This window comes from Melospiza melodia, chromosome 7 (genome assembly GCF_035770615.1).
Source record: "Melospiza melodia melodia isolate bMelMel2 chromosome 7, bMelMel2.pri, whole genome shotgun sequence".
Lineage (NCBI taxonomy): Eukaryota > Metazoa > Chordata > Aves > Passeriformes > Passerellidae > Melospiza > Melospiza melodia.
The window spans coordinates 27,923,126-28,033,114 of NC_086200.1; the positions used below are offsets into that span (position 1 = coordinate 27,923,126).

General features: G+C 48.7%; 3 protein-coding genes and 1 long non-coding RNA gene across 8 annotated transcripts; 2 read left to right on the forward strand and 2 right to left on the reverse strand.

Annotated features, from left to right (window-relative positions):
* The first annotated feature begins 1,798 nt into the window (after window positions 1-1,798).
* On the forward strand, window positions 1,799-20,111 carry ACER1 (alkaline ceramidase 1). Of its 3 annotated transcripts, none has more exons than XM_063160928.1 (7): window positions 1,799-2,132; window positions 4,569-4,671; window positions 13,728-13,842; window positions 15,342-15,480; window positions 17,056-17,193; window positions 18,426-18,563; window positions 19,518-20,111. In XM_063160928.1, exons 2-7 carry the CDS (start codon window positions 4,579-4,581, stop codon window positions 19,684-19,686), a joined length of 792 nt encoding a protein of 263 aa, XP_063016998.1. In that variant the 5' UTR covers window positions 1,799-2,132; window positions 4,569-4,578; the 3' UTR covers window positions 19,687-20,111. The 3 variants fall into 3 exon arrangements, with proteins under 3 accessions (XP_063016998.1, XP_063016999.1, XP_063017001.1); XM_063160929.1 differs by lacking the exon at window positions 1,799-2,132 and adding an exon at window positions 4,035-4,164; XM_063160931.1 differs by lacking the exon at window positions 1,799-2,132 and adding an exon at window positions 4,219-4,455.
* Window positions 20,112-23,640: 3,529 nt separating this feature from the next.
* LOC134420681 (uncharacterized) lies at window positions 23,641-36,131 on the reverse strand. The gene is made up of 4 exons (XR_010028405.1): window positions 36,082-36,131; window positions 33,937-34,003; window positions 25,407-25,495; window positions 23,641-23,836 (listed from the first exon to the last, which is right to left on the reverse strand). It is a non-coding gene; the product is annotated as an uncharacterized LOC134420681 (long non-coding RNA).
* Window positions 36,132-39,517: 3,386 nt separating this feature from the next.
* MLLT1 (MLLT1 super elongation complex subunit) lies at window positions 39,518-74,888 on the forward strand. 2 transcript variants are annotated; one of them, XM_063160920.1, is made up of 12 exons: window positions 39,518-39,622; window positions 44,223-44,403; window positions 47,843-47,925; window positions 58,171-58,314; window positions 59,811-59,936; window positions 61,270-61,814; window positions 66,326-66,423; window positions 67,212-67,323; window positions 68,743-68,842; window positions 69,070-69,141; window positions 70,407-70,478; window positions 71,199-74,888. In XM_063160920.1, the coding sequence occupies exons 1-12, from the start codon at window positions 39,611-39,613 to the stop codon at window positions 71,325-71,327; spliced, it is 1,674 nt and encodes a 557-aa protein (XP_063016990.1). In that variant the 5' UTR covers window positions 39,518-39,610; the 3' UTR covers window positions 71,328-74,888. The 2 variants fall into 2 exon arrangements, with proteins under 2 accessions (XP_063016990.1, XP_063016991.1); XM_063160921.1 differs by having other exon boundaries at window positions 39,519-39,622; window positions 61,270-61,815; window positions 66,336-66,423.
* A 374-nt stretch (window positions 74,889-75,262) lies between these two features.
* On the reverse strand, window positions 75,263-97,651 carry ACSBG2 (acyl-CoA synthetase bubblegum family member 2). Of its 2 annotated transcripts, none has more exons than XM_063160911.1 (15): window positions 97,583-97,651; window positions 91,604-91,736; window positions 89,575-89,654; window positions 88,791-89,035; window positions 86,817-86,905; window positions 86,166-86,286; window positions 85,646-85,726; window positions 84,083-84,232; window positions 82,806-82,982; window positions 81,479-81,660; window positions 80,528-80,761; window positions 79,830-80,047; window positions 78,596-78,735; window positions 77,493-77,739; window positions 75,263-76,547 (listed from the first exon to the last, which is right to left on the reverse strand). In XM_063160911.1, the coding sequence occupies exons 2-15, from the start codon at window positions 91,705-91,707 to the stop codon at window positions 76,435-76,437; spliced, it is 2,181 nt and encodes a 726-aa protein (XP_063016981.1). In that variant the 5' UTR covers window positions 91,708-91,736; window positions 97,583-97,651; the 3' UTR covers window positions 75,263-76,434. The 2 variants fall into 2 exon arrangements, with proteins under 2 accessions (XP_063016981.1, XP_063016980.1); XM_063160910.1 differs by lacking the exon at window positions 97,583-97,651 and adding an exon at window positions 91,998-92,106.
* Between the last annotated feature and the right edge of the window lie 12,338 nt (window positions 97,652-109,989).

Consider the following 109,989-nt stretch of genomic DNA (forward strand, 5'->3'; position numbering starts at 1 on the left):
TGTGCTCCCTGGGCACCCTCCTGTCCCCAGCCCACCCTCAGCATCCTCATCACCCTCATCACCCTCAGCATCCTCAGCATCCTCAGCACCCCAGGCCCTGCTGACCACAGGCAGAGGATGTAAACATCAGCAGGAGTGTGGAGGGAGGACTCAGCAGGAAGCCAAGCTCCCTTTATGACCCAGTTATTGATGAATCAGGGGAGGTGCAGGCCCATTACACCCTCCCCAGTTATTCACCCACCGCTGGCACAGGATGTAGCAGGGATGCTTGGACACTTCGCTCACCCCAAGAGGCTTTGGGGTGGGAAATCTCATTCTTTTCAAAGATGTTCACACAGACCTGTGTGGGATCTTCATCCCAAAGCCATCTCTGCCTCTCTTCCCAGTGGGATGAGCAAGTCACTTCTTGTTTCTCACTGAGATTCTGTGACCATGTTCACAGGGGTCTCAGGTTGAGGGAAGAGATGAGGATCTCACTCCATGTTTCAGAAGGCTTGATTGATTATTTTATGATATATATTACTTTAAAACTATACTAAAATAATAGAAAAAAGGATTTTATCAGAAGGCTAGCTAAGAATAGAAGAAGAAAGAATGATAACAAAGGTTGTGTCTCGGACAGAGAGTCCAAGCCAGCTGACTGTGATTGGCCATTTATTAGAAACAACCACATGAGACCAATCCCAGATGCACCTGTTGCATTCCACAGCAGCAGATAATCAATGTTTACATTTTATTCCTGAAACCTCTCAGCTTCTCAGGAGGAAAAATCCCAAAGAAAGGATTTTCCATAAAAGATGTCTGCAACAAGATTCCCTGAGGAACTGGGGAGCTCCTGTCAGCCTGGGAGCTCAGTGTCCAGCCTGCAGAGTCCAAGTGAATAAAAAGCAAATCCATCCCAAATCCTTCATCATCCAGGGGTGGGAGCAGCTCTGTGGGATCCCCTCGGATCCTCTGCTCCAAGTTTGTCCTAGAAGGACACTAATCCTGGACTTGGTGACAGCTAACGGAGGCTCCACCATGGTGCAACACCGTGCTAATTACCCTCATTTCCAAAGCCAGGTGGATTTGTGAGGCTTTTGTAAGCCCTGGCACAGCCCAGGGATGCTCTTTTTCACAGGAGAAGCAAAATAAATGGCTGAAATTCCCAAAGAGCTTCTCCCCGTGGCAAAGGCTTGATCCCTACTCTTCAGAAAGCACAGGGACAAGGACAGGAACAGGAACCTTAGAACTTGGTCTCACCCTGCCTGTGTTGTCTCCACCAGGAAACAGTAACCATATAATAAGTTTCATGTTTAAGAAAACAACATATTTCTCTCAACTCTACACGGAGGGAGAAAAAATGTTGTTTTGGGGGGGGGAAATTTAATTGCTGCCAAATTTCTTGAACGCCTGAATGAGGTTCCAGGAGGAAAATATTTGCAAAGCAGTCACCCAAAGGTGTCCTGTTCGGATAGTTCTTTAACTAAACAACAAAATAAACCTGCTAGAAGGAGTGAGATCTGATAACAACATTCTTTTTGATAAAAATAATAATAATAAAACAGCATTTGGGGAGAAAAGAGGAGAAGGGGCTTGAATTTAAAGAGGCAGCATCGCCTTGCTCAACGCTTTCTGGTGAAAACCTTTGGACTGGGTTTTCTGCTGGTGCAGGGGAGTTTGTGTGGATGCTGTTGGATGCTGTTGGATGCTTGCTGTGTGGATGTTCCCTCCCCTGGGAGAAGCAGGGCCAGGTTTGGGTGCGGCGCCTGCGCAGGGAGCCTGCCCGGGGGCACTGCGATGATTTCAGGCTGCATTTCCACCCCTGCTCCTGCAACCCTTCCAGCTCACGCTTGCCTGCCCTGCCTCCCTGCCCCTGCCCATCTGGGGGCACGGATATAAACCCCTCCAGCCAAAATGTTTCCTGTGGGGACCCAGGTTTGCCTGGAGGGTGCACATGACTCCCGTCCCATCCCAGCTCTTTCCCTAGGGACGGACAGAGGGGATTTTCTGGCGGCTGCTGGTGGTGAGCTCACACCGTGGGCATTCCTCCGGAGCTAGAGAGGCAGGGCAGGTTGCTGCTCCAGCTTTGCTGGAAACCTTGGAGCTCCCGGAGCGTGTGGAAGCAGTGCTGGTCCATCCAGGGATCACAGGTAAGGCAGGCTGGGAGGAGACACCAGCAGCCAGAGCTGGGCACTCCATCACTGCTTCCATCTTTCTGCTGCTTGTTCTTGTTCTTGTTCTTGTTCTTGTTGTTCTTGTTCTTGTTCTTGTTCTTGTTCTTGTTCTTGTTCTTGTTCTTGTTCTTGTTCTTGTTCTTGTTCTTGTTGTTCTTCTTCTTTCTCTTTCTCCTTCTCCTTCTCCTTCTCCTTCTCCTTCTCCTTCTCCTTCTCCTTCTCCTTCTCCTTCTCCTTCTCCTTCTCCTTCTCCTTCTCCTTCTCCTTCTTCTTTTCTCCTTCTCCTTCTTCTTTTCTCCTTCTCCTTCTCCTTCTCCTTCTTCTTTTCTCCTTCTCCTTCTTCTTTTCTCCTTCTCCTTCTCCTTCTCCTTCTCCTTCTCCTTCTCCTTCTCCTTCTCCTTCTCCTTCTCCTTCTCCTTCTCCTTCTCCATCCCTCCACCGTCTCTCCACTGACATCTCTTCATCCATGAGCTGGGATTTCCCATCCTGGCTCTGATTGTTTTTCACTTTGCATCGCTGTAGAAGCAATGAGGGATGAGGAGAGAGTCCCTGGGGTGTGAAGGAGCACATGGAAACCCAGGAGGGTGAAGATTCAGCCCTCAAACCCTCCCGCCTGGCACCTCTTTGCCTGGAGTGAGGAGAGGCCGTGGTTGGAGTGCAGCTCACCCCCGGGTCGGTCGGGCTGGTCGGAGCAGGAGCTGCAGCAGAGCTCGTTTGTGCTGCACTCCTGTGTTCCCTCCCTTTGAACTGCTTGGGAAGGGAGGCAGAGGCAGCTGAGGGAGCCTCACCCTGCTGCACACCCAGGGCACTGCTGGACACGGCGGTGGCTCAGCTCATTCCACGGCAAACGGGGATTTTCTCCTCAAGAACATCATCAACTGATGAGAGGGTTTGAGACAAACCTCCCTTCCCTGCATTAGAGATTTAAAAGTTTTCAAAGAAAAGCTGTTTGCCAGCAGTGTCTCTCAGGAGCTCAGAGATGGCACTGAGGCAGTGTCACCTGCCTGGTGTCACCCCAAAGCTGCTCACTCTGCAGGGCTGGAGCAGCACAGCTGGCTGGGTTAGTCCCACACAGCATCCAGGGACTGAACTGCTCAGCCCCAGGGGATCCCTGTCTCTGTTTTGTACCAAAAATCCAGATACCATGGGTTTGGTGGTGCTTCCAGATGCCTCTAAGGTTGCCACCTGTCTTCAATAACAGCTCTAAAGTCACAAGGATCTGAAAAAAAAATATATAGCAAATAGGAAACTTCTGATCAAAAGAAGATCAGAACTGCTTTTTTAAATTAATGAATTTAATTTAACAATGAGGATAGGAAAGTTTTTAACATGGGGGTGTCACTATAGGACACGAAAAACCACAAGCGCGCACTGCTGTTCTTAAGGTGAAGGAAAATGGAAGTTTATTTTTTTACTTTAACATTTATAGTTTTTTTATAAGTGACAGTGGATTGGAGGGTGACAGTGCCACCTCTCCAATGGCACTGGTCAAACTAACAGTCCATCAACTTTCTCTTCTTCTATAAAGGAGTGCAAAACAATGAGCTATTTACAGAAAGTGTGTGAGAAAGTTCGCTACAAGAATGTTAACATCAGAAGGCTTAGAAAATCTTAAAAAAACGGGGTGACATGGGGGAATAAAACAGGCAGAAGGTTAGATTTTGTTTGTTTGGAATCCCATTTTGAAGCTGCAGTGCCGCCAGAGGCTGGGTCTGGCGGTTGAGAACCTGCTGGAGGTGTCAAACTCCAACCCCTCTCACGTTAAACCAGTGGTGGACTTTGCCTGGGAGTGCACCCCAATTGAGAGCAAAGAGGCACCTCCCAGTGCTCCCAGTGCTCCCAGTGCTCCCAGTGCCCCAGCACTGCAGCGATGCCCGGGCTCTGCGCTGCTGCTCCAGGCCTGAGCTCCCTCGAGCAGAGTTCCAGCCCTTGGGAAGATGCTGAGGAATGAGAGTGGAGAGCAGAGCCAATGAGCACCAGCCTCTGCAGGGCTGTCCACTCCCCAGAGGTAACTCTCAGAGCACAGGGGAAGCCTTCCTGGCACGAAGGTCTGAGTCACAAAGAAAGTGAGGAGAAGGGAGAAGATGAGGTGACCAGCGCTGGGCTGAAATGGGGACGAGTCCTGTGGCAGCAGCAGCACCCGATGAGAGATGTTAATGCCATCCTCAGGATTGGTGACCATCCTCAGAGCCCAAGAGCATTTTCTGGGGCAGTTTGCAGCTCCCGCAAATCGAGGGGAGAGAGGAGCAGTTGAGCAGTAGGATGTGTGTTGGGAAGATGATGAGCCCTTGGTAGCTGGGTAGGGCGCTGTGCTGGTGCCACACGTGTGAGGAGCAGGATCGGATCCCTTTGTGTGCGCAGCCCTGCGCTCCCCCGTGCCCAGCACTGACCTGCTGCTCTCCTTCCCCCCAGGGCGCAGAGGATGCCGAGCATTTTCTCCTACCAGAGTGCCGAGGTGGATTGGTGTGAGAGCAACTTCGTGCGCTCGGCGGTGATCGCTGAGTACTACAACACCGTGAGTGCCCCGGGGACATTGGGGCTCCAGGCGCCCAGGAGCTGCTTTTGGGACCCCCACAGCATGGCACATCCCTGCTTTCTGTCCTCCTCCTCGCTCCTTTGAGCTTCCTGGTGCTGGAGGGTGCTGGTGTGGGGAGCATTTTCTGAGCTTTAGGTAAATCGGGTGATTTTTGCTGTTTGCAATGGTTGTTCCCCAAAACGTGCTGGGTTCAGGGGTATTTCTGTGTTTTGTGTGTGTGTGTGGGGGGGGGGGGGGGTTGATTCCCAGTGAGAAAGCCCTGGCAGGGCTCCCTGACAGCCCAGATCTGTGAGATCCTGTTATACCAGTCCTGCAGCTCTGCTGCCAGCCGGGCTAAGCCCCACACAGGGCTCACACATCCCAGCTGAACGCTCAGGAGCGGCCAAACGAGAGGCAGCACTGCCATGAACCGTGTCAGGCGCGCTGGGAACACGGAACTGGGCTCGGAGCATGAGCCAGTTTCACCTCCTGTGATCCTTTATCACCCAGGCTGCCTCCAGTGCCAGAGCTTTGGCTGCAGCATCCGTATCAGCCTGAGATAAGCAGCCTCTCCAAGCATGTCCTGCTCCCTCACAGCAATTAAAGGCTGCCAGGGGTGTGAGGCATGTGGATTTACAGCCTTCCACAGGCCTTGTTTACAGCTTTTGGCAATTGCTGCCTAATACTAGAAGATCTTGTTCTCATGGAAATGGCTCTTCCTCTTTTTTTTTTTAAAGCATTTCCTGTTTTTAATAAATTACCTGTAATGACAATAATTGCCCGGACCGAGTCCTGCAGGCTCCAGGGTCTCAGAGGAGGGGGCTGTGTGTGCTCACTGCTCTTTGGGGCACTCAGCAAAGAAAGATTTGCCTGTCCAGAGCAAACCCTGCTTCCCTGTGGCACCCAGACGGGTGTTTTGTGCTGTTTGCTGCTGCATGGGCTCAGAGCTGCAGAGCAGGGAAATGAGCAAGGAGATGCAGAAATCACTCAACACTCCCATCAGCATCTCAGATGTCAGGGCTTGGAGTGACCTGTGTGAGTGGAACATATCCCTGCCCATGGCAACGGGTGGAAGGGGATGATCTTGAACATCCTTTCCAATTCAAACCATTGTAAATTCAGCTGGAAGTGCCCAAAGCCTCTGGGTTTGAGTGGCTGCTAACACTGCAGAGGGGCTGATTGCCAGCAAGAGCACAAAGCCTGAAGTGAAGGGTTTGCTTTTGGTGTGAATTCCTTCCTTCCGGGAGGTAAATTTGCCTCATGTCCTAGTTTGAGACATAAAGCAGCATTTTTTAAACAGGAGCTGAGATACCACTGACACCAGGCTTGTAAAGTAGCTCAGAGCTCTTATCACACCAACAGCTATCTCAGTGCAGAGCAGGGAAATGAGCAAGGGGATGCAGAAATCACTCAACACTCCCATCAGCATCTCAGATGTCAGGGCTTGGAGTGACCTGTGTGAGTGGAACCCTGCCCATGGCAAGGGGTGGAAGGAGATGATCTTTAAGGTCCCTCCCAAACCAAACCATTCTAAATGCAGCTGGAAGTGCCCAAAGCCTCTGGGTTTGAGTGGCTGCTGACACTGCAGAGGGGCTGATTGCCTGAAAGTGAAGGGTTTGCTTTTGGTGTGAATTCCTTCCTTCCAGGAGGTAAATTTGCCTCATGTCCTAGTTTGAGACACAAGGCAGCATTTTTTAAGCAGGAGCTGAGATACCACTGACACCAGGCTTATAAAGTAGCTCAGAGCTCTTATCACACCAGCAGCTATCTCAGGAGCTCTTCAAAAGCCCTTCAGTGCCTGACTCCTGTGCTGGACACCAGCTGGTGTAGCCAGATGCATGACTAATCCTTGTAGGCCCTGTAATTCCCATAAAAACATTAACTCTCAGCAGCCTGGCACAGGTTTCTAAATTCTGAACATCTCACCCAGGTTCCCAGTCCTGGAGGAGCCACAGCCACCTCCCAGGTTTCCATTCCACACCACTGGGATGAATTCTCACTGTGTGGGGCTCAGGCACAGTGAGGAAAAGCTCTCCAATGCATAAAAAGGAAAGTGATAACTGAGGGAGAGAGAGAACTTGAAATTTTGCAACTCAGAGATGCAAGAGCATCGGTGAAGGAGCAGGTAAAAAAAAAAAAAAAAAAAAAAAGTGAAGATCTAATGAATTTAACTTCCAACCTGATAAAAAAAAAAGTTTAGTGATGTTTGTGTGATGAAGTAGCCCAAGAGAGCCAACAGAAATAGGTCTGATTTCAATACCAAGGCAAATATTGACATATAATTAAGAAAAAAATTTGGATCTCTCAATGCTGAATTCCCGGGCAGGATCCATATAATTGTACGTTGCAAGAGGGCAATGTCTGTATTTGTATAACACAGGGAGGGATATGGACAAGCAAACCCTGCAGGATTTTTCCCCAGCAGTTGGATTTGCCCTTTTCTCCTCTGTGTGACGCTGGACACCTCTTCCACAGCACAGAAAGAGCTTTCTATGGTCCCTGCACTGCTGAACTTTGTGCCAGGCTCAGGAGATCAGCAGAGTGCCAGTGCAGGAAGGGAGGGAGACAATTTTGTGTTAGGATGTGATTCCTGAGGAATCCAACTCTGCCATGGCAGCCTCGGGCTGGCTGGTGACCCCTGCCCACACAAGGGGTGGCAGAGCAGCAAACCCTCCTGAAATCTGCCCTTATCTGAGCATTGACAACAGCCCTAAGGCTGTGCTGTGCTCAGGGCCAGGCCTTGTCACCAAAATTGGGCAGGAACATCACTGAGATGGGCATCAGCCCTTCCTGAGCAGCACAGCCTGGCTGGCACTGAATGGGTCTCTCCGCCACCCAGCACAACCTGTTTGGCACTGCCCGGGTCCCATCCTTGCCTGGCACTGCCTGGCTCCCTTCTTCAGCCTGTTTGGCACTGAATGGGTCCCTCTTTCACCCAGCACAACCTGTTTGGCACTGCCCGGGTCCCATCCTTGCCTGGCACTGCCTGGCTCCCTTCTTCAGCCTGTTTGGCACTAAATGGGTCCCTCCTTCACCCAGCACAACCTGTTTGGCACTGCTTGAGTCCCATCCTTGGCTGGCACTGCCTGGGTCCCTCCTTCACCCAGCACAGCCTGTTTGGCACTGCTTGAGTCCCATCCTTGGCTGGCACTGCTTGGGTCCCTTCCTCAGCCTGTTTGGCACTGCCTGGGACCCTCCTTCAGCCAGAACAGTCTGGCTGGCACTGCCTGGGACCATTCCTGAGCAGCATGGTCTGTTTGCCACTGCCTGGCTCCCTCCTTCAGCCTGTTTGGCACTGCCTGGGACACTTCTTCACCCAGCACAGCCTGTTTGGCACTGCCTACATCCCATCCTTGGTTGGCACTGCCTGGGACCCTCCTTCAGCCTGTTTGGCATTGCCCGGGTCCCATCCTTGCCTGGCACTGCCTGGGTTTCAACCCTGCAGCAGCAGCACAGGGATCCCCATTCCCGCTCTGGGATCTCCCCCAGGATCAGGCTCCTTGTGATGTGCCCTAAAGAATCATAGAAATCTAGATTATAGAAAGGATTATAGAAATCTGGGGCTCAGGGCACTGTGACAGTGTTCACAGGGGTCTGGGGATGAGGGAAGAGATGAGGACCTGACTCCATGTTTCAGAAGGCTTGATTTATTATTTTATGGTATATATTTCATTAAAACTATACTAAAAGAATAGAAGAAAGGATTTCATCAGAAGGCTGGCTAAGAATAGAAAAAAATGAATGATAACAAAGGTTTGTGGCTCAGACTCTCTGTCTGAGCCAGCTGACTGTGATTGGCCATTAATTAGAAACAACCCCATGAGACCAATCCCAGATGCACCTGTTGCATTCCACAGCAGCAGATAATCAATGTTTACATTTTGTTCCTGAGGCCTCTCAGCTTCTCAGGAGGAAAAATCCTAAGGAAAGGATTTTCCATAAAAGATGTCTGTGACAGGACACCATCCTGTGATCCTCCCAGCCTGCATCTTCCCTTCTTCTCCCCCTTCATTTGTTCCCCACATTCAGGTTGCTGCAATTGTTACTGCCCTGAATTAATTACACCAATATTTACCTCATTTTTTCTGGAGTTTTAGGCCAGCTGGGAACCCAGCCAAGCCTCACTAAATCAGCAGAATTTGCTCACAGAGCTTCCTCTTCAATGTCTTCCTCCCAGCCCTGCCTGGGGCTGGAGCAGAGCTGCTCTGTGCCAAATGTGCTGCTGGGGATTGCTCCGTGCCAGCCACACTCTCTCAGGCCTGCTTGCCTCGGATGCTTTTTATTGGAAACAAGCACCAGGGGTATGAGAAAAGAATGTAAACAGCACCTTGAGGTAGCCAATAACACATGGTGGCTCATGGCTGGATGCAGTTCAGCAGCAGAGCTCCATTTACAGTGACTCAGTGACCCAGACATTTATTGTCTTCTGGCTCAAAGCAGCAGCTCCTGCCTCAATCCCCACCAGAGGCTGATCTCAGCTGTCACAGGTGCAGGTTCTGTCCCTCTGTCTCAGGCTGGAGTCCTTCCCTGAATGAACCCTTGAATCCTTCCCTGCCAGGAAATCTCCTTCCACTGCAGAAAGTGCCTGGCTGGAGCATCCATTCTGTGAATTCTGTAATTTCTGTGAGTTCTTTAAATTCTGTGCATTCTGTGAATTCTGTAAATTCTGTGAATTCTGCGAATTCTATGGATTCTGTCCATTCTGTGCATTCTGTGAATTCTGTAAAGTCTGTAAATTCTGTGAATTCTATGGATTCTGTGCATCCTGTGCATTCTGTGAATTCTGTGAATTCTTTAAATTCTGTGCATTCTGTGAATTCTGTGAATTCTGTGAATTCTATGGATTCTGTCCATTCTGTGCATTCTGTGAATTCTGTAAATTCTGTGAACTCTGTGATTCTATGGATTCTGTGCATTCTGTGAGTGAGGAGCAGCCCCTGCTGCTGTGCCTAAACCAGCCCCTCCTGCCTCAATCCCCATCAGAGGCTGATCTCACCTGTCACAGGTGAAGGTTCTGTCCCTCTGTCTCAGGCTGGAGCTGCAGAATTTGGGCTCTTCCCAATGATCCTGTTCACGCTCCAGGATTTCAGCTGTGTTGCTAATCCCAGCTTCTCTCCTCTCCTCTCCTGAGCTTAGTTGTTAACTGCTGCCCTGAGATGTGCAGGATGTCTCTGTTTCAGCCCACGTGGCTGAAGAACGAGTCAGAACTCTTCAGTTTTTGGTCTTGAGGTTGTTTATTAATTCTTATCTATAAATTTTTCTTTCTGCTGAGCAGGGCAGCCACAGGCACTCTCTGTGTTGTCCTTTTATACTACAAACTACCTATAACATATTTACACTTAATTCCCAATACCTATCACCTGTGTTAGACAGTGCACTTCTACTGTAAACCAATCCCAAAGTGCCAACATCACTGCAGAAAATGGAGAACAAGAAGAAGAAGAAGAAAAGCTGGACATGCCCAAGTTCCTCCACCTTGTCCCCATAACCCCCATCCCAAAAATCCTAAAATCTACATTTTCACCCTGTGATAGTTTTATTATTATACTATTTAAACTTCTGTGACTTTCAGGTCCTCATACAAAGCTGGTAACTTGCTCCAGGGGTCAAAATCAAATCCCCAGGTGCTCGGGGCTGTGTGCCAGGGTCTCTGAGCCCCCTGATGGGGTCCCAGCAACTCTGGACACCCGGAGGGATGCACTGAGCTCTGACACTCTCCTAGGAGAAGAAGCAAATAGTTGGGCTCAGCTGAGGCAGGTGGAGCAATAATTCACATTTATTGGGGAGTGGGAGCTCAGCCAGGGGGGCTCTCACATGTCCTATCACACCAAACCATTCCCTTATCTCCCTTATCTCCTCGGGCGGAGGGAGCAGAGGCTGAAATAGAAGCTGTGTTAGGGGGTCCCAGCCTGAGCAGAAACTCCACAAAAACTTCCAGTGTCTGTCCTGGGAGCAAAACCCTCCCAACCACATCTGAGACAGAGCTTGCCACATCCCAGAGGGAAGACAGAAAGTCAGCATTTACAAACCAGAGTGATGAAAACCTCCTCGTGTTCCCCACGGGGGTGGGAGCTGTTCGCCAAACTCGGAATCCCGTTTATCTCCCTGACCCTATTGGCACGGTTCCCCCGGTCCTCCCTCCCTCCCTTCTGCTATCTGATCTTGCACATCTCGTCCCGAGTTAATGAAGTGATAACGCAGCTATCATGTAATTAATGGCGCTGTTGCAATGCCCGGTGCTCGGGGATGCGGGGCTCTCCTCTCTCTTCAGTTTCCTCACTGAAATTCGTGCTGGCACTTGCACTCTCCTGCCTTTCCCCCAAAGCGTTTTCCCTCTCCTTGCCTTCCCAAAAGCCTCCTTAATCAATTCAAGGGGAAAGAAATGTTTGAAGCGCGGCTGTTGTTTGATTTCTCGGTCGTTTCTGAACAATTTGACCTCGGGGGTGCAAGTGGGAGCAGCGCTTCTCATTTCATGGCTGGAATGGGAATTGGCCGGGATTTGGCTCTAAGCACCTGTGGAAAACAAATCCAAAAACAAATCCATTCAGCCCCGAGAGCTGCCGCTAATGGGAGCATCAACTTGTCTCGTGGAAGCCTTAGTGAAAATCAAGATGAATCTGCGGTGTTTAAGGGAATAGAGACCTCGCATTAGGCATGAATTGTGTTTCCCCCTGGAATAGGAGAGGGCGTGTTCCAGAGAAATGACAACATCCCGGTGATTTGCAGCCCTGTTAGCATAAACTGGGGTCCCAGGGGATCCCTGGGATGATTTTGCAGTTTACCTGGTGCTGCTGAGGGGGGAGAATCCAGCTGTGGATGCCAAATTCCAGGGGTGGGGTCTGGGTCAGCGCGGAGCTGGAAGATGAAAGGAGAAGGATTGTGAGGCTGAGATACAAGACACGCTGGTGCTTTGCCAAATGGCATTTCAGCAGATGGCTCCAGAGCCCCTGAGAGCTGTCTGGCAGGTAAATGCAGCACCACAATCCCAACCTTTCATAAGCAACAACCATTTTCACTGGGGAGGCCGTGCTTCCCGCTGATATCCCTTCCCCGAGCTTGCAAAGTCGGGTGGAAAAGGCGAGGTAGGAACCCACAGAGATAAATTAAATTAGCTCAGATTGCCCTGCCCTGTGCTGCAGGGTGGAGCAGGCCTGGCCCAGCAGACAGGTCCGGGCTTTGGGCACTCACTGCTCCTCCCCAGCTCCCACATTTTGGCCATTAAATGTGGCATGTCCTCTCCACAAAGCACTGGCACCTTCAGTGCGTCCAGCAAGAGAATGAGCCCCAGAACCACCCTATCCTCCCCAGCACCATCCTCTTTTCCTCAGGACCATTCCCTCTATCCCAGCACCATCTCCTGTTCCTCAGCTCCATCTCCTCCTCTCCAGCACCATTCCCTCCTGCCCAGCACCATCTCCTCTCCAGCACCATCTCATCTTCCCCGGCACCATCCCCTCTTCCCCAGCTCCATCTCCTCCTCTACAACACCATCTCCTCCCCAGCACCATCTCCTCCTCAGCACCATTCCCTCCTCTCCAGCACCATCTCTTCCTCCTCAGCACCATCCTCTCCTCCCCAGCACCATTTCCTCTTCCTCAGCACCATCCTCTCCTCCCCAGCACATCCCCTATTCCCCAGCACCATCCCTCCTCCTCGTCACCATCTCCTCCTCCCCAGCACCATCCTCTCCTCCCCAGCACCATTTCCTCTTCCTCAGCACCATCCTCTTCCTCAGCACCATCCCCTCTTCCCCAGCACCCTCTCCTCTTCCTCAGCACCATCCCTTCCTCCTCAGCACCATCCTCTCCTCTCCAGCACCATTCTTTCCTCCTCAGCACCATCTCCTTTTCCTCAGCACCATTCCCTCTTTCTCAGCACCCACCCCTGCTCCCCAGCACCATCCCATCTTGCTCAGCACTCTCTTCTTCAGCACCATCTCCTCCTCCCCAGCACCATCCCCTCCTCCTCAGCACCATCCCCTCCTCCCCAGACTAATCAAAGTCAGTCAAAGCAGGAATTTTGCAGAGTTGGAAGCCAGAGCAGAACAATTCCTCTGTGTTCATTTGCTAGGTGTGTTTAGAGGAGGTTGATGACCTCATGTAATTAGCAGTGTCCAGAACACCTCTCCTCCCCAGGCCAGGTGGCTTCACACCTGACACCACAGGATGTCACCTCAGTGCTGCCTGTCCCCACCTCCTGCTGTCCTGCTCATCCTGCTGCTCCCCACCACACCCACTCCCAGGTCAGGATGTTTTGCTGACCGTGCCTTGCTGTGCTGGCCGAGCTCCTCACACCCTCCCAACCCCTCACAGGGTGGCTGGAATGGTCAGGAGCCATCCAGGCAGCTCCTGGAGGGTCTGGGTTGGCATGAGAGGGAGATGGATGCAAACTGAGGAGTTGTTGGAGGTACCAGGCAGCTGAAGATAAACCAGCATCACCCAAAAGGGACACAGCAGCTCAGAGGGAGGGCAGAGGTGTCTGCAGCCACTGCTGGCTGCCACAGCAAGAGCTGCCCTTCCAGTTCCAGCCTGGCTTCTGGAGAAACACCTCTGCCCTCTCCCTGTGCCAAGAACAACCCCTGCTTCCTGCTGGAGATCAGGAGATGCTGAGCCACGGGGTGGGACAGGGCTTGCCCACGAGTGTCACAGACATCTTCTATAAAAAATCCTTTCCTTAGGATTTTTCCTCCTGAGAAGCTGAGAGGCCTCAGGAACAAAAGATAAACATTGATTATCTGCTGCTGTGGAATGCAACAGGTGTATCTGGGATTGGGCCATGCTTGGATGCTTATAATTAATGGCCAATCACAATGAGCTGGCTCAGACAGAGAATCTGAGACACAAACCTTTGTTATCATTCTTTTCCATTCTATTCTTAGCTAGCTTTCTGGTGAAACCTTTTCTTCTATTCTTTTAGTATACTTTCAATGTGACATATATCATAAAATAATAAATCAGCCCTTCTGAGATTTGGAGTCAGATCCTCATCTCTTCCTTCAACATAAACCCCCTGTGAACACGGTCACAGAGGAGCTGAGGGTGTCTCTTGTTTTTCAGATCAGCAATGTGAGCTTCTTTCTGCTGTCCCCTGCGCTGCTGTACCTGAACAGGCAGTACTGCCAGAAGAAGGCTGTGCCCCTCTACTTTGTCTCAGGGCTGCTCATCCTCGTAGGTGGGTGCCAGCACTGTGGGAAAAACAGACAAGTCACAAAACTACCTAACATGAGGTCTGTGCAAGGTCTCAGTGGCCAAAGCACAGGGAAAACTCAGACAGGTTGCCAGAAAACCCAACATGAGACTTTTGGAGGGTCCCAATGGCCAAAGCACAGGGAAAACTCAGACAGGTTGCCAGACTACCCAACATGAGATCTTTGGAGGCTCTCAGTGGCCAAAGCACAGATAAAACTCAGACAGGTTGCCAGAATACCCAACATGAGACATTTGGAAGGCCTCAGTGGCCAAATCACAGGAGATCTTTGGAAGGTCTCAGTGGCCAAAGCACAAAGAAAACTCAGGGTGCCAAACTACCCAACATGAGACCTTTGGAGGGTCTCAGTGGCCAAAGCACAGATAAAACTCAGACAGGGTGCCAGAAAACCCAACATGAGATCTTTGGAAGGCCTCAGTGGCCAAAGCACAGATAAAACTCAGACAGGTTGCCAGAATACCCAACATGAGACATTTGGAGGGTCTCAGTGGCCAAAGCACAGGGAAAGCTCAGGTGGGCAACCAAGCAGGCAGGTGTGTGTGAAGCCTGCAGCCCATGGTTGCTGCCAGCTGGAGACGTGCAGCTTCCAGCCCTGTGATCCACATGGTGTGACTGGGCTGACTCAGTCTGGCCCCCCTTGAACAGCAAAATCCACACCCTCTTCAGGAATGGTGGGTCTTGAGGAATGGTGGGTCTTTGGGAATGGTGGGTCTTTGGCAATGGTGGGTCTTCAGGAATGGATCTTTAGGAATGGTGGGTCTTAAAGATTTTGAGGAATCTTGAGGAATGATGGGTCTTGAGGAATGGTGGGTCTTCAGGAATGGGGGGTCTTGAGGAATGGACCCTGAGGAATGGTGGGCCCTCAGGAATGGTGGATATTCAGGAATGGTGGATCTTGAGGAATGGTGGGTCTTGAGGAATGGTGGACCCTGAGGAATGGTGGGTCCTCAGGAATGGTGGGTCTTGAGGATCTTGAGGAATCTTGAGGAATGGTGGGTCTTGAGGAATGGTGGATCTTTGGGAATGGTGGATCTTTGGCAATGGTGGGTCTTCAGGAATGGATTTTGAGGAATAGTGGGTCTTGAGGAATGGTGGATCTTTGGGAATGGTGGGTCTTGAGGAATGGTGGGTCTTCAGGAATGGATTTTGAGGAATGGTGGGTCTTGAGGAATGGTGGATCTTTGGGAATGGTGGATCTTCGGGAATGGTGGGTCTTCAGGAATGGTGGGTCTTCAGGAATGGTGGGTCTTCAGGAATGAATTTTGAGGAATGGTGGGTCTTGAGGAATGGTGGATCTTTGGGAATGGTGGGTCTTGAGGAATGGTGGATCTTTGGGAATGGTGGATCTTTGGGAATGGTGGGTCTTCAGGAATGGTGGGTCTTCAGGAACAGCCTCCAAGAACCTCCTAGTGCTGGTGGGAGGATGGAGCTTTGTCATCTCAAGGTGCCCTTGCTCCTTGCAGGTCTCTTCTCCATGTACTTCCACATGACCCTGAGCTACGTGGGACAGCTGCTGGATGAGCTCTCCATCCTCTGGACGCTGGCTGTGGCTTATTCCTTCTGGTACCCTCAGGCTTACTTCCCCAAGTGCATCAAGACCAGGTGTGACCAGAGGGACACGGTCAGGCTCTGAGGGAGGGATGGGACACTGACACTGGGGTGTAGTGACCCACAGATCCCCCAGTTCCCCTGCAAGGGGTCAGCCCTGAGGTCACTGAAGGGCTTTAGGATCAGATCCTGACAGAGGAAAAGTCAAAATTCTCCTCTCAGCTGGAGCTGTTTGTGTTTGTGTCGCTGCAGAGAAAAACTTTGCATGGAGAATTTCAAAATTAATTAGGAAACGAAACGTTCCTGAACATTAACATTCAATTACTCCTGCTGTCAATCTGTTCCAGCATCCTCTGTCATCCACAAAGAGATTTCCCTCAAGGCTGAGGAGGTTTCCCATAGGACAAGGTGGTCACAGCCCTCATTTCAAGGAGGAGCCCAGCAGAAAGGATGGGGCCACTGGGAGGGCATGGACCAGCATGTGACAGTGTTCACAAGGGTCTGAGGATGAGGGAAGAGATGAGGACCTGACTCCATGTTTCAGAAGGCAGATTTATTATTTTATGATTATATATTACATTTATATATATATATATATATATATATATATATATATATATATATATATATATATATATACATATGTAATAAAATAATAAATTCATTATTTTATTATATATATTCCATTTATTATTCCATTACATATTACATTTTATGATATATATTACATTATCATATATTATTATATATATTACATGTATGTAATATATAAGTATTATATATGTGTGTATATACATAAAATACATACATATATAATACATACATATTACATACATTATATAAACTATACTAAAAGAATAGAAGAAAGGATTTCATCAGAAGGCTGGCTAAGAATACAATAGGAAAGAATGATAACGAAGGTTTGTAGCTTGGACAGAGAGTCTGAGCCAGCTGGCTGTGATTGGCCATTAATTAGAAACAACCACATGAGGCCAATCACAGATCCACCTGTTGCATTCCACAGCAGCAGATAATCAATGTTTACATTTTATTCTTGACACCTCTCAGCTTCTCAGGAGGAAAAATCCTAAGGAAAGGATTTTCCATACAGGATGTGTGTGACACCCGCAGGAACGGGAACCCAGCAGGGCTTTGCTCAGGGGATGCTCCCTCCTGGCTGGAGCCCCCTGAGCCAGCCCAGCTCCTTGCACAGACCTGCTCCAATCTTCCCATGGTGAACAGGAGGTCACCAGGAGTTCACCGAGGAGACACAGCTGGGGGAGAGAGAGGGACTTGGGAAGGGATTTGCATGTGAAAGGCCCCTCTGAGCCCTATTGTTGCTCAGGGAGCCCAGATCGGTGTTTGCACAGCCCTTCCCTGTGCAGAGCTCCCTGCCTGTGCCTCATCCCCGTGCCTCACCCCTGGCACCCCAGGAAAGTGCAGGAGCAGCCCCTGGGTCTGTCAAACACTCACCGGGGGCTGCTACCTCACCCTCCCTGCAGGACCCCAAAAACACTGAGATCAGCCACATGCAGGCAGAAGGGAGGTGCTGGGGAAGCTTTGCCCCTCTCAGGACCTTTCCCATCCTTACTCTCCTCTACACTGACACTCTGTCCCCATTCCCCTCAGGAGACATTTCTTCTGGCTGACTGGTATCACCACCGTGATCAGCACCCTGATGTCCTTTGTCAAGCCCACCCTCAACGCCTATGCCCTCAACTGCATCGCCTTCCACCTGCTCTACCTGACCTGGAAGGAGCTCAAGAAGTAAGGAGTGGGCTCGGGGGGTACCTGCAGCTCCAGCTGTGCTCCTGCTGGGCAGTGACTCTGTCCTCAACAGGGAATTGAGACCAAGTCTTCACCAGCCACGTGTGCTTGGGAGGGAGCAGGCAGGCAGTGGGGTACAGGAAGGGCGCCTGGCACAGGTGGCAGAATGGGGACAACCCATGGGACAGTGGTGCAATCATCATCTCTGGAAGGTTCCAAAAACCCATGGGACAGTGGTGGAATCATCATCTCTGGAAGGTTCCAAAAACCCATGGGACAGTGGTGGAATCATCATCCCTGGAAAGCTTCAAAAACCCATGGGACAGTGGTGGAATCATCATCTCTGGAAGGTTCCAAAAACCCGTGGGACAGTGGTGGAATCATCACCCCTGGAAGGTTTCAAACACATGGCATTTTTGAAAACATCCCTGGAAGTTTCCAAAAGTGCCCTGTGGATGTGGCATTTGAGAACAGGGTTTGTGCTGAATGTGGTGGTGGTGCTGGTTTAAGAGCTGGCCATGATGATCTTAGAGGTATTTTTTAATATTTATAGTTCTATGAGTCCATGATTTCTCCCCCTTGGGAGTTTTCAAAAACCCATGGGACAGTGGTGGAATCATCACCCCTGGAAAGCTTCAAAAACCCATGGGACAGTGGTGGAATCATCACCCCTGGAAAGCTTCAAAAACCCATGGGACAGTGGTGGAGTCATCAACCCTGGAAATTTTCGAACACAGGGCATTTTGGAAAACATCCCTGGAAGTTTTCAAAAATGCCCTGTGAAGTTTTCAGAAATGCCCCGTGGAAGTGGCATTTGAGAACAGGGTTTTGTGCTGAACATGCTGGTGGTGCTGGGTTAAGAGCTGGACATGATGATCTTAGAGGTATTTTCTAATATTTACAGCTCTATGAGTCCATGATTCTCCCTGTTGGCTGCCATCTCTGCAGCTCCTTCCCTTTTGTGGGGCATTTAGTGTGAGGCTGGGAGAACCCACCAGGGTCTGGAGAGAAAGACAGGAGTGCTTTGACATCTCCCAGCCTCATCCTCACCCGCAGAAAGTCAGAAATCCTCTCCCCAGAGCCACACTTCCCCAGCTCCCGTGGGTTACTCTCCAGAAGGAGCTTGCTGGGGTTTGCCCTGCTGCATGTGCAGGCAGGAACCAGCCCTGTTTACAGCTCCCTTTCCTCCCAACGTGATTTCAGTGCTCCCTGTCCCTCTCTGTGTCCTGCAGGTGCAATGACAAGCGTGTTCACCGCATGGCCGCGGTCATGGTGATGTGGTGGGCCCTGGCCATCACCAGCTGGATCAGTGACCGCTGGCTCTGCTGGCTCTGGCAGGCCATCAACTTCCCCTACTTCCACAGCTTCTGGTAAGGAATCCAGGAATCCCAGCCCTGAAAGGCCCACAGCAGAGGAAGAGAAAAATTATTTCCCCACCCTGTCCCCCTTTCCTGTCATTATTGCTGTTTCTCCTCAGTCAGCCCAAGGATTCGCTGTTTAGTGTCCCTCTCCTCCTTCATACCACCCAAGCACAGTTCTGCAAGTGAAATGGTTCCAGAAGTCCCTCCAGGTGGGCTCTCAAAGGGCTGTGGCTGCTCCCAGGCTGCTGTGTGAAATACAACATTCTAGAGGTTCTTTCAGCAGCCAAACTGAAAGGCAGAGCTTTGTTTGGACCTGACATTTCAGTGCCTGCCCAGGTGGGGCTGCAAGTGCTGCACACTCAGATCCATCCCCACAAAGCAGCACTGGGATGGCTGGGACAGACAAGGCAGGAAATGGGGAATGGTTGCAATGAGTCCCTTATGCCACAACAGCCCCACTGCACCAAGAAATGAGGAATGGTTGGGATGAGTCCCCGCTGCACCAGGAATTGATCCCAGCTCACAGAGCTCTGCCAGGATCTCCCTTTAGGCACAAACCCTGCAGGACACACACTCCCTGCAGACAATGCAGCCAGGAAATGGGGAATGGTTGGGATGAGTCCCCTCTGCCACCCCAGCCCCGCTGCACCAGGAATTGTCCCCATCCCAGCTCTCACAGAGCTCTGCCAGGATCTCCCTCTAGGCAAGTGCTGCACATTCAGAACCATCCCCACAAAGCACAGGGATGGTTGGGACAGACAAGTCAGGAAATAGGGAATTTTTGGAATGAGTCCCCTCTGCCACCCCAGCCCAGCTCTCAGAGTCTGCCAGGATCTCCCTTTAGGCACAAACCCTGCAGGACCCACACTCCCTGCAGCCCTCCTGGGACCTTTGGGGGCTGCAGCCTCAGGGTGACCATGCCACGACCCTCTGTCCAACCCACAGTTTTGGTTTCCTTGGCAGGCACGTGCTGATAGCCCTGTCCCTGCTGTACTGCTGCCCTCTGGTCATCTACTTCGACGTCAGCTACGAGATGCCCTCGTTCAAGCCCAAGCTGGAATACTGGCCCAGCGACTCGTGGCCTGTTGTGGTGCCCTATGTCACCCTGGAGGAGCCCCACAAGCAGTGCTAGAGCTCTGGGGTGCCCTCAGGCCTCCCTGGGCATGGGCTGTGTGTGATGCTCACACTCGGTTGTGCTCCTCCTGCCCCTCAGGCAGTGCAAGGGGCAGGGAGCAGCTGAGGCCTCGTGATGCTGGGCGTGAAGCAAGGTGGGAGCCCACGGGTGCCTCAGGAGGTTCTGCCCAGACTGGTGTTCAGGGAGCTGGAGGTTTCCTCCAGCAGATCCCCATGAGTGGGGAGGGACACGGTGCTGATTCTGTGTCCTCTGTGTTAGTGCAGCACCAGCACCCCTCGCTGACAAGGGCACAGCACACATGACTGAAGCCAAACTGGTGACAGCTGGGTTTGTTGGGGCTGCTCTAATTATTATTATTACCTCTATTTATTGATGTTTTACTCAGGACAGCTGTGCATTAAAGCTGTGGACATTGACTTATACTGATGCCTTTTTTTTCCCCTCTGACTGCACCACATCCTCTTGTCTGCCAGTCACAACCACAGACAGGATGGCCAAAGCTCTCTCTGACCCAGGGACAGCTGTTCATAAAGAGAAATCCTGGGTGAGAGCCCAAAGGAGGCTCTGCTGGCCCAGGCCCTGGGGTGCCCTGCCCCAGGTTCTTCCCTTTCCTCAAACCCCCATGTTTCCCCAGCTCTGAGTCTCCAAAGGCCTCAAAGGTAACTTGGAGACTCCTCTGCTTTCTGGAAGAGCTCTCTGGGGGCAAGATGAGGCAAGGAGCCAGGATGGTCAAAGCTGGCTGAAGGAAGGGATTGGGATTGTCCCACTCTGCTCTGCCCTGGGGCAGCCTCAGCTCCAGTGCTGGGGGCACTTTGGGCACCACGAGATCAGAAGGACCCAAAGCTGTTGGAGAGTGCCCAGAGGAGGGACACGGAGCTGGGGAAGGGCTGAGGAGCAGCTGAGGGCACTTGGCTCGTTCAGCTGCAGCCCAGGAGACTGAGGGGAGGCTCCTCGGGGGCTGCAGCTCCTCCCCAGGGCAGGCACAGGGGCAGGGGCTGAGCTCTGCTCTGGCACAGGGACAGGAGCCCAGCAAGGGCTGCAGCTGTGCCAGGCCTTGGTGCTGCCCAGGGACAGTCCCTGCAGGCTGGGCCAGCACCCAGAGCCAGCACAAGGCTCAGCTTGGCACTGTGAGCAGCAAGGTTTGGGGAACAGGAGAGTGCCCCATGGCTGAGGGTGGCTCCCTGAAACGCAGCCGCCCCAAGGGAATGTCACCTCAGGGACAATTTCTGGGCCCCGGCCAGTAAAGCAGCAGCAGAATCACTCTGGATTTTATCTGTGGGGAGAAAGTGACGGGCAGTGCCTTCTGCAATGTCCCTCTGCAATGGTCCCCAGGGCCACTAGATGGCAAATTTGGCTCATGAACCCCGAGCGATATTTCTTCCTGCGAGAGAAATGCCTTGCCATGGACTGGACTCCCAGGCCTGGTCCCTCTGTTCTCTGGGGTTAGATGTGGGAATCCACAAAATCAGAGGGTTTTGGGAAAGCTGCTAAAGGCATCTGCTGCCTGAGATGTGAGCTGGTGGTATCTTCTCCTTGTTATAACCACGTAATGAGGCGGATGCTGAAAAATAAAACAGCTCAAGGCACATTCCACAGCAGCCCCGTCCTGTGGTCACAGGGGTCTGAGGATGAGGGAAGAGATGAGGATCTGACTCCATGTTACAGAAGGCTTGATTTATTGTTTTATGATATATATTACATTAAAACTATACTAAAAGAATAGAAGAAAAGGTTTCATCTCAGAAGGCTAGCTAAGCTAAGAATAGAAAAGAAAGAATGATAACAAAGGTTTGTGGCTCTCTCTCTGTCAGAGTCAGCTGTGCTGTGATTGACCATTAATTACAAACAAGCAGATGAGACCAATCACAGATGCACCTGTTGCATTCCACAGCAGCAGATAACCATTGTTTACATTTTGTTCCTGAAGCCTCTCAGCTTCTCAGGAGGAAAAATCCTAAGGAAAGATTTTTAACGCAAAGATGTCTGGGACACCGTCCTGCTTGTGATTTGTACACAGCCCCTGGCCAGCGATAGCCAGACACCTCTCCTGCAGCACGGCCACCCCTCAGACACCTGCACAAGGAGCAGGGCACTGGGACCTGCCATCGCCAGCCTGTGCATGCCCCTGTGTGCCCATCCTGTGCCCATCCCATCCCTTTGCCTCTTTGTCTCCCCTGCATGCCATCACTCCCTTCTCTCCCCTCATCACCCCGTCTCCCTTTCGCTGACCCTCCCTGCCTCTCTCTCCCCCCCGCTCCTCACCCTCACCCTTTCCCCGGCCCATCCTCACATTCTTCCCCAGCCTATTAATAACTTCTGGGCAATTGCACCGGGTCCCCGCTGGGCCCGGCCCCGCCGCCGCTGGCCCCGAACGCGCCGGCAGCAAGTTCAAAAGTGCAGCGGGGCTTTCAGAGCCCCCGGCCCCGCCAGGGGGTGGAGGAGCCGCTGCCAAAGAAAAGGCGGCGTTGCCAGGGAGCCCCTGGCACAGGAAAAGGGGGTCACCCTCACCTCCGGCAGGAGCCGCGGGGATGGACGGGAAGCAGCAGCCCCGCGGATGGGGGATGAAGGGAATGGAGGGCTGGGGGATGAAGGGGATGGAGGGCTGGGGGATGAAGGGGATGGAGGGCTGGGGGATGAAGGGGGTGAAGGGCTGGGGGATGAAGGGTTGGGGGAATGAAGGGCTGGGGGATGAAGGGGATGGAGGGCTGGGGGGATGAAGGAGATGGAGGGCTGGGGGATGAAGGGATGGGGGATGAAGAGGATGAAGGGCTGGGGGGATGAAGGGCTGGGGGATGAAGGGGATGGAGGGCTGGGGGGATGAAGGAGATGGAGGGCTGGGGGATGAAGGGGATGGAGGGCTGGGGGATGAAGGGATGGGGGATGAAGAGGATGAAGGGCTGGGGGGATGAAGGGTTGGGGGAATGAAGGGCTGGGGGATGAAGGGCTGGGGGAATGAAGGGCTGGGGGATGAGGGGGATGAAGGGCTGGAGGATGAAGGGGATGAAGGGCTGGAGGATGAAGGGCTAGGGGATGAAGGGCTGGGCTATGAAGGGCTGGGGGGATGAAGGGGATGAAGAGCTGGGGGATGAATGGTTGGGGAATGAAGGGGATGAAGGGCCAGGGGGATGAAGGGTTGGGGGAATGAAGGGCTGGGGGATGAAGGGATGGGGGATGAAGAGGATGAAGGGCTGGGGGATGAAGGACTGGGGGATGAAGGAGATGAAGGGATGGGGGATAAAGGGGATGAAGGGCTGGGGGGATGAAGGGTTGGGGGAATGAAGGACTGGGGGATGAAGGGGGTGAAGGGCTGGGGGATGAAGGGCTGGAGGATGAAGGGGATGAAGGGCTGGAGGATGAAGGGCTGGGGGATGAAGGGCTGGGCTATGAAGAGCTGGGGGGATGAAGGACTGGAGGATGAAGGGGATGCTGGGCTGGGGGGGATAAAGGGCTGGGGGGATGAAGGGGATGAAGAGCTGGGGGATGAAGGGTTGGGGAATGAAGGGGATGAAGGGCCAGGGGGATGAAGGGTTGGGGGGATGAAGGGCTGCAGGATGAAGGGGATGAAGGGCTGGAGGATGAAGAGAATGAAGGGCTAGGGGATGAAGGGCTGGGGGATGAAGAGGATGAAGGGGTTGGGGGGATGAAGGGGTTGGGGGGATGAAGGGCTGGACTGTGAAGGGCTGTGGGATGAAGGGCTGTGGCTGGGGGATGAAGGGCTGGGGGGATGAAGAGCAGGGGGATGCAGAGCTGGGCTGTGAAGGGCTGGGGGATGAAGGGCTGGACAGGGGAGATGCAGGGCTGGGGTGATGAAGAGCGGGGGGATGAAGGGCTGGGGGGATGAAGAGCAGGGGGATGCAGGGCTGGGCTGGGGGCAAGCAGGGCTAATTGGCCACCTCCAGCCAGCCAGCCCCGGTGGGATGCTCGGCCCCAGCGGCCAAATCCCCCGTGCAGTATGGAAATAAGGGAGGTGTCTGCCGGGAGAACAATGTCGCTGCAGTTGAGTGACTGTAACAGGCCCCGATGACAGCCGGGGCCGCGTTAAAAATGCCTATTCAAGCAGATCAAGACATTGAGAGGCCTCGTGGGGATCTGAAACCCTCGGGGATTTCTGGATGAGGCCAGAAGCTGAATCCCCAGCCCTGGGAACCTGCGGGAAGGGAAGAAAAAAAAAAAAAAAGAGAGAGAGAAAAGAAAAGAAACCCACAAAGCAGCTTTAAAAGGGCGGCAGTGCCCGAGGCTGGGCCTCCTGCTCCGAGCAGGGCTGCAGCCTGAGAAAGCAAAGCAGCCCCAAGAGCAGCCTGTGACGGTGGTCTGGGCATCTGCACAGGGTTATCTGAGGCTGGGTTTGCCCCTCCAAAATGCCCCAAAGCTGCTGGGGATGCTCTGTCCTTCCTGCCAGGGAGCCACGGCTGCATCTGTGGGGCAGAGCTGACAAACAGCCCTAAAGCTGGCAGGGGATGAAGGGATGGCCAAACAGGGAGTGGGGAACTCCTCGAGGCTGCAGTGGGCCCTTCTTGGCACCCTGGGGAGCTGTGAGGGCTCCCTGGGCCGTGTGGGTGTGACAGGGGTGACACCAGCTGAGCTCAGGACAGGAGGACCTGCAAAGCCCCATGTGTTGTAGTGTGTTTTTATACTTTGTAATACTTGGAAGTAGTTTTGTTTTGTATCCCCGTATTTTTCCCAAACGGTTTATCCCAGATTGTACCCCCCTCTCTTTACCTGTGTAATCCCTTTCCTTTGCTGAGATCACCCCCACATCCCCACCCTGGCTCTCTGTCCATCACTCAGCATCCCATCCCCTCCATCCAGAACTTTTGGTCAGGACATCGAGTGATTACCCAGAGGCCAGGGGTCAGCCCCTCAAGTGTTTCTCCATAGGCTGTCCTAAATGTCCATTTCCCAGTATCCATACCTTAATTTATCTCATTGGTCAGTAAATGTTATCTAATTTATGTTTCCACCTCCCTTTAAGTGTAACCTTGGCACCTCTTCGGGGCTCTCTCTCAGCAGGAGCCCCCTGAGGTGTAGGGGCTCCTTTGGGACTCCTAGAATAAAACCTTGGATTAACTCCTGCTGAGAGTCTGCCCTTCATCTCCTACCCATGTCTCTGGTGTCTGTTCTGCTTAAAACCTCATTTTTGGGTCAGCTGGTTTATTTTCCCAGGTAATGGCTGTGCTTCTCCTTGCCCACATCTCTGTGATCCCTGGTCAGACCCAGCCCTGGCTGGGGGTGCAGATCAGACAGAAGAAGAAAAAAGAAAAAGAAGAAAATGCAAAAAGAAAAAAATGACAGAGCACCTGCTCGGAGCAGGAGGCACCAGCCCAGGTGCCCTCAGCACCCTCGGGGCACGGGACAGTGTCTCCCCATTTTCTGCAGAGCTGGGGCTGGCTGGGGTTCCTGAGAGGCTCCCAGAGGGACAGAGACACCCATGCACAGGGACACAGGCTGGGACTGGCCTGAAAGAAACCTCTCCTTAATTCTGCCACGTCCCTGCTTTGGTTCTCCACTGCAGCACAAAAAAAAAAAAAAAAAAAAGAGAGGCAAGAGAAGGAGTGGGAGTGAGGAAGAGGATGGAGGCTGCTCCTGTCAGCTGATGCCAGATTAAAGAGGTTGGGAAACAACAGCATCAGTTGAGTCTGTTTGGTGCAATCACAAAACAATTGAAAGAAAAACGTTGATAAGGCACCAGTCCTGCAGCATCAAGGATTAACATTTACCTGTTCTGCTGCACCAGTTGCCTGCTGCTGTTTCAGATTCCCAGGATTTGGCTGGCAGACTGGAAACTTTTCAAGGCAGGGTGATTTATCTGTAAAAGATATTGCACATTCAAGGACCTGCATAAATAATGCAAAAGTAATTAATAATAACTCAGTCCCTGCTCTTAGCAGTGCCAGGAAAAGAAATTGCTTCACTAGAGTGTCGCTTATGCCTTTTGGAAAAGATCTTTATTTGTAAAGTGTCTCAGAGAGAAAGGACAGGGTAGTTTTGAAACAGGGAGTGGATGTCACAAAGTCCTGGGATTTTAGTGCCAGCCTGGCAATCTTCAGGACCGACTTAGAGTCAGGTGAAACCAACACTGGGTTTATGCTCAGTTTTAATCTCCCACGGCTGCAGCCAAAAGTTTGAAACCGTGAACACAAAGGGCTGAGAAACCCAGGAAGGAAAGAGATAAGCTCCAAGAATTATTACTTTTAAAAGTCTTGTCCTTTCAACTCAGTGTAACTTTGGAGGCTTGACACAGGATTTCCAGCTTGGGGTCTGGCAGTCCTGTCCCTCCCACTTCACACACTCCTTTTTTTTTGTTCCTCATTGTTTTCCCTACATCCTTGCTGTCCACTTTTCTTAAGAGACAAAATGAACCATAAATGCCAGGATTTCATAGATATTGGTGGCTGTTCTGGGCAGGTGGAAGCTATCAGGGAATATGTCACTATATCAGGGAATATTGTCACTATATTCCAGGGAATGCTCTGTCATTTTTTTCTTTTTGCATTTTCTTCTTTTTCTTTTTTTCTTCTTCTGTCTGATCTGCACCCCCAGCCAGGGCTGGGTCTGACCAGGGATCACAGAGATGTGGGCAAGGAGAAGCACAGCCATTACCTGGGAAAATAAACCAGCTGACCCAAAAATGAGGTTTTAATCAAAAGATCAAATAATCTCTTCAGCTGTTTCTATAAACCCCTGTGGTTTGGTTCCACTTGGGAAGACATTCTCACTGCTGCTGGCAGAAGAAAAACAAGCAGCTCCTTTCTGTCTGGCAAAGTGGTTTGAATAACTCCAACTCTCCACTAATGGCTGCTATCAAAATACCTAAAATGGCAGGATTAATTTTTCTGTGCCTTCCCATTACAGCTCAAAACGTGGTTTCAATTAGGGTCAGCCTCCACTTTTTTTATTTTTTTGGTTCACTTTCTATGAACATTCAGCTGTTTCTCTCCCTATTCCTGCAGAGGTTCTTCACAGATGTGTTCAAACATAAAACTGGACTGTCCTGAAATGTCCCACTTTGCTTCTTTGGCACAAATATTTAACAAAAGGTAAAGATTTACCTGAAATGCTGAGAAATTCAACATTAAGTTGTGCATGGGGTTATAAATTTCACAATCTGCTGTAGATGCTGCATTTATTTAGATAGGCCTTCAACAAGAGACCAGCTGTCTCAGCTTCCTGAAATGTTTAAGCATATGTTTAATTTTAAGAATATGAATAATTCCATTGATATCAATGGCACTTACACTTAAGAATATATTTTGCTGAGCCGGAGCAAGGAATAGTGCCATGTAATGCCAATAAAGTGCAAATTTCAATATCTCACTAAGTGCTTTCTGGGACCAATTTAAAAATTAATCAATGAAGATCTGTCGTGTGAAAACGCAGGAATTAATATATGTGAGATTTTGCTGTTTGCTATCCTAATATTGCCAAGTATTACCATCCACCAGAGCACTGACAAGTGAAATCAACCCCAAATCTGTGAAACAGAGCAAAAATGGCAACAAGTTGCATGTGTTGTTCATCATGAATCATCCTATCAGGCTTCACGATTTGCCCATTAACATTAAATAACATTTACCATCCTCACAAGTAGACAAAGATATAAATTAATTCCAATTAAGATTTGGAATCAGATGATCATTAAGGTCCCTTCCAAGCCAAACCCTCTCAGGGATGCACAGGGTGGGATGTGCAGAATCAGGAGTTGGACTCATGATCATTGTGGGTCTTTTCCAATTTGGGACATTCTGTGATTCTATGAATCTTAATGTTTAAAATATCACAGAGCAAAGGGTGAAAAATACCATTATTTTCCTCTTTCTGCCTTTTACCCACCACAAAACATTTTTACGAGGATCAAACAAAAATTTCCAGGCACAAACCCTTCAGCCATTTGGATTTGCCCTCATAATTTTGCTCCTCACAAGTTCAACGCCCCTGACATTGCCTGTGACCTGCAGAGGGCTGGGCCGTGCCCCTCTTCCCCTGGGGTGGTGTCACCAAATAAATAACTTTATATCCATATGCAAATGATTGCTGTTTTCAAGCTGTTCCCCAGCGACCTCACACCCTGCTCAGACTGTGCAGGAATATGTTTCCCACATATGTCAGATGTTTTGTGACACATTTCACAGGGATTTAAAATAGATCTCCTGGCCTATAAAAATGCCCAGGCACCCAAACCAAGCAGCCTGCACCTGCACTGGTTGCCCTTCCAAAACTGTGTGAAATGGGCCCAAATGGATTGTATCCTTTATCCAGCTTAAATATTGATGGTTTATAACTTTATAAGTGAAGAGGATTCACTCATGGGAGGGAATTACCTGGTTTATTTGATGGCTGAGTAACAAAGGGAAAGAATTTGTTACAGCTTTGCTTCCACAGTGACAGCTCTGAATCCTCCCTGTGTTGGTCAAAACAGTGTTTGTCACATGTGTTTGTCACTTTATATTCCAGCCTGACTCCCTTGAAACTGCCCTGGCTGTGCTTTTGTGCAACAAAATCCAGCTCCAGGGTGTTTGAGATGTGCCACGCTGCTAAAAAATGGCTTTGCTGCAATCAGGGGCACTCCTGTCTCTCACAGGTAGCGATGGCACTGATAAAGCTGCAGTTTCAGTGGGCTGAATTTCAGCATGGCAGTGCCAGCCAAATGCCCTGAGTCACAGCACGTTGGCATAGCCCCCACTGCAGCGTGGGGCACTATCTGAGCTGGCACAGCACCTGAGCCAGGCAGAGCAGGGGGCATTTGCATGCATTTGCATATGTGGCAACCCCTCCTGCAGTTGCTGTGCAGACAGGTGAAAGCTCTTTTTGCACCATTCCAGAAAAAAAAACAGTTTAGTGGAATCTACTATGGGAGCAGCTGACCCAGAGTCCACCAAAAAAAAAAAAAAAAAATTCTTAATAATTTTGTTAAATCCCAGAATCAATCCAAATGGTTCAGATCATTGAGTCCAGCCACTAAGTGCCACCACCACTTAAACCATGTCCTGCAGTTGCTGTGCAGACAGGTGAAAGCTGTTTTTGCACCATTCCAGAAAAAAAACAGTTTAGTGGAATCTACTATGGGAGCAGCTGACCCAGAGTCCACCAAAAAAAAAACAAAAACAGAAATTCTTAATAATTTCATTCAATCCCAGTGGTTCAGATCATTGAGTCCAGCCACTAAGTGTCACCACCACCTCCTAAACCATGTCCTGCAGTTGCTGTGCAGACAGGTGAAAGCTCTTTTTGCACCATTCCAGAAAAAAAAAAAAACAACAGTTTAGTGGAATCTATTATGGGAGCAGCTGACCCAGAATCCACAAAAAAAATTAAAAAAAAGCAGAAATTCTTAATAATTTCATTCAATCCCAGTGGTTCAGATCATTGAGTCCAGCCACTAAGTGCCACCACCACTCAAACCATGTCCCCAGGGGCCACATCCAAAGTTTTTTGAGCACTTCCAGCAATGGTGATTCCACCACTGCCCTGGGCAGCCCATTCCAATCCTTTACAACCCTTTCTGTGAGGAAATTTTCACAATATCCAACCTAAATCTCCCCTGGACCAACTTGAGGCTGGATTTTGTCCTGTTCCTTGCTCCCTACATGGCTGCACTCTGCTGTCAGGGAGCTGTGGAGAACCAAAAGGTCCCTCCTGAGCCTCATTTTCTCCAGGCTGAGAATTTTGGAATTTTAAAGGTTCTGGAAAAGCAGCTCCAGGAGCTCTGGTTTTGTCTCACAATGTGCTCTGAGTGCAGAGAGCATCACACAGCACCAGGCTGGGGATCCACTGCCCTTGGAAAACAGCAGTGGCTCTCAAAGCCCCCCAGGCTGAATTCCTGGGGTTGGAAATGGCAGAAACAGCAGTGCCAAGAGGAGAAGGCTCCACACAAGGTGAGAAGAGCTCAGGATGCTCAGAAGCAGGGCAAGCATGAGGATGCAGCCACTGGGCTGCCACCTTAGAGCCCTAGGAAGCTCCCAGCACTGGGAGGGCCTTGGAGAGCTCCTGTCTCAGTGTATTTGTAGAATCATGGAATGGTTTGGGTTGGAAGGGACTTTAAAGCCCATCCAGGCCACCCCTCCATGGGCAGGGACACTTTCCACTATCCCAGGTATCTCCAAACCCCACCCAACCTGGATTTGGACACTTCCAGGGATGGGGCAGCCACAGCCAATCCCTACTCACTACTGGGCTCCTCAACCCAGAGCACAGCTCAGAACAGGGCTAGACTTTGGTCTGGTTAGACTTTGGTGCTGGTCAGACTTCTCCACTGATCTCCTTCTGTCATGTACTACTTTCCAAGCTATTTTTCCCCCTCATCTGGTATTTTTCAGTAGCCTGAAGTTTACCCTGCTGAAGGTGACAGTCCCCAGTCCCAAGGTGGCCTCTCTCTCTCAGCACATGGGCACCTCTCAAAGCCTTTGGCAGCCCTGTGCAGAGCAGACATGGATTTCAGCAGTGAATCTCCCTCTCTGCCTTTGTCCCAAATTGTGTTTGCTCCAGTGGCCACATGAGGTGCCTGGGCCCATCCTCGTGCCAGCAGTTTGTGTTCAGCCTGGGGCAAATCCAGCTGGTGAAATTCTCCCCGTGGCAGGTCTGGCCAGCTCTGGCAGCACCAGGCTCTTACATCACTTGGCCAAAGCTGACCCCTGTGTGCAGAGCACCAGAGGAAATCCCTGTCAGGATCTCTGGCTGCTCATAGTGACCCCAAGAAAAGTTAGAAAGTCTCTTTTCCCAGCCCAGCGCCTGAAGAAGGAGTCAGAGCTCTTCATTTCTTGGTCTCAAGGTTGTTTATTGTATCTTATCTATAAAATTCTTTTTCCTGTCCTGCTCAGCAAGACAGTCCAGGCACTCTGCCTGCCCCCAGGGCAGTGTTATGTCTTCATACTAAAAACTACGTGTACAATGTTTACAATTACTTCCCAATACCTCACACCTGTGTTAGGCAGTGAGCTTCTACTCTAAACCAATCTAAAAGTGCCAACATCACAGCAAAAGATGGAGGCCAAGAAGAAGAAGGAGAAAGGCTGGACATGCCCAGTTCCCTCCATCTTGCCCCCTGAATCCCCATCCTTAAAACCCCAAAAATCTCTTTTTTTCAACCCTTTTTCATTCTACTTAAACTGTTGTGGCTTGCTGATCTTCATATAAGGTTGGTCATTTTTTCCACAGGTTATAATCAAACCCACAGGTGTCTTGGGCTCTGTGCCAGGGTCTCTGAGCCCCCTGGCAGGGATCTTGTCAGTCCAGGACAGCCAGAGAGATGTCCTGAATTCTGACACCACTGGGGCTTGTTGCTCAGGCCATTATTGATATTTGCCATTCCCAACTTGTGCCAACATCGCAGCAGAAGACAGAGGCCAAGAAGAAGAAGAAGGAGAAAGGCTGGACATGCCCAGTTCCCTCCATCTTGCCCCCTGAATCCCCATTCTAAAAACCCCAAAAATCTATATTTTTACCCCGTGATAACTTCACTATTATTCTACCTAAACTGTCGTGGCTTGCTGATCTTCATCTAAGGTTGGTAATTTGCTCCATGGGTCATAATCAAACCCACAGGTGTCTTGGGCTCTGTGCCAGGGTCTCTGAGCCCCCTGGCAGGGATCTTGACCATCCAGGACAGCCAGAGAGATGTCCTGAATTCTGACACCACTGGGGCTCGTTGCTCTGGCCATTATTGATATTTGCCATTCCCAACTTGTGCCACCATCACAGCAGAAGATGGAGGCCAAGAAGAAGAAGAAGAGAGGCTGGACACGCCCAGATTCCTCCATCTTGCCTCCTGAACCCCCATAGCAAAAACCCTAAAATCTACTTTTCCACCCCATGATAATTTCACTGTTATTATACCTAAACTGTTGTGGCTTGCTGATCTTCACACAAGGTTGGTAACAATCAAACCCACAGGTGTTTTGGGCTCTGTGCCAGGGTCTCTGAGCCCCCTGGCAAGGTCTTTGTCCTCCTGGATGTTCTGGGTTCCCACAGAAGGCGGCCTCACCTCAATAGCCAGCGGGACAGGATTGATGGGTGTCACTTCAGCAGCCCATTATAATGTCAAGCTCACCTTTGGTGTTAATGAGGCCCCTTCATTAGGAGCCTGGAGCAGAGGGGTCAGGGGCTGAATGGTGACAGGCGCCTTTCTCCCCCAGCAATCTGGTGCTGCTCATTCAGAACTGGGTCACGTTGGTGGAGCAGTTCCAGTTTGTGCTGCCCATGTTGCATCTGCAAGGGACGTGATGTGTTTGGGACTATTCATCTGGCTCTTTTCACCAGCACTAAATACCCAGAAAGAATAAAATAAATTCTCATTGTGTTCCCACTTACTAAGAAAATTTTCCCTCTTCCTTCTGGTTCAGGGAGTTATTGTACATTTAAATCCTTCTGCGTTTTTCAGTAGCTATAGCATGCTATAATTTAGATTTTCCTCAGGCACAAAAGAACTTAGTTAAGCTAAACTGTATTACAGTGTGGGTTGGGTTTTTTTACAAAGTCCTTCATTAATAAGGAGCTAAAGAATTTCCAAGCTGTCTGTAATTTTTCCCAGATGCAGCTAGTAGTTGCTAGGAGTATCTTTTTGGCAATCAGAGTTTTTGGTTATTAACAATCTGGGCTTTTGCTACACTCCACCAGTGTTAAATATGTTCTGTGAACGCTGCAGTGTGGAGTGTGAACTGCAGAAGGGGAAAGCAGACACCAGGCACAAGAAAATCATTTCTCAGAAGAATAAACACTGCTGGGGTTCACAGCTGATTGAAACAGGATTCCCTGCAGGGATCCCAGTGTTGATTAACAAACCAGGAGCCAGCGTGGCTGCAGCCCTCACTCACAGCTTCTCCTGTCACCCTGAGGTGAGCCTGTGCCAGACAGACCAGAGCAGCACCCAGGTCCCCCCAGAGGAACCAAATCCTCCCTCAGCTTCAGGGTCAGGACATTTTCACAGGCAGCACACAAGGAGGTGATGCTGGGGTTGGCAAAGCTTTGGTCCACACCAGGAGAAAGATCTCTGCCCATTCTAACTTAAATATCACCAATTCTGGGTTTCAGCTGCAGCTTTGTTCATCCTGGGAGCACCACAGAGCACTTGGCTTTGCAGAAGTGGGTGAAGGCCACCAGAATCATTTTGCAGCTGTCAGAGAAGTCACTGACACCCAGAACCTGAGGATCTTTCCACTCAAGCACGTTGCACAAAGTGGGAGAGTGAATTTTCTCACAGAAACCCTCCTCAAACGCGAGGTTTGTGTCCTAATCTTTAAATCCTTTCGAGCTATTACAAGATGATCATTTTCCTGCACTGCCTGGTTCTTTCCGTGCTGGAATCAGCCTTGCTTGTTCCCTGGCTGGTGTCCAAGCCACTCAGAGCCCAGTCTGACCACAGAAGTCGTGGTTTTAGTGCAAGAGTGGAAGCAGGGAAGGCTGCAACTAAATTAGTAATGAGAAAATAATAATGAATGATGAAAAACACTGAAACAAACTTGTTCCTCCAGAGACAGGAAGGGCAAGCCACAAGCACAGACATATGAAACCATGACAGGGACTTGCAGTCGATGTATGGCTGATGTACAGCCCACCTCACAGTGATGCTAAACTCACAGGAATGAATTTTTGCTGGAAAATCAGCAATTCAGGCATTTTGGGCTGCATGAGGATGGTGTGGAGGGGCTGCTGGGGAGGGTGGGGGCTGTGTGTGAGGGGTCAGTGTGTTCCTGCAGAGAAAGGGAGCCCGGGGAGGAAGGGAGGAGCTGCCTTGAGGGACAGTTTTGTTTCATCCCAAGAGCAGGGTGGGCTCTGCCGGTCTGGTGGCTGTGGGGACACCTGAATGTGGGCTGCTCTGTCAGGACTTTACCCACCAGGACCCACCTGATCTCAGTGCCCCAGTTGATGCCTCCTTTGCTCACATTCCCCAGGAAAAACCACGTTCAAGCATCCCAGTGTGCACAGGCAGGAGGGAGAAAGATCATCTGCTGCTCAGATCATCCCAAGAACTGGGGTGGGATCTGTCAGTCTGGTGGCTGTGGGGACACTGGGGCTGCTCTGTCAGGACTTTGCCCACCTGGACCCACCTGATCTCAGTGCCTCAGTTGCTGCCTCCTTTGCTCACACTTCTCAGGAACAGCCATGTTCAAGCATCCCAGTGTGCACAGGCAGGAGGGAGAAAGATCATCTGCTGCTCAGATCATCCCATGAACAGGGTGAGCTCTGCCAGTCTGGTGGCTGTGGGGACACCTGAGTGTGGGCTGCTCTGTCAGGACTTTGCCCACCAGGACTCACCTGATCTCAGCACTTCAGTTGCTGCCTCCTTTGCTCACATTCCCCAGGAACAGCCACGTTCAAATATCTGAGAGTGCACAAGCAGGAGAGAGAAAGAACGTGTTGTCCTTTCCCAGGGCTGGAACCTGGGAAAACACCCCTGAAATCTTTCCCATCCCTGGCCGAGGCAGGGATAAGTGCAGTGCAAAGTCTTTTTTCCACTTTATTTTCCATCATCCCCAACTCTCACGGGACAGAACCAGCCCTTGGCATGGTCCCCCTACCATGGGCCAAGCCAGATTAAACACACACCTTTCAGTCTGAGACAAGGATCTTTGAGGCAAGACTCTGGAAAGAAAAATAAAATAGAAAAAAAAAACCACCCCCAAAGAAAAATGAAGGAGAGCTGTCGTGTCTCATTTGCATATTTGAATATGCAAATGAGGAGTGTTTCTTATCCATTGGCACTGGCCCTACTGTAGATGGCAGCAGCACAGCGGATCTCTGCCAGCATCCAGTGCCACAAAGAAAAACGCTAATTGGATTTGCAGACGCTGATTGCAAAGCCCAGAAGTTGCTGGAATAGGTATAAAGAAGCAGGAGCTCAGCCCACGGCTGCCTCGGGTGCGAAGGCACTCGGCTGACAGCTCGTTAGCTCGAGATCTCCCTGCAAAATGAGGAGTTTGGAGAAGCCTGGATGGCTGCTGGCTCTGGCATCCCCAAAACTCCCAAAGAGCCTGGCAAATTTTCTACCCTTGGCTGTGATTTTTTTGGTTTTTTTTTTCTTTTTGAGGGGAGCTTGAAAAGAAAATCGGGGTGGGTTTGATCAGCGGTTGTGCTGGAAACAGTTCAGGCTGGGAACTGCTAGCAGAGCAAAGGCTGGTTCTAGGAATTTCTCTCCTTGAGTGTTTTTGCAGTTGAATGTAAAGAGCCACCCCAGCACATTTTAAATTAATCCATTCACGCCACTTCATCAAATATCCTGAGCTGGAAGGGATCCACAGGATCAGCAAAGTCCTGCTCCAACTGCTTGTCCCAGCAGAGAGTGCTTGGAGCACCAGGTAGTGCTTACCCCAAGTGGGACACCCCAAATTGTAAACTAAAAATGTGGTTTAATGCCCAATTATTGAGTGGCCAGAGAAGCTGAGACACCTGGCTGTGGGTTTCCCACCTTGGAAGTGTCCAAGTTCTTGCTCAGATCCTGAAAGCTGAAACAGTGACCTGTGTCCAAACCAGAAGTGGGATCTGCTTGTCCCAACTGCAGAGAATGCTTGGAGCACCAGGTGGTGCTTACCCCAAACAGGACACCCCAAATTATTCACTAAAAATGTGGTTTAATGCCCAATTATTGGGCTGCCAGAGAAGGTGAGACACCTGGCTGTGGGTTTCCCATCTTGGAAGTGCTCAAGTTCTTGCTCAGATCCTGGCCCTGAAAGCTGGAGGAGTGACCCATGTCCAAACCAGAAGTGGGATGAGCTGGAAGGGATCCACAGGGATCAGCAAAGTCCTGCTCCAACTGCTTGTCCCAGCAGAGAGTGCTTGGAGCACCAGGTAGTGCTTACCCCAAGTGGGACACCCCAAATTGTAAACTAAAAATGTGGTTTAATGCCCAATTATTGAGTGGCCAGAGAAGCTGAGACACCTGGGTGTGGGTTTCTCACCTTGGAAGTGTCCAAGTTCTTGCTCAGATCCTGAAAGCTGGAGGAGTGACCTGTGTCCAAACCAGAAGTGGGATGAGCTGGAAGTGATCAGCAAAGCCCAGCTCCAACTGCTTGTCCCAGCAGAGAGTGCTTGGAGCAAAAGAGAGTGCTTACCCCAAATGGGACACCCCAAATTTTTCAGGAAAAATGTGGTTTAATGCCCAATTATTGGCTGCCAGAGAAGTTGAGGCACCTGGCTGTGGGTTTCCCATCTTGGAAGTGTCCAAGTTCTTGCTCAGATCCTGAAAGCTGAAACAGTGACCCATTCCAAACCAGAAGTGGGATGAGCTGGAAGTGATCAGCAAAGCCCAGCTCCAACTGCTTGTCCCAACTGCAGAGAGTGCTTGGAGCACCAGGTGGTGCTTACCCCAAATGGAACACCCCAAATTATTCACTAAAAATGTGGTTTAATGCCCAATTATTGGGCTGCCAGAGAAGCTGAGGCACCTGGCTGTGGGTTTCTCACCTTGGAAGTGTCCAAGTTCTTGCTCAGATCCTGGCCCTGAAAGCTGGAGGAGTGACCCAATGACCCATGTCCAAACCAGAAGCTGTGTCCTGCACTGGGAAAGCACAAAAACAACCATTAACATCAGGCTGGGCAAAAATGAAAGCATGGGAAAATTGCCATTGAAGGAAATGAAAACAAAAAGCAAATTCTAACAACATTTCAGAGGAAGAAATGGGGAATTTTTTTAAAAAAAGCTCAGGGTCTGGTATGTCTGAACATCTTCTCTTGCACAAGGTGGAAATTCATTACACAAGGTGGAAATTCAGCAGAACAAGAGCAAACTTGGGAAAGATGAAGACATTCCCAGGAAATATTCAGCCCTGGGAGCACGTAACCACCAAGGACTGTGATGAGGCTGGGAGTGAATAGCCAAGACGGGGAGGTAGAAAATAAAAAGATTTAGACCCGAGAGTCACGTGCATGGGAATAATGTCCACAATTAAAGATATCAATGAGAACTCCCAGAGAATGAGGCCCTTTCTCAGTGGAGAAGAAAAGGGACTGTCCAAGGAGATGTCTCTTGGGACTGCATCAGACAGAAACATGGAAAATTAAAACCAGAGCACTTAAAGGAACCCAAATCAGGCTCTTTTTTGTTGTTGTTGTTGTTAACTGAAGCGGTGAAGCGTTTTGCTTGGCTAATATCCCTCTATCAGGTTGATGAGGTAAAGTGGCTCTTTAGAACGATTTGGGAACCGATTAATCCTTGCCTGTGGCGATGAGGCAGCGGCACACAGAGTTATTGGCTTAACACGGGGGGGTTTGCTGCTGCTGCCTCGCAGAGATCAACAAACTATTTCAAACAGGAAAGCTGCACGGGGAAAAATTCTGAGGGAGTTCGCTCGGAAACAGTCGCCAATTGCGTTTGTAAAGATTTCGCGGAGTTGTTTTAGGGCTGGTAAAATTGAGAGGTGTAAGTTGTCGCTTAAAATTCTTTAAAAAGAAAAAAAAGAAAAAGGATGAAACTCGCCCCGGGAGGGAGAAAGAGGGGGGAGAGGGGGAAGGAAGGCGGGAAGGGGAAGGGAACGGCAGGGGAATGAGGGACAAAGGGGAGAAGTGAGGGAAGTGAAGGGGAAATGGGAGCTGAGAGGAAATGTGGGAGAATGAGGGGAATAATGAGGGGAAAATGGTGGGGGGGGAAGGAGAGAAAGTGAGGGGAAAATGAGGGAGAGTGAGGGGAAAAAAGAGAGAAAGGGAGGGGAAAATGAGGGAGAGTGAGGGGAAAAAAGAAAGAAACTGCGGGGAAACCGAGGGGGGAAAAGAGAGAAAGTGAGGGGAAAATGAGAGGAAAAAGGAGAGAAACTGAGGGGAAAATGAGGGGGGAAAAGAGAGAAATTGAGGGGAAAATGAGGGAGAGTGAGGGGGAAAAAGAAAGAAACTGAGGGGAAAATGAGGGGGGGAAAAGAGAGAAACTGAGGGGAAAATGAGCAAGAGTGTGGGGGAAAAGGAGAGAAACTGAGGGGAACGTGAGGGAGAGTGAGGGGAAAAAGGAGAGAAACAGAGGGGGGAAAAAAGAGAAAAATTGAGGGAGAGTCAGGGGAGAAAATGAGAGAAATTGAGGGGAAAATGAGGGGAAAAAAGAGAGAAACTGAGGGGAAATGAGCAAGAGTGAGGGGAAAAAGGAGAGAAACTGAGGGGAAAATGAGGGGGGGAAAGAGAGAAACTGAGGGGGAAAAGGAGAGAAACTGAGGGGAAAATGAGAAAATAAACTCAGGGGAAAATGAGGGGGAGTGAGGGGAAAATGGAGAGAAATTGAGGGGAAAATCAGGGAGAGTGAGGGGAGAAAAAAGAGAGAAACTGAGGGGGAAAAAGAGAGAAACTGAGGGGGAAAGGAGTGAGAGTGAGGGGAAAAGAGGAAACTGAGGGGCAAAATGAAGGAGACTGAGAGGAAAGGATGAGGGCAATGAAGGTGAGAGGAAAATGGAAACTGAGAGGAAATGTGTGAGACAGAGGGGAGAAATGAGGAAGATTAAGGAGGAAAATCTGGGAGACTGAGGGGAAAAAAATGAGGAAGACCAAAGGGAAAAGGAGATAAATGGAGGAAAACTTGAGGGGAAGATGTGTGAGACAAGGGGAAAATGGAAACTTTAGAGGAAATGTGGGAGATTGAAAGAAAATGAGGGGGAAAATGAGAAAAAGTGAGGGAAAAATGAGAGAGGGTGGGGGGAAAGGAGAGAAGCTGAAAGAAAATGAGATTGAGGGAGGAAATGAGAGAAAACATGGGATACTGCAGGGAAAATAGAAACTGAGGGGGACATGAGGGAGACTGAGGAGAAAAGGGGAGATAAAGAGGGGGGAATGAGAGAAACTGAAAGAAAATGAGGGAGACCAAGGAAAAAAGAGGGAAAGGTGCAAAACAGAAAGAAAAAGGAGGAACACCGAGGGTAAAATGGAAACTGAAAGAAAATGTGGGAGATTGATGGGAGAAATGAGGGAGACTGAGAGGAAAAGGAAATAAATGTAAAAATGAGAATGTGGGCAATTGAAGCAAGAGAGAGCAAAGGAAAAATGAAGGAGAACAAGGGAGAATAAAGGAGTGAGGGAAAAGGGGGGAGAACAAGAGCAAATGAGAGAAACTGAGGGGAAACGAGAGACAGGCAGGAGGAAAAGGGGAGCACTGAGGGAAAATGAAAGACAACGAGAGGAAAAATGAGACGGGGGAACGTGAGGGAGACAAGGAGAGAAAAAAGGCGCAGGAAGGAGCGAGGCTGCGGAGAACAAGGCGAGCCCTGCCCGGCCATCCTGGGCTATCGGGACCTGCGGCTTCCCTCGTTCCCCCTTGTTCCCACCTCATTCGTGTCGGGAATTCACACACCGCCGGGGGAAACGTGGACCGAGGGCGGGATGGGAGGAGAAGGGGCGGGATGGCGCGGCCGGGAGCGCACGGCGGGGCCCACACGCTTGCTCCCTGTGTTGGCTGTGCACTAAGGGGAACACCGAGGGGAACAGAAGCGGGGACAGCACCAGCACCGGGACGGCGGCCAGAGCGGAGCCGCCGCCACATCGCCCCACACGGGGCTGGGGGGGCCAGACCCCGCTCCCGCCCCCCGCCTGACCCACAGCGCTGACCCCGCCCACGGGCCCGCCCACTCCGCAGCCCGCCCGCCGCTCATTGGTGGCTACACCCGTCCATCATGGGAAGGAGGGCGGGGCCGCGCCCCGCGGCGTGCGGCGCGCGGGCATTGGCGGCGCGCGGGGGCCGCTGTGGCGCTGAGGCGGTTTCCGGTTCCGCGGGGCGGGCGCGGGGCTGGCGCTGCCTGTGAGTGACACACAATGAGGCGGGCGGCGGGGCCGTGAGGGGCCGCGACCGAGCAGGCGGCGGCCGAGGAGGTGGGGAGGGGGGTGGGGGGGACGGACAGAGCGGCTTCGCTCGTGGACTGAGCGGGGGAAGAGATTCTCTCTCCCCCCCGCCCCGCCGACCGGGCAGCGAAACCGCCGCGGCGGCGGGAGCGAGCGAGCGGGGCCCGCGGCGCTGCTGTGCCCAGCCATGGACAATCAGGTGAGGGGAGCGGCCGCGGCGCGCTGCCGGAGGGGTGGGGCGGTGCCGCCCCCCCCTCAGAGAGGGGGGCACGTAGGGGAGGGACCCCCGGGAATGGGCCCTGAATGGGGGGGGCGCCCCTGTCCTCGGGAAGGTGGGGCTGGGTGGCATCGCCCCCCTTTGGGGGGGGTGTATCTGCTCCTCACACCATCTTTGGGGGGCCCATCTCCTCCCAGCCCCTCAAATTTGGGGGGGTACGTGTCCTCCCCACACCCTTTAAAGGGGACACCTTCTCCCCATTCTCTTTGGGGGGGCACACCTCCTCCCTAGTCGCTTTTGGGGGGTACATCTCCTCGTCAGTCACATTTGGGGGGCTCACCTCCTCCTACCCACACCCTGTTGCGGGGGCACATCTCCTCTCCAATCCCCTTTGGGCAGCACACGTCCTCCTCGCACCCCTTTGTGGGGGCACACCTCCTCCTTACAACCCCCATTTAGGGGGCACGTCTCCTTTCCACAGCCTTTTGGGGGATGCAGATCCCCTCAATCCATTTTGGGGGGGGGGGTCACATCTCCTTCCCACCCCCTATTTGGGAAGCGTGCACGCCTTCTCCCTTTTTGGGGGGGCACGTCTCCTTAATCCCATTTGGGGGGCACAGCTCTTCCTTCCCGCACCTTTTGCATAGGCACGCCTCCTTCCCAATCCCATTTTGGGGGGGGGCACACCTCCTCTCCACGCCCCATTTGGGGGGGGGGGGTACATTATCTCCCCAATCCCATTTTGGTGGGCACATCATTTGATGGGGACTCCTCCTTCCCACCCCGCATTTGGGGGTCACACCCCCTCCCCAGTCCCATTTTGGGGGGACACACCTCCTCCCCACGCCCCATTTGGGGGACACACCTCCTCCACACCCCCTATTTCGGGGGGTACATCATTTCCCCAATCCCATTTGGGGGGGGGGTACATCCTCTCCCCAATCCCATTTGAGGGGGCACACATCACACCCTTCATTTGATGGGTGCTCCTCCTTCCCACCCAGCATTTGGAGGACACACCTCCTCCACACTCCCCATTTTGGGGGGGTACATCATCTCCCCAATCCCATTTGGGGGGGGGGGGGCACACCTCCTCTCCACGCCCCATTTGGGGGACACACCTCCTCCTCACTCCCCATTTGGGGTGGGGTACATCATCTCCTCAATCCCATTTGGGGGGACGCACCTCTTCCCCATGCCCCATTTGGGGGACACACCTTCTCCCCAATCCCATTTAGGGGGGCACATCACACCCTTCATTTGATGGGGACTCCTCCTTCCCACCCCGTATTTTGGGGGTTCTAATCCCATTGATGGGGGGACACTCCCCGCACCATTCTGGGGGGGTTTCAGCCTCTCCCCTCCGTGTGCGGCTGCTGCAGCCTCGCCCTCGGCGCGGGGAGGGGGGTGCGAGCAGCATTTCCCGCAAATTCCTGCCTGGGATTATTGCCGGGAAGGGTTAATGCCACCGGGAAGGGTTAATGCCACCCGGAGAGTCCCTGCGGGCCTGGGGGGTTCCAGGATGCGTGCGGGAAGTTTACCTGAGGTGATGGGGATGGGGGGACGGGGAACCTTTTGTGTGCGGGGTGAGGGTAACAGGTACCGGGCTGAGGTTCGGAACCGGCCCCGCTATCCCGGATTACACCCGCAGGAGTGGAATGGGAGCTGCTGATGGCTTTCAGGCAATTAGCACATCAAACAAAAACCAGAGCAGCCTTCAGAATGTTTATTGAGAAGTTGAAAGCCGGCTCCTTTGTATTATTACAAATTGTTTGAATAGGATCCTGATTTCCCTTTGTTGAGAGACACGCTTGGAAAAAAAAAAAAGGAAAAAAACCCCTCCATTTTCAGCGGAGCAACTTTGGATGCTGGTTATGTTGGGAGATCTTATTTTCAAATGTGTTTCAACTTCTGGCTTAATTCACAGCGATTGTTAATTGGAGCAGGGTGTGAGGAGTGCAGCAAGTACAACTTTCACTCTCAGTTAAACAGTTCCCTTTTATGTTTAATTTCGGTCTCTTCCACACAGCCCCATCTGGTTCTCAGCTCCAATTTCTCAGCCGTTTCAACTCGGAAAGGCAGATTTTGTAGCCTGACAGTCATTTGCACTTCTCAGGAGAGGGGTAGTAACTGGCAACAGTAGCAGGATTTAAAGGGTAATTACGGAATCGATAACGTGAGGCTGCGGCACGGGCTGGCTCAGGGGATGTGAGCGCTGTGGGAAGCATCCCAGATAAAGCCGGCCTGCAGGCACGCTCCGATGTGAGCTGAGGATTTCGGCAGGCTGGCTCCACAATGCTTTTGCAGCGTTGGAGGGAAGCACACCTTGCCTTTCTTCTCAGCCCTTAATGCGACATGAAAGAGCAGCCGGCCCTAGGCTCGGTTCTTAGCGCAGGAACGAGGTGGAGCTGCTGTAGATAAGCCTTAAGAACAGGAAAAAATGGCCTGCCAAGAGAACTTGCAGAGGAAGGTATCCCAAAGAAATGCTGCAGCAATAATGGTGAAGGAATTAACGAGATGAGTTTGTCCCCGAGCCTTAGGATTGATGTGTTGGGTGGCTGGAGGTATTTTGCTGTGAAGATTTAAGCTGCCTGAAAGAGTGTGTTAAGGCTTATGGTTGAAATTGGAACTGGACTGCAATTTGGGAGGTCAGGCTTTGATGCCTGGTGCTCTGCAGACCTCCTGTGAGAGCTTTTTACAAAGACAAGAAGGCTGAGATGGAGTCACTTGTGCTTTTCCAGCAAGTATTCACCATGCTCTGGGAAAAAATCTCGGCTTGGAGATACAAAGTGAGCATTAATTGTGCTCACACTCCTTGCTGCAGTTTGTCAGGGGGAAAATAAGGATGGTACTTTCCCTAAACATTGTCTGGAGCTCAGGAAGCTTTCTCTTTCCCTGCTCATTGTCTAACATGCCCTTGGTTTGGCTCCAGGTCAACATGTAATATAGGTAATGACAAATAATGCTGCCTCTCCCAATGGTAATTGGGACTTGCTAGCAAGAGCAAGACACTTATTTTCAAGCCTGAAGTGAAGAATGGGATAGGGACTAAAACAGCCTCTTTTTCTATGAGCCTCCCTGTGCTGTAGCTGGATTTTGGTAGATTTAGTTGGAATCACTGCTGCTGCTCTGGTTTGTGTAACAAATCTGCACAAAAGTTGGGTACCTTGAGTGTTTTTCTCTGTCTACAAACGTGGCTCTAAGATTGCCTTGATTTATTTTGTGTCTGAATCCCATTTGCCTTTTCTCTGTTACATCTGTTTAATTCATTTCCTTTCTGCTGGCTGTGAAATCTGCAATACTATGTGGATTTTCACCATTAATTTCATTTGGTTTTTAAGGCACTTAATGGGATTTTTGTGCTTTGAGCCTGATGTGGAATACACCTTCTCTGTTACTCAGTGGTCAGAGTAGGATTCAGGAGTGCAAATCAGAATTAGGTCAGTTTAGTGTTGGACATTGTACAGGCAGATATGTTAACTTGGTCTTTGAAAGTGAGATAATAAAATATATTTAGAACCATACAGGAAACATAATTTTCTTCTGGTGAGTGATATATTCTAGAGAATATCATAAACCACCAATTCACGATCTGATTTTTCCTGTTTCAAGATGAGTTTTCTGTCAGTGCTGTGAATTCTGTAAGCTGTGAACATCAAGTTCTGTCTCTGACACTTTCTAGAAATAAAGATTCCTCAATTAGGACTTCGCTGACAATTTCACTGATAAGCGAGGCAGAGAAACCAATCCTTCTTTTAGAGCTGCTTTCTCTGCAATGTTAATATTAGGAAGAAAATAGGTATGAAATGGTGCTGGGAGTTATTTTTGTGGCAGCTTTGCCTTCCATAGCAGCCTGAGGTTGATCCCACATGGGGGGTGTTGTGTTCCTTGGGGGGTGTGGTGCCTTTAGGATGGTTTTGTGTTGTCTCTGCTGATGGTTTTGGGTTGTTGTCTGCTGATGGTTTTGGGTTGTTGTCTGCTGATGGTTTTGGGTTGTTGTCTGCTGATGGTTTTGGGTTGTTGTCTGCTGATGGTTTTGGGTTGTTGTCTGCTGATGGTTTTGGGTTGTTGTCTGCTGATGGTTTTGGGTTGTTGTCTGCTGATGGTTTTGGGTTGTTGTCTGCTGATGGTTTTGGGTTGTTGTCTGCTGATGGTTTTGGGTTGTTGTCTGCTGATGGTTTTGGGTTGTTGTGTCTGCTGATGGTTTTGGGTTGTTGTGTCTGCTGATGGTTTTGGGTTGTTGTGTCTGCTGATGGTTTTGGGTTGTTGTGTCTGCTGATGGTTTTGGGTTGTTGTGTCTGCTGATGGTTTTGGGTTGTTGTGTCTGCTGATGGTTTTGGGTTGTTGTGTCTGCTGATGGTTTTGGGTTGTTGTGTCTGCTGATGGTTTTGGGTTGTTGTGTCTGCTGATGGTTTTGGGTTGTTGTGTCTGCTGATGGTTTTGGGTTGTTGTGTCTGCTGATGGTTTTGGGTTGTCGTGTCTGCTGATGGTTTTGGGTTGTTGTCTGCTGATGGTTTTGGGTTGTGTCTGCTGATGGTTTTGGGTTCTCTGCTGATGGTTTTGTTTCTCTGTCCCCCCACAGTGCACGGTGCAGGTGAAGCTGGAGCTGGGGCACCGGGCCCAGCTGCGCAAGAAGCCGACCACAGAAGGTTTCACCCATGACTGGATGGTGTTCGTGCGGGGCCCGGAGCAGTGCGACATCCAGCACTTCGTGGAGCGCGTCGTCTTCCGGCTGCACGAGAGCTTCCCAAAACCCAAGCGAGGTCAGAGGGGCTGTAAATGAGCCTTAATTGGTCTTATCTTAGGGCAAGCTATTGCAGCTCCAGAGCTCAGCCCCCAAGGGGACTGAGTGCCAGAGGCCAGCTCGCTCAGACCAAGGCTGTGGGTCGGCCCCTAGCAAGCAGGGAATATTCAGCTCTTAGTGATTGGGCAGCTCTTATGATTTCAGCTTTGCTTGCTGGGTAGCTTCCCTTGGCTTGAGGCTCCAGCAGACGGTAGAGAGGAGAAGGAGAGGACGCTGGCTGTTCCACGAGTATGGCTTTATTGGAGGGGTCCATGAAGGGTCTCAGCTCTTCTTCTGCGTTAGTAGGGGTACAGTATGCTACTTTTATACCCTTGGCCCGGATCCAATCCTGACCAATGGCAAAAGGTTAGAAGGACCATAAGTGACCAATAGTAGGGTTAACAAGATATTGCTTTACATGGCTATAGGGATAGGTTATAGGGTGGATGTCCCTGGAGTCAGGAAGCTTCTCTGCTGCTGTGTCAGCATTCAGATTCTCCATGGGGCTGTGGCTAAACCTGAGGGTTTCACTACAGGGCTGGGCTTGCTTTATTTCTGTGAAAGAGCATTCTGCCAAGTCGAGGTTGTGTTCAACTGGCACTTTTCTGTGAAATATCTCCTTAAAAAGGAGAGAAATATCCATTGCGTGCAGTCCAGCTTGAACCTTTCCCCACTGTGCTTGAGAAAGGTCCCATTCTCCCTGACCTTTCTTCTGCTGAAAGGGCAGGAGGTGAGCTGCTTTCTCCTCTTATTTAAGCATTAGTATGTGCAGGTTCTCAAGACACAAGTGACAGCAGAAGATAATTCACGTTACACAATGGGAAAGATGGGTTTGATTTATTAAAATTCACCAGCAAAAGCTGGAAGCACATGAGAGATGCTCTGGGCTCAGATGTGTACTGGGTATGGAGAGTTTTGCAGATTCTTGCAATTTCTAGTCTCAGATGCCAGCTCAGGTGGCCTTAACCCAGCAGAAATCAATGCTGCCGTGGAGTGATGGTGTCTTTGCTGTATGTTCCCCCTGCAAGCCCAGTGCAGTCATTGTGGTTGGGTTGGAGTGTTATTTTCTGACTTTGTTTTCTGTCTCTGTAGCAAAATGAACCTTATTCTTGGCATGGGGCAGCAAGAGCTCATGAGGTTGAGGTGGAGGAGCAGGAATTGCCCTTCTCAGGGGCAGTGCAGTTCCTCCTGTGTAGGGTTGTGTAACTGGAGCTGCAGCATTAGTGCTTTAAGAAAGACAAGCTACCCCTGAGAATTGTTGTAATGTGCATTTCTGACAGTAGTGCTTCAGGAGCAGGACACTCGGGGTGCCTTGGGACAGGCTGTGACATTGGGGATTTGTGGGACTCCACAAAGAAAGGAGCTGAGAGGTGCTCAGCATTCACAGAGTGTGGATAAAATCTCCTTCAAACTGCTCTGTTCAAACTGATGTGTGACAAGCAGGTGCAGGACTGAGCTGAAAGCTGATTTATAGAATGAAAAATACAACCTGTGGGTTACACTTCTTGTCCTGTAGTGTAATTCATTTATTACAAATAACTGTGTTGGGATAGCACATAGAATAAATAAATATTTATATAAAAGAAATATAATAAATAAATATAAATAAAGCACATAGAATAATGGATTGGATTGGATTGGATTGGATTGGATTGGATTGGATTGGATTGGATTGGATTGGAAGGGACTTACGAAGATCATCCAGTGCCAGCCCTGCCATGGCAGGGACACCTTCCACTGTCCCAGCCTGGCCTTGGGCACTGCCAGGGATCCAGGGGCAGCCCCAGCTGCTCTGGGCACCCTGTGCCAGGGCCTGCCCACCCTGCCAGGGAACAATTCCTGCCCAATATCCCATCCATCCCTGCCCTCTGGCAGTATAACCCATGGCCTTTGCTCAGTCATTTGCTGTATCATCTCCCTTTCCAGGGGTATTTTCTCCCAGTCCCTGAATTTCCTACACTTCCTTTAGCTTGCTCCTAATTCCAGTGTGCATTTGAGCAAGGCATGTCTGGGTTGTACCTCAAGTTCCTCTCCTAGTCCTGAGTGTTTCTGAAGGGTTTTTTCAGATGGTGCCCTCTTGGAGCAGCTCCTGGTGCTGAAGGTGGGCTCGTGCTGCTGGCAGATTGCTCTTGGAGCCCTTGGAATTTGTCAGAACAGAGTGGCAGAGGAACAAAGGCTGCTTGGCACACAGGCTTAGGATTCCTGCTGCCATATTGGCACTGCTCTTTGCTTTGGGATTTTTCCCTCTAAATGACAGGGTTCTTGTATGAAATTCAAGTTAAAGCAAGTCTAGAGGTTTTTGTTATTTTTAGGGATGCCCTTTTTTCTCAGTTGTGTTTGGAGTGCTGCTTTCCAGCACCTTAATGATGGTAGAAGTGCTTAGAGCTGGGAGGGGATAATACAGCTACATTAAAGGCAAATAATTTGTGTGCTTTTAGGTTTGATGTACTGTTTCCTAATCATATTAATTACTTGGAATTCTTAAGAGAAACTCAAAAGATTTGCACTGAATTCCTCTAATTACCTAATTGACTTTATTTACATATATTGTAGTGCATAAATTATATGCAAGTGCATCCAGTTCCTGAGAAGGGAGAATATCTGTGTGGGTCTCATGTTTCTCCTGGCAGCTGCTGTGTGCTGCTACTTCATGGCCAAAAAATGATCCTGAAATCCTCCAAATTGGATATCCTGGAATGGATAACAGGAAAATTCAGGAGCATGAACCCACAGCAGATAGCGGGACAGGGGGAACTGAGGCAGGGACATGCAGATTAATTTCTGAAAAGCAATTAACTCAATTAACTTTTCTAATTGCTGTTTCTGCACTAAGCAGCTCTGACCTTAACAGCAAACTAGTTCACCTTCCTCCTCGTGTTTCCTTGTGTGTGAAATAAATAGCAGTGCTCACCTGCCCTTCAGGTTTGTTCACCTGGAGCATGGCTCTTACCCAACTGTGAGCACTGGGGAGTGTTTCAAGGAAAAAATAATCCCCTGCTTGTGTGTGGCAGTGTTTTGATTCTGAAATATGGGCATCAAAGTAAAGTTTACCTTTCTGTGCTGTTCCACTTTTTGGGTCTTGGCCTTTCCTTGCCAGGCACTTGGAGCTGGCAGTTTGCATTGTTGTGGGCCTGCCCAGAGCTGTAATTGTATCTGGGTGCACGGGAGGGGAAGGAGCTCCCTGGGACTCAGGCCTGCAGTGTTTTATGTTTCCGTTCCATGGGAGGAGCCAAGAACAGATTTCATGTTCTTAACTAAGCCTGTGGCCACCATTTTATTCTGTGTGGGTTTTTCCACAAAGGTCAAGGTTTTAACTGTGCCCTGAGCTGTCAGAGGCCCAGCTCTCCTCTTGCAGCTCCTTTTTGCCTCAAATAAAGTTGTGCTGAATTCCAAGCTCACATTTATTTGTTCTCTTTCAGTGTGCAAGGAGCCCCCCTACAAGGTGGAGGAGTCTGGCTACGCTGGCTTCATTATGCCCATTGAAGTGCACTTCAAAAACAAGGTAGAATCTGATTTCTGGTCTTCTAATTGTTTTGAGCTGTGCCAGAGCCTGAAACTGCCTGACAGAAAGACTCTAAATTATGTGACTGTTTTATGTGTGTGTTTTTTATTAGTCTAATAAATAGAATTTAACTGGGAGTTGGAAGCTCCTGCCAGACTTCAAAAGAAAGCTTTTGGCAGAAATGGAAGTGGATAAAAAGGTGATACCAGGACAGAGGATGGTCCTGGAGATTCTGAGCAGAGATTGTGCCATTTGTAGCTTCTTTAGCATGGAGGATATTAAAGCAATTTAAAATATTTTATGTACATATGGAAGTAAATAAACATAAGACACTGATGCTATAAATATTTGTAAACACTGTGTTGATTCTCAATATATTAAAAAATCTGCTTTTGAATTTGCAAGCTTGTTAAATTTAACTGTATAGGTATGAAATCTGCAGAGGCCCAAGACAAACATTTGCATGTGTAGCACAAGTATTTAGAGCTGTCTTAAAGATATCCTTGTTCTTACTCAGTGCTCTTCCAGAAAGAAAACACTAAATATTTTAAGTCTTAAGATGCATTGCCAGCAAGTATATGAAAGTTAAAATTTGGATTTATTGCTTGCTTTAAGTCTACCACAGAGGTCACATGCTGTAGGTTATGAAAACAGGGAATTGGGCACTTGTGTTCATATTACCTCAGTTGCAGTTAAATTGTTTTGTTAAACATGAATAATGGATGTTTCTGGGTTTGATTACTGCTTAAATCATAAAATAAAAACTAATGTTTTGCTTATGGTCCCTAAGAGGGAACTGAGGTAAACTAAACCAAGAATGTTGAGCCACATCCCTGGAATCTGTGCTCTCCCACCCCCTCAGAGCCCTTAGCCCAGGTGTGTTGACAGCAGACCACATGGAACAGCCTCAATCTATTTATTTCCCATCCTCCTTTCCCTGTCCCTCCCACAAACATCTGTCTGCTCTTCCCTCCTGTCCCCACTCCAGCCCAGGGTGCTCTCCTGGCAGTGTCACTGTGAATAATCAGCATTTTGGGTTCTTGGCCTGCCACATTGCTCTGACCCCACTTTATGGCTTGGAGGAATAATCCACAAAATTGGAATGGGCCACAGAAGACACAGTGTCCTCCTAAACCTGGGAGTGTTTTGCCCACAAGTTGTTTTTTGGGTGGGCAGGGTAAACCAAAAGAAGAAGAAGAAGAATGGCAGGCAGGGGCTGAGGGGTGAATGTTGTTGATAAAAGCAGCTTTTTTGGCAAACACTGGAGTGCAACAAAAACACCTCAAAAGCTTGAAGTAATTCTACTTCTGGTGGCTTTTCTGAGGTTTTAGATGGGAAGCAGAAAATTCTTCATCTGCACTAAATGTTGGCTTAAGTCAGGTTCAAGATCTTTTACACTCCTGACCAAAAATGTGAACTTCCCCAGGCTGATTCCTTGGAAGTGGAACCTCTAATGCCCGAGAGGGTGGACTGTGTTTTAGTTCTACACTTCCCTTTTATTTTCACCCAGCCATTCCCCACTCTTCCCTTTTCCCTGCAGCTCTCCAATGGTTTCTTTCCCAAATCTCAGCTCTCCCTCATTTCTGTGGCTTTTCAGAGGTGTGACTGTCATCTGCATTCCTGTGTTTTCTTTTTCCCTCTGTCCCTCAGATTCCTGTGTTCCTCATGGAGTGTGGAGCTGGCAGCTTTTCTGCCTAGAACTTGCTTTCACACCCACTGGGGTCATCACTCCTCATTGTTTCTCCACACACGTGACTGCAGACTTGTTCCCCAGCACTGAGCAGAGAGGTGGCTTTTATAAATAAGGGAAATAGGTGGGCTCTGTTCTCCCTGGAAACAATGGAAGGAGCTGTTAATTTAGGAGAAGGCTCTTTGTTTCTGACATTTTGGTCTTCAGAAACATGACAAATAAATAGGAGAACAGGTTGAGTTGCAGACTTGTTTTTCAAATCTACAGATCTTCAAAACACTCATTTTTTGCCCTGTTTTTTTAGCTGCATGTTGTTCTGGAGAAGTTCTTTTCCATTTTTAAGCTGATTAACAAATTGCTAATTAAGGAGTTTCAGGCAGCACCTCTCATTATTTAATTGGGCCAAGGGGTGATTGAGGGAAAAGGTGGAAAAATGTTCCAGTGATGTTCTGGAAGATGGAACAAAGATGTGTTTTCAGATTCAGCCATGAACTAAGGATTGCAGGGAGTTCAGCTGAGGGGGTGAGCAGGGACAGGAGCTCAGGAGCAGCTGCAGCTGTGCCAGGCCTTGGCATGGAGCTCAGGGCAAGGTTCTGCCCCCTGAGGCTGCTGGGCACTGCCCAGGCTGCCCAGGGAATGGTGCCAAGGAGCTCCCAGGGGTGCTCAGGGTGGCTCTGCAGGGATGGGGCTGCACTGATCATCCCTGAGGGTCCTTTCCAGCTCAGGATATTCAGTTGGGCTCCTCTGCCCAGTGATGATGCCATCTGGGAATTTTAAGAGCTCTGATCATTTTCTGTCAGTGGAGTTGAAGGAAATGTAAGAGGTAAATATTTCTGCAAAGACTGGGATATAGTAAAAATTAAAAAGATAGGGAAAGGAGAGGAGGAGGAATGGCAAAGGTTTAGGATACAGCCTGTGTTCTCCTGAATTAAAGAAGGTGTTAAAACACCAAATAAAGTCTTCATTACTTCAAGACCTTGTTCTCACTTTGATCTCTGTAACCTGTTGCCACTGGTGGGGATCAGCTGGTGTGAGTGCAGCAGATATTGTGAATTGATTACAGCATTTGGGACTCATCCTTGAGTAATTCTCTGCAAGTAGCTGGTATGGATTGTTCTGGGATTGGGGTGCAAAGGCTCTTTGGAGGTGACTGGGTGGGGCTTGAGGCCATATGTTCCTCACAATCGGACACATTTTTGTTGATGTGTGTCCTCAGCTGAAACCAGACTTGCAGAGGCTTTGGGATTTGTTTATTGATGCATGTTTAGCTTTGTGAAGGTGAGAAGAGAAAGGATTTAAAGAGGGAGTGAGCCAGGCTGTGGAGATTGATCTTTGCCATGGTTGGCTGAAATGGGTTTTTTTCCACAATTTAAGCTCCTTTCTTATCCCTTTCCTTTCCTTGTTCTGATTTGTTGCTGGGATGACAAATGCTGGCTGTCAGAGCCCCTGTGCTCTTTGCTTTGGCTAAAGAAATACCAACCTGTGCTCTGGGAAGGAGCAGCTTTCCTAAGAACTGTTTTAATTAACTTCATCAGGGATTTTTTAACCAGCTTGGCATAAAATCGCCCATTGACTCTTTGTGTTGGAGGACTCTCTTTTTGTTATCATTGTGTGTGTTTGGAGCAGCAGACTCGGTGCCTTTTTGTGGGGTGGGGAAGTGTCAGGAGAGTGTGAAAAAGGTGTAAGAGGCTGTTGTTATCCTCTGTGAACATTGCTGGCCTGTGTTCGTCCTTGTGCTGCAATCCAGCTCCTCCATGAGCAGTCCTTTCTCAGCTCTGCTATTTGAATTGCAGAATATAAATTGTGAATATTGCAGCGAGCCTGGGCAGCCGGGGGCTCTGAGCAGCCCCAGCACTCGTGCTCTCCTTTAACACTGGCAGAGCCTTTGCTGCTGTAACTGATCCTGAAAAACAAATGGCAGGGGCTCAGCAGGTTGATTGATAAAGCTTTTGGAAGTCGACTTGGCTAATGACAGCAGATGATTTGGACTGGAAATGTTGGTGTGCTATTTTTGTTTTGAAATCCTTTGTGTTCCTGGAACGAGGGCTGCTGTGAGTGGCTTCTGCTGCTCGAATCGATACAAACCCGCTACAACAAATGCCTTGCTGTTTTTCTCCTGCTCTTCCCCTTCCCTCTCCCCCTCAATTTCAACAGTCTGGAGGCTTTTTTTTTTTCATTGTTGTCTCCAAATAAATCTCTTCTAGTGGTACACGTTGTAATACAGGTCTGGCTTTGGTATTCATTCCCTGTGACATTTTTTGCATCCTAATCAAATTAGATCAATCCTCCTCACAAAGCTAAAGGTCTAGTAGATTTTCATGTTATTCTGATATAAGGCAGATGATATTAATGCAACATGGATAAGATGGTGTATTAAAGTCTCTTTAAAGATGCTACCTCCTAATTTTAGTGCTAGAGATAAAAGCCTTGCAGGATTTACATAATGGATACATGGAACTTGGGCTTTTCCTATTAGTGAGAAGGAGATAAGCAAAGAAAGCAGAAAAATTCGTTTGATTTTTTCCACTGAGGTTCAAAAGAAAAATAAGCATATTTTATCCCTTCTGCAACCTTTGTAGAGGTGATGTAGAAAACAAACAGAGAGAAATATTGGAAAAGGGGAGAATTATTTGTGTATCAGAGTAGGAACTCAGTGGAGACGTTGTAGGTGGGCTGCACATATGGTAGGGGAGGTGAAACAGGAGCAGCTACAACTGGTGTCAGGATTGTGCCATCAGGAGGGGATTGGCCTGGGAACTACTCCTGAGGAAGGTGAAGAGCCTGTGTTTGCAGGACACATTTGATTTTACTGAAATTGCCATTTTGGGCAGGATGTGCCCAGGTTTGAGGAGAGGATGAGTAGCTGTAGCCTGTTGGAGTTTACTCAGTGTTGCTGAAAGTTGGGGGAGGAGTGAAACTTATCCTTTTGTCTTCCCTTTGAGGGAAACATTTTAGGTCTGTCCTGTACCATCTTCCTTCCCAAACCTGCAGCAATTCCTTTTGTCCTGCTGCTGTTGTCCAGGGAATCTTTCTTTTATCTTTTTCTATCAGAAATTAGGATGGATTATCAATTTACCCATTCTTTTATCTGAGCAGGGTCAAACCCTGGGCTGTGTGTGTTTGAGTAGCCATTCAGGGTGGCACATCCATAGGTACCTCCAGATGCTGAAAAAAATTAATTTTCATATATATATATATGTGTGTGTGTGTATATGTATATATATGTATATATATATATGTGTATATGTGTATATATACATATATATGTGTATATATACATATATATGTGTATATATACACATATATATGTATGTATATATATTTTATGTGTATGTATATTTATATATTTTATATTTATATATTTATATATTTATATATTTATATGTATATTTCTATATCATACATATATATATATATATATATATGAGCAGGGTCAAACCCTGGGCTGTGTGTGTTTGAGTAGCCATTCAGGGTGGCACATCCATAGGTACCTCCAGATGCTGAAAAAAATTAATTTTCATATATATATATATGTGTGTGTGTGTGTGTATATGTATATATATGTATATATATATATGTGTATATATGTATATATACATATATATGTGTATATATACATATATATGTGTATATATACACATATATATGTATGTATATATATTTTATGTGTATGTATATTTATATATTTTATATTTATATATTTATATATTTTATATTTATATGTATATTTCTATATCATACATATATTTTATATATATATATATATATGAGCAGAGTCAAACCCTGGGCTGTGTGTGTTTGAGTAGCCATTCAGGGTGGCACATCCACAGGTACCTCCAGATGCTGAAAAAAATTAATTTTCATATATATATATGTGTGTGTGTATATACATATATATGTGTGTATATATACATATATATGTATATATGTATGTATATTTGTATATATTTTTATGTGTATGTATATTTATATTTTTTATATTTATATATTTTATATTTATATGTATATTTCTATATCATACACATATTTTATATATATTATATATTTATATATTTTATATTTATATGTATATTTCTATATCATACATATATTTATATTTATATATATATATATATATATATATATATATGAGCAGGGTCAAACCCTGGGCTGTGTGTGTTTGAGTAGCCATTCAGGGTGGCACATCCATAGGTACCTCCAGATGCTGAAAAAAATTAATTTTCATATATATATATATATGTCTGTATATATGTCTGTATATATATGTATATATACATATATATGTGTGTATATATACATATATATGTACATATGTATATATTTTTATGTGTATGTATATTTATATATTTTATATTTATATATTTTATATTTATATGTATATTTCTATATCGTACACATATTTTATATATATTATATATTTATATATTTTATATTGATATGTATATTTCTATATCATATATATATATATATATATATTTGCAGTGTGTGGCAAGGCTGTGTTTGCAAAGACAGCAGCTTTATCAGCCATGCCAGCTTCATATCATGTATTTGTAAGAGTTAGCAGATTATTAAGTGCTTGTCTTGGAGTAGTGAACAGATAAAGAGATGTATTTACACTAATCTATATTATTTATACTAAAATAGTTATTGTACTTATTACATACATATATATAATAAAATATAGATTAGGAAAATCTGATTTTCAAGCAAAGTAATGAAAGGCTAGTGGAGGAAAGTCCTAAATGCTTAACCCTGGAGAATTTTCCAAAAGATAACATTGATTCATGGGTTCCTGAGTGGAACATAAGGCTGATTATTTCAAAATCTGAATATTGGGCTGTTCCCTTTCCAATGCCCTGTGTGGAAGCTGCTCCAGGACCAGTCAGACAGGTTGGACCAGCCTGTGAGGGTTTTCATTTCTGCAGCTCTGGATAAATGCCTCTGTCAGGCTGAATCCATGGCAAAAGGGAAGTGGTGTTAGATGTTATAGTTATTGAATAACCATGAGCCTGCTTCCTTGGTGTGCTAGATTTTTGTAGATAATTTTGTTTTATGGCTTTCTAAAAGTGATTTATGAGCTTTATGCGCACGCTACCAGTGAAATTCTTTTGATTTGTGTGAAGTGGCAAAAGGGCACACCCTGCCTTAAAAACAAGACAAGGAAATTTTAACAAAAGACTTTCAAAAATTCCTTCTCTTAAGAAAAAGTGCCAAAAGAACTTTAACCCATTACTTCAGAACTCAAAGGAAAAATAAAGCAGCTTCAGAGCTCATAACAGCTCAGTGGCAGGCGGTGCAGACAGGAAGCAGTAAAAATAAAACCTAATGTACCCAGCTCAGGAGATTGGAGGTGGAATTGGGGGATTCACTGGATGAAGGGAAGTTTACAGCAGCTGCAAATAAAAGCTCTGGCTTTGTGCTGCTCACTTGGAGTTTACTTCTCTGGCATCCTGGGATTTAAGGGGCAGATGCAAAGTGAGGTTCTGAGGTGCCTTGCTGAGACATCCCTGCACCAGCTTAACTATTTCATGGCCAAATGAGCCACTGGATTTAAATCTAGAAATGTGAATTGTTAAAAATAGCTGTGAACCACCCTTTTAAAAGCTTTTCTTGGATGTCAGGCCCTTTAGAAAAGCTTATGGTCTTGGGAGCAGCAAAGTCTCTTCCCTTGTCAGTTTTTCTGTTTGTTTGTCATCTGAAAATCAGAAGATTAAATTCTCTAAGAGCAAAGCTTGGCTTGTTTGTGTAGTTGCTGCTGAAGCAGGAGCACATGAAGGGTGTGTAGGATTGTTTGTGGGGTGAGAAAGAACCTCCTGTGAGTTGCAGCAGGATGTGTGGATCCCAACATGTTATTGAGAAAGGCTTTGAAGTGTGGCACTGTGGACTCAGCCTTTTTATTTCAAGTTAGAGGATGGCTAGGTCTGGGTCAATTGAGAGAGATTTTCCTTGGGTTTCTCCCCCCCTTCTTCCCCTTGATGGTTGTTGGGGGGAAGAACCTTTTAGGGAGGACCGGATGGATTAAGCTTTGGAGTGGCCTGAGCTGTAATCATTAGCTGGGCAGTGAGGGCAGTAAAGGAAAGAATGTTTATTTGCAGCTTTTTGCTTTGAGAGTTTTGTGGTGGTTCTTTTAGGAGTGCTGTAATCTCAGCTATTCACTGAGGGAGGGGTGGGGGGCTCCTTATGGCCTGGGGGATACAAAGGAGATTTTAATGATCAGGGCACTCTGCTGGGGCTCATTCCCAGGGCAGTTGTGATCTCTGAGCTGGAGGATATCACATTAAAAAAATGTCTCAATTCTACAAAAAATTCAATTCATTTTTTAGTGAAAAAAAACCACCAAAAAATGAGATACCAAGGTGAGAGGAAAAGGGATCTGCTGCCTCCCTCCTGCTTGGAAAGCAAATGGGCAAATGACAAAGCAGAGCTGGTAATGGCATGGCAAAACATCTCCTGACCAAAGCCTGCGATTGCTGATGGAGCCAAGATTATTTACTCTGTTGTAAAGCAGGGAAAGCATTTTAGAAGCCATTATTAGGCCACATTTGGATTTCTATTCATCCTTCATTTCAGTTTATTAGGCTTTGAGGGACCCTGTGCAGCTGCTGTTTGAACTGCAGCAAGCTTACACGCAGAGCTCGCTAATGATTCAGTTAATGAGAACAGGCATGGAAAACAGGCAAATGACAGGGCAGGGTGTTTTGCAAGGATTTTTATTCTTCCTCACATGTCTCTGCTTTAGTAAACTCCTTTCAGGAGTGTGTGGATTCCTCAGGACTTTCCCAAAAGAAGGTCTGAATACCTGGTGTTGGCAGCATGTTAATATGAGACTGTCCTCTGTGACCAAACCCTGCTGCTGTTTGAGGGTGAGGATCCCAAACCTCACCTCCTAGATAAGCTCATGGTACTGATTTTGATGTAAACCAAGTGTAGCTACCACCCTTTGCATTGTTAGAGGTGTAGTTTGTCCAAGCAATGGCTTCTGCACCAACAAGAGGAACTGGGGTGGTCTGAAGCTGTTTCAACCTATTTTCAGCAAACCTAAGGGCTGAGGCTGGGAGCCTGCAGTGCCTGTTCCCATCCAACAATGCCACTGCACCAGGAAATGGAGCTGCTGGAAGGGAATTCTGGAAAACACTGCTGTGCAGCTGCTCAGTGCTGCACAGGGCATGAGGCACATGGGGTGCATGCATGGAAATGTGCAGGGCACTGCTGGCCTCACTGGGCTTCCCAGCACAGCCTCTCCTGCACATTGAATTTCTGCTCTTGTTTGAGGGTGAGGATCCAAGACCTCACCTCCTAGATAAGCTCAGGGTACTGATTTTGATGTAAACCAGGTGTAGCTACCACACTTTGCATTGTTAGAGGTGCAAAGGGTGGTAGTTACACCCTTGAATTTCCTCTGTGACCAAACCCTGCTGCTGTTTGAGGGTGAGGATCCCAAACCTCACCTCCTAGATAAGCTCAGGGTACTGATTTTGATGTAAACCAAGTGTAGCTACCACCCTTTGCATTGTTAGAGGTGTAGTTTGTCCAAGCAATGGCTTCTGCACCAACAAGAGGAACTGGGGTGGTCTGAAGCTGTTTCAACCTATTTTCAGCAAACCTAATGCAGTGCCTGTTCCCATCCAACAATGCCACTGCACCAGGAAATGGAGCTGCTGGAAGGGAATTCTGGAAAACACTGCTGTGCAGCTGCTCAGTGCTGCACAGGGCATGAGGCACGTGGGGTGCATGCATGGAAATGTGCAGGGCACTGCTGGCCTCACTGGGCTTCCTCTCCTGCACATTGAATTTCCAGCTTGGAAATCAAACTGCAAGAAACACCCAGGCAGTGTCCTGTCCATGTTTTTGTAATACACAAGAAGAGTATTTGCAATTTTAGGGCAAAAAGAGAGGGATTTCTTCCATTCTGTGCTGCAAAGGCAGCGGGTGGAACAGAGGCAGTGAGGCGCAGATGATCCCCCCAGCACTCACACAAACTCTGGATTGCTTGGGTGAAAGTGCCCTTGGAAAGTTCAAAAGCCTGCCCTATCTTCCCATTCAGCCCCTGCAATATGCATATTGAAAAGGATTTTCCAAACCAAGCCATCCTTTTCCCATTGCCTTTAATCTTTTCTCGGTGCCTGCAGAGATGCTGGGAGTTCAGAAGTTGTTCCTTCTCTCAAAAAGGATTATGCTTTTCTTAATATTGATACTTAAAGTTGCTTCCCAAAGGAGATAGGATCTGAATTTTGGTGAAAACAGTAGTGCATAAAGCTTGTGAATCTGCTTTTCTGGGCAGACTTGAACAGCTTTAAGCAGACAATTTTCAGTCAAAAATCTGTGCCCATGCATTGCTTTTGCAGTGAGAAGCCTCATGCCTGACTTCCTGATGAACAATGTTAACCTCAAGCACAAATAGTTTAATTTCCAGCTCTCTGATCTCATGGTGAAAAACTCCATGAATGCAACACTCGGTGGTTTATTTGGGATTTTCAGGAGTGACTGTTTGCATCCCCAGGCTTAGTGTGCTTGCCAAGCTTCTTCCAGTTTCCCAAAGCCTTTCTCGTTTTTAGGAGGAGCCCAAAAAGGTTTGTTTCACATATGACCTGTTCCTCAATCTGGAGGGGAACCCACCTGTGAACCACCTTCGTTGTGAGAAACTGACTTTCAACAACCCCACCAAGGAATTCAGGCGCAAACTCATCAAGGCTGGAGGGGTAAGTGCCCACTTTGGGATCCTAAAAGGAGTGGGCTTGTTTTGTTCTGAGGTTTCTTTAAGGCCAGCAGGCTTCAAGCAGTTTTCTACATTCATTTAAAAATGACCCAGCCAGTTTTGACTGATGGTTATAGAACTGCAACACTTGCAGCAGAGCAAATCCTTTGTTGGTGTGTGGTTGGTGACACTTCTTTTGTCAATTTAAATGTGAGCATTAATATCAAAGCAGAACCCCCCTCTGGAAAGTGGGATCTGCTGTGGATGTTGCCTGGTGCCAGGAGCTGGGTCAGTACAGAAAAGCTCAAGGAAAGAGAGAGGCTTTCAAACCATTCTTTAGTCTTATTTTTTTAACTTAATAGTTAGTGCTTCCTGGTCAATAAATGACCTCTAAACCTGGCACCAGCTACTTGTGGCTTAGACAATAAAAAAATTATTATAATATAATATAATATAGAGTGAAAACAGCTTGGGGAGGGAAGTAGATATTCTCTAAAAGGTCCAGTAGAGAATGGGTTGCTACAGGAACTGAACCTTTCCATCTGGGAAGATGCTGAGCAGGGATAGACTAAAGGATGATCCTCAAATAAATGCAAGATCTGGGCAAATCAGTCCAAACCACAACGTGCAAAAAGTTTTTAATAAGCCAGAGGATGTCAAGACCAGGTTGGACAGAGCTTGGAGCAGCCTGGGATAGTGGGAGGTGTCCCTGCCCATGGCAGGGGTGGAGTAGGATGAGCTTTAAGGCCCTTTCCAATCCTGAGCACTCCATAATTCATGTTCACTGTGTGCCAGTGCTTTCCTCTATTGGGCAGAGAGAGGAAGGTGCTCATTTCAGCCCTAGGATGGCTGGAACATCACCTGCTCTCTAGGATTTTCACAGTATGGTATCTTAGTCCTTGTGTACTGAAGTGTTTCAGCTGTTAATCACTTTTGATGCCTTTTCTCTGGTGGCAATTTTTCACAGAATTCTCCTGATAATGCAGGGAAGGTAGGAAAGGAATTGTTCCATGGAGCTCAGTGCTTGGTGTTAAGATTTTGTGAAGGGAGAGACCCAAGCCCTGTTTTTTTTCCTTTTCCTCCTGAAACAGCAAATTCAGCTTTTCCTAAACCAAGGAAATCTTGCTCATTCCTTCCAGATTTATCTCCCTTGCCTTTTTCAGGGGAAGAGCATTTGCAGCAGAACACAGAGTTCTTGTCCAGAGCTTTATTGCCTGCCTGTGCTCAGAATATTGGCATTCCCTTTGGGAAAGACACTCGATATTGCATTGCTGCCTTTCAGTTTTGTGAGTTTAATATTCTGTATTTGAGGAGTTGCCTTGAAACTGAGCATTCCATAGACAATATCTTTTTATGGCCTTTAGGCAGGCGAGGAAAAAAACATTGAAAAGATGAATAATAGTGTGTTAATTGAGCAAGTGGCTCAACATAATCATGTGTTAATAGTTAATAGTCCGTGAGACTTTGTGCAGACATAATTTCCCTCCTCTTTATTCCCAGGTAATGGTGATGCCAGAAGGAGCAGAGACTGTTTCAAGGCCAAGTCCTGATTATCCAATGCTGCCCACGATACCTCTCTCTGCCTTCTCTGATCCCAAGAAGACCAAACCCTCCCATGGGTCAAAGGTCAGTGCAGCACATGTTTGGGTCAGCCTGAGGTGAGGGAGTCTTTCAGGCCAGGCTGCTGAGAGCTTGTTCAGCAGCTGTTCCTGGCTGCTGCTAATTCTGAACCTCCTTGTACTCTGCAGTTCAGTACTTAATGGTCTGGAACTTCCCAGCCTCTAGGAGGGTTTTTTTTATGATCTGATAGACTTCTCTCCAGGGAAGTTTTGAAAAGAAAATTAAATGTGCCAGACTGGGATTTTTTGGTGGATTGTGTCGTCCTTAAAGGCAGATGAAATCCTCTCTGATGGTTCTGGTTGTGTCCCTGATGCTGAGGATGGGTTCTGGGGCTCTCTCACTGCCTGCCATGCCCTGCACCCCTTGGGAAGTCAGCCCTTCCTCTTCCTCAGGGCAGTGCTGAGAGCACATCAAACCTGCTTCACTTGCTCCAAGGGATGCTTTCCATGCTGGATGTTTGTGTCCAGCAGCAGCCAGGGCCTGACACTTCCACAGAACCTCAAGTTTTTTCTTTTTTTCCCTTACATACTGAAGTTATTTTTGTATAATCCTACATGGAGAAACAATCCCCAAGCAATGTGTTTCAGAGCAGATTACATGCACTGTGTCAGCCTGAACAGTCACAGGTATTAACAACAATTCATTTCCCAGTGTAATTCAATTCTGATAGCCATGTTCTTCAGGGCTCTAAACACTCTGGCACTTCAGTTATGCCTTCTGATGTTATGAAACAGAGTGAAGATGACTTACCTGTTAGTGGCTGATTTAATTTTGGTCAGGAATTAAGCACTGAAAGCACAGCAGAGAAATAAAGGGCTCTGAGATGAGCTCTGGTGAAAATTGCCAGTTGCTAAAGAGACAACATTCTCCTGCTTCCCTTCCTCCAGGGTGCTCTGAGAGCTGCATCTGTGTTTGCATTCAGGTTAAACCTGAATTAAACACCTGTAGATGTTTCTAGACAGAGCCTGGAAAGGAGCAGAACATGTTTTATTCTTACTAAATGTTGAAATGCTCACTGCCAGTTTGTGTGCAGCAGCTTGAGGGAAATCTGGACATTTACCTGGGCTAAACCTGAATTAAACATCTGTAGATGTTTCTAGACCTTTGACAGAGCCTGGAAAGGAGCAGAACATGTTTCATCCTTTCCTAAATGTTGAAATGCTCACTGCCAGTGTGTGTGCAGCAGCTTGAGGGAAATGTGGATGTTTACCTGGGCATGTGGGGGTGGATTTCTGCACAGAACAAACATTGCCATGTGATTTATGAGGATGTGTTTTATCATTCTGTGCAGAGCTGCAGTTTCATACCCAGCTTGCATGTTTCTGTTGCTGAATTTTAGGATGCAAACAAGGAAAGTAGCAAAGCATCCAAGCCACATAAAGTAACCAAGGAGCACAGGGAGAGGCCCAGGAAAGACTCTGAGAGCAAAAACTCCTCCAAAGACCTTGAGAGAGAACAGAACAAGCCTTTGAAGGACTCCTCCAGAAAACCAACTGAGAACAAACTGCCTAAGGAGGAGAAGGCACCTCCAAAAGCTGCTTTCAAGGAACCAAAACTGGCCGTGAAGGAGACCAAACTGGAGAACACCTCTCCAAAGGGGGGGCCACAGCCGGAGTTAAAGTCTTCCAGCAAGAGGCCCTCCAACGTGGAGTCACCAAAGCCTAGTGCCAAAAAACAAAAAAAGAGTAGCTCCAAAGGGGTGAAGAATATCCTGGGGACATCTCCCAGAACCTCGTCTTCCTCATATCCAGAGAAGAAACAAACCAAGGAGAAGATGAATGCCAAAGTGGAAAAGGTAAAATCGGAGAGCGAGGCCAAGGAGATCAAAAAGCCTGTGGAGATGGAGGAGTCAAACTCAGAGGATGAAACTTCTTTCAAGTCAGAGGTGAGTAGGGATTTATTCTTTACCACAGTGTGGAAGGATGATGTTAAATCCCTGCCTGGAAAAGATGTTAAAAATAATCTCTCAGAGAAGATAGAGCAGCAGATTGGGAAATGCTTAGGCTGGGTTACATCTCAAATAAAATTCTTCTTTGAAACTCCAGTCAGTATTAAATGTTTCTCCTGTACAAACTTTTTGAGATTTATCTGCAGGCAGTTACCTAAAAGTCAGAGTTGAAGGTTATGGTCCCTCATTGATCCCTTGCAGTGACATCTACAGAGCTACAAGAGATACAGAGACACTTTCTGCCTGCTCATAAAGGCAGTGTTTTAGATTCTGATCATATTTCAGAAAAGAAGGAAATCATCTCAGTTTTGGTAATGAAAAAACCCAGTATTAAAATGTAAATAAAGCCCCTCTTCCTATCGTGGCCTGTAAGAAATGTGCCATTGGCTGAAGCTCAAAATGCAACCACATGCCACTAAATCTAAGTAAGTTGTGTTGTGAAACATAAAACAAATTATGTTCTTGTACTACTATTTTTAAAAGCTGTCTAAATATTTTTTTCCTTTTTACAACTGAGAACATTCCTCATCCTCTGTTTTCCAAAAGAAGGCAAAAAAATGCAAGAAGGAACAGACAAATCCAAACTCTTGCTACTTTTCACTTGTATATTTGTTAAAAAGGAGCCATATATCTTGTAATAGGGTTCACAGGATAATGTCATGGGAATTCTGGGACTGGTTCCTCCTGACCACTTTAAGAAAGGTTTATTTTATTAAGATTAATTTTCTAGGGACAGTTTGTATTATGATTTAATCAGCACTGTGATACAACAATACTGGTGTGTTTGTCAGGAAGGGTTTTTCCTGCAGGACTCCCAGTAGAAGAGTTTATTGGGCAGTGCTGATTCCACTCTGCAGAGAATTCCCATCCCTGGCAGTGCCCAAGGCCAGGCTGGGCAGGGCTGGGAGCCCCCTGGGACAGTGGGAGGTGTCCCTGCCATGGCAGGGGTGGCACTGGATGGGCTTTGAGGTCCCTTCCCACCCAAACCAGTCTGGGATTTTATCACTTCACTTCCCAGATGGGTAAATTTCCACATGAGGCATTAGGAAGAGGCAGCTCCTCTCTCCTTTGAGCCTTTTACCAAAGTGCAGCAGTGCTCAGCAAGCCCCACATTTCATTCCCAGCCCTCCAGCCCTCCCTGCAAACCTGTGACTGTGCACATCCCTCAGTGTCCTTTGCTGTCCCTGAGGTGTCCCCATCCCCTCTGGTGCCAGCAGTGTGAGCTGACAGTGCTGCCAGGCTGTCTCTGGAACCACAGCCTGTGACAGTGGGGCTGAGCATCTGCTGCAGCCTGTCCTGCCCCAGTGTGTCCCCTGTCCAGTGTCCTGCCCCAGTGTGTCCTCACTGCCCCAGTGTGTGTCCCCTGCCCCAGTGTGTGTCCCCTGCCCCAAGTGTGTCCCTGCCCTGTCCCAGTGTGTGTCCCCTGCCCCAGTGTCTGCCCAGTGTGTCCTGCTCAAGTGTCCCATGTGTGTGTCCCTGCCCCAGTGTGTGTCCTCACTGCCTCAAGTGTGTGTCCCTGCCCCACGTGTGTGTCCCCTGCCCCAGTGTGTCCCCCTGCCCTGGCCCAGTGTGTGTCCCCTGCCCCAATATGTGTCCTCACTGCCCCACGTGTGTGTCCCCTGTCCAATGTCCTGCCCCAGTGTGTCCCCTGCCCCACGTGTGTGTCCCTGCCCTGCCCCAGTGTGTGCACTGCCCCACGTGTGTGTCCCCTGTCCCAGTGTCCCCTGCCCCAGTGTGTGTCCAGCCCCAGTGTTCCCTGCCCCAAGTGTGTCCCCTGCCCTGCCCCAGTGTGTGTCCCCTGCCCCAGTGTGTCCTTGCTGCCCCAGTGTCCTGTCCCAGTTCCCGCCCGGTGTCCTTGCTGGCCCAGCTCCTGTTTGGGGTGCTGGGGACACTCGGTGTGGCAGACAGGGCGTGGTGGCAGAGGTTCCTGTGGCACCTGAGCCCCAGCCCAGCTGCAGAGCGCCCTGGCAGCAGCACCCAGGCTCTGGGGAGCACCCTGGGGGATGTCCCTGTCCCCAGCACTGCTTCTGCCCCAGGGTTTGTGCTGGCCCTGCTGTGTGGGGCCGGTGGGAGCCACATCACTGAAGTGGGGGTGGAGCAGGGCCTGGAAACTCTTAAATCAGCTCTGCTGCTGCAGCCAGGGGATTGTGCAACACTCAGGGCTGCAGCTCCACGCTGCCTCCCAGCTGCCATCTTTGCAGGCTGCTCAGAGGGGACACTGCAGAGCTTCTCCTGCTGTTTCAGCTCCTTGGCCTTTATTCTTTTGAGGTTTTTTAATTTTTTTTTTTTCCTTCCCCCACCAAGTCCAGTTCCCTGAGCTGGCCTCATGCTTGGCTGCCTCAGTGCTGACAAAGGGGAGGCAGGGATGGGAGGCAGGGTTGCTTTTTGCTTTGGTCACATCCCAGTGACAGTCACTGAGTGTGTCCATCTGCATCCTGCTGTCAAAGAGCTGATGGCCTAAATGGCAAAAGGAGAGATTGGTTATCTCCAACAGCTGCTGCTTAGATCCTGTTAAGTTAATTTTAAGGGATTTTTTAAGGGAAGACTTGCTGATTATCAGGAATGAGGGATGTAGGATTGGAGCTGTGGGTCAGATGCAAGAGCTGGGTTCTGTTAGCTTGAAAATATTCATAAAATCCCACCATGGTTTGGGTGGGAAGGGACCTTAACTATAATTCAGTGCCACCCCTGCCATGGCAGGGACACCTTCCACTGTCCCAGGCTGCTCCCAGCCCTGCCCAGCCTGGCCTTGGGCACTGCCAGAGCTGTTCTGGACACTCTGTTCTCTCTGCTCTCCCCTTCCATCTTGGAATTTCCCTAAACAGCCAGATCTGCTTCAATGTGCCAACAGACCTGATACTGGAACTGTTCAATTATTCTCCTTTGCTCCTGAACCCTTCCCAAAGGCTGTAATACCATTTTTGACACATTTTCCCCCTTCTTACAGTGAAATAATAAAAATCTTGCCAATATTTTGTTCACAGTGTCAGCAGGGCAGGGATTGTGCCTCTTTGTGCCTGTCTCAAGGTTTTTAGGGTATTAACCCTTCCTGTGTTAAATAATTTATCAGTGGCTGTGTGTGATTCTTCAGCATCAGGAGTAGTAAATGGATCCCTAGGAATGAAACAGTGAAACTGAAATGCTGATTTCCAGGGAATTACTTTTAAAAAGACAATATATTACAATACATTGAGAATCTTTAATCTAGAACTAGAATCTTTAAACTGAGTACCAAAAAAAAACCCCCATTTTAGGGGATTTTAGGAGCTGCTTGGGGGCAGAGGGAGTTGCTGTGGCCTCTTCTGCCCTCTGGTGGTTCTCAAGGATATTGCAGGTGATTGCTGCCAGTATCGGATTTGTGATCAAAATTTCCCAATCTTGCCTAAATTTCCTTCCTGGATGCTGCTGTTAGCAGTAATTAATTTAACTAATTTACTCTTCACTCACTGTTACTGCACAGGATACTCCTGTTGTTGCTGCCAAGTGCTGACACACAAATTGGGGGTCACAAGGGTTGAGTTGGTCTCTGTTATGTTGGAGCCAGTGGATCACTCAAACTGGTGTAGAGACTGGGTTTAGGATATAATAATAATAATAATAATAATAATAATAATAATAATAATAATAATAATAATAATAATAATAATAATAATAATAATTTAGAATTAATTTTGGAGTCATGTGAGCTAGCTGGGATAGACATCTCCATATCTGTGAGGAAAAGGCGTAGAGAACTGGGATTGATTGGAGAAGTGTTGGGGTCACCTCTTTGTGGCCTTCCAGTGCCTGAAGGAGCCTGCAGGAAAAATAAACTGATTATAAGGGATGGAGGGACAGGACACAGGGAATGGCTCCCACTGCCAGAGGGCAGGGCTGGATGGGAGATTGAGAATCAGGAATTGTGGAATCCATCCCTGGAATGGATTTCCCAGAGCAGCTGGGGCTGCCCCTGGATCCCTGGCAGTGCCCAAGGCCAGGCTGGGCAGGGTTTGGACCACCCTGGGATGATGATTTGGATTAAATCATCTTTAAGGTCCTTTCCAACCCAAACCACTCCTTGACTCTGCTCTATGGTCAGTGATCAGTCTGAGGTTCAAGGGGACCTTGGTGGGTACAATAAATACACTTTTTAAGAGGGTTTGGGTAGGTTTGGGTTCTGTACTGCTAATCTGTCACACTTCAAAGCAAGGGCTTTAATTTAAATGTTTATCATCATTTGGGGGGTTTGGACCTCATGGTGTGAAGGGGTTTGATGTTGCTCCCAGGAGTGCTGAGCTATATCCTGCAAGATTCCATAAATGTTTTTATTCACCTCACATTTTGTTTTTTGCTGTAACCCCAAGAATTGTATTCAGTGATGAGTGATGCTCCTGCCTCACAGTGCTTTGTGCTCTGGTTTTCTGGATTAGAAAGATTAAGATTCTTTTTCTTTTGTTTCCCTTTTATGGGGGGTTAAGTCTGTCCAGTCCAGCCCTTCCAACTCCAGCTCCAGCTCCGACTCCAGCTCTGACTCTGATTTCGAGCCATCTCAGAACCACAGTCAAGGTGTGTTGCAAGAAGAGTTTGTTCAAACCTTCCTTGTGTAACCATAAAATGCTCAGGAGAATTAAATGTGCTTTTCCAGCACTATAATAATACAGTTTGTTGCATGCAGCCATGTGTTGGAGTTGTGATGCTTCAGCAAGAAAAGGCAATAATGTTATAACATCACGAACAAGTATTTTTCTTCTCTTGGCAGCTAATTTATGAGTAGGGAATCCCTCTGGATTTGGTTCTTTCCCTTTTGGCTTTGGTTTCTGCCTCAGTTTATAAATGTCTTGCTGCTGCCTGATCTGTAGAATCACCAGAACAGTTCTCCTCCAATCTCATCTATGTTTTATTAAAAATTATAAATGTGCCATTCATCACTCTGCCAGTGTGTAACAGCTTCTTTCTCAGATCCCTCCACTGATAACCCAGGGAGGGAAAATGGCAACACAGTAAACGTTCCAAATGCAGCAAATACTGCGCTGCTCCTGTCTCCAGTGACATTTAAATCAACCCCACAGGCATGAAAAATGTGCTTTTGTTCTCCTTTGGGAGGGGAGGGAGCTGTAAAGTTTGTCAGCTCTGCTTTAGCTGCCTGCACAGGGTGTCCTTTGCCAGTCCCATCTCACGGGGAGTCAGGACTGGCTTTGGCTGGGCTGGGTTTAGGTTTGGCTGGGTGGGGCTGTGAAGGGTTGGGCTGTGTTGGGGCTGGGTTTAGGTTTGGCTGGGTGGGGCTGTGAAGGTTTTTGCTGTGCTGAAGCTGTGCTGGCTCTGCCCTGGTGCTGAATTGCTGTCCCTGTGCCCAGGCCCCCTGCGCTCCATGGTGGAGGATCTGCAGTCCGAGGAGTCGGATGATGACGACAGCTCCTCTGGAGAGGAGGCAGCAGTCAAAACAAACCCTGTCAGCAGGGATTCCAGGTGGTAACAAATCCACAGCAGGGCTCTTGGGTTGCTTTTTACCCTCTGCATTTTAGGCTGCTCTGCTTGTGGAGGGAGGAATCAAAGGGCTCTGTGTGGGAGGGGAGGAAGGGCAGATGTGTGGGGTCACTCAGCACAGAGCTGGTGTGACCGTGTTCACAGGAGTTTTGGATGAGGGAAGAGATGAGGATCTGACTCCATGTTTCAGAAGGTTTGATTTATTATTTTATGATATATATTACATTAAAACTATACTAAAAGAAAAGAAGAAAGGATTTCATCAGAAGGCTGGCTAAGAATAGAATAGGAAAGAATGATAACAAAAGGTTCTGTCTCAGACAGAGAGTCTGAGCCAGCTGACTGTGATTGGCCATTAATTAGAAACAACCACATGAGCCAATCACAGATGCACCTGTTGCATTCCACAGCAGCAGATAACCATTGTTTACATTTTGTTCCTGAGGCCTCTGAGCTTCTCAGGAGGAAAAATCCTAAGGAAAGGATTTTCCATGAAAGATATCTGTGACAGTGGTGACAGCAGGGTTGGCTCCAGAGCACAGAGAGGAGAAGGCACTGGGAGGTGCTGAGCTGGGCTGGCAGGTGTCAGTGACTGAGCCCCTTCAAACCTCACCTCATTGTGACCCTCAGATCTCTGCTGGAGTGTGGCACCTTTGATCTGTGGGGCCAGGCAGTGCTGCTCTGGGCTCACAGGGCTCTCTCTGCCCTCTCTGCTGGCTGCTCCACTCTCTGCACTCAGTGACAGCTGTTTCCTGCCCCACACCCTGGAAAGAGTTGAACTTCACTTTCTTCCCTCAGGAAATGCTGTTACTGCCCAAACCTGGAGTCCCAGTGAATATTTGAACCCAAATGCTTGGCCCAGAGAGCAGCTGCACATTGGAAATGCTGGTGGTGGTTACCACACACCAAATATCCATTATTGCACGTCATCATCCAGGAAACAATAATAGAGGGACTTTAAAGAGTGTTTTTGTAGACCTTTAGGGGATAACCAGTTCACCACAGGATACCTGCCATATCTGTAGGGCCAAAGGAGGATGAGAATAAAGAGGAAATCTCAGAGATTACACCAGCAGCAACACTAAATGCATTTTTTGCCTGTAGAAGTATCAGTGAGCCTCTCATGCAGGTACTTTGTAACACTGGGAGGAATTCCTGAACAGCTGCTGTTTGAAATGAAGTGGTGCTGAGTTGTTCTAGGGGACTTCTGAATGCCAGAGTGGAACTGGTGCTGTAATGTGGCACCCAAAGCTCCCTGGGGAAAATGGGTCACTGGACATTGCAAGAATCCCTTTCTCTCAGCCTGAGCAGTAATCTGTGATAAAGAAGAGAATTTCACTCAGCTCTGTGTGGCTCAGCTGGTGCTGAGTTTGCTGCTCAATCTGTGCTGTTGCTTTTCAGACTGAGCCTCAGTGACAGTGACAGTGACAACAGCGCCGACTCGTGCCCGCCCAGCCGGGAGCCACCTCCTGGGCAGAAGCTGCCCCCAGCAAACAACAAGGTGTGAAACCTCTGCCTCCCTCCTCCCAATGCTGAAATTGTTGTATTTGTTTGCCCTGCCTTGGAAATTCTTCCTTGCACCACATTTTCCCTGTCCTATCCTCAGCTGACAGGTGATCCTCCCTTTCCAGCTCTCTGCTGTGACACCCCCATGTTTCCTGAGCTCATTCTGTTTCCTGAGCTCATTCTGTTTCCTGAGCTCATTTTGTTGGTTTCTTTTCCCCTCAGGCATCTGGAAGGAAAAGCCCAGAGTCTTGTAACAAGCCAGAGAAGATCCTGAAGAAGGGAACCTATGACAAGGTGTGTCCTGTGGAGAGGGATCTTCCATGAGGGCCTGGAGGGATGGGACACAGGGAATGGCTTCCACTGAAAAAATGAAATTTAGATGGGATTTGGACAGGAATTGTTCCCTGGGAGGGTGGGCAGGGCAGTGGGGCTGCCCCTGCATCCCTGGCAGTGCCCAAGGCCACGCTGGACAGGGCTTGGAGCACTCAGGGACAGTGGAAGGTGTCCCTGCCATGGCAGGGGTGACACTGGATGGGATTTGAGGTCCCCCCAACCCAAACCATCCCAGGATTCTGTGAATAAGGAGCTGAGCTTAATCAGAGGATGGTTGGGCCTCACTGTGCACAAAACCACCTGAATCAGCCCAGCCTGTTCATTGTTCTGTCTCAGCAGGGTAAAAGCTTGAGTTTAACAAAAAGCAGATGTTGAAAGGACAGGTTTTGGAGAGTGACACTGCAGAAATTGTGTACATTAAATAGCTGGAGCCCCAGGGGGTGTTCATAGGCAAAATGCTGAAATTGTTGTGTATGTTTGCCCTTTGTCTGAACCAATGGCCTGGTCACTGCTGCAGTGCTGGGGCACTTCATTAAAAGGCAGTTGCATCTGGCTTTGATCTTCTGAATTAAAGATTGTTTGATGCTCTGCTTTGCATGTTTACTTGGAACTTTTGTTTGTTCAATGAAATTCCCTCTTTCCTTGCCCCCAGGGAGGGCAGAGCAGTGTCCATTCTGTGATTCACTGATTCTGTAAATCAGTTTTGCTGATACAGACCTGTTGCCTAAAAAAACCTAAAAATAAGAAAAAAACAAACCACTCTTACCTAAGAACAATCAACATATTGAGCCTGTGAGCAATCCTTCATTTCCTGCTGTGGTTTAGGTAAAACCACCTGGGAATACAGTGCACTCCAAAGATTTTTCCTTACCTAAATGCAGATGATTGCTCAGTAGGTTGCTGGGTTTTGGTCACTGATGTTTTCAGGTAATTTGGAGTTAATTAGGAGAACCCACTGATGAGGAGCTCACATTGAGGGTCACCAAGGTGAACTTCACCTCACTGAGGTTCTTAAAGGTTCTGCCCAGTTCTTGGAGCTGGTTACAGGTGTGAGTGTCATTAAATAAAAAATAAAAGGCTTCAGAGCACTTGCATTTAAGGGAAGTACTTGAGAAGGAGGAGGAGGCAGTAAAAAAGTTGGGAATGTCTCAAAGGGCCTCAGGTTCTTGTGATCCTCTCTGGGGAGGTCCCTTTGGCAGCTCCACATGTCCCTGTTTGTGTTTCAGGCCTACACGGATGAGCTGGTGGAGCTCCACAGGCGGCTCATGGCACTACGGGAGCGCAACGTGCTCCAGCAGGTACAGACCATGGCCCTGTGTCCCTGCTGTCCCTGTGTCCCTGGGATCTGGGGTCCAGGAGCTCAGCCAGACCCTTCCACACAGCTTCTGCTTTGCTTTGAAAGCAAAAATACCGAGTAAAAAATAAAATCAGCTGTGCATGCAATGGTTTTGTTTGGAGTGGTACAGGAGTTTGGTGTGGGCATCTTCCCTCTGCCGTGCTGGTAGCAATCCCAAAGGTGGGATCTCGTGGTCTGACTGACAGCTTGGTCTGACTGACAGCTTGGTCTGACTGACAGCTTCCTCCTGGGAGGGGATGGAGGGGCAGGGACAGGAGCCCAGCAAGGGCTGCAGCTGTGCCAGGCCTTGGCATGGAGCTCAGGGCAAGGTTCTGCCCCCCGAGGCTGCTGGGCACTGCCCAGGCTGCCCAGGGAACGGTGCCAAGGCTGCCAGAGCTGCAGGAGCTCCCAGGGCTGCTCAGGGTGGGGCTGTTGGGGTGCCTGTGCAGGGCCAGGGGCTGGGCACTGGGGATCCCTCCCAGCTCAGGATATTCTGTTATTTTATGATTAAAAGGAAACCTGCCCACATCATTGTCCAGACTGAGCTGGTCAGGCAGGGGGAGCTGCTTTGCTTTTTTGGGAAGAGGATTCCCTTCCTGTTTTGAACCCCTCCAAGGGGTGGGAAAGCCTGGCTGGGCTCTGTACCCTGTGTGCTGTACTCACATCCATCCCCCTTCTCCAGATCGTGAATCTCATTGAGGAAACCGGGCATTTCAACGTCACCAACACAACCTTTGACTTTGACCTCTTCTCCCTGGATGAGACGACCGTCCGCAAGCTGCAGAGCTACCTGGAGGCCGTGGCCACATGACGCTGGGCCTGGCAAGCTGGCTCTGCTCTTCACCCAGACATCCCCTCCACTGGTACCAGGAAACCACCCCATGGAACTAGGCCTTCTTATCCTCCTGCCTCACCCGAAGAAGCACTGCCTTAGAGAACAGCCATGCTCTAGGAATGCTCAGCCAGCTGCACTTTTCTTGTAGGCTTCAAACCAGCGCCCGCCTTGCTGAGCCTGTGCCCGGCCCTGCCTTTGTGGGCCAGGCCCCCAGCAGAGCGGGCGTGCTGCACTTAGGCTGCACAGCGCGACCTTTTTGGTTTCCCTTGGAGCAACTGTGTTTCAAGAGCACATTTTGCAGGCATCTCTGAGCTCTGAAGAAGCGGGGATGCTGTTCCCTTCCCCTGGAGCTCGGGACCGGAGCCCTCCCGCTCTGCCCCGCGCCCTGTGGGTGACATCGGCTTTGACGGAGCTGGCCGGGACACTGGGGACAACAGGAGGCTCCTGCTGGTCTGCTGCAGGGGAGAGGGGCTGCATTCCAGCTCCATCCCAGCTGGGATCACCCTCTGGGGTGGGGACAGGACCCTCTGTGCTCAGTGAGGAGGCCTCTGGAACCTGCTGTCTCCTGCTGGGCTTTGGAGATGTCTTCTTTGTTGATCTGAGCTCCTAAACAAAGTCCCACTCCTTTCAGTCTGCTTTAACTGTAATAGGACTCCAAAACTGTAAGCTGTATATTTTATATATATATATTATATATATGTATGTACTGTATGTATAAGAAGGGCCTAGTTGGGTCTTATGATCTTAAGGGTGTGTTTTTCTGTTGTTTTTTTATGGCTCTGGCAGGGGAAGGCGCTTAATAAGATTTGACTCTTGTGGACAATTTGTAGTGTAAGGAAGCTGGACAGCAACCTCCAGGCATCCCATGCTCCAGAAGGGGCTCACCCATCGTCTTTCCATTTGTCAGTGTTTGATAACTTTGCCAAAACATGTGATTGGTTTTGTTCTGTGTTCTCAAAGAGGAATCTCCTTACAGTGGCCCCTATAGTAGTGGCTGTACTTTGGGAAAACCAAAACAAGGGAGGGCTGAAATCTTTGGGTTTTGGAGATGCTGATGTAAAACACAAAGTGGAGCTGGGTTTGTTCCCTCCTCCCTCTCCCACCCCGCTGCCTGTGCAGGAAAAGGCAGAAACAGAAACACTAATGCAGCCCCTCCCTGGATTTCTAGTTAAACTAGTATTGACCTCCAAGTGTTGTCCAGGTGGGCATGGGCAACCCCAGCCCTCCCCCCAAGCTGTGTTACACTCCTGCTCCCTAAATTCAGTATTTGCCCAGGAATTGCTGGTTTTTCCAAGGGCTGTGGAAGCTTTTGCCAAGTGGGGCACAGGCAGTGTGGGAGCCCCTCTGCTCTGCTCAGGGAGGGCTGCACCCCTCCAGGTTTGCTGTCCCTTGTTTTGGGTTCCCCCTTTCTTTATCATGGAAATGTTGCAACTAATCAACTGAAGTGGCAATATGATGATAAGCTTGTTTGAGTTGGGTCATGTTGACCCGATTCCCATTAATTTTGTCCTTGTACCACCTTTCATGTGTTGTGTGTGTGTATATATATATATATATGTGTGTGTGTATATATATATATATATATGGAATTCAAGCTCATGCTGGGTGCAAACCCTGTCACGCCAGTGATCTCAGCTCTTTTCTTTCTTGCTGGACAATGCCAGGGCTGGATGGAAAGGCCAGGGAGCAGAGGGGGAGGTGGCAGCAGGACACCCACACTGGTCACAGGCCGTGTCTCTGTGGGGCTGTGCCAGGGGATGGCAGCTCTGTGCCCACGCTGGCACCTGGGGCTGGTGGCACTGAGGGTGGCCAGGCTGAGCCCCAGCTCCACCGAGTGCTGCCCACTCCTCCCACAGCTCCAGTGCCAGCACTTGCAGACTGTCCCAGCTCCACTGGAGGTGCCACCCTGCCCCTGGCACACCTGCAGGAGGCTCTTCTGAGCCTGCCATGGCATCGTCCTGTCCTGGAAGTGACTTTGTTGGTCAGTCTGCTGAGCATTGATAGGGATTTCGTTTGGTTTTTATAAGAAGTATTTTACACATGGATTTTTTTAGACTGTTTATAATCCCCCCCCCATAAAACCCGAGGTAGGATTGTTCCCCAGCAATAGTTCCTCTCCATTGTGTGCACATGCTGATTTGTTACTAAAAGGTTTTTGCAAGTACTTAGTTGTTCTACAGAGTTGATGTTTTTTGGGGTATGTGGTAGCGTGGGGAGCACAGGAGGGGTGGCTGCAAGGCAAGGTTGGTCACTTTGGGCCTCACCTTGTGTCCCCTTGCAGTTCCCTGTGTAGATCCCCTCTAGGCTGGCTGAACGCTGTTCTGAACATGCCATGTACAGGTTTTTGTGGATAAAGTGTTTGTTCTTGTGTCACTCTTGAGAGCATGGATGGATTATTGTACTCTAGCAAGGAGGGGGCAGTGCTGCTGTGGGCATTGCTTCAGGTCCTCGAGGATGTGTAGTAGCTTGCGTTGTTAAAAAAAAAAGGAAGAAAACAAAAAAAAGAATCCCAAATTGACTTGTAGCCATAATGGTTTTTCCAAGGAAAGTGGGCAGGACTCTGTTCCTTTTGCCTCTGTTCCTTTTCCCTGTTCCTTGTGGTGCTGCTGCTGGCACAGCCAGTGCTGGCAGCCCGAGCTGGAATCGTGTTGGAGGCAGGGTCAGGATTGGGCTCCTCCATCCTCCAGGAGGGTCAGGAGCCTTTCCCTGGCTCTGCCATGTGTTGAGCCTCGAGGCTTTGATTACTGACATGACCATTAGAAAAGTTTAATAAAAAGGAGAGGAGAGGAAGGCTGGCTTGGCAGCAAACCCAGTCTGGTGTTTGTGCCACGAGGGGAGGCTGGCTGAGCTCAGGCTGCAGCCATGGAAGTGCAATCTCTGCCACCTGTGGGAGCGTGGGGTGCCCTGGGAGCATCAGAACGAGCCAAGCATTGATGCAACAATCCAGAAACAGTTTCATTGTCACATCTTGGACCGTGTTTGATGGTGAGAGAGTTAAAACGTCCCTCCAGGAGGGGCCTCTCCACGAGCAGAGCCCAGAGTGGCTCCAGCTGCAGTTTTCCATTGGGGATGTGCTGGAGCCAGCTCTGCTCACAGGAGGCTCCTGCCTGCTGAGACTCCCCTGGTGCACCTGGGACAGGTGAATCAGTGCTCAAAGGACCCAAATGGGTGTTGCTTTCCTTTGATAGCCATCAAAAACTGACAAGATGAGTTTGCACTCCTAAAGAAAATTGTAAGTACTTCAACTTCTAGAGAATTTTTAATTGTATTTCTGCCTAGAGCCGAGGTATTAAATACCTCAGCACCTGAGGATTTTAAAAGTTGTGTTGGGAGAAAAGTTCTTCACTCAGCTGGAAGAAATGCAGCTGAGCCAAGACTAACTGCAAGATTAAAAAGAAAAAAAAAACCACAAAAAAACTCATGTTTGTAATACGTTACAGGATTGTTTGTCCTGAATTTTAAACTTTTTGTTAAATTTGTGGAACTATGGAGGAATTTTCTAGAAAAAGTGAAATAAAGTAAGATGGAAAAGTAAAACTTGGAAGTGTTTTTCAGTTGTGTTGTTTCTCCAGGGATGGCAGTGTGGCTTTCCCAAAACCCCTCATGGCACAGGAAAAGCCAAGGAAAAGGGAATTATTTTAAACATGGGGTGACTCCAGTGTCCCTTAATCCATCAGCTGAGGGGTCCCTGCCCTTGGAGCAGGGTCTGCCTGGGGCAGCTCCTGTGGGATTTGAGGGTCCCCACTGCAGGACAGAGCCTGGCATGGGCAATGCCCTGGCACAGGTAAAGGGTGGCACCGTCCCTCCCCTGCCCCCGAGGGACTGTCCCTGTCCTTGGTGCCCTGGGCACAGCTCAGCTCTCCCTGCCTGAGGCAAAGCCAGCCCTGCTCCATGCCAGGAACCAGACAGAGTTCAGAGACACAAACAGAGGAGTTTATTTCACTTGGACACAGCAATTGCAGCCAGCCCAGCACACAGGGGGAGCTGCAGTTCCAGCACTGCATTCAGGCACTGGAATTCCTCTGACCCAAAGCAGAGTTCTGGGTTTAATTCTGTCACTCTGCTGTGACCCCAGCACTGCCCCAGCTCCTCCCAGTGCTCCTCCTGTCCAGGGAAATGGAACTGGAGCCAGAGCTGGGCTGCTCTCCCTGCCCAGTGAGGGTTCCTGTGTGCCCTGAGCCATTCCCAGCCATCCTTCCCCTGCTGGATTGGGCACCAGCAGCTCGGGCTGCAGCTGGGCCAGGCTGTGCCCTCCATGGAGCAGCTCCACAGCTCTGGGCTGGTTGATCACAGACCCCCAGGAGAACCTGGCTGAGCTCCCAGCACCATCCCCTGTCCCCAGGCACAGCTGCAGCCCTCAGCCTCCACTCTGCAGCTCCCCACAACATTCCTGAATTGTAAAATATAGACAGATTTCACACATTGTACACAGCCTTATAAATAATCCCTGGAGTAAATCTCTTCTTAGAATACCAGCCATGGATACAACTTCAACAATACAATTTATGGCTTCATTGTAACTCAAAAAGGTAAAACAAACTCAAAATATTGCACAGACAAGCCCAGTTCATGTGAGGTTCCACCTCCACTGCTGTGTGTAGTCACACACAGCATTTGTCATCTCAGACAGGAATAGTTTGTGGGGAAGGAGATTTAAAATTATGAGGATGCCATCAGCATGCAGGGAAACGTGCAGCAGGCAGTGAGGACACTGCTGGAAAATGAAATCTGCCTTTCTCCCTCAGCAGAAAAAGGGCAGCTCCTGATTTGCAGCTCCTGTTTTACATTCATCTCAGGAAAAGAAAACTTTGGTTAGAACGTAACAGATCACGTGGATTTCAGGTAAACATCATATCGCCCTTATAAAAATGGAAATAAAAAATACAAAGCTGAGATATTTGGGATATCTCAGCAAGGAACACAAGACACAGGAGAACATGGGCAGGACCACGCTCACCACACTGCAGGACATGGACAGCAAAGGGGCTGCCTGAAGGCTGAGCTGCTTTATTTCGGCAGGATCCATCCAGGGAATCCCTCCTGGGCAGCTGGGAGTGTCCCGGGGGCGGTTCCGGGGCGGGCTCTATGGCCGGGCCGAGGGCTCCCCCGAGGGTTTTTCGGTGTCCGTGTAAAACCGAGCGATCTGCTCCTGGTATTTCTGAGCCACCACCGGCCTCTTCAGCTTCATGGTGGGGCCTGTGGGGAGCCAGCAAAGGGTTAAAGGGGAGGGCGGCACTGGGAGCACCCAGCAGGGCTGGAGGGAGAGGCAGAACACGGGAACAGGGACCTGAGAGAAGTTCTGAACTTCTCCTTGGGTTTAATGGAATGTCCCTCCCTTCCTCTGGGAGCCAAAGCAGCACCCAGAGGGAATGGTCCCTATCACAGACATCTTTTCATGAAAAATCCTTTCCTTAGGAATTTTTCCTCCTGAGAAGCCGAGAGGCCTCAGGAACAAAATGTAAACAATGATTATCTGCTGCTGTGGAATGCAACAGGTGCATCTGGGATTGGCCTCATGGGCTTGTTTGTAATTAATGGCCAATCACAGTCAGCTGGCTTGGACACAGGGCCCGAGCCACAAACCTTTGTTATCATTCTTTGCTATTCTATTCTTAGCTAGCCTTCTGATGAAACCTTTCTTCTATTCTTTTAGTACAGTTTTAATGTAATATATATCATAAAATAATAAATCAAGCCTTCTGAAACACAGAGTCAGATCCTCATCTCTTCCCTCACCCAAGAACCCCTGTGAACACCAGCACAGGTCCCAGCCCCAAGCCCAGGGATTCCCCCAGGGAATGGTGCCGAGGCTGCCAGAGCTGCAGGAGCTCCCAGGGCTGCTCAGGGTGGGGCTGTTGGGGGGCCTGGGCAGGGACAGGGGCTGGGCTGATCATCCCTGAGGGTCCCTCCCACCTCAGGATGCTCCATAACCCTGTGAGAGGCACCACAGCACAAGGTAAGTGCTGCTGCACTCGGTGCTGTGGGCTGGAAGTGGAAATTCACCCCAGTTCATCCCACCCCAAACTGCTACATGGAAAAGCCACCGTGAGGAAAGGCCAGGGCAGCTCTGTGCTTTGGGGCTGTGGTTGTGTTGATGTTCAGTACCAGGGAAGGAGCACAGGGCACACCCCAGACACTCACCAAGCTCTCCACCAAACAGGGAGAAGTCCTTCTCCAGCAGGACCCACTTCTGGACTTTCTGAGCATTGGACACAGCTTTCTCATTGACAGCAGAGATCCCTTTCTGGATGGCAGTGTAGATGGCCTTGTCTTTGCTGCTGATGATTTCTGAGACCTTGGTGGCCTTGCTGCCCAGCCTCTGACAGAATGCCAGAGCTTCTGGGCTGAGGTCATCTCCAGGCTCACCCGTTTCTGCATCCACCACGCACTGCAGGCCAAGCACAGCAGGATCTGAGCAGTGCTGAGCACCTGAGGCTCTGCACCAGGAGCCTCCAGCCCTGGGACAGCTCCTGGGGTCCCTTTTGGGGTCCTTTCCCTGCCCCACTCCAGCCCCTCAGCTCCCACCCAACCCCTGGCTGCCAATGGAAACTTGGCACAAACACAGATAAACCCCTCAGGTCTGTGCCTGCTCAGGAGCACATCTGCCCAATTCCTCCTGTGCTGCCCAAAGTTAATCTCTGTCCAAAGTTAACCTCTGTCCAAAGTTAACCTCTGCTTTCCAGACCTTTTCTGGAGCACAATTCACTTCCCTGCACTGTGCAGGAGCAGTCTTGGAGTCACACACAGCCCTCAGCCATGACAAGAGCAGCAGGGCCACTCCCAGGGCCACCTCAGATCTCCTGCCCCAGGCCAAGGCTGCTGGCCCTGGTCTCAATTCCCACTCTGACAGTCAGCACAGGCCACCACAGATGTGTCCTGGTGCAGTTTAAATCCAGAGTGTGACAAAGAAATCCCTGACAGGTTTTTACCTCCCACACTGCTGTGGGAGAGACTGAAAGAGGTGAGGAGAGCAGAAGGGTTTCCTTTTCCAGCCTCACTTTTGGGTCTTTTCCTTCTGTTTCTCCCTGTCCTCTGTGGCACAAAAGCACCAAAAGCTGCCCTGAACAGCAGCAGGGCCTGATGGTCTGAGCAAGTGACAGTTCTGTGCTTTCAGCTGCTCTTGGCAGCTCAGCTGCAGCAAATTCTGCTCCACAAGATACTAAAAATGTGTAACAACCCTTCCTCCCTGGAATTACTCAGATTCAGCAGCACAGGTGGTGGATCCCCATCCTCTCTGCCATTACCTTTAGTGTCAGGAGCATGGAAAGGAATTTGGCTTTGTCTCCAACCAGCATGGCATTGCTGATGATGGGAACAGCATTCTTGACAGCATCCTCGATTGGAACAGGAGGAACGTTCTCACCTCCTGCTGTGATGATGAGCTCTGGAAAACAATCAGATCCTGATTAATGCTTGGAGCACCTCCCCTTGCCACAATCTGCAACAACTCCACTGCTCCTTTGGCTCAAACAGGGAGGCTGTGTCAGCACACCAGGACTGGGACAGTCACAGGGTGACCATCCCCAAAAATGTTCAGAAATGTGGGGATGTGGAACATTTTAAAGGGCTTTTCCAGCCCCAGTGCTGATCCCTGACTGCAGCAGAGAGGAGCAGCAGCTGCTCACACTCAGCCCAGCCAAAGCTGCCCTGGGGCTCCAGGGGTGTTTGCAGCCTGGCAATGCAGGTGAGCCCCGTGGCACAGACACCTGAGCCTCTAAGGCTCCTAAGTTGGCACCCAAATTATCAGAAATTGAAGTGAGAGGAGGTTCCTGTGTGCTGCAGAGCAGAGGGGAGCCCCTGCTCCATCTCCTGCTCCTCAGAGCTGCACCTCTCTCTCTTGGGGGCTGAAGGTTTGAGTGATCTTGGCTTTGTCTGGGGTTGCCCAAACTCTGTCCCAAGAGCCACATTGCTCCAAGGCACTTGCACAACAGTGTTAAGCTGCTGCTTTCCTTGGAGGTCACCCTGCAAAGCTCCTGAAACTCTGAGCTGCTGATAAAACAAACCCACGAAGCACCAATTGCACTGGTGCTGAAATCAGAGAACTGAAATCAGAGAACTGAAATCAGAAAATTGTCCCTCACTCTGGAAACACACCCTGGCTCCAGAGGCTGCCCCTCTCCTCCCACCTTGCAGCCACATCCCAGTGGAAACTCCAGGATGAGAAGGATTTCAATATTCTTCTGTGCAAGTCACAGCCACACAACCAGCAGAGCGTCCCCTGTACCAGAGGAGGTTTAGATTTTTCTCAATATCCAGGTTAAGCTGGATATTGGGAAAAATTTCTTCCCAGCATTGGAACAGGCTGTCCAGGGCAGTGGTGGAGCCACCATCCCTGGAGGGATTTAAAAGATGGGACAGCTGGGGACATGGGGACACAGTGGTGGCCTTGGCAGTGCTGAGGGAACAGTTGGGCTCATCAACATCTCATGGATTCCACAGTGCTGCACAACACCAAGACAATGTCAGGGGATGTGTCACCTTTAATTCTGCCTGTGATGAAGAGGAATCCATCCTTGTCATGCTTGCCCAGGTCCCCTGAGTGCAGCCAGCCATCCTCATCAATGGCTTCCCTGGTTTTGTCCTCCATGTTCAGGTAGCCCATGAAGACATGCCTGCCTGAGAAGCAGATCTCCCCAATGCCATCCATGTCTGGTTTATGGATCAGGGTGTGGCACCCTGACAGCACCTTCCCACAGCTGAAACACAGCACAGAGCAAGGATTAATTCATTTTACACCAAATTCAAGCAGAAGTTACAGCAGCACCTCTCAAGCTGGAGGGTTTGAACAAAGCCCAGCAGCTTTTTAGCACAAGAGCTTTAAAGGCATCTGCTCATGTGAGGGCAGCTGCAGAAAGAGTTGTTACTGCAGAGATCAGTGCTCACACACCTGCTGGTTTGCACTCATTGTTCTCAACACCAGATTTATGTCCTTGGCAGCAAACTTTCACTGTGCAGACTGAACGAGCTGCTCAAAGACACCCTGAACCCTTCAGTCATTTGCCATTGAAGAGTAGGTTGGAGTTACCAACTTTTCCTTCTTCCCCAGCTCCCACAGAAGCCAGCCAAGGTAAATTCACACGTCCCCAGTGGCAGCAGGGCTGTGGGGATGAGCTGCAGCAGGACAGATGGAGGTGCCAGAGGCAGAACCCCCTCCCTGCTCCCAGGCGGGCGCTCACCTGCCGAGCTTGAAGGCGTGAGGCAGGGAGATGGTGTGGGGCCCAGAGCTCTCACTCATGCCATAGAGCTCCATCACAGGGATGTTGAGGCTCAGGAAGAACTCCAGGGTCTCTCTGGTGATGGGAGCAGCCCCAGTGTAGCACCTGGTGCAGCGGTCCAGCCCGATGGCCTTGCGCACCTTCCTGTACACCAGCTGCCGGGCCAGGCGGAAATTCACCGGCTCGTCCAAGCGCCTGCAGCAGGAAAGTGACACATTTCCAGCTCCTCCCCTTCCTCCTTTCATCTTCATCCTTCTTCAGTTCACAGAAAATATAGAACTCCTCCCCCTCATCCTTTTATCTTCATCCCACTTCAGTTCATTCCATAAAATAATGGATTATTTCCCCCTGCAGCCCTTGCTGCTCCCCCTCGAGTCCAAGTTGCACTGGTCTAATGTCATGGACATATTTTATGAAAAATTCTTTCATTAGGATCTTTTCTCCTGAGAAGCTGAGAAGTTTCAGCTTCTCCCTGTTTTGCTGCTTTGGAATGTGATTTGGAGAATTGTTTACCCAGCATGTGAATTGTTTTTACTTGATGACCAATGACAGCCACCTGTGTCAAGGTTGTGAGCAGTCACAAGATTTTATTACCATTCCTTTCTATTCCTTGCTAGCCTTCTGATGAAATCCTTTTCTTCTATTATTTTAGTATAGCTTTAATACATCATTTTCTTTTAATATAATATAATATATATAATCAAATAATAAATCAGCCTTCTGAAACATGGAGTCAAGATTCCCATCTCTTCCCTCATCCTGGGACCCCTGTGAACGCCACTACAGTCTGTCACATGAGATAAAATCCTGGAATATATGGAATATAACCCCTGGATGGAATAAAATCCCTGATCTGACAGGGAAGTTCTCCTAAAAACTCATCAGCATCCCTGACATGTAGCTCATAATTACCCATCCATCTTCTTGAGGTTGGTCTGCAGCCCCACTCCCTTGGCCCACGCTGCCACTTTCCGTCGGATCGCTGAGGCTTTCATGCCCACAGATTTCATTTTCTCTTCCATTTTCTCCCAGACACGAGGAACTCCCAGAAAAGCAGTTGGCCTCACTTCTCGCAGGGTCTCCACCAAGCTGCCCTGAGAGAAGCAGGATTTAATGCAGTTTTTAGAAATGATTCACTGCAGACTTCAGGTCAGTATTGATCACCAGCAAAAACTTGGGAGTCTGCAATGAATTTTGAGGAACTGTTTGTTTTTTGCAGCACCACCAAGAGAAGGGAACCCCTGAGGCATTCCAGCGGGAATTGTGAAGGGAGCAAGGGTCAATGCTTTCAGTGACACAAGAATCCTTTACTCAGGACTCAGGTTTAGCTGGGGCCATGGTGCAATGTGGGCAGAGCAAACATGAGGCTGTTGCTCAACCAGTTCTTTATGTGGCATCAGGTGTTAGGTAAGAACTCAGCAGATCCCAGTTGTGAAGTGCTGGGTCAGCTTCTCCCAGTTTGTCACTGAGTCAAAAGGTGAAGGCCAAGCTCCAGTCAAACCAACAGGGGCAGCTGGTCAGTGGGCAAAGTAAACCCAGTTAGGAAAGCTGAGAGAACCATAAGATAACACAGCCTTATTTCAAGCACCTGTGGGAATCCACAAAATCAGAGGGTTTTGGGAAAGCTGCAAAAGGCAGGCCTCAGAGACAGCAGAACTGTGATTAGAGCTAAGCAGCAGCCATGAGATAGATCAGCAGAAAAAATATTTAAAAAGTAGAAAAGTAAGGACAAATAGAACAATGGTCTGTGTATTAACACTTGTCTAGAATAACTCTCTAAGCTACAGAAAAGTTTATCTAGCAAGATATTAGGAAGTTTGAAGCTTAATAATGGAGCTCTGTGCATTGTGTTTGAAGGCTTACAAGGAGGTATTGTAATTGAAATAAGCAAGCATTGTTTAACCAAAGGCACGTGGGCTTATAGTGGTTGGATAGAACTAGTGTCAATATAGAATATATACTATACAGATATAAATACTGTGAATGTGCTTTTGATTTGTGTGATTGGTCACAAAACTTATAAAGTGAGTTGTAACATTAAGTTCTTGGTCTGCTGCTGGCATCTTCCCATTGTCACAACCATGTAATGAGACTGATGCTGAAAAATAAAACAGCTCAAGGCACGTTCCACAGCAGCCCCACCCCATTTGTGATTTGCACACAGACCCCGGCCAGCGACAGCACCCGCCCCAGCTCAAGCAGGTGGATGAGTGTAAGTTTATTATCTTATTTTTTTCACCTTCAATGCATCTGGTTGGGCAAAGTAAACTTGCACTCCAAGGGTCATGGCTGCCCAAATGTCACACATTTGTGCAGCAATGTGGCTCAGGGGCAGGTAGCTGACCACCTCCTCCTGCTTCTCCCGGGCGTCTCTCAGCATGATGAAGCGCGCGGCCACCGTCCCCGTCCACGTCAGCTGCAACAGGAACCCAGAGGGGCTTCAGAGAGGGACTGCACAGACACACACACAGCACAGCTCAGCTACAGCGTCCTGGGATCTCAGCAGCAGCACTTGGCTTGCTCAGGTGCAGCAGAGACTGAGGGGAGGCTCCTCGGGGGCTGCAGCTCCTCCCCAGGGCAGGCACAGGGGCAGGGGCTGAGCTCTGCTCTGGCACAGGGACAGGAGCCCAGCAAGGGCTGCAGCTGTGCCAGGCCTTGGCATGGAGCTCAGGGCAAGGTTCTGCCCCCCGAGGCTGCTGGGCACTGCCCAGGCTGCCCAGGGAATGGTGCCAAGGCTGCCAGAGCTGCAGGAGCTCCCAGGATGGGCTTGTTGGGGTGGCTGTGCAGGGACAGGGGCTGCACTGATCATCCCTGTGTGTCACTGTCACATTTTCTGAAAACTCTCTTTACCCAGGATTTCTCCAGGGAAGCTAAGAAGTCTCAGAGAAAAATGAAAACAATAATTATCTGATTTGCTTCTCCTGTGTTTTGCTGCTTTGGAATGTGTTTGGACATTGCTTACCAACAGGTGATTGTTTCATTGGTTTCATGTGAATTGCTTAAGTTTTGACCTAATGGCCAATCAGTGCCAAGCTAAGAGTCATGAGTTTTTCTTTAGTATCTTTTTAGGCTTCTCTCTGTATCCTTTCTGTATTCTTTAGTATAGCATTCTTTAATACAATATACTCTCATAAAATAATAAATTAAATAAATATAATAATATTATTATTAATAGTATTATTAATAAAAATACCATAAATATGTATATAGATAACATGACCATTTATGAATAATAACTATATAAAATTATTCATAAATAAATTATTTATAATTAGATGTATGAATGTAAAAATTATCTATAAATTATATAAATAATATTACTAATTTTTTATTATTATTTATATGGATGTATAAGGTAATTAATTAAATAATGTAATAAATTAAAATTTGTCTAAGAACATGGAGTCAGATGCATCATTCCCTCCATTTGGGAACCCCACAAACACAACACCCGGGGGTCCCTCCCAGCTCAGGATGCTCTCCCTGAGCAGCCCTGGGGTGGCACTGGGCACTCACGTTGTCGTGGCTGAGCATGACCCCCTTGGGCTGCCCCGTGGTGCCCGAGGTGTAGATGAGGGTGCAGCACTGGTTGGGTTTCTGGGCGGCGATGACCTCGCGGAGCTGCTCGTCCGGCACGTCCCTGCCCAGCTCCATGAACTGCTTCCACTGCAGGGAACACAACAGCTCAGCCCCTTCGTGAGGCATCACCCACAGGAACAATGGATCTCTTTGTTAGAGCCTAAATAAGGAATGTGGGACTACAGGCAGCTCTTCAAAATGCAGTTTATTGTATCTAAGACATTACAGCAGTCCAGGGTGGTGGGTGACAGAGCCTGTGCCCACATCTATCAGCCCAAGCTGCAGGCAGGCCTGGAGACCCACAGCCCTCATTCAGGCTCTTACTGATGGTGCCCCACGTTGGGCGCCATCATAACAGCCTTAATCAGAGATGTGGGACTCCAGGCCACTCTCCAAAATGCAGTTTATTGTATCTGAGACATTACAGCAGTCCAGGGTGGTGGGTGACAGAGCTGTGCCTACAGCTGTCAGCTCCAGCTGCAGGCAGGCCCGGAGACCCTTAGTTTAGGTCACAATGCATTAGATATTTTTTCTTTTGGTTACAATGCATTATATACTTTCCTTTACTGAGCATCTTAATACAGTACAACCAATCTATACCTTAACTATTACCTATAGCCTATCATAACTACTGTAATTACCATATTCATGTTACTGTTCTCCAATCACTAAAAGTTAGTACATTACAGTTTAAGCTAGAAGTTGTTTTTCAGTCTTCTCGCAGTGGAAAATTCTGAGACCTTTTTTCTACTTGCAACTTTGCTGACTTGTTTGCCTGTGCTAGCTTTCTGCTTGGTAAAAACATCTTGTTTGAGGTGGGTTTATCCTTTGCTCTAAGCCATAAAAACCCCTTCTAATTAACACACCCTTTGCCTCCTTGGTTAGCCAGTGAGACTGGCTCAGCAATTCTTTTCTTCTGTATCAAAACTTGCTTTCATTTCTATTCCTTCTTCAGATTCTACATCCAAAAATCTTTCTGCTAAGCACACATATCTGTGAGGTTTTCTTGTCAAACTTTCATCCTTCCCAACAACTCTTTGCTACACACCAAGAGAAGGATGTTCTCCCTGTCCACACCCCTGGAAGAGGCTGTACACCCACACTGCCACCCCTGTGTTTCCTGGCTGACACAGGGAGAAGCAGAAAGGAGCCAGACCCACTCCCAGCAGCTTTACAGCTCTGAAGCAACTCCTTGGAGTAACTGTGGGGCTCAAGGTGTCTGGCAAAGTCCCTTACAACATGGATTATCCAGGTTGCACAACAGCAGACACCTCCTGTCCACCAAAGCCAACACAGCTCAAGGGATCACAGCCACAGAACCCCAGGCTGGTTTAAGGTCCCTTAGAAGGGACCTTAAAATTTCATTCCAAGGCCCTGCCATAGAATGACATGACAGGGATGTCACCAGATGCTCAAGGCCCCAGGGCAGGTGACAGGTGCTTGCAGCCACCAGCTGAACACAACCAGCACTTAGCAGCTGTGAAGAAACCCAGGACTCACCGAGTACAGTTTTGGTCTCTGCTCTTTGATCTCCTCCCCATACTGGACAATGGCCTTCAGATGAGGTAGTCTGTGTTCAATCTGTGTTAAGAAGGGAGATTTGTGAGAAGGAGCAAATGCTGCTTGTGCCTTTCAGACCTCTGTAACCCCACTTAGCACACTCCTCAGATTTGCCACTTTATGCAAAGCCAAGAGAATCCCATCTGTGCTCCTGAAGAATGGGTTTGCCTCACTAGAAACAGTCATCATTTGAGCTGGGATGGCGCCAGACAACCTAGAGGATGCTCAGTTGTTCATTTTGGCTTCTTCAATTTTAAGCCCAAGGTTTTTAAGAAGTGAAAGCACCACTTAACCCCTTGTGAGACACAGTGCCAGTGACAGCTCACCTGGCTGGAACAGGGAGCACAGCAAGGAATTCACCTCTGTTCTCAGACCCAGCACTCCCCTCCCACAGCATTTCACCCTCCCACATCTGTCAACAGGTTGCTGTAATCCCCAGCCATTTAAAAAACATAATTACTTCTAAGATTTTCTGCAGCTGTTTATGGTTTTCCACCACTATAACGTTGGCACTGCAGTTCTCTGCTACATAGTGACAGGCCTCAGGAGAGTTTGTAGTGTAGATCCCAACAGCAAATCCCCTGGAAAAGGGAAAAAACAGAAGAGAAAAGCAAAACAGAGTTAGAGGACAAGCAGAGTTGCTGGCAAATTTCAGAGAAAAAATTTTAAGGACAATATCTCATAAAATGACAACAAAAAGGGGAGAGCTGAATTCCAAGAGGAAAGATTCTGTTCTGGGGCATGGGAAATGTCAAGAGTGGAGCAAGGGAGCAAAATATCTCATGTGGAAGGCAGATATCCCAGTCCAGACATGAGATTCTCTGGAATTTCCTTAATCACTGTGTACATAAAAATGCTTCTGGATTAACCTACAGGTCACCTTATTTTGAGAGAAGCAGCTGGCTAAAAAAAAGTATTTCATTTTTGTCTCATTAATTCATTATTAAATAGTTCAGCTTCTATCTACCTTCATTAAATCCAAATATAAGCAATTGAATTTGGGGTGTTGTTTGTTTTACTGGGGTTTAATCAAAACCTGCTTCTCATGTGAATGCTGCAGTCACTCCCTGCCTGCCAAAGCAAAATGCATGGCAAGAAACAAGAGCCTTACCCTGCAAGGATAGCTCCAATGTCAGCAATGAACCACTCAGCAGAATTGAATCCCAGGATGCCCACTCCATGGAAACGCTCCAGCCCCAGCTGCAAACAAGAGATGGCATTACAGCATCCTGCTTCTCCTCTGGCCAAAGCTCAGGGAGCATCTGAGACCTCTGCTGTGAGCACAGCACCGAGGGAAGAGCTCATGTTCTTACACTGAATCACCCCCAGGAGCCAGGATGGAACCAGTGAAAGTTTCACAGCTCTGTCCCACTGTAAGTGGGCAGGAAAATGGGGATTTGCTGAGCTCTGCCCTTGGAAAGACAGACTCACCAACAGGAATTCAATTCACTCACAGGAATATCAACCTGCACTCCAGGGAGCTCCCTCCTTGGGCTGGGAATGAGGAGGTGAGAGGTGAAGTCAGACAGCACCTCCTGGGACATTTGGGACAAGTTGGGAATGGCAAATATCAATAATGGCCAGAGCAATAAGCTCCAGTGGTGTCAGAACTCAGGACATCCCTTTGGCTGTCCTGGATGGCCAAGATCCCTGCCAGGGGGCTCAGAGACCCTGGCACAGAGCCCAAGACACCTGTGGGTTTGATTATGGCCCATGGAGCAAATTACCAACCTTAGATGAAGATCAGCAAGCCACAACAGTTTAAGTAGAATGATAGTGAATTTATCACAGGGTGAAAAAATAGATTTTAGGGGTTTTTAGAATGGGGGTTCAGGGGGCAAGATGGAGGGAACTGGGTGTGTCCAGCCTTTCTCCTTCTTCTTGGCCTCCATCTTCTGCTGTGATGGTGGCACCTTCAGATTGGTTTAGAGTAACTCACTGTCTAGCATAGGTGATAGATATTGGGAAGTTCTGGTAAATATTGTACACATAGTTTTTAGTATAAAAAGATAACACTGCCCCAGGGGTGGCCAGAGTGCCTCTGTCTTGCTGAACGGACCTCAGCTGGACAGGAAAAAAAATTTTATAGGTAAGATACAATAAATAACCTTCAGACTGAGAACTGAAGAGCTCTGACTCCTTCTTTGACTGCCAGGCTGGGAAAAGAGATTTTCTAACACATCTTGGGGTCACTGTGAGCAGCAGAAGTCCCAAGACAGTGGCAGTGACACTTGGCTATGAAATTCCAGCTCTTGGAGTCCCAGTTTTTAACTCCCTCAGCCAGACTCTGGTTTTGTCCCAGAGTGGGAGATCCCACCACAGCAGTAAAACCAGGCTGGCCTTAACTTGAGGAGGTAAGACTTGATCCCAACAGTACAAACAGGTATTGTTGGTTTCTGTCTCCAAGTCTCCTAATCCCAGCAGCACCAGCAAAAGGCTGGGCCACGTGGGACATTTAAGTCTGGTTTTTAAGATCCCTTTTTTTCTTAGAAAGATGAACTTTCCAAGCCTCTGCAGGGGCAGTGTCCAGGTTTAACATAAACCTCAAACGCCTCGCTTGAAATGTTTCCTTATATGTTTTTTTTTACTTGGTTAAATGTGGAAGCAACTGTCAAAAAAATTAAATAGGTGTCCATAGCATGTTCAGGTACTTCCCTGTCACTGTGAGATTCATCTGCACTCAGGGAATTTGCAGATTTAAAACAGACTTGAATGCAGCCATTCCAGCACTATTTAAGTGAGTGAACATTAAACTTGACTTTGTTTTGTTTTGACACAGTGGTAGGAAGAGGGTAGGAAGTGGTAGGAAGACAGTTTTAAATTAAAAGAAGAAAGATTTATATCAGATATTGGGCAGGAATTGTTCCCTGGGAGGGTGGGCAGGCCCTGGCACAGCTGGGGCTGCCCCAGGATCCCTGGCAGTGCCCAAGGCCAGGCTGGACAGGGCTTGGAGCACCTGGGACAGTGGGAGGTGTCCCTGCCACGTCAGGGGTGGCACTGGATGGGCTTTAAGATCCCTCCAACCCAAACCATGCTGTTTTTAGGACTCTGTGAATATACCAAAGAGAACTCAACAAACTCTTACCTTCAGAAAGCTTTTGGCTGCTTTCCAGCACTCATCATAGTACATCTTATACGTCAGCTTTACCCACTTGCCATTTTTTTTGGATGAAAGGGCATAAAGGTTGCTGTATTTGTTGACACTTTCCTGGAAGAGCTGGTGCACAGTCTTTGGGGCCTCACTGCCAGGGCCCTGCTCTTCCATCCTCAGCTTGACCTCTCCATCACGACGTGTTGTCCACATGCTGGAGCCAGGAGAGGGGGAGGTTGCTTTGAAAGGAAAGTGTTCAGCATTTTAGATTTACAAATTTCCTGCTGCCATAACAGCAATACAAAAACAAGTCTCAAGCATATGAAAGCAAATGTTGTTACACCCCCTCCCACACCCCTTTTTTGACCATTTCTTTGTGGCAATTTTGCCATCTGAGCCCCAGTATTTTAGATAGAAGCCTCTAGAGCACTTTTAAATTATGTTAAAATTTCCCACTTATATCCCCTCTAACCTGCTCTGCTGCCCTAAGGCTCTTGTACTGGTAAGGTGATAGTTTCCTGCATGTCATACTCAGCTATTTATAAGTTTTTTCTTTTAAGGAGGACTGAAAGCTGGACACTGGTACCTGGCAGATGAGCACCAGGCACTGGCACTGCCTATTTAACCCTTGTGCTTTAAAGTCTGAGCTCCAGACACTCCTGCACAACCCATCCTGCAACCTGAGCTGCTTCTTCCATTGTCATGGTTTGACAAATCCCTCTCTCATTGCAACAGTAATGTCAGGCACCCCACAGCCCCCAAATTTCCATGCACTCACCTTTGGGACCGAGTGAGTTCACCTGATAGTCCTCAATCTTGGAATCTTCCCCTGGCTGGCTGTTGTGTGGCTCAGCAGTTCTGCAAGGCAAAATGAATTATCCCTGGGTGAGAGCACTGAGGGCTGCCTGCCACAGCCAGGTTGGCTCCATCCCTTAATGTCACTCAGATGTCAGAGTGATCCCTGATGCTCTGCAGGTGATTTTATTAATTCACTGCCCTGCATGGCCCCAGCAATGGAACTGCTCCCTCTGAGTGTGCAAGCTCTGCCTGTGCTGAACATGAGTATTGTCCTAATTGCAGCTTTCATTGCAGACAAGCTGCAGAAGAATGCATAAACATCATCCTAAAAACAGCCATAATTCAATTCCTCAAGGCTGCTCCAGGTGCCTGGAATAAAGAGTCTGCAGCTGGGAGGAGGAGGAGGAGGAGGAGGGGGGCAGGAAGGGACACTTGGGTCTGGAACTCATCTCCTGTTTGCAAGATGTGAGTCAGCCACAGGGGAGGCCCTGGGGACACTCTGCAGTCACCCCATGGAGAAACCCACAGAGATTTCCTGTAAAAGAGCAGGAAATTGATTCAACAGCAAATCTTGTTCTTAGGTATTCCTATTAAAACCAGGGCTCCCACCAGATGCCTGGGAAGAAACAGAAACAGGCTCATGCCCATGTGCTCCAGCCACTCCTCCCAGCTGAGCTGTCCTTTCACTTTCAGCCCTGCAGCAGCTGGTGAAGCACCACTTGCCTGCTTGCAAAACTGTTCCTACTCCATCCCTTTCCAAGCTGGACTGTCACAGCCCTCATGAGGAGGGTCAGGGACAATCAAGGCTCATGTCCCACTTGAGAGCAGGAGCTGAAGCCAGAGCCAGTGAGATTTGGGAATCCCACCCTCCAAGCAGGCAGCTGCTGCTTTGTTCCCTGTCCTGGGCCATTGATGTCTGAGCTTTAGCTGAGTAAAATTTCACTGCAGAAACCCAAAGTTTCCATCCTGCCTGGCCCTACCAGGCCCTTTGCCTCAGCCCATCACTCATTGCTGTTCCTCCAGGCCAGTGTTTTCCCTTCTCAACAGCAGCACCCAGCCCAGGCTCTTCCAGGAGGGCCCTGACATCACAATAACCCCAAACACTGCAGGGGCAGCTCTGGGGCACAGAGGAGCCCTGACTCTGCCCATCACAATCACACTGCTCATAGCTGAGAGCTCCTCTGGGCACACACACAACCCTCAGCCCCAGCCAGGCAGAGCTCCCACCAAATCCCATCTTTATTTTCTTTCTACCAGGCCAGAGACAAGGCAACCAGCACAGGCACTGTGTGAATGTCAGGGTAAGGAGAAATCTCTTCCCTCTAATCTACATTTATTCTGAATTTCTGACTGCTTTGGGGGTATGAGGAGGTTCAAGGCCCAGGGAAGATGTGACATGGCTGATCACATGTCCTGCTGTAAAGCAGAACTGCTCCTCTGAACTAATCTGCAGGCCAGCAACCAGGGCTGAGTAAATAATTTCTTTATTTCCCCCTAGGGGATTATGAGATGTTCCCATCTCCGTGTTCCCTCCTCATTACTGAGAACATTTTTCAGCACAAATTAATCCTCAGTTGCAATAGTTCTGCACCATTTCTCCACCAGATTTTATGATCAAAGCATGCAAATGACCCAGGAATATGAGCAGAAAAGCCCCAACTATTTCCCTTACAGTCAATCAAGTCATCTTTTTCTCCTCCTTACATGTAGCTCAATGCAACCCCAAAAAATTTAGGTAAAGAGGTTTTGATCAGCTAGATCTCATTATGCTGTGGTGAGATACAGACCCTAATCTGCTCTTTAGTCTGTAAATCCAAGCAGCCTCTTACCAGCAGGAGTTTGAGATCAGTGTAGATACTGCACATGATGTTCCCTGCAGAGGCAGGGCTCTTCCAAAATCATTTTAATTAATCAAAGTAAGCATGGTAGGATACAATTCTATATAAACAGGGTAAATAAAATACTAAATAGGCAAATAAATCCCAAATAAAATCCTAAATTAGACCAACCTGGGTGAAGAGTTGAGCAGCACATCTTCCCCTGCCACCTCACAGCTGCTTTGAAGAGCTGAACTGCAATAAGCCACGGAGGAGACTGGTTCTGCAAGTGCCATCCTGGCGTCTGACTCACACAGCACTGTCCCTGCGAGAGAAAACACGTTGGGAAAATTAAAAATAAAAATCCAGCCCCACGTCACAGCAAAGCAGCTCCGCTGACGTGAGCCAGGCAACCCCAAAGAGGCTGCATTTGCACCAAACAACAGGAAATTCAGCGGGCATTGCAAAACCCCACGGCAGAACCAGACACCCACAGCTCCCCTAGAGCACCACGAGTCAAACCATTTAAATTCCACACTCTTTTGCCCTAAATGCTGTCCCAAAACCCCGATCCCTGCAGCCTCACCGCGCATCGCCGGTCCCGCAGCCTCCTCTCACCGACGTGTAATATCCTTTATTTTTAAACTAGCGCCCAGGAGGCAGATCTGGAGCATCTTATGTCATGTGCTGCTGCCTCGCAATTGGAAGCGGCTCGTCACCCCACACCGCCGCCTCTTAAGGAGGCTCTGGCCCCACACCCGCCCGGCACACCGGGGATTTCGGTTCCTCTAGGGTGACAACTCACATTTAACCTGTTCCCATCAAAATAACCTTTTCCAACTGTATTTTTCTTTTTTCTTCCCTTTTTTTTTTTTTTTCCAGCACTTTGTCTTGGGGGATTTCAACGCTGATTTTATTTAAGGTTCACACTCATCAAAAGCCTTCGATGCTTATAAGTCGCCAAGGCTGAGCTTTAATTGCTTCAAGGGATTTCAAGCTGATTGGAGGCGAATCTCATTATCCTTGATCTCTCTAAGAAGTGGATTTTAGGCTGCTATTTTGTACCTGCTTTAGACAGACGCGTTTAAATCGTGTGATGCGAGGGGCATGTTCGCCTCCACGAGGAACAGGAAAGTCTTTTTATTAAAAAAAAGTCTTTTTATGTCATAAATGCGAGCGAGCACGCTGCAGCCTCCTGCCTTTAGCGGGAGGGGGCAGGCTCAGGGACGTCCCCCTTTCCGCTTACTCATCTGCACAAGGACACGTTGCCGCTCACGCCACGCTCTGCTACAGCCTGCGAGTCACCACGCCAGAAATAGTTTAATTCACGAGCAGAGAGAGGGGGATGTCTGTAAAAAGCCAGCTCTGGAGCGCACGGATCACCGGCAGGCGCTGCCGTGCACCCACCGTGGGCTGGAGCACCACAGGGGTTCACGGGCAGCGGGGGAAGAGCTGCAGCCCCGGGCTCGGAGCAGCCGCTCAGACCGGCCCGGAGCTGCTCCCTGCCCGGCCCCGAGCTCGTTCCCCTGCCCAAAGCTGTTGCCTCTGTCCCGTCCGGAGCTGGTTCCCATGCCTGGAGCTGTTCTCTCCCCAGCCCGGAGCTCGTTCTCCGGTTCGGAGCTGGTTCCCCGGCCCGACCTGGAGCTGCTCCCCCTGCCCGGCCCGGAGCTGGTTCCCCAGCCTGGAGCTGCTCCCCCTGCCCGGGTCAGAGTTGTTTCCTGCCCAGCCCGGAGCTCCTTCCCCTGCCTGGAGCTGGTTCCTCTGCCCGACCTGGAGCTCGTTCCGCAGCCCAGAGCTGCGCTCCCTGCCCGGCCCGGAGCTGGTTCACCTGCCCGGCCCGGAGCTCTTTCCCCAGCCCGGAGCTGCTCTCCCTGCCCGGCCCGGAGCTGATTCCCTTGTCCGGACCTGGTTCCCCATGCCCTGCCCGGGTCAGAGTTGTTTCCTACCCAGCCCAGAGCCGCTCCCCTGCCCGACTTGGAGCTCATTCCACAGCCCAGAGCTGCTCTCCCTCCCTGGCCCAAAGCTCGTTCCCCTGCCCAAAGCTGTTCCCCCCTGCCCGGCCCAGAGCTCATTCTCCAGCCTGGAGCTGGTTCCCCTGCCTGGCCCGGAGCTCGTCCCCCCTGCCCAGCCCAGAGGTGCTCCCCTACCTCGAGCTGCTCCCCTGACCAGCCCAGAATTGGTTCCCCTGCCCAGCACAGAGCTGCTCCCCCTGTCCGGCCTGCAGCTGCTTCCCCTGCCTGGAGCTGGTTCCACTCCCCGACTTGGAGCTGCTCCCCTGCCCGGCCCGGAGCAGCCCAAACCCACCTGCAGTGCCCCCCACGGCCTCTCTCACTCCCCCGAGCTGTCCCCACGGCCTAGCTTGCCCAAGGACAACCCAAGAGGAGCCCAGAAGGCAGCAGCTGCCATCACTCCTGACCCCTCTCACAATGCTGCTCCCACTTTCCTTCCCAGCACCCCACAAGGAGGGGTTCAGAGCACCCCTGAGGGAATCTCTGCCCTCTGCACTAATTAGTTTCCCTTGCCAACTGTGCCTTAGTGCAGCAGTGAAGTTTCAAGGGAAAGGGTGAGGTGTCCTCACTCCTGCTGTCAGGGAATTGTGGCATCCCAGAGTGGTTTGGGTGGGAAGGGACCTCAAAGCCCATCCAGTGCCACCCCTGCCATGGCAGGGACACCTCCCACTGTCCCAGGCTGCTCCCAACCCTGTCCAGCCTGGCCTTGGGCACTGCCAGGGATCCAGGGGCAGCCCCAGCTGCTCTGGGCACCTGTGCCAGGGCCTCACTGCCCTCACAGGGAAGTACTCCCTATTAATACCTGATCTATCCTTGTCCTCTGGCAGTGAAAGCCATTCCCTGTGCCCTGGCACTCCAGCCCTTTCAGTCTCTCTCCCTCTCATTTTCTTTCAGGCTCCCTTCAGGTCCTGCCACCAAAGTTCACCCAAAGCTTGAACGACCCCAGTTCTCTCATCCTTCCCTCACAGCAGAGGTGCTCCATCCCCTGTTTCATATCCATGGAAGGTTTTCTGCCTCACCTTCAGGCACCCAAAAGGGAAAAGCTCTTCCAGTGGAACCCACTCTGAGCTCTGCTCTCACTGTGCCCAACCCGGGGTACACTCACACTGAGCTGAAATTTGTGCAGCTTCCCAAACCAGACATGCATTTTATCCAAAAAATTCAGGTTAGAAGAAATATTTCCCAATATATTCAGACTCTGCCTAGCTTTGCTCAGCCCTTCCCTCCCTGATGCTGGGTTACAAACACAGCAATGTTAAACACACAAGTTCCAGGGTTAGGAGGGAATGATCTTTAAGGTCCTTTCCGAGCCAAAACCATTCCACGGTTCAGCAGAGCCCGGTGTAACTCCTGGATACCAAACGTTCCCACCCCACATTGTTTCCTGAGGAATTAGCACACCGTGATGTACCACAGCGCTCAGGAGCACGGAGGACACACTCCCAAACAAAAGACCTGCGGGAAGAAACCTCCGTTTTAATTACGCCTGTCTGAAACCTTAAACCATTTCAATAAAAACGCCTTCTGCTTTGAGGGAGCACCTGACCCAGAAGAACTGGGAACGGGGTGTTTCTTTGGAACCACTTCACTGACAAACCAAAATAAAGGTTTGAGTGAGGTGCAAACTTGTGGCAGTGAAGGGGGCAGGAGTGGACTTTCCATTTCCAGCTTTGGACACACCTTTACCTAAAACACACACAGAGCTCCAACAACACCGATTCAAATTCAAATTACCGAGCGCGTTATCAGCCACTTGACATTTTCCAGCGCGGCCCCACTCGGTTTCCTGCGTCGGATCTCTTTTAACCGGTTCAGGCACCACATCCGCTCTGCTCCTGTCCAGAGCAGCTCCAGGCTGCCACATCGCCAACCAAAACCGAAACCTGGGACTTTCTGTTCCTTTCAAGAGTCACTAAGCGAGGGAACAAAAGCTGAGCGACTCACACTTCTTCCTCTTAGATAAACTCAGTGTTTAGGAGCGGCGGTGATAAAAACTTCCCGAGCACTGAAGGTTTTGTCACTGACCACAGGTGCTGGGCAGTGCCGCATGCCCTCCTGATGCTGGAGAGCAGAAAACAGGAGGAAAAGTAATTTCAGCCTCTGTCAGGATGATGAGTGACTGTCACCAGTGCAGACAGGCACCCCACTCTTCTTCTCCTTGCAACTTCGCTGACTTGTTTGCCTGTGCTGTCTTTCTGCTTGGTAAAAACATCTTCTTGTTTGAGGCAGCTCTTCAAAATGCAGTTTAATAAATCCAAGACATTACAGCAGCCCAGGGTTGTGGATGACAGAGCTGTGCCTACAGCTGTCAGCTCCAGCTGCAGACAGGCCTGGAGACCCTTAGTTCAGGTTACCAATGCATTATAGACTTTGCTGAGCATCTTAATACAGCAGAACCAATCTATACCTTAACTATTATCTATAGCCCATCATAACTGCTATAATTACCATATTCATGTTACTGTTCTCCTATCACTAAAAGTTACAGTTTAAGCTAGAAGTTGTTTTTCAGTTTTCTTGCAGTAGAAAATTCTGAGACCTTTTTTCTACTTGCAACTTTGCTGACTTGTTTGCCTGTGCTGTCTTTCTGCTTGGTAAAAACATCTTCTTATTTAAAGTAGGTTTATTCTTTGCTCTAAGTCGTAAAACCCCTTCTAACTAACACACCCTTTGCCTCCTTGGTTATCCAGTAAGACTGGCTCAGCAATTCTTTTCTTCCATATCAAAACTTGCTTCCATCTCTATTCCTTCATCAGACTCTACATTTAAAAATCTTTCTGCTAAGCACACATATCTGTGAGACTTTCTTGTCAAGCTTTCATCCAATCTGCCCACTGACCATGGCAGACACAGAATTCTCCCTGCAGGCTCCTTGCTCCTCCAGGGATATTTCTTTCAGGTGAATTCACCCAGTCGAGCTCCTCTTTCCTGAATTTCTGCACAGCAGGAAAGCTCAGGGCTGTGTTTTTTGTGTTCCTGTACTGCTATAAAATCTCTGGGTTTTCTGTGTTCCTGTTTTCCTGCTGGCTGCCACACGTGGCATTGTGTCCCTTGGGAGCACAGCAGGGCTGGGAGCCGGCACAGGAGTGTCCCAAGCACTGGGGTCACCCAGAGCACCCCAAACTCTCAGGTCACCTCGTGGAGTATCCCAAACTCTCAGGACATCTCACAGAGCATCCCAAACTTTCAGATCACCTCGTGGAGCATCCCAAAGACACCTCTTGGAGCATTCCCACTTCTCAGGACATCTCAGAGCATCCCAAACTCTCAGGACCTCTCAAAGCATCCCAAACTTTCAGATCACCTCATAGAGCAATTCCCAAACTCTCAGGACACCTCAGAGTACCCCGAATCGCTCAGGTCACCTCGTGGAGCATCCCAAAATCTAAGATCACCTCACGGAGCATCCAAAAGTCACCTCTTGCAGCATTCCCACCTCTCAGGTCACTTCATGGAGCATCTCCCACTTCTCAGGACACCTCAGAGCATCCCAGACTTTCAGATCGCCTCATAGAGCATGCCAGAGTCACCTCATGGAGCATTCCCACCTCTCAGGTCACCTCATGGTGCGTCCCAAACTCTCAGACCACCTCTTGGAGCATCTCTGATCTCTCAGGTCACTTCATAGGGCATGCCCACTTCTCAGGACACCTCAGAGCATCCCAGACTTTCAGATCGCCTCGCAGAGCATGCCAGAGTCACCTCATGGAGCATTCCCACCGCTCAGCTCACCTCATGGTGCATCCCAAACTCTCTTGCCCACTTCTCAGGACATCTCAGAGCACCCCAAACTCTCAGATCACCTCAGAGAACGCCAAGTTCTCAGGACCCCTCACGGTCCCTCACGATGGGTTCCCGCACAGCACAGGGGAAGGGACACCCCTTCTCATCACACCACCTCCCGGGGGAAACTCCAACGCACCACACGTTCATTTAACCAAAACCACCAACAATTTCCCCCCTCGCTCTCCGCCCACACACCCACGCACAAACGGGACACCCCCAGAAGCACCTGCCGGGCTGTGATCCCCACAGTGCGGCATCCCGCGGGCATTTCCCACACAGCAGGAGCCGCTGGGGACACCCAGAGGGGCTGTGCGGAGCCGGGACCCCCGTCCCCCCCTCAGCCCCGGCCGGGTCGGGCTTTAGGACCGCGCGTTACCTGCGGGCCCGGCGGGAGCGCACGCGGCCCCTCAGTGGCTCCCGCGCGCCGCCGGGCGGCGCCTTAAACACCCCTCGCGCTGGGGGCGTGGCCAAAGAGCGATTGCTCCGCCCACTCAGTCAGTTTGAAACACCCCATTGGGCAATATGGTGTGGGCAGAGAGGAAGCCACGCCCCCCCGGCGCTAGGCAGAGACGCATCGCCGTGCGATTGGAGGAGGAAGCTGTCAATAACAGGTAGGCCACGCCCCCTCCCTGGCGCGGGTTACCCGCGGTCAATGCCCGGAGCAGTGCCGGGACACCGGGGATGGGCTGGGCCCGACACCGGGACTGGGCTGGGCCCGACACCGGGACTGGGCTGGACACCGGGGGATGGGCTGTGCCCGACAACGGGAATGAGCTGTTCCACCGGGAATGGGCTGTGCAGGACACCGGGACTGGGCTGGACACCGGGGATGGGCTGGGCCCGACACCGGGACTGGGCTGTGCAGGACACCGGGGCTGGGCTGGACACCGGGACTGGGCTGTGCCCGACACCGGGACTGGGCTGGACACCGGGGGATGGGCTGTTCCCAACACCGGGAATGGGCGGTGCCCAACACCAGTATTGGGCTGTGCCCAACACCGGGATTGGGATGTGCAGGACAACAGGGATGGGCTGTTCCACCGGGATTGAGCTGTTCCTGACACCGGGATTGGGCTGTTCCCAACACCGGGAATGGGCTGTTCCCGACACCGGGATTGGGCTGTTCCACCGGGATTTGGACACCAGTAATCGGCTGTGCTAGACACCAGCATTGGGCTGTGCCCTACACCGAGATCTGGCTGTGCCCAACACCAGCAATGGACTGTGCCCAACACCAGGATTGGGCTGTGCCCAACACCAGGATTGGGCTGTGCCAGGAATGAGCTGTTCCCAACACCAGGACTGGGCTGTTCCCAACACCAGCAATGGGCTGTGCCCAACACCAGGACTGGGCTGTGCCCAACACCAGCAATGGGCTGTGCCCAACACCAGGACTGGGCTGTTCCCAACACCAGCAATGGGCTGTGCCCAACACCAGGATTGGGCTGTTCCCAACACCAGCAATGGGCTGTGCCCAACACCAGGATTGGGCTGTGCTGGACACCTGGAGCACCTGTGGTGGTGTGGGATGACCCAGCAGAAGTTTTTAGGAAAAGGATGAAAATAGTCTGAAAATGCTCTGACAAAATAGTCTGAATCCTTCTGAAAGCTGTTTTTCCCCTAAAATAAAGTAAGGTTAAGGTTAAGGAAGGTTAAAATAAAATAAGGTAAGGTTAAGGGCAAGATTCAATAGGACAAGAGGAAACGGCCTCAAGTTGCACCAGGGGAGGTTTTTGTTGGACAACAGGAAAAAATTCTTCCTGGAAAAGGTTGTAAATCATTGGAACTTTATCACCCTTTCCATGAAAAACTGAAAGAATGATGAATTTTCCCTAATATCCAACATATATTTTTCCCTAATATCTTAATTAGGTTTTTCCTAATATCCTACTTGTAGAATAGGATCTCACCAAGTTCCTAATATCCAACCTATATTTTTTCCTGATATCCAACCTGTATTTCCCTTGGTGCAGCTCGAGGCTGTGTGCTCTGGTTCTGTCAGTTCCTGCAGACAGAGCCCAGCCCCAGCTGAGCACAGGCACCTTTCAGGAGCTGTGAGAGCAATGGGGGCACCCCTGAGTCTCCTTTTCTCCAGGCTGAGCACCCCCAGCTCCCTCAGCTCTCAGCTGTTCCTCACAGGGTTTGTGTTCCAAAAAGATTTTTTTTTCCATCCAGCACAAGTTCTGGCCATGATCTCCAGGCCCCCCTTCCTTATCAGAACCTGTGATCTGGTGGCAGCTCCACCATCTCCTGCCGTCTCTGGCTCTTCCTTGTTTTAGCTGGTCTCCAACACTATATATTGATTTATTTATTACTGTATTTTTCAGAGTTATGATCAGGTGGATCCATGCAACTGTTCTCAGTCATTCCTGGCTGATAAAGCTGCAGAAAAGCCAAGATTTTGTTTATCCTGTTAGGAAAACAGCTGTAGCTGTGAAATGAATTATTCCTGCTATTTTCCTGCTGCAGACCAAGAATTCCAAGCCATTGTTTGTTTTGTTTTGTTTTTTTTTTTTTTCCCTGTGAATTCTTCTCTGCCTCCTCCCACTCACCCGGGGAGGGGAGGGTTTGGTTCACAGCTGATGAGCAAACCTAAGGAATATGGAATTAGGGGGCAGCTCCTGCCAGAAGGTCAGGCTGCAGCTGGAGGATATTGCAGCTGTAAAACAGCTCCAGCAGAGCAGGACAGCAGGGCCAGGGCAGCCTCAGGAGCCCTGAGCTGTCCTCCAGCCCAGGCATCTCCAGTTCCTGCTGTCCCCTGCACTCTGAGCCTTCCCCTGCAGCCCCTCAGCCTCCTCACCTCTCTGCAGCCCCTCCAAGGTGGCTCCATCCTCACTCAGATGGTGAATTTATTCTGGAGAGCAAGACAAAACAGCAGCTGGAAGTTGGTGAGATCTGTAAAATTCAGATTCCTGACCCTCATTCTCCAGCCTGCCCTGGTCCTCAGTCAAGACCTGGCTTCATTCTCACTCAGATGGTGAATTTATGTTGAACAGAGCAGCCTGGAAGGTGGTGAGATGTGTAAAGTCAGATTTCTGACCCTCATTCTCCAGCCTGCCCTGGTCCTCAGTCAAGACCTGGCTCCATTCTCATTCAGATGGTGAATTTATTCTGGAGAGCAAGACAAAACAACAGTCTGGAAGATGGTGAGATGTGTAAAATTCAGATTCCTGACTCTCATAGTCCAGCCTGCCCTGGTCCTCAGTCAGGTCCTGACTCCATTCTCACTAAGATGGTGAATTTATTTTGAAAAGCAAGACAGAACAACAGCCTGGAAGTTGGTGAGATGTGTGAAATTCAGATTCCTGACCCTCATTCTCCAGCCTGCCCTGGTCCTCAACCAGACCCTGGCTCAATTCTCACTCAGATGGCGAATTTATTTTGAATAGAGCAGCCTGGAAGATGGTGAGATCTGTAAAATTGAGATTCCTGACCCTCACAGTCCAGCCTGCCCTGGTCCTCAGTCGTGTCCTGGCTCCATCCTCATTCAGATGGTGAATTTATTCTGGAGAGCAAAACAAAACAGCAGCTGGAAGTTGGTGAGATGTGTAAAATTCAGATTCCTGACCCTCACAGTCCAGCCTGCCCTGGTCCTCAGTCGTGTCCTGGCTCCATCCTCACTCAGATGGTGAATTTATTTTGAAAAGCAAGACAGAACAGAGCTGGAAGCTGGTGTGATCTGTAAAATTCAGATTCCTGACCCTCACAGTCCAGCCTGCCCTGGTCCTCAGCCAGGCCCTGCTGTGCTGACAAGGGGAATGTCATTCCCAGTGAAGCATGGAGAGCTCCAGGGGCACAGCCCAAAGGTTAACTCAAGAGGCAGGAGTCACCAGATCTATTTTTGGCCATTCCCTGAGCCAACAGATTACCTGGGGTGAGCTGGGGTTTATGTCCTTGTCCATCAAACCGAGGTTGCATCACCCCCAAGGTAAATCCTGTGCTGTTTGCTGAGCCCCTGCTGGTTCAAAGGGTTCCAGGCTGGTGGTGAAGAGCAGAGATGGGCACAGGTGATCCCCAGACACCCCTGGCCCAGGCAGGAGAGGGGCTGATAGCTCAGAGTTGTTATTGATTGCTGATAACACAGCACAGCCCTTTATAAACAAGCAGGGAGCTGCTGAACTTGGAATAGCAAACGCACCAGGGTGGCTTCTGCTCAAACAGCTCCTGTGCTGGCTCTGTGCTTGCCAGGATTAACCCCTGTGGAGCCACAGGGCTCTTGGTTCCTGAGGAACAGGAGCTGGGTGGCCCCAGCAGCTCCAGGAAAGGGAAGGAACCAGGAGCAGGAGAGGCTGGGGAGAGAAACTCTGCAGAGAAACCCCAGGGAGGGAATTACAGCCCTGGAGGGACAATGGGACCCTGGGGGCAGTGGGAAGAGTGTGGCCAGCAGGGCAGGAGTGATCCTGCCCTTGGTCCTGGTGAGGAACATCTGGAGCAGTGTCCAGTCCTGGCTCCATGGTTCAAGAAAGACAAAGAGCAACTGGAGAGGATCCAGTGAAACCACAGAGAGGATGAGGAGTTTGGAGCATCTCTGTAACGAGGAGAGAATGTGGGAGCTGGGCCTGGTTAGCCCAGAGAAGAGAGGGCCGGGAGAGAATTCACAGAATTCCAGAATCACTGGGTTGGAAGAGACCTCCAAGCTCATCGAGTCCAACCCAGCCCCAACCCCTCAGCTGAACCCTGGCACCCAGTGCCACATCCAGGCTTTGTTAAACACACCCAGGGATGGGGACTGCACCACCTCCCTGGGCAGATAATTCCAGAACTTTATCACCCTTTCTGTAAAAAAACTTTCTTCTTAATATCCAACCTATATTTCCCTTGATGCAGCTTGAAAGGATCCCATAAATTCTATATAAATATATAAATAATAATTTAGTTTGTGATGGGCACAAACTAAAACACAAGACAAACCCCTCAACATGAAGAAAAACTTTACATTGAGAGTGACCAAGCTGCCCATCGAGGTTGGGGAATGGAGTCTCCCTGTCTGGAGACATCCCAAACCCACCTGGATGTGTCCCTGTGTCACCTCCAGGTCATTTGGGGTATTGTGGTATTTATATGACATGGTTTTGTCTCCAGAAAGTAATGTGAACTGGAATAAAAATGTGTAGAAAAAGTAGATTGAAATGTAAGGAGTGCAACAGGGCTGAGATAAAATAGGAAACAGTTTATTGTCTAGACCTAGAGTTGCAGTTATCTCTGTCTCTTGCCTATCTGTATTATTTTCTTCTCCTGCTTTGGTGAAAAAATGCTGCAAAATAATAATAATAATAATAATAATAATAATAATAATAATAATAATAATAATAATAATAATAATAATAATAATAATAATGCAAAATAATAAAATAATACTATCTCATTAAATCCTATGTCATGTATCCCTCATGCAATGCAAAACTTAAACTATGGCAATAGACTGGAATATGTCATTATCTCCATGTACCTAAATAAGACATTACAGAAATGAACTTCTTTCATTATTACTTTATATGAGTTTGAATCTGAATTTATTACATAGAATCACTTAATTAGAAGTCCAATGTCACACTTTCCCAGGTGAGCTGCCTTGGCTGGGCTGTCACTCCTTGTGCCACAACATCAGGGGACAGGAGGTGGCTGCAGGTTCAGCAGCCTCGAGCTCTGCTGGTAACACAGCCTGGACCTCGAGGGGAGCACCAAAACCTCCAACATTTTGTTCCTGTTGGGAAATCTGCAGTGAGAACACACAAAGAGCCTCCAGCTGATGGCCCTGGGTGAGTTACAGCAGTGGCTGGGCTGGGATGTTACAGATTTTTATCTCTGTGATTAAAGTCAATTTTTCTGAAGTGTATTCACGCTCCTGGAGGGGTTTAAAAGATGTGGAGATGTGACACTTATGGACAAGGTTTAGTGGGGGCTGGCAGTGTTAGATTATTGGTTTTGGTGATTTTAAGGGTCTTTTCTAACTTAAATAATTTCCATTATGTTTTCATGTTTCTGCCTCATCTTGACATTTCCAGGTATTTCACATGACTAAGGCAGGGGGAGATGCCAGCTGGGACAGAGCTATCCCTACAAGAGAAGTGTTGGATTTTGCCCTTTTCTGACTTAGAGATGGGGTAACTGAGAGGTGTTTTAAAAAATTTTATTCCATTTTCATTCTTATGTGAAGGGTGAGACAATATAGATATTATAAGTCACCCTATATATATATATGTATATATACATATGTGTGTGTGTATATGTATATGTATCATCCTATATCATATATATATTCATGTCTATATTTTAATTCAGATTTTCTAATTCTATTTCTCTCTCAACAATGCCTGTCTTATTCTATAACATCTCTAAGTTAACATTTCTTATCTCAAAATTTACATACAAACACACACTATGTAAACCTTCTATTAAGCTTTAAAAATTCTCTACAAATTCATTTCCCACAAAGAAGAACATCAGGATCAGAGGCCCAGGATAAATTCAGATTTATCTGGGGCTGTGATATTCCAGATTTGTGCATGTCAAACCACATCACTGAGGGTAGGAACTCTGGTGCACAGGTTTGGTGAGACATGGGCTGGCTGCTGCTTCTTCTTTACCTCAGCCACAGATTTCCTGTGCCCTACAGAACATCGCCCAGTGAAATTTCCATTTGTTCTTTCCTTTCCTACCATCATCTCTTTGTGCAGCTGTGGACACAGAGAGTGGAAATTTCTTCTTCAGCTGAACAGAGCCAGCCCTGTCTGCCCATCTGAATTACCCAACACAGGTTACATAATTCTCACTTTTATCACTGGCACTGGGTCTGGGAGCTATTCTGGGCTAGGACTGCTCTGATAACACTCCCAAATTCCAGCTCTAGAGTGGCAAAGTGACTCAACCCAAGCTGTTGCACCTCAGGACGTTGACTTGGAAGATAACAGGGCATGGAGGGCAATAAAATATTTCAGCAATTTCCACTTGAGGCTGGACAGGAGAAGATGGATGTGATGAGGAAACAGGCTGGAAACCACAGACAGAAGAGTCTCTTTGTACCTGAGTCATTTCCACGCTTAAACTGCTCGTGGTGTCTTTCCCATCAAGGACTTGCAACACCTTTTCTGGTCATGTGAAATGGTCTACAGCAAATAGGGGTGGGAAATACTGGAAAAACCCCAAAAAAACCACAGCCCAAAAGCACCCAAACACAACAAAAAGACACACACAGGAACATCCCCACCAAATTATGCTTTAGATTAATATCCAACTCCCAACTGTCATAAATCAACAAAGCCAAGGGCTCATCACCAGGACACAGCAGCTGATAAGTGACCTTTATCTGCCTCTATGATTAAATGACTCTTCTGCAATTCTCATCAATAAAACAGGACAAAAGCTGTTTACTCTGGCCTGTCATGGGCATAAATTCCTTTTTATTTTTTTTTTAAACTCATTAAAAACTGCACACTCATGGGTTTTGAGACAACACAGAGCAGGCAAAGGCTGTTTATGCAATATGCAAAGTGTAGTGTGTGAAACACATATTTATAAAGCCTGAAAAGCAGAGAATTAGGATTTCTTGGCTGTATAATTACTTAGTTTGATGTTAGATATCACCTCACTTCAGAGGCCATGCCTATATCCTCTGAATATTAAACTTAAACCCAAAAATGCAACACTATCTACGCCTGCAGGTAATCCCAGTTTTGGAAAAGAATTTGCTGGAAAGCCATTTGCTCTAAAATGGGATGGATACAGAAGTGCATGGAGAAAAAAATCCAATTGCACCTCCAGATCTTCAGTAAAAATGGAATTCTGTCTTTCCCCTTGCTGCTGGAGCAATGGGCTGCTCCCCCCAAGCCCATTCCAAAACCTTCAACTCTAAGTTTCCCACCCTGTGGTATCACACACTTCTATTCAAACTCCACACCCACAACCCCAGTTCTGTCATTCCCTTTTGGAAGCTTCTCCACGGCCTCAGGTCAATGCAGTTTTCTCCTGGGGGTCAGCACAGAAAGTCTGAAATTCTCAGCAGCCAGGGTTCCAACAGTTAACTGAGCTGGGGTGACATGCAGGACCTCTGCACCTCAATTCAGCCTGAAATGTTAATAATCCACAGGGCCACTTAATCACCGCTTGCTGTGGTTTTCAAACATAAACTCACCAGAGTGAAACAGTTACAGAGCTTCAAGAAGCTCACAGCCACCAGGATATCGAGCTTCCCCATGTCAACAAACCAACCCTTTTTTGCTCAATATTCACATTCCAAGCTTCCAGCAGTGTGCCCAGGGGGCCAAGGAGCAGACGTGGCTTGTGCCAGTCCCCAGTGCTGGGGTCACACCTCAGATCCTGGGGTCACACCTCAGATCCAGGGATGTTTTGAGCCCCTCATGATTCGAGGGGCTGGAGCATGTGCAGGGAAGGGAATGGAGCTGGGAAAGGCTCTGGAGCACCAGTGTGGTGAGGAAGGCTCTCTCCAGGTGCCCCAGGGGCTCTTCCTCGCTGCCATGCAGGTGCTGAAGGTGCCATCACTGTGAGTTTGGTTGATTTTGTGCCCCCTTCCCACCACATCTCCCAGGCCTTCGCTCTGATCCTGCCCAGCACTCCCTCAGGGCTCCTGGGCACTCTGCTCCAGCACCTGGGGAAACGAGAGCTGTGGAAATCAGAGGTTTTACAGCCCCTTCTGCGAGCCAGAGAGAATTTTGATCAGAGGATCCATGTTGGCCCCTGAAAGATTTTCCTACCAAGGTCATTGACAGAGAAACCAAGAAAGAAAGAAGGATAAATAAGAGAAACCTGCAACTATTCCAATAAACACTTTGTTTGTCTCTTGTAATCAATGAGTAAAGTGTAAACTTATGACCTTTGTAAGAATGTATAAAAAGCATGCATGCTATAATAAAAACAAGAAACAAGTTTGAAGCTGTGTTATTCACATTCTCTGAACAAAGAGAGAGATAATTCTCTCTCAGGTTTTTTCCTGGAGAAGCACAGAGAGAAGAAGAGAAAACAATTCCCATCTCCATTTGCTGCTCCTGTTGTTTTTACACATGTGGAATGTCTTAGGAAGATTGTTTACCTAAAATAATTTGCCAATTACATTCTATTGAAGATTGTTTTGATTCCTTGACCAATTGAGTCAAAACTGAGAACTGACTGGAGACAGTGATGAGTTTTCATTAGTATTCTTTGTACAGTATATTAGAGTATCTTGTGGTATTTTCAGGGTCCCCAGCACAAAGGAGGAATTGAGACTCTGACTCCATGTTCTTAGAAGGATAATTTATTATTTTATGTATTATATTATGTTATGTTATATTAATTATATTAATTATATTGTATACTAAACTATACTAAAGAATAGAGAGAGGATATTTACAGAAGACTTATCAAGATACTAATCATTATAGTATTATATATTACTTATATATTATAAGATACTATATATATACTTATAATATATACTTATATATTATAAGATACTAATTATTAGATACTAACTCGTGACTGACTCCTCAGAGCCCCGACACAGCTGGATGGTGATTGCTCATTAAGTAAAAACAATTCACATGAAACCAATCAAACAATCGCCTGTTGGATAAACAATGTCCAAACCACATTCCAAAGCAGCAAAACACAGGAGAAGCAAATGAGATAATTATTGTTTCTATTTTTCCCTGAGGCTTCTCAGCTTCCCAGGAGAATAAATCCTGGCCAAGGGATTTTTCAGAAAATATGACAGCATCTCTTCACTATAATTATAATATAGTATTAATGTAATGTAGTATAGTTTAATAAAGCAATTGTTCAGCATTCTGAATCAATGGAATCAGATGCCAAGAATTTCTTCCTGATTTTACTGTAGAAGCCTTCTGAAAATGGAATGTGTTGTTTTGTATTGTCTCTGTCTCACTCCCCAGCCAACCTGTGCTTTGGGCAGAAATTCCATTTAAACCCTGCTCAGGGTTTAATTCCACAGAATTCCTCATGGATTCAGTAATATCAGTCTGACTGCTCTTGATTTCATTCCAGTTGTGGGCACATCCTCCTCCTGTGGGCTCAGGAGCTGCAGCTCCCTGCAGGGAGTGGCACACAAAAATCCCACAGGCACTGTGGTTTCTTTTTTCCATGACTTTATCCAGTGTTTTTTGGTGGAATTTCCAGGCAGCTAAAGCCAAACCAAACAGATAAAACTGCAGATAAATGCTTGGTCTTTAAATCTCATAAAAGGAAATTTACAGGGTGGGGGAAGAGAGAGCATTTGGGGTTTTAGGTGGGCTAAAAAACTTGTTGGGGGGGAGATGTGAGGTTGGGAAGAGTGATTTTCCCAAATCCCACAATGTGCAGGGAAACTTTGCCTGGGATTGTTGGGATGAAACCCAAGGGAGACAGGAAAAAAGAGCACAGGAATGGCTGAACATCCTCTCTTCTTTCTGCCACCTTCAACACTCACTGTTTGCTTCCAGGCTGAGGGAAAAAATGCTCTGGGCCACTGCCAGGACAGGAGAGAACATCCCAAAACAGCCTGGGATTCATTATCCTGCTGGAAAAAGATCCCATAACAGCCTGGGATTCACTGTCCTGCTGGAAAAAGATCCCAGAACAGCCTGGGATTCCCTTTTCTACTGGAAAAAGATCCCAGAACAGCCTGGGATTCACTGTCCTGCTGAAGAGACATCCCATAACAGCCTGGGATTTGTTGTCCTGTTGCAGAGAGATCCCATAACAACCTGGAATTCCCTGTCCTGCTGGAAAAATATCCCATAACAGCCTGGGATTGATTGTCCTGCTGGAAAAAGATCCCATAACAGCCTGAAATTCCCTGTCCTGCTGAAGGGACATCCTGTAACAGCCTGGAATTCCTTGTCCTGCTGGAAAAAGATCCCATAACAGCCTGGGATTCACTGTCCTGCTGAAGGGACATCCCAAAACAGCCTGAAATTCCCTTTCCTGCTGGAAAAGGATCCCATAACAGCCTGGGATTCCCTGTCCTTCTGGAGAGAGGCTGGGCAGAGCAGGACAGGGAAATTCCAGCCTGGAATTTCCTCGGCACAGCCACACTCCACAGCTTTCTCCTCCCAAGGCCAGCCCAAAGCACTGCAGGATGTTGCTGTGGTGGAGTTTGTGGTGCAGAAAACAAAACCCTGGGGCTGTGCTTGGAGCAGGAGCTCAGCCAGGGCTGGGCCCGAGGAGTGTGGCAGGAAAAAGCTGCAGTTGCCATTGGAATTTCTTTGGAAATAGGTGGGATGGAGATTAAATGGAGATTTAATCCCTAAGTGCAGCTCTGGAGTGACTCCCTGCCTGCAAAAGCGGGACCTGTTTATGTGCCCCACAAATTGGGAATGAAATTATATTGAAATTTCATTTTATGGCCGATATTTTAAAGGGGAAATCCACGATGACACATGAGATGATGCTCACAGCCTGCAGGGGAAACTGCTGTGGGACAGGGGACACAGAGAGGCACCAGCTCAGCCCCCAAATGCTCTGCACTGAGCTCACTCTGCAGCAAAACACAGCACGGAGAGAATAATAATTATTAGGGTTATTATTAGGGTTGGAATATAGAATCATTAGGGTTGGAAAACACCTCCAAGCATGGGAGGAAGCTGACACAGAAATCTCCCACGTGCTGTTTGGTCCCTGTTTGGAATGGGGATTCTCTCCCATTTAAAACTTTTTCTTTAAGCAAAAATCCCAAAAGCATTTTTTAAATTTCTTTTATTTTTAACCCTCTGGGATTTTTTTTTTCTTCACACAGGAAACAATTTAAAGGAATAGTTTCGTTTCAGGTTTCATTTCCAGCACCCAAAACAACAACATTTTTCATGGATAAACACAATATTTCAAAGGATGCTGCTGCCTTTACAAGGAATTTGCTTTCACAGAAAACAGTTTTTCTGTTAAAATCTCCCTTTAGTGAAATCAAGTGAATCAATGAGATCCTTTGGGTTTGAGCTGAATTCCAGTTTTGCTTTGAGGAACATGCCCTCCTGTGGGTAGCAGAGACAGCTGCAGCAAGCTGGGAGAAAAGAGAAGGAACAGAAAAATCAAACTTCTCTTTCTTTACAACTCTTTGAAATTAATCTCCTTCCCCAACCCCTGGTATTGTGTGAGAGGAGTGAGATCTGGCTTATGAACAGGCTGGAAAAAAACAAAGAAAAATTCATCCCAGTGATCAGCTTGGCACAAGAAAATTGAAAAGAAATGAAAAATAATTAAAAATAAAAGTGCTGTGGTGACTCTGCCTGACCCCCATGGGCTGCAGGGTGTCCCAAAGGTGCTGTGCTGAGCATTATCAAAAATTTCAGGCATTATCAAAAATTCCAGGCATTATCAAGTGTTCAAAATTGTCTGTGGCACCTGGGGACAGGGTTGGGGCAATGCTGAGGCGGGTTTGAAGATCTCAGATGGTTTTTCCAGCCCCAATGTGATTCTGTGAATTTCAGGATGTTTTTGGCACCTGTGCTTTGGGTTTCACTCAGGAGGAAGAACAGGAGCACACCTAAATGTGTTTTATGTTTATTTTTGTTGTTCAGTGGGGAATTGTGCCCTAAAAAATAAAAGTACCAGAGCTGCAACAACACGTGGGGCTGAGGAATTTCATTCAGCTCCTGGGAAATTTGAGTGATAATTCAAAATCAGCGTGGTGCAACTCAGTGTGGCCAAACCAAATGCATTTATTCCTGCTCAAGCAGGAAAAGGTGACCACAGGATTAAAAAATAGCTGTTTATTGAGTGGTTTTTAGGGAAAAAACCCCCAAAACCAGAGGATTTCTTCATTTCTTCATTTGTAAAACAAGAGATTGAGGGAAG

What these genes read in the sequence shown, in the direction of transcription:
- ACER1 (XM_063160928.1), top strand. Translation starts at nt 4,579, where the DNA reads ATGCCGAGCATTTTCTCCTACCAGAGTGCCGAGGTGGATTGGTGTGAG. An exon ending in CCCAAGTGCATCAAGACCAG is followed by an intron (nt 15,481 to 17,055) that starts GTGTGACCAGAG and finishes CATTCCCCTCAG; the next exon opens with GAGACATTTCTTCTGGCTGA. An exon ending in CCCTACTTCCACAGCTTCTG is followed by an intron (nt 18,564 to 19,517) that starts GTAAGGAATCCA and finishes TTTCCTTGGCAG; the next exon opens with GCACGTGCTGATAGCCCTGT.
- MLLT1 (XM_063160920.1), top strand. An exon ending in AAGTGCACTTCAAAAACAAG is followed by an intron (nt 47,926 to 58,170) that starts GTAGAATCTGAT and finishes TCTCGTTTTTAG; the next exon opens with GAGGAGCCCAAAAAGGTTTG. An exon ending in GAAACTTCTTTCAAGTCAGA is followed by an intron (nt 61,815 to 66,325) that starts GGTGAGTAGGGA and finishes TTCCCTTTTATG; the next exon opens with GGGGGTTAAGTCTGTCCAGT.
- ACSBG2 (XM_063160910.1), bottom strand. An exon ending in ATTGGAGCTATCCTTGCAGG is followed by an intron (nt 86,287 to 86,816) that starts GTAAGGCTCTTG and finishes TCCCTTTTCCAG; the next exon opens with GGGATTTGCTGTTGGGATCT. An exon ending in CCCAACCAGATGCATTGAAG is followed by an intron (nt 81,661 to 82,805) that starts GTGAAAAAAATA and finishes TGCTTCTCTCAG; the next exon opens with GGCAGCTTGGTGGAGACCCT.